Source organism: Lemur catta, chromosome 11, assembly GCF_020740605.2.
Source record: "Lemur catta isolate mLemCat1 chromosome 11, mLemCat1.pri, whole genome shotgun sequence".
NCBI lineage: Eukaryota > Metazoa > Chordata > Mammalia > Primates > Lemuridae > Lemur > Lemur catta.
The window spans coordinates 82,530,139-82,674,317 of NC_059138.1; the positions used below are offsets into that span (position 1 = coordinate 82,530,139).

At 39.2% G+C, this 144,179-nt stretch overlaps 2 protein-coding genes, 2 long non-coding RNA genes and 1 gene segment (V, D, J or C); 2 read left to right on the forward strand and 3 right to left on the reverse strand.

The window, feature by feature from the left end:
• Positions 1 to 13,649: 13,649 nt before the first annotated feature.
• On the forward strand, positions 13,650 to 61,654 carry STARD3NL (STARD3 N-terminal like). 5 transcript variants are annotated; one of them, XM_045565554.1, is made up of 11 exons: positions 23,591 to 23,666; positions 37,459 to 37,740; positions 41,974 to 42,070; positions 44,110 to 44,237; positions 44,598 to 44,675; positions 45,287 to 45,364; positions 47,476 to 47,529; positions 47,644 to 47,761; positions 49,750 to 49,845; positions 59,775 to 59,847; positions 60,916 to 61,654. In XM_045565554.1, exons 2-10 carry the CDS (start codon positions 37,516 to 37,518, stop codon positions 59,828 to 59,830), a joined length of 930 nt encoding a protein of 309 aa, XP_045421510.1. In that variant the 5' UTR covers positions 23,591 to 23,666; positions 37,459 to 37,515; the 3' UTR covers positions 59,831 to 59,847; positions 60,916 to 61,654. The 5 variants fall into 5 exon arrangements, with proteins under 5 accessions (XP_045421512.1, XP_045421511.1, XP_045421510.1 ...); XM_045565555.1 differs by lacking the exon at positions 47,476 to 47,529 and having other exon boundaries at positions 23,588 to 23,666; XM_045565557.1 differs by lacking the exons at positions 41,974 to 42,070; positions 44,110 to 44,237 and having other exon boundaries at positions 23,603 to 23,666.
• An 11,746-nt stretch (positions 61,655 to 73,400) lies between these two features.
• On the reverse strand, positions 73,401 to 82,310 carry LOC123647784 (TCR gamma alternate reading frame protein). 3 transcript variants are annotated; one of them, XM_045565560.1, is made up of 2 exons: positions 81,963 to 82,310; positions 73,401 to 73,681 (listed from the first exon to the last, which is right to left on the reverse strand). In XM_045565560.1, exon 2 carries the CDS (start codon positions 73,667 to 73,669, stop codon positions 73,493 to 73,495), a length of 177 nt encoding a protein of 58 aa, XP_045421516.1. In that variant the 5' UTR covers positions 73,670 to 73,681; positions 81,963 to 82,310; the 3' UTR covers positions 73,401 to 73,492. The 3 variants fall into 3 exon arrangements, with proteins under 3 accessions (XP_045421516.1, XP_045421518.1, XP_045421515.1); XM_045565562.1 differs by lacking the exon at positions 81,963 to 82,310 and adding an exon at positions 79,569 to 79,618; XM_045565559.1 differs by lacking the exon at positions 81,963 to 82,310 and adding an exon at positions 77,326 to 77,380.
• Positions 82,311 to 95,333: 13,023 nt separating this feature from the next.
• Positions 95,334 to 96,320, reverse strand: LOC123647021. The segment is given in 2 exon segments: positions 95,334 to 95,842; positions 95,952 to 96,320. Coding segments are annotated over 2 exon segments (552 nt in total).
• Positions 96,321 to 105,922: 9,602 nt separating this feature from the next.
• LOC123647785 lies at positions 105,923 to 108,958 on the forward strand. The gene is made up of 4 exons (XR_006738333.1): positions 105,923 to 106,073; positions 106,451 to 106,555; positions 107,125 to 107,295; positions 107,933 to 108,958. It is a non-coding gene; the product is annotated as an uncharacterized LOC123647785 (long non-coding RNA).
• Positions 108,564 to 114,672, reverse strand: LOC123647786. The gene is made up of 3 exons (XR_006738334.1): positions 114,557 to 114,672; positions 112,938 to 112,996; positions 108,564 to 108,627 (listed from the first exon to the last, which is right to left on the reverse strand). It is a non-coding gene; the product is annotated as an uncharacterized LOC123647786 (long non-coding RNA).
• Between the last annotated feature and the right edge of the window lie 29,507 nt (positions 114,673 to 144,179).

Here is a 144,179-nt window from a genome sequence, read left to right on the forward strand (position 1 = left end):
ATCGAGATTAAAAACTTCTGTGCATCAAGGGAAACAATCAACAAAGTGAAAAGGTAACCTACAGAATGGGAGAAAATATCTGCAAATCATATATTTGATAAGGGGCTAATATCCAGAATATATAAAGTCTTTTATATATTCTGAAATATATACAGACCACCACCACCACAACAATAATATACTCAAAAGCAACAACAAAAATTACCTGATATAATTTGATTTAAAAAAGAGTAAAGAACTTGAATAAATATTTCTCCAAATGTCCAAGAAGCATATGAAAAGATGCTCAACAGCATCAATCATTTGAGAAATGCAAGTCAAAATCATAATGAAATGTCACCAAAAACAAACAAACAAAATAAACCAGAAAATTACAAGCATTGTCAAGATGTGATGAATTGGAACCCTTGTCCTCTGTTGGTAAGGACATAAAATTATGCAACTGCCATGGAAAATAGTATAAAGTTCCTTGAAAAAATAAAAATATAATTTCATATGATCTAGCAATCCCACTTCTGGGCATATATCCAAAATAATTGAAAGCAGGATCTTGAAGAGATATTTGCACACCCACATTCAATGCAGCATTATTCACAATAGCCAAGAGGTGGAAACAATCTCAAATGTGCATCACAGGAAGAACGGATAAAGAAAATGTGGTATAAACATACAATAGAAATAGAAAGTTATTTAGCCTTAAAAAAACAAAAATAATCTCATTACATTCTACCATAACAGATAAACTTTGAGGACTTCACACTAACCAAAATAACCCAATCATAAACACACAAATACTGTATTACTCCATTTATATGAGGTATCTAAAGTAGTCAAACTCACAGAAGCAGCAAGTAGAATGGTGGTTGGTAGGGGTTGAGGGGAGGGGAAAATGGGGAGTTGTTCAACAGGTATAGAGTTTCCATTTGCTAGATGAACATCAATTGTACATCAATGTGAATATAGTTAACACTACTGAATTGTATACTTAAAAATGGTTATGATGATAAATTTTATATTATGTGGTGCGAGTTTTTTTTTAACACATTAAAACAAAACAGAACATCCTGGCCCAAAGATCACAGAGCCACCTTACAAAATTACATCAAAATAATTACCTTTCCTACCTGCCTTCCACCTCCATCTCCCTTTCATCTCCATTCTCCACCCCTCCAGTTCCAACTCCAAGGGTGTCAGAAATCACTGCTAAAGAGCAGGGAAGGAAGCTAGTTAGAAAGAGGGAAGAAACAGACAGCACCCTTTTATCTGACGGCAAGTTGTCCACAAGGAAAGGGCCCAGCTAAGAGAAGGGGTATGGCTTTCCTTTGAGAGGAGATTGAAATGCCGATCAACATAGAGGACAAGGAATTCTAATTTCTTGTGTAGGACTGTAGTCTACAACCTCCTGTTAACTAAGAACGAGCAGAAGAGTCAATAGACATGCCCAGTATTAATCCATTGGCCAAGAAAGAAATTTCCTACTAAGCTTGTTTAAGAAAACAAAGGGAAACAAAAATAAATATTTTCAAATTATATCCTATGTGTTTTACCTGTTAGGGAACTTATTTCAAATGCTAATGTATATACTAACACAGAGAAAAAATTGGGAAGGCAGTACCCTAAATGGTTAACAGTAGTCATCTTTGGGGAAGGATTGGAAAAAGGTGTGCTTGAAAACAGAGTTTTACACTTCACTCACTATACATCTATGCAAGAAGCATATATTCATATATCACTTACTTAAGTGATGAGATATTTTTAAAGTCAAAAGTTGAAATTAACATATTATGCAGGTTTATTTTCATACAGGTAATGGGTCTGCTTAAGTACGGTCCACTTTGCTATAACCAGATATTAGTGAGCTTCTTGTAAAAGATACTCTCTTTGAAGCGGTTGGAACCCAACATTGATAATAGAAGTGGATGTGAAAACTGTGTTTTCTAAATTTTTCTTATCTTTTTTCTAGCAAAAAGAGGAGGAAGGAAAGGAGGGAGAGAGGGGGAGGGAGAAGGAGGGAGGTAAGTCCAAACTTCTTTTCCCTAAATTTTAAACAGACTAATTTTTTTCAACAAACAAACAAAAAAATACCCCAATAACTCTATCAGTTCCTGCTTATAGTGAATGAGTTCACCAAGAATAAATACTGATCACTATAATGTCTGTTTGCACTATTTTCCTTTTTTCAAAAAAGCAACTTTATGGATAGCATAATATTATGGATAAACTTTCACATCAATGGTGCTGCCAAAAGTTAAGAATTACAAACAATGGTTTTCCTTGAATTCCTTTTTTAACACAGAAAGGACATCAAGTTACAGACGCTTACAAAAGACTAAGAAAACCCCAATAAGTCAAAAAAGTAACGTGGATAGGTTTCCTTGAAAACAATTAATGATAATGGTAAACATTGCTTTCCTGGATATTCTGCCATTATTTTGGCCCTTCTTCACACGTTACCACTAGAATCTTTAGGAGCTTCTTTCTGCCAATACAAACATTGTGTGAAAACTTTACAAACATAGCTGGGAAGAATAGACCAATGACCTCTGTATGACTTCTTGGCAGCTTTGCAAGTCAGAGGCCTAATTTGACATGTGGAATTGGTGGTTTGACCAACCTTGGCTAACACCAGGTCCACATGTAAGGGACATGCAGTGGCTCCCTACCCGGGTCACCAGCTCAGTCTCATGTGTGGTGAGTCACAGTGGTAGAGGGTGCCTCTTTCCTGGCTGTCTTGACTCACTCAGGGGAGCAGGAGAGGATTCTCATCGGAGCTGTGGTCCTATGTTACAAGGGAGACCGCAGTGAGCTAAACAACTTCACCAAAATGCAACCAAACCCCTTAAAGAGAGAACAGGATGGAAATGACCAAATTTACTGATGGTTTAGGTTGGCAAAGTTCTACGAAGTTCTAACATTAGCTCTGGGCTCATAAATCATATTTTACTCTTGTCTTTTCCACATCTGATAATTAAATTTTCATTATGTTCTATAGGAATTTACATTCCATTCACTATAAAGAGTGAATTAGTGGTCCAAGCCTACCTGGATCAGACGGAAAGGTCTCAATGTGCCTCAGAACCCAAATCCAAGGAGACATGCTTGGATTATACAGATACTGCCCTTCCCAACAGCCATCCACTATTGCATTCCCCTCCAGAATTGGTGTGTTTTTCTTTTTTAAAATTGAAACCACCAAGCCCAGGTTTTTAACTTTTTAAATTTACATAATAGTATCATTTGATAGGAATTAAATTGTAATGTACAACAATGATTTGTCTAATTTCTAAATTACTAAAAGGGTTCTCCCTTCTAGTCAAACACCTAAAACTATTTTAGTTGCAGATTAATAAAACAATAGGAATGCAAGAAAAATGTCGGAACAAAATGTGTTAATCTCTCCTTTTATCATATGACCAACCACAGGCCCTCTCAGAACCCAAAGTGATTTACTAGCTTAGAGTATTCAGAGACCTATAGTTTCATGTACCAGTCAATCCAAGTTGAATGAATGGTAGGCTCAAGGTTATTCACATATTTCTTCCTCAATTTCTTTCTTCTCCTGTAATGCTTGTCTTTCTTCATCTTCCATTTACATTCTTACTGCTTTTTATCACTTATAGCTTTGAAGATTAAAGTAAATATTCCCACATTTATGTCACCATTAGGATTTCTACTGTGTTCTCTTATTTTTTGTTCTATATCACTTAGCACTTGATTTAAAATTGTTATCACTTCATTCTTAAAACACTATTTTCTCTATCACCCGTGACTTTTCTCCCTGTATTTCTTTTTCCTTTTGATCTTTTCTGCTTCTGCCTACTCTTTAAATGATGACATTCCCCAGGATTCTACCATGGGTTCTCTTCCCTTCTCAAACTGTACACTCTCTCTGAGTGATATCACCTATATCCATGCACACTATGATGTCTCTCTTCAAGTCTCAAGGTTTATAATCTATAATCTAGACACATACATCCAGATGAACCACACCTATTTCAGACATAAAATGTTCAAGAGCAAGTTTATAGCTCAGCCCCAGCCCAATCCAGCTTTCCTCCTGAATTACTGATTTAAGTTAATGGCAAAATTCTTTAACCAATCACCCTTTCCTTACTCATTTATTTTCCCAAATAAAGGCAATTGTTGGCTCTTGTCAATTCTACCTCTTTAAGGCTATATTTACTACATATTTACTACTTCCTTTCCATACTACTCTATCTAATGTGACTGATTTCCATTATAAACACATCTCTTGCAAAACTTCAGGCTTTCATCACATCTCATATAAGTTCAGCAGTGGCAGTATAAAGGATGGATTTTTATGAGAGCATTCTATTTACATGAGCATTATAAAATGATGTGTGCATTGCATCATCATTCAACATATACTTCTAGGCACCAGTTCTAGGGCACGAAAAGAAAGGTATAGTTTAAAATAGAAAGGAGGAGGAAGAGTGGCAAATGAATTGGGAATATAGTAGTAAAACTGTCCCTAATAATTGCAATTTTTACACTGACATAAGTAGAACATTACAAATGTTTCATGTAGTTTAGATAGCTTTTTCATATTTACAATAGCTGTAGGTTCCCTCCTACCTCAGCTCCATGGAAGTTTAGGAAAGAGAAGAAACCTCTTCTGAACATTTTTCTTCTTAGGGTGATTGGATCATTGAATGAGTATTTTTTAATTGGGCTGAAATTTACCTAACATAAAGTAAACCATTTTACAGTGAACGGTAGTGTTTATTTAGCACATTTCAAATGTTGTGCAACCACCACTTCTAACCAGTTCCACAATATTTTCATCACCCTGAAGGAAAACCTCTTATCCCATAGACAATTGCTCCCACCCTCCCTGCATTCCTGGTCCCTGATAAGCACCCATCTGCATTCTGTCTCTATGGCTTTACATATTCTGGATATTTCATATAAATGATATCATACAATATGTGAAATTTTGTCCCTGGCTCTTTTTACTCTGCATAATGTTTTCAAGATTCATCCATATTGTAGCATGTTTCAGCACTTCATTTCTTTTTCTGGCTAAATAATATTCTATTATCTCTATATACCACATTCTATTTGTCCATTCATCTCTTGATAAGTATTTGGGATGTTTTTACCTTTTGGCTATTGTGAATGATGCTATGAACATACATGTACATATACTTGTTTGAGTACCTGTTTTTAATTCTCTTGGGTATATACCTAAGAGTGGAAATGATGGGTAATATGGTAATTCTATTTAACGTTGTGATGAATCACCAAACTGTTTTCCACAGCAGTTTTCCCATTTTACATTCTCACTAGCAATGCACAAGTGTACCAATTTCTCCACATACTCACCAACACTTATTTTCCTTTTTTTTTCTTGTCATTGTAGTGTGTGTAAAAGGGTACTTCATTGTGATTTTGATTTTCATTTACCTAATTACTGATGATTTTGAGCATACTTTCATGTCTTGTCAGCCATTTGTATATCTTCTTTGAAGAAATTTGTATTCAATTCCTTTTCCTATTTTTTAGCTGGCTTGTCATTTTGTTGTTGAGTTGAGAAGTTCTCTATATATTCTATATACTAGACCCTTATCAGATAGACGATTTGTAAATATTTTCTCCCATTTTGTAGGTAGTTTTTTCACTTTCTTGAGAATATTCTTTGATGCACAAAAGTTTTTAATTTTGATGAGCCCAATTTATCTATTTTTGTTATTGTTATTATTTTATTATAATATCTAAGAATCTACTGCCAAACCCAAGGATTTACTAAGATTTAACCCTATGTTTTCTTCTAAGAGTTTACAGTTTTAGCTTTTATATTTAGGCCATTATCCTATTTGGAGTTAATTGTTTATATGGAGTAACGCAGGGTCCTATTTTATTATTTTGTATGACCAGTTCCAGCACCATTTGTTGGAGAAACTATCCTTTTCCCCATTTGATGCCCTTGTTGAAAATCAACTAGACATCATTTGTAGGTTTATTTCAGGACTCTCACTTCTATTTCATTGAACTATGTCTCTTTATGCCAGTGCCACACTTTGATTATCGTAACTTTGTTGTAAGTTTGAAAATCAGAAAATATGAATTTTCTGACTTCATTCTATTTCAAGATTATTTTGGATATTGGGAGCCCCTTGCAATACTATATAAATTTGAGGATAATTTTTTTCCCTTTCTGTAAAAAGGCTGTGGAAATTTTAGGTTGTTGAAATTTTGATAGAGATTGAACTTAATCTATGAATGGTGTTAAAAATTTTGACAAATTAAATTTAACAGAGCTTGAGCAAACAATGACTCATGAATTGGGCAGCATTCAGACCAGAAGAGGTTCATAATTCTGCTCTGCAATGTGGGCAGTGAATATTTAAAACGAACATAAAATACAGAAACAGCTTGATTGGTTAGAGCTAGGCATTTGAGTCATTAAGCCAACTGGTCTGATCAGTTGGCTGCCTGTGATTTGCTGAGACCTTGCTGTCTGTCACAAAATTGAGACTCCTAAGTTAGGTTTCATCTTGTTTATGTATCAAGTTAGGTTGTAATTCATTACGTAGAAACTCAAAGTATGGAGACAGCCTCAGGCCAATGGCCTCTTGTTTATTTAACAATGACTGAGAAGTATTGCCATCTTAACTATATTAAATCTTCAAACCCATGAATATGAGATGTTATTCCACTTATTTAGGTCTTCTTAAATTTCTTCAGCAATGTTCTTTTAGTTTTCAGTGCATAAATCATTCACCTCATTGGTTGAATTTATTCCTAGGCATTTTATTTATTTATTTTGGGGTGCTTTTGTAAATGACATTGTTTTCTTAATTTCCTTTACAGATTGTTCATTACTGATATATAGAAACCAACTGAGTTTTTGTGTTGATCCTGTACCTAGAACTTTGCTAAATTAATTTATTAGTGCTAATCATGTTTTAAAGTTTTTTTTTTAAATTTCCTAGATATAGGATCATGCCATCCATGTATAGATTCATCTCTTCCTTTCTAATTTGTATGCATTTTATTTCTTTTTCTTGTCTAACTAGAACCTCCAGCAGAAATTGAAGAGCAGTGTTGAAAGGCGGCATGCTTGTCTTTTTACTGATGTTAGCGGGAAAGATTTCTGTATTTCACTATTGAGTATGATGTTAGGTGTGGGTTTAGGAATTTCCCTTCTATTACTAGTCTTCTTAGTGTTTTTATCAAGGAAAGGTGTTGGATTTTTTCAAATGCTTTTTCTGTGTCAATTGAGATGACACATGGTTTGTTTCTTTCATTTGATTATGATGAGGTATGTATGGATTGTTTTTTTTACATTAGAACACCCTTGCATTGCTTTGATAATTCCCTCTTGGTCATATTTTATGATCTTTTAATATGCTCTTGGATTTAAGTTGCTGGTGTTTTGTTGAGGATTTTGAATCTATATTCATAAAGGATATTGGCCTGTAGTTTTCTTTTCTTAGGGTGTGTTAGTCTGGCTTCGGTATCAGAGTAATACCAGTTTCATAGAATTAGAAAGTGTTCCCACCTTTTCAATGTTTTAGAAGAATTTGAGAAGGATTGGTGTTAATTCTTTAAATTTCTCCTAGAATTCACCAGTGAAGGCATCTGGTCCTGAATTTTTCTATTATAGGAGGTTTTGTTGTTGTTGTTGTTCTTATTTTAAATTATTGATTTGATGTCTTTGCTTGTTATAGATCTGTTCATATTTTCTAGAGTCAGTTTTGGTAATTTGTGTGTTCCTAGGAGTTTGTCCTTTTCATTCAGATTAATCTGTCAGCAGACAATTGTTCTTAGTATTCTCTCATAATTGTTTCTATTTCTGTAAGTTTGGAATAGTGGCCCCAATTTCTGACTTTATTTGAATCTTCTATTTCTCCTTGTCAAATTTGGAAAATTCTGAGACATTTCTACCTACTAATGTTCTTTTTCTCTCTCTCTTCTCCTTGTGGGACTTCTGTGTACGTATTTTGGTACCTTTGTTGATGTCCCATAGTTCCCATAGGCTTGCTCATTTTCCTTTATTGTTTATTTTTTTCTTCCCTTAAGACTGGATAATTTCAATTTTCCTGTCTTAAAGTTCACTGATTCTTTCTTAAACATGCTAAATCCTTCTGTTGAAACCATCAAGTGAAGTTTTCATTTCAGCTATTATACTTTCAAACTCAAGATTTTCTATTTGGTTCTTCTGTGATTTTGTAGACATGATCTTGCTCTGTTGCTCAGGCTAGAGTGCAGTGGTGACATTAAAGCTCACTGCAACCTCAAGCTCCCAGGCTCTAGCAATCCTCCTGTCTCAGCCTCCTGAGTAGCTAAGACTGCAGGCATGTAACACCACACATGGTTAATTTTTCTATTTTTTGTAGAGACAGAGTCTTGCTCTGTTGCTCAGGCTGGTCTCAAACCCCTGGCCTCAAATGATCCTCCTGCCTCAGCCTCCCATATTTGGTTCATTTTTATAATTTCTCTTTATTAAAATTCTTTTATATTTTTATTTAGAGATGGTATCTTGCCCTGTCACACAGGCTGGAGTGCAGCGGCGCAATCAGAGCTCATTGTGGCCTCGAACTCCCACCTTCCAGAGATCCTCTTGCCTCAGCCTCCTGTATCACTGGGATTACAAGCATTAGCCACTGTACCCCACTAATATTCTCTTTTTGTTCGTATGTCATTCTCCTAGTTTCCTTCAGTTTTTTATTTATTTAGGTTCATGGTTTCCTTTAGATCTTTGAGCATACGTAAAACAGTTGATTTAAGTCTTTGTATAATATGTCCAATATCTGGGCTTCCTCAGGGATGATTTCTGTCAATTTCTTTTCTTCTTATGAATGGGCCATATTTTACTGTTTATTTCTTTATTTTTGTTTTTTTGCTGTTGGATTATTGGGCATTTTGAATTTTCTAATGTGATAATTCTCAAAATCAGATTCTTTTCTGTCGCTAGGGTTTGTTTCTGTTGCTTCTTGAGGACAATAGTTATTTATTTGTTTAGTGACTTTTCCAAGCTGTTTCTGCAAAGACATGCTGTGTGTGGTTTCTTAATTCTCTGTTCTATTATCTCTGTGGTCAACTAGAGATAATGGTTGGCAGAGAATTTCTTATTTCCTGAAGTACTCACCCTTTCTATCAACAAAAAAGAAACAAAAAGAAAGAAATAACTACATGGTGAGTGCCAGGCGCACTGTCTGGGGAATGGACACGCTTGAAGCTCTGACTCAGGGGGATGGGCGGGACGTGGGCAATATATATAACCTGAACTTCTGTACCCCCATAATAAGCTGAAATAAAAAAAAAAAAGAAAAGAAAGAAAGAAATATATACCACTGTCCCAGACTTTGCAGTTTGATTCTGATCTGGAGTACTTTCAATGTTAGGCTATGCCATCTTCTATGTGTAGCTTCTGAAATCTGTTTTGCTAGCTTGTATTCTACTAGTGTTTTTGCAGATATTTTCTTGAACACTTAGGAACAAAATGAAACAAAGAAACAAAAAACAATAGCAACAAGAACAAAAAAAAAAAAAACCGTCCCCTGGAGTTTGTAGATTGGCTCCATTCTTTGCGATCCTTCTATGTTTATCCTGGCAATTTATTTACAAATCTGCTTTAGCCTTCACTTTCTGCTTTTGCTGAGTCTAGAGATCAGACAGCATGAAAGCTTAGGGTCTTCTCAGGTCTTTTCTGATCATGCATCCTGTCCTGGACATGACTGTGGCTTTTCAAATTCTCCAGTATACTCATATACAGGTGCTTTTGCATGCCCTAATTTAAAAAAAAATAAAAAAATAAAAACAAAAAAACCTCTCCACTCATTATTTCTTCCCCTGCTTTTCATGGTATATTTGTGACTCAACCATAATATTTTGCCCCAGGTGACTGTTAATTATTCATTAGTCTTACAAGGCTTTTGAGGAATGCCCACTGCTTTTCTACACTGAGTGAGTTCAAAGTTGGGCAAAACATAGACAAGCACCTTTCATCAGTTCCCAGGTGGCCATGAGATAGGTTAGAACAGACAAACACAATTCTTTATGAGTAAAGTCTACTCTGTTCTTTCCCAACCCAGGGATGAGAGTACCATATTGAACATACAGGCTGTTTTCTTCAGGATCACTACAGAGCCTGGCCAGGGGATGGTCAAGAGCAAGTAAAAATGCCCTGAAACTTCCTTACCATTTTAAAGTTGACTTTTTCTTGATTCAGCAATTGTTTGCTTCCTATAAACCTTTGACTGCTTTCCAGAGGTCTGACAAAGTTGATTCTGACAGTTTCTGCTTAATTTTTCAATGTTTCTGTGAAGGGACAGGCCCTTGGAGATGCCTACTCTGCCATTTTCACTAACATCACTCCAAACATTTTTTATTGTTGCACAGCACTATTCTAGAGTAGAAAACGCTAAAACAATATTATTCACACCCATCAACATGCTCAATCCATTCTGGGCTATAACTGACTGTTTCGTATTAGACCAACTTCACACCATGAATAACCATAATGCTAGATTAAATCTGAAAAGGAAACAATTATATCTGAGAGTATCCAAAGTAGCCAAAAGAAATAGCTTAGGTATCTCACCTTGCATAGCCTAGGGATTTTTGTCACCAGCAGACTTGCTCTAAAACTTAAAAAAGAATGAAATAACTTCAGATGTAGTCCTAAAAATGTAAGAAGTAATGAAAAGCAAAGGAAAGCACAGATATATGGATAAACCTAAATAAATATTGTCTATGTAAAATAATATTTTGCTGGGTTTAAAAAAAACAAAATACACAATGACAACTATATAAAACTCAGGAGTTGGTTAAATAAAATTAAAATGTTCTAAAGTTCTTGCATTATCCAGGAACTATGAAAATTACTAATTTATTATATGATAATAAAAGATTAATTTTTTAATGAAAAGGTGAGCCATACAGTAAAGAAAAAAAAATTCACATGTATCTGACAAAGGACTCATATCTAGAATACCTATTAGAAATCAAGAAAGATAATTAAAGTATGGGCAAAGGACTTGAAAATGTATTTCACAAAAGAGAATATCCAAATGGCACACAGACATATTAAAAGGTGCTAAGCTCATTTTGTCATCCAGTAGATGCAAATTAAATCCACAATGTGATAGCCCTACATATTTACCAGACTGTATAACATTAAAAAAAAGGAGAAGAAAAAGGAGTATAAAACTGTTGACAGCAAAACCAAATTCTGCCAAAATATTTAAAATGATTTATTCTGAGCCAATAAGAATAACCATGGCCTGGAAAAAATAGACTCAGGAGCTCCTGAGAAAATGCGCCCAAAGCAGTTGCGTTAGTTTGGTTTTATACATTCATGGAGACAGGAATTACATATAAAATCATAAATAAATACATGAAAGGTATACATTGTTTTATTCTGAAAGGTGGGACATCTTGAAGTGGGGAACTTACAAGTTGTCAGGGAGTACTAGGGATTCTTTAGTTGGCAACTGGTTGAAAGAGTTAAGCTTTGTCTAAACACTTGTAGACAGGAATGCTTGAGTTAAGATAAGAGTTTCTTCTACCTGTTGTGTAACGCTATACCAGAATCAGGTTGGAAAGTAAGCAACATTATACTGGATTAATTAAAAAAAAACTGTTTAATGAGATTTTATGGCTTGTAAGGCATGACTCACCAGGCCTCTTAGAAAGGAATTTGGGCAACAGAAAAACAAAAAAAGGTTAGAGTTCAGTCCTCAATATCAAGTGTTGGCAAATATGTAGACACACTGAAATTTTCATTCACTGTTAGTGGCTGTGTAAATTAGTACAACCAAAAAACCATTTGGCAGTGTCTACTAATGCTAAATATATGTATACTCTGTAACAGTAATACTCCTAGGAATATACCAAAATCAAATGTGTAACTATGTGCATAAGACAGTTACAAAAATATTCATAGCAGCCCCATTTGTAATTATACTGAACTTTAAATAACCTGATGTCAAGCAATAGTAGAATAGGTAAAAAAAATTTTGGAATTATATGCCAAAATTAAAATGATAACATATACTAAATAACATACTACGTTCTTTAATATGGATCAATCTTACAAATATGAAGCAAAAAGAGCCACACAAGAGTACATACTGTATGTGGTTATTTACAAATATTCCAAAGTAGGCAAAAGTAATTTGGTAGTAAGAATCAAAATAGTCACTATCTGTGTGTGGGGGATATAATGACTAAGACTGAGCATGAAGAAAGCTTCTATATTGCTGGAAAACATTTAAAATTTTTGCATGGGTTGTGGTTACAAAAGTTTGTTCACTTTATCACCAAGATACACAATTAAGATTATTGCATTTGTTTTGAATATGCGTTATCCTTTAAAATTTTTTCACACTCATCAATTTAGAATATTTTTAAGATACTATTTTATCAATTTGGCAAGGATACGGGGAAAGGATTGCTCAAATACTAGGAGTGGGAATATAAGCTGTAACAACTACTTACAAAAGCAAATACCAGAATCTACTAAGGATTTAAAATGTGCATACTCTATGATCCAGTACATCCTCTTGTTGGTATCTCTACCCTAGAAAATACTTGGACATGAGTACAAAAAGACACCTATGCATTTGTTTATGGTCACACTACTTCTAGGAATATTAATTTATTTTTTAAAAAAAAACCAAACTACACGTCTGAGGGCAAGAGAATGGTAAATTAAATTATACATATATTGGTTCTGAAGACTAGTATATGGCATTTAGAAAGAACAAGGCAAATTTATACATAGCTATACAAAGGTCTCAATGTTGAATGTAAAAAAATAACATCCACACGTGTAAGTGCTTAGGAATCAGGACCCATCATCTGGGGTGTGGGTTTGTAAGCAGTGCCTTAAAAGGATAAGGCAGATTAGCATAATCTGTAACATTTACATTTTTGGCATGGACATTATTTTTTCCGTGTAATTTAAAATAATAGCACTTAGAATGACTTTGGAAGAATATCCCAACACTGGTTGCCTCCAAGAGGCGAACTGAGTGCCTGAGGAACGGGGATCAAAAGAATTTTCACTGTATTCTCCACTGAACCTTTAAAAATGGGAATGATATAACTGTAGTATCTATTGAGAAAAAGGTTTAATTAAATTTTACATAAATTAAAAGATGCCCAACTTCGTAGGAAAAAAAGACATGCTAATACAAGTAAACGTGACTATTATGAAGAGATTGCACTTATGAAAGAGGAGCGCAGAGAAAAGGTCTCCTAAATAAGGCCGGGGGAACTGAAAATCCTGAGTGTAGGAGACGCTGGAGCTGAGCCCTGGCATACAAACGGAAGGCCCTGTGTTTTCATTACTGCAGGGCTCAGTATGAGCTGCCCAGAGGCCCTGAAACCCACTGCCGTTACTTTTTTCCACTAGCTGGAGCCTGAATACCCACCAAGTGATTGAAAGAAGGCGGAAGGAGCAGAACCGTCCACGAAGAGGAAGCACACGCCTACTAACACGGTATGACGCAAAATGAGGGAGAACGGCGGGTTTTCAAAGCCCGAGTCCCAGATTTTTCACCCATTCCTCCGGGCAGGCCACCCCGCCCTCTTTCTTTTTCCGCGTCGCTTACTGGTCAGTAAATGACTGACAGAACTTCTGACCAATCGGTTTGTTCCGCTACGGGGTACTGCGGTCCAGACGGGTCCTTGGTATCTCAAGCGAGATGCGGAGTGTGTGCGTCGACGTCAGCGTGCTGACGTCACGGGCCCTGTTCTCGAGGAGGTCCCGGGGCTGCCGACTGCGGGCGGTGGTCTGCGCGTCGCCTGCTGGACTCGGTGCTGGGTCCCGCCCCAGTGAGCCCCGCGCCTCCACCCGGGGCGCGACCGCGGAGCCGCAGTCCTGGGGCCAGCGTAGGACGGCCGGCTGGGAACCACCCGATGAGGTAGGCTGGGTTTCTGGTCACCCTATTGGACAGGTTGGAAAACTGAGTCTCCCGGGGCCAGATGACTTGCCTGGGACTCACAGGAGAGCAGAGGACCGAGGCCATAGTCCAGGCGTGCCGTTCTGTTTACCGAGCCTTGCGCGAGTCTCCGGGGGAGGAGGAGGGGCGAGGCAGGCTGTGCTTATAATGGATACAAAAGTGAAGTTGCAGAATCCTGAGCCTCGATGCTCTCAGGGCTTGGGCAGGGATTCAGGGATGGATGCTAGTAATGATGTCCCCATTATTCCAGCCTGCGGATCCCGATGAGTCCTTCCTTGCGTCCACCCCCGTGCTGGCGCCATGGGCCCTCCAGAGTGACCAAGAATGGTGACTGGGGGTGATGCGTGGCTGTCCATACAGTCGGTTACTGGCCTCTTCTGTTCATCAAAATAAGTCGTATTCAAAACAAAATAAAAATTTAAGCACGAGTGGTGAATGTTCTGGCTGTGGTTTCAGTTCACTGCTTTGCCCACTCATGGATATCTTGACATTTTTCGAAATCTTAGTAGAGTGCTTACTTTTTGATTTAGGGTTAGAAAGAGATTTTTTTTTTTCTTTCTCAGTTCAAACACAGGTTGACATTGTGGAACTTTTCTTACCATTCTGTTAATGTGGAAATTCATCATGTCATTTGTATTCTGTTTCACATATGGAATCACTGAATTCATCACTTGACTCAGTAATAGTTTGCATGAGTTTAGCAAGGTAACAAAGTAACAGTTCTAGTCTTTAAATATATTAGTATTAATCCAGTTTGTTATATCATAGTTCTTTGCTGGGAAGGGTTCTGAAAGATAATTCCCATCTACATGCCATCTACCCATACATCTCTTTCTAGAAGCAGGATCTCAGAAAACAATTTATGGTATCCTTGATTTTTTTTTAATATATATTCTGATAAGATGGTAGATTATTCATATTCATAAAGTGAAAACATGCACTATACAATACCTTGTCATGAAGAATGTATTCTCTTTAAAATCTTGCTGTCTCAAACATGGACCTTTTAAAGCTTCACTATTGCATTGTGTAAAACTGCATTAAAGAAATTAAATTAAAATCACTTCTGAGGACTTATATTCACAGAAGGATGGTGATTATTATCATTTGAATTTATTCATTGGACATTTTATCTGATGAGTGCCTGTCTATGCCATGCATTGTCTTAGTTGTTGGAGACTGAATGGCAAACAATTTAGATAAGGTCCCTGCCCTCAAGGACCTTACATTTAGGTGGAGATAAAATAAATATGTAAATCAGAAAGACAATTATAGATGTTAGTAAATGCTAGAAAAGATATTCCAGGGTAAAGAGCTTGAGTGTGACTGGGGTTTGTGAGGAAATTTATATATGGTGGTCAGGGAAGACTTCCTGAGAAAGTGAGGGTTTGGATGAGACCTGAGTATTTAGATGAGTCAGCCATTGGAAGATCTGCTGAAAGTTTCTAGGCAGATGTAACAGTGCAAAGGAGCTAAAGGAAGAATGAGCTTGGCATGTTACAGGGTGAAGGGAATCCACTGTGGCTACAGCAGAGTGAACTTAGGGAGAGTGAGGTCGGGGGACAGGGGTGGGAAGTGACACTGGAGAGGAGAGCAGGAATTGGATCATCTGTATCACATGTGAGAATTGCAGAGAGGCAAGGGGAAAATGATTGGAATATTGCAAAGTCTTCCTTGTTTTTTTAGTGACACTCAGACTCTAACCAACATTGTTTTGTTTTCATTAAGAAATCACTGCAGCAATTCATTTTATTTACATACACAAATAAATATAAATACATATATATGTATTTTTTACATATATGTATTTTTTTTTCCTCCAGGTGTTGTTGTAATGAAAAAATGTCTTCTTTCCTCCAGGACTGTATCCTATGCAATTTCTTTCCTTCCCATTTTTACCATGTGCAGAACTCAAAGCCTGTGCTTATCTTCAACTACCTACTTTTATCCTTCCTACTTCCAACCATGAATCCTCTCCAATACTATCTTTACCTGCTTTCCAATTGGAAAGCACTGGTAGTCAGTCCCCGCTTTTCTCCCAGCCAAGTTCTAGGAAGCTGCATTGTCAGGTGTATTATCATTTTCCATTAGAATTTGTATTACTGACCAGGGACATAACACCTGCCTTTATTTAATACCTACAGAGTGCCAGGTACATTACTATATCCATTCTAATTCTTCTAACATGTTGCAATGGTAAATATTAAACCTTTCAATAGTGAAGGAAACTTACACTTCAGGCCACTTCAGGCCACTCAGCTAGTACTGATGGAGCATGGATTTGAACTCCTATTAGCCTTACTCTAAAGCCTAATTCATTCTACTCCACCCTGCTGCTTCCCTGGGTGTATAACAGCAGCTATTATTTAAAATTATGTTTTATGATGTGGCATTTTTAGAGATGATGTGAGTCAGCCCTGTCAATTTAGAGATGGGGCTGTGAAGGCCCAGTGATTTTAAAACATAACACAGATAGTGGCCAAACTGGTACTAAATCTCACCCTGCTGATTTTTAGCATAATGTTTTTTCTGCTATATTTCCTTCACTAATGTCCCATATCAAGGGATTTCTGTATATATAAATATATAATATTTCAACATCTTGAGTTTACTGTTTATAAACTTGTAAAAGTAATTTTAAAAAGATAAGACAGTGCTACTTCTTGGGCTAAAATAATGCCTTGCCTTACTGTCCTTCTCTTTCCTGAACAATGAGCAAGTGTAACCTTTCTGGATGAATCTTTGGTTTCTGTTAATAGAATGCTGTCGTTTAAAAATAACTCTTTAAAATTTAAGTTTTCAGTTCAGAAATGTTTGAAAGGAAGTTTAATATTCATTACTGTTTTCCTAGGTTCAGCCTTGTGCTTAGAAATGTGCAACTGTTGCCTACAGTTTGCTGGCTCACACTTTCTGTTAGCAAGTGGAGTTTCTTCCTGTAATTGAGGAAGCCCTTGGGTCAGCTTAGTGATATAACTTCTCTTTTTTAGCAATGTGTTATATTTGAAAATTAGTAGACATCAGTTTATAAATTATATCATTGAGAAATGGGTTACTATTGTCCTAAAATTGTAAAATACCCATTCTTTATTTCTAAGGTTTGCTTATTGTAGTAACTATGATTGGAATATATTAGATGATAATAACAGATGAATAAATAGCTTAATTTACTTTCTGGATGGTGTTTTAACTCTCCTGTAACTTAATGGAGATTATCTTCATTAGTCATATTAGAATAATATTAATGGAATTAGTATCTTCTTTCTTAAATATTGAAATATATTTAAACTTAGGCAAAAAAGAGCTTTTCCTCTTTAAGCCAGAATATAAGAACTGGATATTTTGATTGAGTATCTCTGTCCTTCAAGATTGTCCATGCCAGCCAGGTGTGGTGACTCACACCTCTAATCCCGGTTACTTGGGAGGCTGAGGTTGGGGAATCGTTTGCTTAAGTCCAGGAGTTGGAGGCTGCAGTGATCTATGATCGCGCCACTGCACTCCAGCCTGGGTGATAGAGCAAGATCTCATGTCTCTTAATAAAAAAAAAAGACGAAGAAGGTTGTTCATGCAACTGATACTCATGTTCTGAAGACCCAGGCCATCATGATTTGACCCAAAATTATAGAGCTGTCCTTTGCTGGGAACCCAGTGTCCCAAACTGGACTCATGATCTTTGCCTCGAGCTGTCCAGCTTCAGTGCCATTACTTGTGTTCTGCCTGGAATGCCCTCTGGATGGAAAACTCCATCCAGCTAGTCAAAATTCTACCTGTCCCTCTAAGTCCGCTCAGATGCTGCTTTTTCAATAAGACATTTCCTGTGTCTCTTTAACAGAAGGCTTCTTTTTTTACAGCACTTTTGGAAGTCTTTCTCTATGACATAGTTTACCAGTCTTCATATCTTTGATAATACACTATGATATATGTGGGTGTTCAAATATATGTTAACTTGAGCTTAAGAAACTTGACAATTTGCGTTATACATGCACAATTTTTTGCAGATTATAAAGTCCACTGGTTTTATTAACACTTTTATTACCTCATCCTTGAGAGAAATACTGTTATGCTTTTTTGGCTTTGACTCAGTAGAACCTCATTTCTGTCCAGTTAAGGGTCTGACTTCTACAGTTGCCCAGGTGTCTTTGAGAGGAACTCAAATCTTTGTGCTGTAAATGTTGAAGGCACATTGTTGCAAAAAAAAACAAAAAAACAAAAAAAAATGTTTTCTATGTTTATGGTATTGGAAAGTATTAATAGTGATTTCCACTTTTTAGTATTATAGATGAGAAAACTGAGGCCCAGCCCTTTGTTACTTGCCGGGCTGTGAAGCCTGGTCAGTACTCCTGGTTCACAGTAGCAGGGCCTTGTTGCAGGCTTTCATGGGTTCTGATGTTCCGTGTCAGAACTCCCTATAGGAAACGATGTGTCAGTATAGCCCAGGCCTTTTCTGTTTTTTCCACTTGCTTTGTTTGTGAGTTGACCTGGATCTGCAAGATACCTCTTGTTGTGAATAGAGATCAAAGACTGAACTCTCACCAAGGATCTCTGACTCTGGACTGTTTAAGCCTGGAAGATCTTCCTGGACAGACATTGGTGTAGTATCAGTTTTAATAGGCTCTTTAGTTTATACCCCTTTTCTTCTACTTCCTCTCTAGTCATAGTTTTCTGAAAACCGTCTTGAGACTAATGAGCATACTCAGTGTATTAAATCTGGAGCTTGGAGGAATTTGGCCTAGTACCTTCTAAGTCGCGATTATCATGGGTTTCCATGTCCAGTATTTTTCAGGACAATATACTTTTCAAATATCACTCATTATTGCTCAGCAAAGTATATTCTTGTTTGCTTTTTGTTTCAGGAAAATATATTCTCATAATTATTTTTTGAATTAAACACTTACTGAATTATTGATGTGGAACCATGGAATTTCAAGTTACCTGTTTCTATTTGTATGGTATGTTAAATTCATCAAAGGTAACACAAGGCAGTATTAGAATTTTCTCCAGTTGAGGTAGGAGCACCAGCCACGACTTGGTTTTGGTGGTATTGATAATAACTAATGCTTACAGAGGGCTTTCTTCGCGTCAAGAGCTGTTCTGTAAGTGCTTTATGTCAGGATTTCTCATCCTCAACACTGTTGACATTTTGGGATGGAAAATTTTTTGTTGTTGGGACTGTCTGTGCTTTGTAGGATGTTTAGCAGCATCTCTGACCATTACCTACTAATTGGCAGTGGCACTGTCTCTAGTTAGGACACTGGAAAACGTCTTCAGACATTGCCAAATACCTCAGAGCTGGGGGAGGGAGGGGACTGAATCCTTCCCTTTCCCCCCACCACCTCACTGAGAATCACTATTTTATGTAAACTAATGTATTCCTCATAGCAACTCTCTAAAGTAAGTTGTAGTATAATTAATTGTCCCTATTTTATAGAAGAAACTTAGGCATAGAGTGGTTAAATAACTTATCTAAAATTACACAACTAGTAAGCAGCAGTACTGGGATGTGAACCCAGGCAGTGCTTTTGGTGAATGCTTACCCAACATAGCTGGCTTAGACTGGCCACCAACTACTGGGGCTCCAAAGACCCTACATACCAGGAGGAAAAACAAATGCCACAGGGACCATGCAGGAATGGAAGTAAGTGAGGTGGCTGAGTAGCAGACTGGTGAACTCTGGGGAGTATTGACAGAATTACCTATTTTTCAAGAGAAGATAGAAATCCAAATTTTATGTACGTGAAAACTCTCATCTTCTACTGTTGGTAGGTAATTTAATGTTTAAGAAACATCGTGCAAGCCAACAGACAAACACCATCACCTCTATGTGGACACGATTTGGCCCCAGGCCATCAGTTTGCCCTCTTTTTTGTGTCCACTGCAGCTGTGTGATATTACAGGGAACTGTGCCTTCATTTGATGGGGGAAATGAGGTAGATTCTGGGTGGAGGGCAAAAGGTACCCTTCATTGAAGCCTGTGGGAGCAAGTGTGGGCTGGGTGGGGCTTCTAGGTTAGAAGGCGCTGCCTTACTTTCTCTGGAGCCAGAGGTGTGTGGGAATCCAAGCGGCTGTCAGCCCACTTTGACCCTTTAGTGCTCTGCCTCTCAGTGACTGAGTGCTGCTGAGTGGAATGTTTCATATTCTTCATAACTTTGAAAACATTGTTCATAACTATTTCTCTCATGACCTCTGCTTATCTGGGTGTTAAAATAGATATTGTATAGGACACTGGGAAAACATAAATCCTGGAGAAACAGACCACAACCATACCTCACTTTGCTGAGAGCCAGTATCCAGTTGAGTCCATGTTTACTCTCTTTGAAGGACAAGGCTCTCTGCCAGCTTTTTGGAAGCAGCGAACTCTTGCTTGCCTTTAGAATGTTTTCCTTGTCCTCTGGACCCTGGCCGCCCCAGTGGAGCCTGTGTGCCCTGGGTGTGAAAGGCAAGCGCACACTCCCCTGCTGACTTGTCAAGGCCCTCTCTGTACTGTGGCCATGTACTTCCATTCCAGCCCCACCTCCTGCTGTTCCCCGCCTAGGGCCTCCCACATTGTCAGGAATCCCACTGTTTGCAAACCTGCTTGTGCTGCGTCTCCTTTTTTAGTTTAGTTTGCCTGTGCCTTGGAACATAACTTTTCGTTTCTTTCAAAGTCGTATTTTCTCCAAGATCAGCTTTTTTGTTAAGCCTTTTCTGATCACACAAACTTGAAGTTCAGTCATCTTTATATTATAATTATCTTAGCCCTTGTTTTCTAATTATTTATGCAACTATATTACTTCCTTTATGAAAAGATGCTTGAGGATCAAGACCACTCTTGTCCCTCTTACTGTTCTCTCACAGCATCTAGTGTAGTGTCTTACATGTGGCAGATACTTAATAAATATGTCCATTTGTTTGAGTTAGATAGGTTCCCATTCTTATAGTGATTTCTTTCTATTTTTCCATATATTTGTATCCATTTTTATAGTGTTATTAGAGTGACTTCACTAAATAGCACTCAGAATATATTGGAAAGAAAGACTACCAATTTAGTTAATTTGGGGGAGTTAGGATCTTTTTACTAATTTCATTGTCATTATAGCAACCGGAGACTAAATATTCTTGGTGTATTTAATGTACTGTTGATCCTTGAGCAACACAGTTTGAATACATGGATCCACTTACCTGTAAATTTTTTTCGACCAAACAGAGACATAACCTAAAATACAGTTTTCACAGGATACAAAGCCTGCACATGCAGAAAGTCAACTTTTTGTATGAGCAGGTGGACTGCCGGACTTGAATATGCATGGATATTGGTATATGTCGGAATCCTGGAACCAATGCCCTGCATATACCAAGGAATGACCATGATATGTGGAAACTCCAAACGTGTGTAAACTTCTCTAAATTTAGTTAGCAAGTACCCAGACTCCATACTTTCATACAATGGTATTTGTAATTCATGAAGTTAACAAATTGAATGCCTAACACATACCAAGCATTTCTTTAGGTGCTAAGGATATAGCAGTATTCTCCAGGAACTTCCAGTATACTACTAAGAAGATGATAAATGAATGATTTGTGAAATATGTATGAAAGATTAGAGGTGCTCTTAAAGGAAAATATCTGGAATATATATGATACCTAGGGCATCAGAGAAAGTTTCTTTGAGGAAGTGATACTTAAGCTTTCTTGAACAATGAGTAGGCTTGTAATTGCTGTTAATAGTTTGGGGTTGGAGGAAAAGGCATTCCAGGCAGGAGTAGTACTGGGGCAAAGGCATGGATGGTGAAACCTCCTCCTATACAAGGGAACTAAAAAACAGTAAGCACATTTGGAGCACTGGGTGAGGGAAATGATGTTTTGAGTAGAGGGATGAATGTTTTTGGACATGCGCAAGACAGATTGTTGGATTAATGTGAATGAGAGATGATTATGAAATAGTGAAGGAGATTGCTGAGAGATAGTAAGGGGATTGAGTTGGTGGTCACTTTATGAGTGTTTGAAAGATGGAGCCAGTGGCACAATCAAATTTAATACATTTTCATAATAAAAGCCTTAAATAAGATCTTGCTGATTATTATTCATTAGTTATCCTTATATTAAACAGTTTTTAAGTATTTATAGGCAGTGTATGTATATCAATATCTGTAATTTTTAATCATTCTTATAATTTTATTTTTGAAATTGCTTATTTCTTTTATCAAATTATTTGAAAGCAAATTTTTCAAGAATGGTGCTAGTTTCAAACCTTCGAGAACCTTGTGAGCTTTAAGAGATCCTACTACTTCTGTGATATTCTCTGCTTTTGTAACATGTGCTCTGAACCTGTTCTCATTATTAGACTGCAAAGCACACTCTATTTTCTGAGTATATTAGCCTGTAGTTGAATTGAGTCTTATGATTAGTGGTCTTTGCTTATGTAATTCTATTTTCTGAAGCACAAGTTAGGCTGATAAAGGTGACTGTGGAGGTCATACATGATGCTGGTCTTTTGAGGGTCTGATTTCCTGTGTGACTACCTTAAAAATCTGATGAAAAAGAGAAAGGAGCACTGGTGTTTGTTTTTTTTTAAATATAGGCATCAATATTTTGAGGTTGACTTTCTCTGTCACATGCACAAAGCTTTGGACCACAAACCTTCATCTGTGGGAGGGATTAGTAGTTTCTTTCTGGACCTGTGTGCTATCCTTGTCTATCACATTAAAGGAGATATTATTGACTTGTTCTAATTTGTGAAATAGGAAGTTGGTCTCAAGTAACTCCAGGGACAGTGTACATTACATCTTCCTTAGCATTGCTATTATGTATCACTTCCACCAGCTACAGAGCCACCAGAGGGGCAGTGAGTACAAAATGGCTCTGTCAACTGGAGTGAACACTTATCTCCTACATTTCAAAGTAGTTTTGTGTTGTTGAATGAAAGAAAACCTAGTTTGCCTTTGAAATACCATGCTGGCTTTGCTGACTACTTACCAGCTGGCTACTTGGAACTCAGCTTCTGTTTTCTCTGTATAGAAAAGATAAGTCTGGGGAGGCCTATGAAGAATGTGATGAACACATTCTTAATTCTTAATTTTAGTCTTTGGGATGAAGGATAATTAGTAAAAGAAGTGTATACTCTAGGCACCTTCATATGATTCCTAAGAGAGCAGTGAATGCATTGCCATGGATACTTTTGATTTTCAGGTCTGGATCAATAAAATCTCCAGTCCTGTGCTGAGAGTTGACAGCATTTGTTTGGAAATTGCTTGCAGTAAGTACTTAAAAGGTGGCAGTATGTTATGCAGAGACGTCCTCATATGCGCTGGGAAATATCTTAAGTTCCTTAATTGAGGAACCTTCACCAATCAAGATAGTAATATGACTCTCGACTCCATCATTGCCAAGGCTGGCAGCACATCCTTAGGAAGCTTTAAATATTCCTAGGAATATTTATGTATGCACTGAGGGGCAACAAGACTCCTCTCAATGCCTACCTGCTGATGGCTGACAGAGCTAATGAGTCAAAACTGGCATAAATAGTGATAATTCTATACTAGTCATCAGGTGTTTTAGAACAGTTTGATTGTGATTTTTAGGAATACTAAAAGTAGATTTTGTTCTCTAGGAACAAGGAAAAGTTCTGGAGTATAATGGGTAGTTGCAACCAAAAAATCAGCAGTCTTGGAGAAGTGACCTTATTTTTCTCCTAAAGGAAAATGGAGTTATGAATAGCTTCTGTGACCTGGAAGATTAAGGCAAAGGAATTTCTAGGTGAGCTGTAGAGAAAGTATGGTCATGTACCACATGTTTTGCTCAAGTATGGACTGCATATAAGGTGGTTGTCCCATAAGATTATAATATTGCACTGTTACTGTAACTTTTCTATGTTTCAGTACACAATTAGTTATCATTGTGTTACAGTTACCTGCAGTACTGAGTACAGTAGCATGCTGTATAGGTTTGTGGACTAGGAGCAATAGGCTGTACCGTATAGCCACAGTGTGTAGTAGACGGTACCATCTAGGTGTGTGTAAGCGCACACTATGATGTTCATGCAAGGATGAAATCACCTAGTGATGTATTTCTCTGAACATATCCCTGTCATTAAATGATACATGACTGTATTTGAGTGTAGGAGTTAGAGCTGAGGCTGAGAAAGAGAAAAAAAAAAAAAACAACAACAAAATCAATTTGAGCGCCAAGAGAGAGCCACTAGGAGGGGAGTTAAAAGTCAGAAAGAGACAGTACTAGCTGGAGGAAGGTAGCTCTGGAGGGCTGTTGTTCCAGTTACCTGATAGCAGCTTCTGAAAAGATGAGAAACAAATGAAGGAATATTCTTATTCCCCAGAGCCCATCTTGAGATAGACTTTCACTGAGTGAGTGATGAGATGCAGTATAACATGGCTCAGTTGTGCTAGTCAAATAATTGGCTACCAAGTCGCTGACCCCTGCAGGGTTGATAAGCTAACGGGTTGTATGTATCACCCATCCTGACTTTGGCCACTGTATGGCATCCTGCCATTTTGCCATCCTGTAGTCTATGGAAGAACTAATACACATCGTCAAATGTCTTCTCTGTCTGTCTTGCTCTTCTTTCCCTGGACCAAGTAACATCCCTAGTGCCATGGTTACTGTCAAGAATATACACTTGTTTTTTCCCTTCTTCAATCATTCCCATGTATTATTTATATATCTCTCCTCTCGACTAGATGTAAATTCTGCTGAGAGCACGGGAACCCTTGTATTACCATTTGAATCCTTTTAAATGTCTCTGTGCTGTTACATTTTATCATTGTTCAACATTTATGGTTTACTAAAATGGGAAATATTAGTGGACTTACATAGGGCCTGCTTCATAATTATTTTCTGTTTTACAAATAAATATATTAGGGTTTTTTTCTCATTGTTAATGGCATGAAGAACATTCTAATTTCTGCTATAGGTAGGTCTCATCCATAAATTCCATCTACATGCTGTTGACTCACAAATTTGCATCTCTAGCCAAGACCTCTCCCCTGAGCTCCTGATTCATATTCAGCTGCTTACTTCATTTCTACTTGAGTATTAATAAATGTCTCATACTTTATATGTCCAAACTGAACTGACATTCTCCCGCAAAGTTACCCCTCCTCTTGTCTTCCCCATTTCGGTAAATAGCAACTTCATCCTTCCAGATTCTTAGGCTATAAAATCTTGCAGCTCTCTTTTGGTCCTCACTTTCTCCCATGCCTGATCTGTCACCAAACGCTTTCGGCCCTGTATTTAGAACCAACCAGTTCTCAGCCCCTCTCCTGCCATCACCCTAGTCTACTGAGGGGTATATCATCTCCCTCCTGAATTACTGCCATAGTTTCCTAACTGGTCTCCCCACTTCTGTGCTTCTCTCAGCAGAGCAGCCAGAGAGCCTCTTAAAGTGTAAGCTGGATTATTCTTCTCTTCTACCGAAAACCTTCCAATGCCTTCCTGTCTCATTCAGAGTAAGTCTTTACAGTGGCTGGTTCACAAGGTGCAGCCCTTGTGACCTTGCCTGTCATCATCTCCTGGTGCTCTTCCCCTCTCTCTCAGCTCCAGCCTCACTGGCCTCCTGGCCGCCTCCATGGCCACCTCCCCCATCCTCAGAGCATTTGCCTTTGCTCTTCCTTCTAACTGCAGTACCTTCCTCCTGGTTTCCACCTGGCATTTCTCCCTTATCGCCTGCTAGTCTTTGCCCAGATGCCACTTTCTCAATGAGATCATCCTGACTACTCAGTTTAAAATGATAGTGTTCCTGGCCACACTTCATTTTCCATCTCCTTCCTGTAGCAGGTAAATTCTGTGATGGTAGGAGGTTTTTTTGTTTTATGGTTTAGTTAATCACCATATCCCCAGTGTTCAGCGGAGGATCTGACAAAATTTTGGTGCTCAGAAATAGTTGTGAATCAAATGAAGTAGATTTGGTTTATTCTTGGCAAACTTTGAATCTTCAAAGATTGTCAGGCACAATTCTTAATCTTGTAGTACACCTCCAGATTTAGCTTCTCAATGTATATTTTAGGTATGTCTCATAAATTATGAAAACATTGATATGCATTTACCTAATCATCTTTAAATCCTAATATTTCGCTCTGCATTACATGTCAAATAAAAGTTCAGTAATATTTTTAACATTGCTATCGGAAATAGATCACTTAGAAATTAAATTGCTGTAAGAACAGCCTTGAGTTCAAGAGATACATTAGTGACTATCAGAGGAATGACTTAAAAGCACCATAATACATATTTTTTCTCCTTTAATTTTTCTAAGTCATTGATGTTAATTACTAAGTAAATCTGAGTCTTAAAGCAGATTGTTGAAAGGTTAAATTCTGGTACGTGCACGCAATTACTTGTATCTGCTGCTGGTAACAGAAGTTATTGAATAAGACGGTACTACAAGAAATGACAGAGCTTTAGCAGGTGGCCTTGAGCGTGTGTGTGGGAAGAGGGCAGAACATGAAGCAGCAAAGAGTGAGCAGATTTACCAGAATGGAATAAAGGCATTAATTATATCCCAAATGAATATAAACAATGCTGGGAAATATGAGACCTGAAAAATAAAGATTCAGAATCAAACCATGGAAATAATATATAGAGATGTTACCATAGAGTTGGGCTGCCTAAATTTTTAAAGAGAAGTAGGAGGAGGAGCAGAAGGAAGTACAGTTGAAATGTGGGTACCAGTATAATAAGTCAGTTGCCTGAATAAAATAACCCATGGTGCACCTGAGCCTTGGTAGGTGATGCTTTGTAAAAGATCTGTCTTTCTCCAAGTGCCTGGGAAGAGTTTGAGTTCTAATGTAGGGAACACATGAAGGAGCAACTTGGCTTTTAAAGCTTGCCATAAGGTGGTACTTGTACACCGTTTCACTAAGGAACTGAGAAAACTTTAAACCCCAAACCATTGCATGATGTGACTCCACTGTTTCATTTAAGCATTATAACAGCAAATACAAAAGACCATTCTCAGGTATATAAGAGACATTGTCTCAAAATGCAAACAAAATGACTTCTATCCACAGTCGAAAGCACTTTAGAAGAACCAGTCCCCATTTGTGTCTACATAATTTGATAGTTATATTAATGCCACAATGATTTGGATGTCCAGGAGCCTTATATAGGTTTTCATTTTAGTCTATCATTGTATCTCAAACTGTTAAGTACATAAGAATTATTATGCAAAGGTATATTTACATAATCCATGTTCATTCTGTTTCATAGGATGATTTAAGAGGTTTTTGGGGATGAGTCTTGTTTCTCACTCTTTGCTTTAAAAGGTAGCACATACTTAGAGCAGAGTTAATTTGATGATTCTTTGCAATTACAATTTGCCTTTACTTTGCTATACAGTAGTACCCTCTTATCCATGGGCGATACATTCCAAGACCGTAAGTGGATGCCTGAAACCACAGATAGTACCAAACTCCTGTATACACTATGTTTTTTCCTATATGGTAGTGGATAGGTAGCATTTACAGCATGGATATGCTGGACAAAGGGATAATTCATGTTCTGGGTAAGATGGAGCAGGATAGTGGGAGATTCAATCTCCTAAGAATAGCACACAATTTAAAACTTATGAATACTTATTTCTAGAATTTTCCATGTAGTATTTTTGTGCCCCACCACAGTTGATCACAGGTAACTGAAACTATGGAAACTGAAACTGCGGAGAAGGGGGGTCTACTATATATACATATGCTATATATGCATATGTATACTATATACATTTTATGTTTAAATATATTTATCTTGTGTGTACATTTATATATGTATTTTGATAGGCAGGCACAGATACAGCAACACCATCTCAAAATAAACTTATATCCTGATTTTCTGAACAAATCAGAAGTAAGTCGCATACACGGTGACACTTATCCTTCATACTTTGACGTGCATCCCCTAAGAATAAGGCCATTCTCCTACATAACCAGGATACTAAACTACAGTCAATTCCCCAGTTGTCTTTTGTAGCTTTTTTTTTAATTCATGATTCAGTCTAGGCTCGTGTGATTGTGTCTCTTTATGCTATTTTCAGTTTGAAGAGTATTCACATCACTATCCTTTTTGTTTTTGTTGTTTTGTTTTTCACCACATTAACTTCTCTGAAGAGTCCGAGATAGTTATCTTGTAGAATGTCCCATACACTATGTTTGTCCTTCCCATTGTTTTGTTATGATTAAATTCAAGTTAAACATTTTTTTAAAGGATATATCATAACTGATGTTATGTAGTTCTTATTGCAATACATCAGAAGGCACATGATGTCAGCTTGCTTCAGTATTAGTGATGCTATTTGATTACTTGAATCAGATGGTGACTACCAGATCTCTCCACCATAAAAGTACACTATCCCCAATGAAATTATTAAATAACCTGGGAGATAATACTTTGAGACTATGGGTATCATATTCTCCAGCAATCTTATAATAATTATTAGCATCATTGATGATTCTTGTCTTGATCAGTTACTACACTGAGAGTTGCAAACTGTTGATTTTTCTAATTTTATTATTCCATCTACATTTTTATCTGTCCTTTTTCTATAAAAGATAACTCTTCCCAACTCTATGTATGTTTTTTCCAATACTACTTTGGATTCATGGAATTTTTAAATTTTTCCAACATAAATTCCAAAGTTACTGTCATTGTTCATTTTTATGTGCAAGTTATCACAATAGTAGCCAGCAGGAGCTCCTTCAAGATAGCCTACACAAAATGGTTTTTTAATGGTTATAGCTTTTCGTGCCTTCTCTAAGAAATCTTTGGAAAAAGGTGTAAAAATATTCTCCTGCACATTCTTCTAGATGTTTTGTATTTTTGATTTTTATGTTTAGGTCTGTGATATATCTTAAATTATTTCTTACATGGTGGGAGTTAGTGTTCGGACATTTTTTTTTTCCTTCAGTTTTGATATCTGATTGTTCCAGCACCATTTGTTGAAAACAAACTGTATTTTCATCATTAGACTGCTCTGACATCTTTGTCAAAAGTCAGATGATCATTTATGTGTGTATCTACCTAGTTTCTCCATTGTGCCTCATTGATCTATTTGTTGATTCTTATGCTAGTAACCACACTGTTTTGATTACTGAAGCTTTATGGAAAGTCTTTAAGTTAGGTAGTGTAAGTCTTTCAATTTTGCTCTACTTTTCCAAGATTGTTTTGGATAGGCTCATTTCTTTACATTTATATATACATTTTAGAATGAGCTTATCAGTTTCTGTAAAAATAAACTTGGTGAGATTATGATTGGGATTAAGTAAAATCTGTAGGTCATTTTGGGGAGCATTGATATCTTACCAATATGAATCATTCAAATCCATGAACATGAACATGGTATATCTCTCCATTTATTTTCATCTTCTTCAGTTTCTCTCAAAAGTGTTTTGTAGCTTTCAGTGTTGAGATCTTGTGTATCTTCTATTAAATTTATTCCTTAGTGTTTTGTTTTTGATGCTTTTTTAAACGGTCAGCCTCAGTCTTTCCCTCCCTCCCTCCCTCCTTCCCTCTTTATTTTGTTCTTTATCCCCCTTTCTCCCTTCCTTTCTCTTTCTCTTTCTTTTTTTCTGCATCTAGTTTCTTCCCACTCCTATTCCCAGAATGAAGGAATTGGTAAACAGGTGAATCACAAAATTTTAAATGAATGCTTGATAATTTTTTTTTTTGAATAGGACAGCAAAAGTAATCTTAATGCAGCATGATAGATGTCATTATAGAGGTCTGTGTACACTGTTTTCTGATGGGCGGAGAGGTGTAGAAGAGTGGGAGGGAACAAATGCTCCCCTGAGAAAGTGACCTTTGAGTTAAAGCTTATCAAATGAGGTAGAGCCTCAGAGATAAGGAGAGTGGCACTCCAGTTAGAGAGAAGAATATTTTTTTTAATAAAAGCAGAGGTCTGTGAGAATGTGATGCCTTTAGGCAACTGCTTGTGATTTTTAGCGTGGTAAAATGGTTCTGTAGAAGTAGGCAGAAGCAGGCCACGTGTTAGGTTAGGCAAGATTAAAGAGTTTGAGCTCTACCCGAAGATCCCAGGAAACCATTTAATAAATGATCTCATAATCTACTTTTCTAAAACATTTACTGCTATTGACTCAGTGCTTGACTCAATGCCTTTAAAAAAAATTGGACTAATGCTTAATATTGGGAAAATTTCCTGTTACTGTTCAAATTTTTGGCTATCACTGATAAAAAGTTGCCCTATATTTCTAACCTATGGCCCCTAAATATTGCATTCACATTCCTCTCATTTGCTTCTTTTTCCTTGTCTTCTGAGGCCAACTGACAGTTTCCAGTTTTCTTTGAGCTTATTTCAGTGTTTTTCTTGTATCAGTGATGTGTTTCTCTGTCTCTTTCAAAACGTGGAGAAGAAACTTCAAGAGCCACATTTTCAGAAAATGTGGAAATGGAGAATTATTCCACAAAGTTTGAAATTATACAAGTCCCCCCCCAAGTTAAAAACCAGTGCAATGAAACATTTTAATGGTTAAACAGAAATATCTGTCCTCCTATTAATTTTAGTTTTTACTTATATGAGCTTTGAATTATGTGATGTTTTAGGTCCAAGTTCTAATATGTTGGTACTACTTGTGGGAGCTGTTCTGAGGTTTAAATGACATATATCTTAAGCATATCATAGTATATCTCAGCATTGCACCTGACACAGTAAGTCTCAATGTAAGGAAGTTACTCATTTTGTTATTATGTTAATATATGGTAACCAATGTTATGTAATATGTAATAATATATTAATATGTGCGGTTAGTTTATACTTTCTATACTTTTGTTGTGTGGTATGTTATGATCTTTTGTTCTTTGTTATATGTTACATTGTTACATGTTCTTGGTCAGATAATGTTAGTATTTTGCTAGCTTTATTTAATGATAGGCTAGCTTTCCTTTTTAATTCTCTGAATCAATATGTAGGATTTTATTTTTCTTTTATTTCAAATTTTGAAATGCCTATGAGACTATCTGACTCCAGTCCTTTTGCCAGTTGATTCTTTTTCAACTTTTTCAGCTTTCTTTTTGGGGATAATTTATTTTATTCAGGCCAACTATTGCTTCTTAATGTAATTTATATATTTCCAGAGTATTGACTTTCCTTATAGTTTACAAATGTAATTAGTGTAAAGTATTACTTACACTTTGAAAGTTGCCTCTTCTATAGTGGCACTTGTATTCCTTTATTAATACTCCGCTACCCAATTTAGGTTTATATTTGCCTTTTTAAAGGACTAGTTATTGAGTTTATGTACATATTTTAAATTTGTTTATGGAAATATTCATCCATGTAAAAAAGTAAAGAGTTTAGTATAAGGAATCGCATTCTACCCACCCCCAAGTTGCAACAATTATCATCATTCTCCCTTTGGATTTATTAATTGCACTTATTTAAAAAAAATTATACTTTTTTGCATAGGGTAGATGTAGTTTTTCTAACTTTGTTATTTAAATGCCTAATTCTTTAATTTTTTCTTTATCTAAAAAGTATAGTACTTTAAGTGAGTGAATTTGATAAGCCCAAATTTGACAGCTTTCCACTGTTTTCACTGTCATTATTTTCTAATGGTTGTTTTTTTTACCTTTTAAATATCCTTATCCCAATAGTTATTTTAGGAAATATTGTTATTTATAAATTTCTATTTTATGTGCTTGTTTTCTATACAGTTCCTATAAGATTTATTGAATTAGATGTTTTTTGGTAGTCTAGTTTTATGATGGATTTTGTAAGCATGGTTTATAATCTCCTCAAAATAGCATATAATCTATGACTATAGGGTTAAAAATAATTGACTGTTTTTTAAGCAATTTAATTATAGTACTCAAATAATCTACATCCATATTTGTATCTTTAAAATATTAAATAGGTAAGAAAAGTAAACTAGCAAAACCTCTCATTATGTTATAATCTGTCATTTACTTAGCATTTACCTTTTCTTAGTTTTTAAAGATATATTTTTTATCCCTGTTCTTTCTGATAGGGCATACATTGGTATGTGGTAAATATTAACCCTGGTATAAAATTTATTCCACTTCTCAATTTTTAAAAATCAGAATATTAGCCATACCTGCTGAGTTAAAAGGACATATGTCAGAACATACAGTGTCCTGGCTGCCACCAAAAGTAGTGCAGAGAAGGCTGGATGATTGGGTTGAAATACTTGTTTGGCTACCAGAGTGCCTCTCTGCACCTCCTAGGAAGGTGTGAGAGCTTGTGGGACTTCTGTAAAACACCAGCAGACGGTAGCTACTGCTCCATAGCAGCTGCTCTTTACCATCTGGGAAGTGTCAATTCTGTGCTGAAACAGATGGAGCTGAAGTTTTGGCTCAGGTCTGCACCTAGCATGGGGTGCAGCCTAGATCAGTGAAACATAGACAGCCTACAGACCTATGAACTTAAGAATACATGTAAGTTGCTTTAAGCCGTTGAGTTTTAGATAGTTTGTTAATACAGTTTAATTGTTGAAATAGCTGACTGATATTATAGTACATAGGAGGATAGTTACCCATTGCCATAAAACAAGACATCAGTCTCTTTTTCAAAAAGCAAAACAACCAAAGGGGATTCTCGTCTCTTCACACAAATGTTTTTCTTTGTTTTATAATTCTCCACTCTCTGTATTTCCCCCAAGGTTGGGAAAAATCCTGAATTGTAGATTTAGCTTCCTATGTATACAACTAATCAATACTTAATACCCTCTTTAGAGAGGGATAGCCTTCCTTAAGCCTACCCAGAGAGGATCTCAGTACCAAGGATTGAATATTTAATACTTCTAAGATGTCATCTGGGAAAATAGCCAAGCTCTTTCTCGGAAACAAATGGTTGTAGTCTCCTCAAGTCAACAGAGATTTTTGGGAGCCTGCCCTGTGCCAGTGTCTGACCTAGACTCCAGATAGAACTAATTCAATTGATAATTTGTTTTGTTCCTGGCGTATGCCATGTGCTGCGGTCAAATTCAGGGCCTTTAAAGAGTATACCAGGTGGCAGGAGAGGCACACAGGTAAATGGATTAGTGAAGGTGTAGTGTGGTAAGCAGTGTCATAAGTGGCACCTCCGCAGTCTTGGCAGGGGTTAGAGAGATGAACTTGACTTTGACTGGAGACTGGAACATGGGAAGCATTCAGGGAAGTCTTCCTGATAGAACTGACACTTGTACTGCCTCTTTCTGAAGGATGTGGTTTCAAAGAGTAGAAAGGGGCTTTAGGAACAGTCCTTCTCTTTACACATTAAAAGGAATCTCTGTCCTTCAATGAGTGTCAGAATCACATGGTTCAGGTATCTGGGATCACCAAGATGCACAGGTGATACTGATGTAGATGCAAACCAAAAATCCATTACTTAATTGCATATACAAAGTCCATGCATTTTATGCAATTGCTTATTCTCCCTTGGAATTGCCTCAAGAACCTTCAGGTGCTATCTTTGCTGGGCAGGCAGCTCTATTTCAGTCTGTAGGGTTCCACCACCCAGGCTAGCCAGTCCCACACTAAGAGTTTTTCTGTCTTCCCTCGAAACTTGAATGAAATGCCATATCTAGGAATGTGTAAATCTGGCTTTAAGATAAGTCCAGCACTCACAGGTTTTGTGTCTGTCTTGGCCAAATTAAGCAACCAGAAGTTCATTAAAGTTAACCTACTGTCAGGGGAAATTTGACTGATGGAAATAGGCAACAGGAAGAAGCTGAGAAGATGTACCCCTGTTCTCATCCCACAGACTGCCTTGAGGCGTCATTTCTCCACTTTGCATATCTGGAAATGCACCACTTGGCTGAATGGACCTGCCAGCCATTGACTGGTGTGTCACTTCAAAGCTCATCAAGAAGCCAGTGCAGTGCTTCTCATTCTTCCCTGTTTCACTCATTTTCATCTTATTTATCCTGTATTTTTTTAAGGAATTCAGGCTAAAACATTCTATGTATATACACTTGAGAAGAAATATATCTATTATATTAAGTCAAATACACTTGTATTTAGAAGGTATCTTTAACTCAAGACCTATCACAATAAAATTCATCACAGAAAAATCAAGTCCAGTTTTATTATAAGGGCTAATAATGCAGAAACCAAGATTTCCCTACAGAACACAAATTAGCTGATATGTCCTTAGTATTTTTGACCAGTACTTCCTAAATTTCCCAGTTCACATCTCTTTATGGGAGTAACAATATTTTTGAGCTTTTTCTCTCCTCCCACTTGCCCACAAGTTCCTACCAATCCCCCAAAGAAACTATCCCTCAGGGGTAATTGTTTTTTTGTTTTTTTTTAGTGTGGATAGAGGCTGTCAAATTTGTTTACTTGCTGTTGTGAATTGCAAGGTGTAGTGACACGTGGCTATTTAGTTTCACTGGCAGTGAAGGAGAGAGAGGACAAAGATAGCCAAATGTTTCCAAGTTTAATTAGCATGTTGTTAGCATGAGTCCCTCAAACTAAGCACCCTTCTCTTATTTTCCCTTTTTTGAGTAGAAATTTCATTCAAAAACTTATCCTACCAGTCTGAACCATATATTTTCAAGACCTAGATGACCTACACTGTCACTTTTTATATCTAGACCAATTCGTTGGATTAAGTATAGGTAAATTTTTAAAAAAGAGAGAAAAGGAAGCTCTTTCTCCCTTTTATGATTTCTTTGTTTCCCAGAGAAAAATCACTTTGTTTAGAGTCAAGCTGTTCTGAGTAATCTGTTCTTTGGGTAACTTTATTATTGAAGCTATTGCAAGTATCTATAAATTCTAGCTAATTATCAGTTTTACATCTGAAAAATAATGATTCTCATTTCTCAAGTCATGTGTTTACCATTATTAGCATAATGTTGTTTTATATTTTGAAATATTAAGCCTCAGATGTTTACGGTTGGTATTTTCCTTTGTTGTCCTTTTTTATTCAGGAGGAGTGGGTTTGTGCAAGGAGGAAAGAGTGAGACTTAGAAAATGATCTAATTACTTTGACAATGATTTTCCTCCTAAAAGCAATCCTCAGTTTCAATTTTGAATTTGTTGGATTTCCCAAGTAGTTTAGTGAATGCAAGAATTGAAATTAACTTTTAAATACAGTTGCTAATACACTGTTAGACTGGCTTAAGAATTACTGGGTTGCTTTTTCTTGACGTAGAATGTATTATTGAAGAAATATGTCTTTATTCATCCAGATTCAGTTTTAAAGAACATCTCAGCTATCTTTTTAAACTTCAAAAAGTGTGTTTCATCACAAAAATATATTATTTATATTCATTTTTACTTATTATTCCAGAAGTAGTTCCTAGAAGTCTGACAGGTAATTGTAGTGCTTTGCAAGCTGTGTTGTAAGAGCTGCTGTACTGGGGAGTGCGCCACTGATATTCCTTCACTAGGATGATGTTGATCTCATGCAGACAATTATGTAGAAATACTTTCAGTTTTTGGAACTTTATATTTTCTTTTAAAAATCACTGAAGTAGACTCCTATTGAGATTTTCAAAATGATTTGCTCATTTGCTGACTCTGAGGAAGTTAATTAAATGACAATGACACTCTTACCTAATGTCACCTAGATAAGCAGATAAGAAAGATAAGAAAGGGAAGAGCTGCATAGAGTCCTGGGACATCTGTCCAAGACCCTAACAAAATGACGTTTGAATATAGTCCCTCCTGTTATAGTAAGTACAAAAAAAGAAATTTGAAAAATGTAGAAAAGGTAAAAGGAAGGAGGGAAATATAACCTCATCAGCCAGAGATAATCATTGCTAACATCTGATATATTTCATAGGTACATTCTTGTAAGAATTTGGTTTACATTTATTTTACAGAGTTGTGAACATACTATTTGTTTGTGTATTCCATGTCATATTAGATTTTAATCTAGTTATTATTATAACCCATGTATTTTTTTAGGTCATTATAAATGCTTTGTAAACATTTATTTTAATGACTATACTGTGGCTATACCGTGATTTATCTAATTATTCCCCTATTGTTAGATGTTTAGGTTGTTTTCTAATTGAGACTTACATTTTTATTGAAAGATAATGCACTATTCATTTATATATACATATTCATAAATATGCAGTTTTTTGAATTTTTCATGAGTTAACACATCACTGAAGCTACTGTCTACATCAATAAATTATCAGTAAGTGAGCACAGCCATGTTACCATGACTCAGGTCAGGAAGTAGAACTTTGCCAAGTCCCCTAAATACACCCCCAACCTTGTACCCTCTAATCACTATTCCGTCCCTCTTCCTTGAAGATAATCACGAACCTGACCTCTGATGCCATAGATGGTTTTTGCCTTGAAGGTCTGTAGTTACTTCCCTTTAGATTTCAGAACTAGAGTTATAAGATCAAGAGGTATGAATATTTTAAAGTATCTTATTTCATATAATCAAATTGCATTCAAAATTGTCATGCCCTTTACCACCACACTATATAAAAGTATGGAAAGGACTTTTGTGCCTAAGTGTAGGAAGGGAGAGAAATCAAGGGTCAAGTATAAATAGATGAAGTTCTGGACAGTGAATAGGACCAAATAGGACAATATTACTTTAAAGAAATCTCAGCAGTCTGTTTCCAAATTCAGTTTTACCTTTTTGAAAATGCTCTTCTTTATCTGGCCATTGCCAGTCATTGTGGCAGAAAGAAAGGAGAGCATGGTGAGCCACACACTGGCTCTGCGTACTTCTGGACACAAGTGACCCACAAACCTGTGCCCACGTTACATCCATGGCCAAAGAAAGGACTTGAGTTCAAAGAGTGAGGAATGTATAATCCCACAGGGAGAGGTACTACAGGAAGGGAAACTAGGATATTTGGAAAACAGCCACTTTCTGTTTAATGACTTTGCCCCATCCATGAGGAGGTCAGATTTTTAGGTTACACATCTTTGACTTCTATGATAAAAGCACATCCTGGCTTTAGGAGACCTGCATCTCTGTATAGGGCTGTAACTTCTATAATTATCAGTCCAGTAGTTGCACAGTGCTGAACTTTTTGGAGTGTGTACACTTCTTTTCCAAAAAGAGGCCTGGAAACATTCTTGTCCATTAGGAGGATGAGAAAATGCTAAATTCAGTTTATTAGGTACTTTTCATAGAAAGCAATTCCTTCTTATGAAATAACCTTTTTATAGCTAATTTACAGGCTCTGCTTACATGCTCCAGGAAGGCGTTCAGTAAATAGTTTTCTAGTCCATGTGTAGTGACACTTAGAGGACTGTGGATGTTTTCTCCCTGGTACACCAAGAGAACTGGCATGGCTCATTCACCAAGAGCCCTGCTCCAGGATATCAGGAACGCCTTTTAATTGTGGTCGACATTCTATCTTTCACCTTTTCTTATTGCATTCTTCTTTGTTGCCATTGCTTTCTATAACAACTAATTTGTAGTATTAATTGAAAATAGTAAGCATTGCTTCTCATTTCACTTTCTCTTTATGTCTTCATCAAGACATAAATCAGTCAAAAGACTCTGTTGCTCAGTTAGAGGAATAGTCAGTCACACAGTGGTGAGGGTAGTAGAGTCATATCAGGTGATCTTGGATTTAACGTGGTATCTCTCTTTTATTCCCCAAAGGTTTCTTCTCTCTAGGGATGGTGAAATTGGAAAAAGGCTCCTTTAACCCGCCCCAGGATGAACCACCTGCCAGAAGACATGGAGAATGTTCTTACTGGGAGCCAGACCTCCCATGCTTCTTTGCGCAGCGTCCATTCCATCAACCCCACACAACTCATGGCCAGGATTGAGTCCTATGAAGGAAGGGAAAAGAAGGGCATATCTGATGTCAGGAGGACTTTCTGTTTGTTTGTCACCTTTGACCTCTTATTTGTAACATTACTGTGGATAATAGAGTTAAATGTAAGTTGGATTTTTTATCATGACTTTATAAAAAATATTTCCAGAAACAAAAAAACCTATCTTCTTATTTTTCTGATCATTTCTGTTTCATTTAGCGATTTCCATATTTTTCCAAATGAGATAACATTGCTCTTCTCCAGCTGATTTGGACCTTTCTTGTTCTCTAATGTTATTGTTTAAAACAAACCTGAGGCCAGGCACCATGGCTCATTCCTGTAACCCTAGCACTTTGGGAGGTTGAGGCAGGAGGATTGCTTGAGGCCAGGAGTTCGAGACCAGTCTGAGTAAGAGTGAGCCCCAGGCTCTACAAAAAATAGAAAAATTAGTGGGGTGTGATGGCATGTGCCTGTAGTACCAGCTACTCGGGAGGCTGAGGCAGGAGGATTGCTGGAGCCCAGGAGTTTGAGGTTGCAGTAAGTGATGAGCTATGATGACGCCACTGTACTATAGTCCAGGAAGAAAAAGACCCTGTCTCAAAAAAAAAAAAAGGAAATTAAAAACTTATACTGTATGGGATTTTGAAATTTGAATTTCTGGTGTTTTGCTTTATAAAAGGAGTTGACCAAAGAAATAGGATATTTTAGTAAAATAAAGTTTTATTGGAACATAGGCATGCCCATCTGTTTATATATTTTTTATGGCTGGCTTCTATGCTGATTGAGTTGAGTAGTTGTGACAGAGACCCTCTGGCCCTCCAAGGCAAAAATATTTATCCCCTAGCCCTTTTTAGAAAAAGTTTGATGTTACTTCTTCCAAAAAATGATTCTGGAATATGTTTTAGATGTTTCATCTGCTTTTCTGATTCTTATATTTAAGATTTTGCATGTGTTCATTCTTTACTTTTTTGCAGAGATTACTTATTCATAATTTATGAAAAAGTTTATCCTAAAGGCATTTGGAGTTATACTATATTACCAAATAATTGTCTAGACCAGTATTATCCAATAGAAATATAATACAAAATTGAAAATATGTAATTTCAGCTTTTCTAGATGCCACATTAATAAAGTAAAAATAAACAAGTAAAATTCATTTTAATGATTTAATCCAATATATCTGTTTTCTGCCTAAATCTTGAGTCTATTTACATTCCTCACCAACAAATACATGAGCTCTTCCCAGAAGGCTTTCCTCACAAGGAAAGTTTGTCTGTTTCTTTCATTTCAATAGTTCATTTATTTCCAGGAAGTGTTTGCTAAGATCTAGGTAGTAATAATTATTACCTATTGTTTATTATTAGACACAAGGCTAGGTGCTTTATAAGAATTGCCCAGACACTGCAAAGTTAGATGTTAATTTGTATATGTTTGTCCAGTATTAAAGATGACCCCACTAGTTACAATTCTATGGTTCCATAAAGCATTTACCAGTTTTGTATCTATTGGCAAATTCATTTCAGCATTCCTTTGACTGACTATAAATATCTGTCCTTTGAACCAGCCTTATCATCTTGCTGGCTCCCTCATTAATTAATGAGATGAATAAAATCTTTGACATGTGTTCATTCTAAAAAAAAAAAAAGAATTTATTAAAATACAGAAAATGTGAAAACATTTTGAAATTGCTGTTTTAAAATGATTTTAAATTTTTCCTTTTAACAACAAGAGTCAACATCTTAATCTAATTTCTGATTCATAACAGCAATTTCAGTTCTAGACTCTAGTCTCTTAATAATTAGGGTCACTGAATCTCATTTAGTTTCATCATGAATCCTAATAGAGGAAGAAAATTCATTATGAAAGCATACAATTTTATTGGAAAATAAGGTTTGTGCTATAATCACAGTGATATGCAACATGAATCTCCTCTTAAATTTCTGTTTACAGATTTTCCTTCTGTTAACTTAGCCCTGTGGGAATGCCTTACTTTTGTTTAAAACCACACGGATCAGTGATATGGCATAGTAATTTAGAATGGCTCTCTTTTTTATTTGTTCCATATGTGTACATTAAAGAAATTATTTAAAGAAAGTATTTAAATTAATGTATATTTTAAAGGAGTCAGGTGTTGTCAAAACTGACAGCTGTGTAATGAGAGGTGAATAAGAAATCCATTTTTTAACAGGAAGCATAGCAGCAGTTCTGTGGGGGTACACCTAAAAATTATTTTAACATCAGCACAAAGTCAAGGTATTCAGTGCTTTGGCCACTAATCTCACTTTGTAGCTTTACGTGAGGGAAGTCATGGGGCAGAGCTGTGGTGGGGGTTGGTGGAGCACACGGCTCACTTCCTCCGTTTCTTCTGGGAAATGGAAATGAAGTGGGCTGCCCCAGTTCTTGCTTTCAGAAGGAATCTGTTTACATCTGCGTGCAACACGTTATAAGTGAAAAATCACCAGGACTACCAATTTAGAAATGTGTTTTTATCCTCATACTGGTTGCCCCAATAGTAAAATTAGAAGAGAGAATGTAGATGGTTTTAAGAGGTGTATCATGAGTTTTTTAGTACTTTTTTTTTCAGTGTCCAGTTTCCAATTCTGTTTTGAATAGTCAATCCTGACCTGAGTTTTTCATTACACACTGTACCCTTCACTGTCTTTTGTTTTCTCTTTGTAAATCTCTAATCACTGAAATCCACTGTTTTTTTTTACACCTCTATACATTTACTGAGCACAATTCTGATTCAGGTGTTGCAAGCTCCACAAAACCATATGGGATTTGAAGTTTAGCTGAGGAGACATGGCACATATCTTTTATTGCCTTGTAATGTTAGCCTTTAAAAGAAGAAATGAAATGTCATAAAGGGTGCTTAGGCCATTAGAAGAGAATGGGGACAGCCAGCTGTTCTCTGCAATCATAACAGTAACCAAGGAACTTTGCCTTCCTATATGACTTCTGCCTTATCAGCCACTTTCCCTCCTTGCTCCAGGGAGCCCACTGGCACCATCCCAGCCCAGAGTGCAGGGCCTGGGTGAGCCCAGAGAAGCTTAACCCCACCTTGGTTCATTTTCCTTCTGGAAGATCTTAGGGTAGCTGATCTCTGTTGGGTCAGCTGAAGGGATGGTTTTGATTCTGTCCAGGGCCTCTCTTGGTCTACCTTTGACTAGACTGATTTCCCATGTTGGACCTGGTATTAGCCATGGCTTGAGTTCCCTGAGGACTCTGTTCTCTCTCCAGACTCCCCCCCCCAGATTCTTTAGATTGATATGAACAGGGATCAAAGTGGCAGGGGAAGGGAAGTTGGTTTTCTTTTTAGCTGTTGATACTTTGAGATTGCGTTTCAAAAAGGCTTTTGTCAGTGCTTATTGCCTGTTTTCTTATTATTTCTCACTGGTGTACTAAAAAGTGTCAGATCACTTCTTATTTGACCTAGAGCTATCATGACCAGCTCTGTAACTTTAGGCAAGACATCTAATAAGTTCTCTGGTCCTCGGTTTCTCAGTCATTTCACTGAACCAATACTGGTCTTGCCTTCCTCTTGGGTTCAAATGAAGATCAAGTGGAAAGATGTATATAGCAGCCCCTTAGGAGTTATAAACATCTACACAACTATAGGTTATGGAATTTATTATTATAAGAACTGAAATGAATTTAACATAGAAAAAAAATGTTGGTTACTGTTTTCTCACTGTGTTACATTTAAGTTTCAGATACTTATTACCCCAGTGATTCCGATTCTGATTCTGTCATCCCACTGTCACTCTGTTATATAAACTGTGATGACCAAGGGTGACAGAAATTCAGATGAGGGAGATCAGTGGGTTGGAACTATCTGAGGGAGCGAGCAGAGGAGATGGACTGTGAACTGGGTTTGGAAGGATGGGTGGGTGGCACTTGGGACGGAAAGATGATCTGGCACGATCAGGGAAGGAGGATCTCCACAATGTGCGAGCGTTGGAGAGAGGGTTTGGAGATGAGGGTGAGCAGAAGTACTGAGGCAGAGTGTGCTTGTGCATGGGTGTGTTAGGCACGTGTGTGTTTGGAGGGGACATTGACAGGCTGAGAAAACACTAGTGTGGCTAGAAAGTAAGGTGCCTATAGGAAGTGGAATTGCATAGGTAGGCTGGTGCTCGATTATTAAAGTTATTAAAAGGTGTATATTAATAGAAGTGTTTGGATTTACTGCAATGGTGAGCTGTTATAGGTTCTGGAGCAGATAGGAAAACACGGTTTTGAGATCATCCAGGAGTCAGTGACTTGCAGTCGACATCACAGCCTCCTTGATGAGTCCAGCTGGGTGTCTGACTTAACATGCTCCCCCCAACACGTACCTGCTTTCCCCCTTCTTTTTCAGCAAACAAAGCCAGATGCTCAGGCCAGAAATGAAGACTCATCCTTGATTGATTTGCTTATTTGTTTTGTATTTTTCATGTCCTATATCCAGTCTAAAAGTAAGTCCTGTCAAATATACCTCTAAAATATATTGTAAATGTGACCGCTTCTCTCCTTTTCTGCTGTTACCATCCTTGACCAAGCCCATGTCATCACTCACGCAAACTGCTGCATTACGTTCCCGGCTGTTTTGCCTGGTCTACTCTTACCCTACAATCCATTCTCCCCATAGTAGCCAGACCAACCTATGAAAAACATGTCAGATCATGTCACTTTCTATTAAAAACCCTTACTGGCTTGCTAGAGCGCTTAGAATAAAATCCAAATGTCGTAACTTGGCTTGCACAGCTCCCAGGAGCCTCTCCAGACTTCCTTCCCACCCTCTGTTCCATCAGCCACATTTGTCTCCTCCTGTTCCCCGACTGGAACAAGCTCCTTTCTGTCTTGGGACCTTTCTACTAGTTGTTTGCTCTATATGAAATGATTCATGTCCTGTATCTTTTTGTAGATTCTGTCTTCTTACTGCTGGTATCATTTTAAATGTCACCACGATTCTATTACACTATCCTTCTTCTGTTCTCTATGTAGCACTTCTTTTCTTATTTGTCATCTCCCTTGCCTTGCTAGAATGTAAGTTCCATGAAGACAAAGGAATATTGTTTTGTTTCCCAAAGCATTTCCTGTATTTAGAACAGTGCCTGGCACTTAGTAGGTGCTCAGAAAATATTTTGGTTAAGGGATAAAGATCATTGTGGCAGTGGTGTGCGGGCTGGACTAAACTAGGGACAAACTGGCATCAGAGCACTAACTCAGAAGCTGTTGTAGGAACGCCATGGGAGGTGGTGGGAATAGGAAGGGAGGGGATAACCTGAGAGACATACTAAGTATCAGAAGACTTTGTTCATAGGCTGATTTTATCATCCCAATGTCAAAGGTGACTAAGGTTTCTAATGATGAAATCTAGAAGAGCAGTACCAGAAAGAAGCAGGATTGAGAAGAGATTTTGTGTGAAAGTAAAGATAGTCTATTTAAGACACCTTGAGCTAGAGATAAAAATTTTGAAATAAGGATTTAGAGTACAAATTAGGACACAAGATATAAATGTTAGATATCTCTATTTAAAGGCAACACAAAATCAGAGTCTTTTAAACTTTGCAGATACCAGAGAAAAGCTTTTTCTGGGAGCTCTTTCCTGCAAAACCATATTGGCAGTTTTGACTCCTGTTCTCTCAGGAATGGAAACGGGAGGTCTCTGTGTGGTAGAGAACTCCTGTTTGCCACTTGGAATAATCACTCTTTTAATATTATGGATATTGGTAAGTTTCCTTAGTCTGTAGAGACAGTGATGAGACTAGATGATTGATTGGCTTTTAATAATTACTTCTACTTGCTCCTAGGTTTTCAATTCTGTCTATTTGTACAGATCTGTAGCCAAGGACGTCTAAAGCCAATATGTGCTATTACACAAAAATCTAGCCCTTCTTAAGGGATTTTAAGGTACAGAATAATGCTTATGGTACGCTTTCATTTGTATAACAAATACAAATACTTGAAAATATAGCTAAGCCAGGAACACCTTTTCCTTATGGCAACTTTTATTCTAATTTGAACCTTTCAAAGATGTTCCTTATTAATTTTATTTCCTTCTTATCCAGGTCTCTGGTTAGTTGCCCTTTTATCCTTTTTCAGACCCTCTGCATTTGTTTGCCAGGACTGTGTTCCAAATTGGAAACTTGAATTTACTGTGGCACATCATCTTCCCTTGGATCAGCCCCTGATAGTTGCAGGATGCCTGCTTGGCTGCTGCATTGGCCGCCTGGCATAGGTCCTCCTAAAGATTTTTGTATAAAACATTCTCGATAGTTTAATTTGTAGAATTTTGCCCTTGTTAATTTAAAATTTATTTTGACAGACTTGGGAGAGGGCAGAAAGCTTATCAGGTTTGATTTCCATCATTTAGTATAATGTTCTCACATATGTTTTGGGTCTAATCTGTCTCTTATTTTGTTATCTATTCAAGTTAAATATATATATATACACACACATACATATATATATATATTTAAATTGATAAGAGTGCTGAATTTTAAAATTCCAGGGGCAAATGAAAACAAGAAATCACAGAGAACTTCTACGCTTCTGTCCCATGTCATGGCAACCGCCATCACTGATGTTTGCCACGAGCTCAGGAGGCCCGAGGCCTTCCAAGACCTAAGACTGTGGAAGGTGACTAGAAAGTGAGGGAGGCCTGGATAGAGGGTGAACTGCTTTCTTTAAAATACACATTTGTATGATGGGAGACTTTATCTTAAAAGGGAAGAAATAACTTTACTTAACATTTTAGTTTGCCAAAATATGAACTACAAAAGCCATTATTTTTATTATAGTTTATATTTGTCAAATGAATAAATTCAGAATTGAAGAAGGGAGATGTGCTATTCAGCCCTTTTCTATTAAAATCATGAGGAATCTTTTCTTCCACATTTTAACATTTCTGGGTTTTGAGAAGATAATAGGAAACCTTACTCTTATTTTATTTTCACACATAAATCTGTCCTCATTTTTGCTTCCTCCTCTCCTTTCTAGGTGAATGGAGGCATTGAAAACACATTAGAGAGGGAGGTGGTGCAGTATGACTACTACTCTTCTTATTTTGATATCTTTGTAAGTATTTTTCATTTTATATTTCATTTCAAATACAATGAAACTGAAACCAAAAGGCAAATTTTCTCTAAATAGACTTCAAATTCTGTGCCATTTTTCCCCTCCCTTGAACATTGACCATATTTCCTTTTCCTTTAATTCCCCACCCATTCAGTGCTCTCTCTCTCTCTCTCTCACTAAGGAATCGCCTGATCATTTCAAAGGATAAGATCAATGACAGACAAGAGAGGGCAGCAGAAGGCGCCATTCCCATTTTCTTGGTGTAGATAGAGCCTTACTTCTTCCAAATGTCTGAAATAGAGCTCATTGACATACCCTCATCACTGCAAGGAAAATTCACCTACTTACATAACAGCATGATGAAAATCCTGTCCCTGTTTTGCCTTTTTCTTTTGTTGATAATGGGAAATTAATGTGAAACCTTATTTGGTATCAACGTTAAGTTCTAGGGCAGGGATTCCCAAATGCTGGTCTACAGACCAGTGCTAGTCTGTAGGAGTCTCCAGCTAAATCAGAATAATGGAGACTGTCTGACAAATTCTTCATAAAGCCAAATTACTTTCTTTTTGTATATATTTTGAATAATGTCTCTTTCTTTTTTCTTTTTTTAGCTTTTGGCAGTTTTTCGATTTAAAGTGTTAATACTTGCATATGCTGTGTGCAGACTGCGCCATTGGTGGGCAATAGCGGTGAGTACGCCTGGATGAGTGGATCCGCGGCTCCAGTGCTGGTGGCCAGCGCCTGCTCCCTGAGCTGGGAGACGTGCTTCTCATCTGGGTGGAATTCCACCAGCTTGTCTTGAGTCACCTTCCTCTGCTCTTGAGTAGCTTTGACACTGCAAGACTTCTTCCCAGTGCTAATGAGTAACTAGCTTTGTCTCTGTGGATGCAGGGCCAAAAGAGGAAGCTAGAGGTCCAACAGTAGTTACTGACCAGCACCAACCCACCCCACCTCATTTTGCAAATCAGAGATGCGAGCAGTACCTCTGTTAATAGAGGTATTTGGAAAATTTTTTGTTTGGTTGAAACTGCTTAGTGATTTTTTTACTAATTTCACTTCTGCTTGTTTTGGTAATTGCCTTCCCCCATGCTGTATTTACCCTCCCTCCAGTCTTGGAGGGGAAGGCTCCCAGTCTCCTTTCTGTTGTTGCCTTATGGCTCTTCGAGGGCCGTGACCTTTTTACTCATCTGTTTCCTTGCGTCTATCACAGAGCTTTGATCCCCTCGATAAATATTTAGAGATTGAAAAAAGAATTACAAGTAATTCTGCCTGAATTATTTTTGCCATTCCCACAGACATCTGAATACTCACCTTGTTTATAGCTCTACCAGGGCAATTATATGAGGGAGGAGGGAATGTAGAGTTCTGCAGACAAGAGAGAACTGCTCAGGAATAACATGGAGTCCTATGATTAGAGAGTGAGACCTTAGTCTGTGTGGGCCGGGCTCCAGCCTGTCCTGCGGGGAATGGGCGTTGTACTGCTCCCCTGCGTCCACCAGGGGGCCACGTCTGCCTGCGCTGTCTCTTCTGAGCATTCACAGATTCCCCGGGCTCCCCCGAGGTCAGACCATGTGTCAATCTGGAGTCTCATTTCAGGGATGGAGCCTGACATTCTTTGCCAGACTTGACTCCCTTTCCTGAATACTCTTTTGCAGATACAACAATAACTGTGATGATTATACCTTCCCATTTTTCTACAACAATTTTCCATTTGGGACAATTTTTTAAACTACTTGGTTATCTGTTTTTACAGTATTGTTTCATAGTTTATCAATGAAATCTTTATTTTTTGGTTGAAAGATTTTCAAAGTACCTCTTTTTCTAAGAGTGTGTTATTGTAATAATAATATTATTTTATGGTACTTAATCTTGCCAAGAAGCCATTAGAAAGGTTGACATCATTGCCAACATCTGAATTTCTTCTCTTCCAGAACTCCTGATAGTCAGGGTGCTTCAGAGTCTCCATAACGCATACTAGTTTTTGTCAGAGCATCCATTTCAATGTTTGTTTTGGAAAAGTGGCTGATGTAGTTATTTAATGAGAGTTACAAGAAAGTATCTACAATATCTGCTTTCAAATTGTCTGAAGAGTAGATCTGTTCAGTAAATCCATTTTTTGTTTGTTTGTTTCTGATGCTTATTTTTAAAAATATTTGCAGAGAGAGTCTAGAGGCTGGAAGGCAGGAAAAGTCAGCTGGTATCCCAAGAGCACTAAGTATCAGCCTGTAAAGTTAATTTGTGTCAGAATGTAAGATGCCTCCTCTTCCAAGTGTGGCACTCTGGCTGGGGTGTATAAATAGGTAACTCTGTTAATATTTACTGAGCAAGATACTTGATGTTCCCTGGCCTCAGTCAAGCTACTATTGGCATTCACTTTGGTAAGGTTTCACCATGCTAAAAATGCTAGTTGGAGGAGGTTGTGGCAAGGCTCGGGTGCTGTGGTGTCTGGGCTTCACAATCCCTGGGGAGAGCCCTACCTACATATTTCACTGACCTCTTCTTCTATGTGATTATACAGGCTTTGGATATTATAAATTCTGATGGATAAAACAAAGTTTTCCAACACATCAGCCTACTAGAATGTGGCAGGAGGAAAACCAGAAGCAGTCATTTAGGGATTGCATGTCATGTAGAAGCCCATTTTGCCCCAGTCTGGGTACAGAGATAGAGCTAGAGTGATGTAGGAAGAAGCCAGGCCGGGCATAGGTTTTGCCCGCTCCTGGCTCAGAGAAGTCTGAGGGAGGTGCCTTCACAGTGTGAAATGTCTAATTTGAATGGTGCTGGATTATATGTCTTGCAGTTGACAACAGCAGTGACCAGTGCCTTTTTATTAGCAAAAGTGATCCTTTCAAAGGTATGACCTTCCACTTTTTCTGTGCGATTACCATCTGCAATGACTAAGCCTCATTTTACAGTGTGGATTCATAGTAACTACATTTCCCTTTCCTGGCCGCCTCTGTTCTTCCAGCTTTTCTCTCAAGGGGCTTTTGGCTATGTGCTGCCCATCATTTCATTCATCCTTGCCTGGATTGAGACATGGTTCCTGGATTTCAAAGTGTTACCTCAAGAAGCAGAAGAAGAAAACAGTAAGTTCCTCTCAAATCAGCCTCCTGAGACTGTCTGGTACCAAGCTGGAAGGAAGAGGTGTCGATGTCTTGATGTGAACGGAGCTGTAGCTGAGTAGAGTTCAGCAGCCGCGGTGTCTCCGTTCTTTAGTGGCTGCATCAGGAATCAAGAGAAGGGTTGGGTGCATGGCAGGACAGTACCAGAATATGGCTCCTTTCTCCAGCTGTTGGGCCAGGCCTCCCCTGGAAGAAAATGTGAACACTGGCAAAAAAGACATTCAAACAACAACAGAAAATGACCAACACTTCTTTCTCCCCAGACAGGTTGACCTTTTCTCCTTAACAGTAATAGTCATAGAACACTAGGCATTTTGTGCATATAAACAGAACTGTGCTGTTTAGTGGCAGAGAAAATTAAGCCAATTTTAAGTGAGCTGAGGAAGCAATTCGAAATATACGTCAGTGATTTTCCAGAGTTTCACATTGCTATCCATAGAGCAGGTGGTGGCTTTGGATGGGCTATAATTAGGACAGTTAAGTGCTTAGCGTGGGTTAATGGTGGAGTTCAGAGGAGGAAGACATCAAACCGTCTCAGCCTTTCACCATCCTCCTCTAAGTAGCTGAGTGGTGGCCAGTGTGGTGTACTCATGGGTCCCGCCAAAGCTGTATGAGTTCACTGTGTTGCTGTCAGTATCTCAGGATATTAACTAGGAAGGCCAAATGACTGAGCTTGATGGTTAATTATTGGGCTGAAATTCTTTTCCACATCATGTCCTTAATGGAAGCCCACATGCCTCACCCACCCCTCTTGGAGGTGGAATGGTCCGAGCTCATTTTAGATACTTATGCAGTTTCAAGACATGCTGTTTTTATGCCTCTGTCAATCATCTGGATCAATTTGTCCTTCCCAGTAGGAAAAGAAAATCTGTATCTTATAGAAAGTTAAGCATGATGATAAGTTCAGAACACAGCAGGAGAAAAAATAACCTTGCAATTGGCTTTATTTTGGAAAATCTCATTTACAGAGAAGAAATTTATAAGAAAAGAATTATAATTCAAGAGTAGATTTTAAAAACATGTTAATCAGACCAAGATGTGTCTTCTATTCTGTGCCCTCTGTATTATAGAAAAGGGATGGTAAAACTAAGAGAAGTATTATTTTATTGGACATAAATATCAAACAGAACTTTATTGAAAACATATCAACTATTATTAATAACATGACTGGGACTTGAATGATTATATGATTAAACCAAATTTAGAGTAACTAATAAAGCAGAATACATAATTAATGAAAACTTTAAAAGCAGCATTTATTTTCCTGGTCAGTAGCACGTATTACACATGGACCTGGCATCTGCTATTCGGCCTGGTACTTCCTCCCACTTCATCTTAACGTGAGCTCCGCCTTCAACCAAAAGAACCGTGTTGACGGCCTTTCGTGTGTTGGTATTTTGAGCTATCCACATCATGCTTCCTTCTCTTTTCTTTGTTTTTTAGTAAGCTTGTTTTCTTTGGAGACCTTTTTGTTGCACAAATATTTCTTTGTCATCTTAATTATTCTTTATGTATTTATGAAAAGCCATCCATGTATTACACTTTACATCTGGCATTTCTGTCTGTATCCAGTGCAGCCAGTAGACCATTGATACAAGCTGACCGGGTTTTTTTGTTTCACTTTGTGTTTTGCTTTTGACGTTGTTGTTGATTTTTTATAAGGAGTTAGATCCAAGGGAAAGATGCTATACATACTGAGTTAAAGAGTCTCATGAGTAAGCAGAGGCAATTTTTTAAACTATTAATACTTGGTTATCTGTCCTTACAGTATTGTTTCATAGTTTATTAATGAAACCTTTTATTTGCTGATTGAAAGGTTTTCAAAGTACCTCTTTTTCTAAACATATTTTATTGTAGTAATAATAATAATACCATTTTATCATACTTAATCTTGCCAAAAAGCTACCAGAAACATAACAACGTTGCCAATGTCAGAATTTCTTTTCTTCCAGGGCTCCTGATAGTTCAAGATGCTTCAGAGAGTGCGGCACTTTTACCCAGTGGTCTTTCTGATGGTCAGTTTTATTCCCCTCCTGAATCTGAAGCAGGTAAAAAAATTTGATTATCACATTTGTTTCTGTCCAGCATTCAAATGCTCTGTCCTCCCTCCCTATCTCTACCCACTCTATTTCTTACTATACTTAGCAAACATTTAACACACGAGGTATTAAGGATATGAAAATGAGTAAGATGCAGTCTAACATGAGACCAGTAGTAGGATGCAGAGATGTAAAATGGATGTAATGGAGTGGTGATTGGATGCTGTGATTTCTGATCTGCATCTTAGAAGACAGGCAGATAAGGGGAAGGGTCTAAATGCTCTCTTCATTACCTTTCATGCTAAACCAATCTTCCTCTGGGATTCCCCATGTCTGAGAATGGCAGCGCTGTCTGCCCACTGGCCAAAGTCACAAGCCACAACCTCGCTGCAGGCTCGTCCCTTTCTTATGGCTCATATCTCATCATTTACAAAGCTATTTCCATTCTCCCTCCTTTATTTCTTCTTCCATTATCTCATTCAAATTAATACCACTTCCTATCAGCTCCACCCTCAATTCAGCATTTCTTGCTGCAGTTTCTGCAGCAGCCTCTGACTCCCTGTCTTCAGTCTGGCTTTCCATTAGCCAGCAACCAGAGTGTTCTGTTAAAAATAATAATTGTACTTAACAACAAAAAAAACAGGCAACCTGATTAAAAAATGGGCTAAGTACTTTAATAAACATTTCTTTAAAGAAGATACACAAATGGCTAATAAGCACACGGAAAGATGCTTAGCATCAGCAATCATTAGGAAAATGCAAATGAAAATCGCAAGGAGATACTACTTCATACCCATTAGGATGACCATTATTAAAAAAAAAAAAAAAAAAAAACAGAAAATAAGTACTGGTAAGAATATGGAGAAATTGGACCCCCTGTGCATTGTGGTTATGTAAAATGGTAAAGGCTCAGTAAACAGTATGGTATTTCCTTAAAAAATTAAACATAGAGTTACCATATGACTCAACAGTTCTACCTCTGGGTATATAACCAAAAGAAATGAAAGCAGGGACTCGTACAGATATTACTATTTGTATGCCCATGCTCATAGCAGCAGTATTACAATAACCAAACAGTGCAAACAACTCAAATGGCCATCAACAGATGAACAGATAAACAAAATGTGGTATATACATCCAGTGAAATATTATTCAGCTTTAAAAGGAATGTAATTCTGACACATACTGTAACACGTATGAACCTTGAACACATTATGCTGAGTAAAATAAGCCAGACACAAAAGGACATGTATGCCTCAACTTACACGAGGCACCTAGAGAAATCAAATTCAGTGACAGGAAGTAGAATGGGGAATTCCAGGGGCTGGGGAAGTTCTGAAGATGGGTAGTGGTGATGGCTGTACAACAGCGTGGACGAACTTAATGGCACTGCATGGTGTGCTTAAAAAGAGTTAGAATGGTAAATTTTATGTTAAATATATTTTGCCACAATAAAAAAACTAAAAACATCATTTAAAAAATTACTTACACTTTGTAACTGCCAGGTGCTGTTCTAAGACCTTTACTAACATTCACTCATTTACTCCTCATATCCACTCTGTGATGTAAAAGTTTTAATATCTCTAGTGCAAGGAGGAGCAAATTGAGGCACAGGGAATTGAAGCAATTTGTTCAACGTCGCACAAACAATAAGTGTTGTACTAGGATTTGAACCTGGGCTCCAGTGCTAGAGTCCATGCTCATAACTACTAAAGTATACAGCCTTTTGGTATTTATGAAAACGCAAAACTGATCACGTCGGTTCTGTGCTCAAAAGCCTTCAGTGATATAAAGGATTAAGAAATCAATAGATCCTTAGCCTGGCAGAAAGTGCCTGTGTGAGTACTATTCCCCAGTTGTGCAGCCTCTCGCCTTGTTACTGCCTTCCTGTGTTCTGTTCATAGCTTTTCTGAAAATGTTGTGCACCAGAGCCCTCAAGCCATTGTGCACCCTGCTGTTTCTATTCTGAACATTATCTCCTCTGCTATCCTAGTCTCCACTCACACGTTCCAAAGGCTTCTACCTACTATCCCAACCTCCCTGATCACTCCCAACAATCTTAAGTAAGGTGCCCTTTGCATGTTCTTTGGGCCTTCTTCTCCCACAAGCCTGTCGTCTTGTGTTGTCTGTACTGTCTTCACCATTGACCCGGTCTGTTTCTACCACTGGTATGTAAACTTGAGTCGGAGACTACCTTATTGTATTCCAGACCTTACGCATAGCACATACTCTGAACACACACTGCGGTAAAGTAGATTCTAGGCAGGGAGAGTCATGTGAGTGATCAAAGGCACAGCAGTGCGAAATGTCCCTGTACTAGAGGAACCCCAAGTAACTTGATATTCTGGACTATTGGTGTTCTAACTGCAATGTAAAATACAAAAAGAGAGCCCAGTGAAATTCAGATGTGGATTAGCAGAAAATCTGTTTCTAAGATAGTAGAAACTAGAATTAAATATTAAACTTTTAATTACTTCATTATAAGGATTATTTCATTCAGATGTTTTATATCATAGGACTCATTCTTTAAAAAGTTATAATAATAGAATTCATACTTTCCACTTCTTTTTCTAAAACTGATACAACTTCTATCTTTTGCAATTCTTTTGTAGGACTAATAAAATATCTCATTACTAATATAGTTTCTTAATTAGTTCATCACGGCACAATAATAATGACATGAGGAATACCACCTCAAGCATTCCTAATCAAGCTTCCCTGTTTGGATCTATTGGCTTTTTGCCTGTAACTTTTACCACCACCTAGTGGTGCTCTGGGGCATAACCATTTCATTGAATTAGGAAGCTAAACAAGAACAAAAACATTTCATTGTGTTCCACTGCATAGCTGCTTTGTTTAAGACAAAAGGCAGATTAGTAGTGGGCAAAAAAGAACTGTTCAAAGTGGCTTACTTTATTTTATTATATTTTCATTGTCTGAATGCTCAATTTAGAAAAGAATTAAAGTTGAAAACTATTACTGGAATTAATTGGCTAGAAAAAGAAGACTAGTCTGTAGCAATGATTTCTAATGCCAGTAGCTAAAAACTCAGCAGTCTTTCAGTAGCTGAAGTTATAAGCTCTTGTTGCCCTGATATAGCACTGAATGCCCTAGAAGACATGAGGGCATCTGAAAAGGCCTGACTGGCCTTTTAGGTCCTTTTTTTTTTTTTTTTTTTTTTTACTTTAGCACCTAATACAGTACCTGACACACATTAGATTTATACCTATTGAAAGAAAGATGAAAAGAAGAGAGAAAGAAATTGAAGGCACCATAAATAAAAATGTTATGAGTATTTTTCCTTGTAAAGAAGCAGCATGAATTTTGGTATCACAGAGATTTGGAAAATTAGCACATTTTAGCATATGTACTTTTTTAAAAAGGATATCAAAGTGGTTTGTTTGCAGGCTTGCTTTTTGACCTCCTCACATCCTGCATCCCTGTGTATGAAGTGGAAAGAACGAGGTAGCGGGTCCTCTGTCAGATGGCTGAGTTGAAGTTGTTACATGTGGTCAGAGAGCTTAAATGAATCAGTTGTGATGCTGAGGACTGTAATTCTTCACCTCCTAAATCAAAGGAAGACTAATTTAAAATGAGGAATTGCTCAATTGCATGATATAATCTGTTCTACACAAGTCTAGATGAAGGCATTGCAGTTGTGACTTACTGCCTACCAAGAGTGACCACGCACCCTGGTTGCCTGCAGCGTGTTTGCCTTATTCCTGTTACTATTAGGACCCCTTTGATCTCTCACAAGTGTTCTTGTCGAGGTGACCAATTGTATGGTCACCCTACGGATAGTGAATAGACTTGAAACACAATTTTTTCAACCTTTTAACTGAAATTTTGAAAAATATTTTAAAAATCATTGTCAGGGATGCTGAATTAGATTCACTTTTTTAAAAAAGCTTGGTTGAGGTGTAATTTTCATGACATAAAACTCATCTATTGTGAATGTACAATTACATGATTTTTTAGTAAATTTATAGTTTTTCAATCAACAGCACAGTGTAATTCCAGACCATTTTCATCACTCGAAAAACTTCTTTCGTGCTCATTTATGGTTAATCCCCACTTCTATATCTAGTCCTCAGTAACCACTGATCTCCTTTGTATCTTGTAGCATATATCAGTAATATCTTCTTTTTTATGGCTGGATACTATTCATGTATACAGATATATACATGTATTTATCTATTCACAAGTTGATGGACATTTGGATAGTTCCCAGCTTTTGGCTGTTACAAGTAATTCAGCTATCAACATTGCATACATGTCTTTGTGTGGACGTTTATTTTTATTTTTCTTGGATAGATTTCTAAGAGAGGATTTGCTCTTGTCATGTGGCAAGTTTCTGTTTAACTTTTCAAAAAATTGCCAAACTGTTCTTCAAAGTGGCTGTACTTTTACATTCCCTCCAACAATGTGCAACAGTCCCCCCTTATCCACGGTTTCACTTTCCATGGTTTCAGTTACCCATGGTCTGAAAATATTAAATGGAAAATTCCAGAAATAATTCATAAGTTTGAAATTGTGTGTCATTCTGAGAGGCATGATGAAATCTCTCACTGTCCTGCCTTGCCCCACCCAGGACACGAAGCATCCCTTTGCCCACGTCCACGCTACGTACATTACCTGTTAGTCGCTTAGTAGCTGTCTAGGTGATCAGGTCAGCTGTTGGGGTTTTGCAGTGCTTGTGTTCAGGTGACCCTTATTTTACTTAATAATGACAAAGTAATGATGCTGGCAATTCAGATATGCCAAAGAGAAGCCATAAAGTGCCTCCTTCAACTGAAAGGTGAAAGTTCTCAATAAGGAAAGAAAAAAAATATTATGCTGAACTTTATGAAGTTCATCCTATGATGAGCTTTATCATAGGCATATATGTATGTATGTGGAAAAAACATAATATACAAGGTTCGATACTGTCCAGGGTTTCAGGCATCCACTTGGGGTCTTGGAATGTATCCCACACAGACAAGGGAGGGGCTACTGTATATGCATTTTAGTTTTTCCACAAACTCAACCAACACTTGGTATTGACTGACTTTTTTATTATAGTCAGACTAACAAGTTTCAAGAAGTGTCTGTGGTCTTAATTTGAATTTCCCTGCTGATTGATGCTGAGATCTTGTTTATTTTTCTATTATATGTTATTCATATGTCTTCTTTTGAGAAATGTCTCTTTCAAATCTTTTGCTATAGTTTTAGTTGTGCTGTATTTTTATTATTGAGTTGTAAGAGTTATTTATACATTCTAGATAAAGGTTCTTTATCATATATATGATTTACAAATATTTTCCGAGTCTGTAATTTGTCTTTTCGCTTCTCCATAGTTTTTGCAGCACAAGTTTTTAAATTTTGATTGTCTAGTTTATGAACTTGTTCTTTTATGACCATTATATTTGAGGTCATATTTAAGAACGCTTAACTGTGATATCAAGATTTTCTCCTATGTTTTCTTCTAGAAAGTTTTATACTTCTACCTTGTTCAATTAAGATTATGGTCCATTTCAAATTAATATTTATAAATGAAGTAGCTAAGGGACTAAATTCATTCTCTTGTTTTGGATATCTCATTGCCGCAGAACCAGTTCTTGACGACAACCTTTCCCAGTTAAACTGACTTGGAACATTGGTCAGAAATCAGTTTACTCTGCCAGGATGTCGGGCATATGGAAGTGGGGAGGAGGGGATAGGTGTATACATACATAATGAGTGTGATGCAGACCGTCTGGGGGAGGGACATGCTTGAATCTCTGACTCGGGGGTCGGTGGGGGGGCAAGGACAATATACATAACCTAAACATTTGTACCCCCATAATACGCTGAAATTAAAAAAAAAGTTATGAGAAAAGAGCATTATGGCTTTGAAAGATATAATAGAAATTTATAAATATTCATCAAGAATAATAGGCCGGGCACGGTGGCTCACGCCTGTAATCCTAGCACTCTGGGAGGCCGAGGCCGGTGGATTGCTCAAGGTCAGGAGTTCAAGACCAGCCTGAGCAAGAGCGAGACCCCGTCTCTACTAAAAATAGAAAGAAATTATCTGGTCAACTAAAATATATACACAGAAAAAATTAGCCGGGCATGGTGGCACATGCCTGTAGTCCCAGCTACTCGGGAGGCTGAGGCAGGAGGATCACTTAAGCCCAGGAGTTTGAGGTTGCTGTGAGCTGGGCTGACGCCACAGCACTCACTCTAGCCCGGGCAACACAGCGAGACTCTGTCTCAAAAAAAATAAAAATAAAAATAAAAAAAAAAAAAGAATAATAAAAGTTACTTTCATTTATTAATAGAATATTGGTAATTGAATTGCTTTGCTAGGTAAATGATGGTTAATAAATATAGAATAAAATACAGTGATATATAAAAATAAGTTTACCATCAATGTGCCAATTATTTTTTTTTTTAATTCTTCTTGGATTGAGTTTAGCTTGATCTTCTTTTTCTACTTTCTTGAGATGAACACTTACATGATAGATTTGAGACCTTTTTTCTTTTCTGACATAGGCATTTAAAGCCATAAATTTTCCTCTAGGGATTGCTTAAGTGACATCTCATAAATTTTGATAGGTTATACTTTCATTTTCATGCATTTCTTGGTTTTCAGCAGGTTCACAATTATCTACATGTGGATCTCTTTGTAATATCCTAATCTGTGTTCAGTTCATTAAATATGTAGATTAATATTCATCAATGAATTTGGGAAACTTGGGCCATTAATTTTTCAAGCATTTTCCTGACTTTTTTTCTTTTTCCTCCTTCTGGGATTCCTATTGTGTACACATTGGTATGCTTGATGTTATCTGGCAAGTCTCTGAGCTCTATTCAATTTTTCTTCAGTCTTTTTCAGATTAGATAATTTCTATCAGTCTATCTTCATATTAGTGGATTCTTCCTTCTGCCATCTTGAATATTTTCTTGACACCCCTTTAGAGATTATTTCATCACACTTACTAGGCTTTTCTACTCCAGAATTTCTTTTTTAAAATTTGTTCTCTTTTGTCATTTCTGTTTTCTTCTTGAGAATCTCTATTTATTGATTTATCATTGTCATACTTCCCTTTAATTGTTTTCTGTCATTCCTTGAACATATTTATAATAGTTGCTTTGATGTTTTTATCTGATAAATGTAATATTTGGAGACATTCAGATATAGTTTCTTTCAACTGTTATTTTTTCCTGAGAATGGTCACACTTTCCTTTACTTTGCATGCCTTATATTATTTGGTTGCTGTGTTGAAAAATATTTCGCTGAAAATATAGCAACTCTGGATTCTAATTTTTTTTCCCAAAAGGTTGCTCTTGTTGGTCTTTGTTTATTTGTCAACTAAATTTTCTGTGCTAAATCTGTGAAATCTGTATGCCCTGGGATGAATGGCTGCTTCTGTCTTCTCTCAGTTTTCTGTTTTATTGTTTGTTTGTTTTGTGCACAATTCTTGCTATTCTTTTTAAGCCTCGCTCTTGGGAGTCACTCATGTCTGCAGAGCTCAGTGGTAGCCAGTGATTAGACAGAGGATCTCACTCAAGCATGTGGATTACGGCTTCCATACTCAGCCAAATGGACATGTACATGGGTTGAGTAGCACATTTAGAATCTGGGCCATTTTCAGGTCTTCCCCAGCTTTTATTTTCTGCTGTGTCCTTTCACGCCCTCTCCGTGTGTGCTCAGGGCTCAGGATCACTGGCTAGCTTGGGCTCTCTTGGGTCTTCTCTGTGCGTGCACAACCTTACCCAGGCATATGCTTACCACAACAGGGACCACAGCCTCACGCTCTCAGAGCAGCTGGCCCCTTCTGCTCACCTGCTGCTGAATTTGTCACTGTAGCATCAGTGCCACTGGGCATGACTGTGACTCCCACTACAAATTAAGTGAGCTCCTTTCAACTAGGTAGCTTTGCTGCCAGTCCTCATGGTCTTCCCCTCTCTGGCAGAACCCCCATGCCCATCAAACTGAGTGTTGGGAGGTGGGGGAGGAACAGGAGCAGCTCTAGGCAAGAGCACCTCTGCTACTCCCTGAGTTTTGCAGTATTTCAACTGTGAACACAGAGAAATTTTCTGTATGCCTTAGGTCATTTCCACAGTGGTAAGATGGTTAGTTATGTCCATTTTTCCAAGATTTTTAGGTGCTTTTCAAGAGAAGCTTTATTGACCTCCTGACTTTTAAAATATGTAAAAAATATATAAAATATGTAAATTTATTTAGTCCTAAATAAAGTGACACCCTTAATTAAAATATAACAATACATATTCCCTTTTAAAATATGTAAAGAATAAAGTATTGTTATGTTTTAATTAAGGGGTTTTGCTTTATTTAGCACTCCCAGATAATTCCAAGATGCATCAACTCATTGTGGTTTAAATGCCTTTGCCCTGGCAGGTGGAAGGTGAGTTCCGGAACAGGAAGACTTGGTATGACCATCTTCCTCAGGCTTCTCTCAAGCTGAGAACAGGCAGTTTAACCACCTCATGTCTCTATGATTTACAGCACTCTAATAGGCTGGAAAGTAAAGCCTTCCAGCCACTATACCTTTATCTATTTATTTTACTACAAATTCAACCTGAACAATATGACATATATGAGGTTAAGATGTGGGACACAATCTTAAGATTCTCAGCCATTCTTTCTCCTCTACCAAATTTGTTCTTGGCTATGTTCCAGGCAGATATCCTCACAAGAAAAAAAACTCCTCTTTAAAGTGTATTATCTGACAATATTAAAGCAGCAGTTGAGGCCGGCTGCTGCTTTTATGTGTGAATTCATTACATCCCTAACCTGCTACCTTGGTCTTCTTAGAGAGCTCCTTTTCTTCTTTCCCTTCCCTGACTATGAAAATAATGCATGCCTTTTATGAAAAGTTGGAAAGAACAAGAATTAAAACTCACCTACCCATCATACTATTCAGTAACATTGGTGTGGACAGCTTAGTTTGTTTCCTTCTAGTTGTGTGTCATGTGTGTGTAAGTTCACATCACTGTGACAATACTGCCTATATTATTTATATCCTGCTTTTAAAAAGTATAATTTAAAAATTATAAAGTTAATTCAAGTTTATTATAGAAATGTTGGACTATCCAGAAAAATTTGTAAAAGTCATGTGGTTATTTTCTACTACTTACTCTCATTTGCTCATATATATTTGGTTCTTTTAAATTTTATCAAATGTGATCTGATGATATATAAAGTCTTATTCATTATATATTTGCTTTTACCTTATAGCATTTGCATTTTCTATGTTGTTATAAACTACATATATGCACATAATTTTAGTTGGATACAAGATACTTTAAGGAAATATAATACCAGTTTAACCTTATTCTATTCTCAGATACTTAGCTTTCTTTTCTCAATTTTTAGAGAGGAAATCCACGTAATGAATAGTAGATACTATTTCCTCTGAATAGAATGACGGGGCCAAATATCGGAATAATAAGGCTCACGAGACATCGATGCAGAACTGTCAGGCTGTGGTCACTGGCAGCAGCTCGACGGTGACCGTCTGGCACCACCGTCAGCAGCAGGAACCCCTCACTCACTCGCCTGGTGTGGCGGTTTTTAAAAATACCTAGATTCAATTATTTGTACATAAGCTCAACATCATCTGCCTTAAAAAATAATATTCAAGCTTGTCAGCAAAGAGATGGAGGAGAAGTAGCAATTGATAGTAATTCTGTTTGTATAAGTATTTTTTTGTATACGTAAGTGAAATGCATTTGGATAGATTAGCAGGTGATAGATTATTGTTTACAGGTTTTCTTCCTCCAAGAAATAAAGACTTAAATAGCAGTTTATTAACTTAAATCTCTTGAGGATTAAGCATATGTTTAATCTTTCATTTAAAATTTTATGCAAACATATTGTAATTTTAATGAAATAGTTTATTACTTTAGGAATGAAATACTTTTTCTCCTTTCTTTTCCCCACCCTGTAGGATCTGAAGAAGCTGAAGAAAAACAAGACAGTGAAAAGCCACTTTTAGAGCTCTGAGTACTACTTTAGTTACAGTGAGTGTTTGAAGTGAAACTGTAACAATAGAGTAGTTAAGTGTGGAGCATTTTCTTTAAATAAATTCAAAGCAAAATTCAAAGAATTAGGGTGTAGGGATATAGCTATATTTGTCTTATTTACATGCATTTTTCAATCATATTTTATGAATGTAAAATTTCTTAAGATTTCTGGTTAAGTAAATGAACATGAATTTATTCTTTAGAATTTGAGATTCTGGGGATTTCCCAAACTTTACAAATTTGTACCTATACTAAAGTTTGAGAAATCTGCGGAATCTCAAATTCTAAAGAATAAAGATAAATTCATGTTCATTTCCTTAACCGGAATGTCTGCGTGCCAGACATTGCTTTAATGACAAGTATTAAGCTACTTGTGCTGAGAGGAGAGCAGTCCTGTGAGATGCGGGGTCTGCTACCGCCTCCCTTTGCCCTGAGACAACAGAGACAGAGCGGGCAACTTGCCCAGCGTCACACAGGTGCAAGTGGCAGAGCTGGGGCTGGTACCCCCTCAGTCAGGTACCAGGGTCCTCTCCAGCCCCACGCCAGGATGTCTCTCAAGGGTTTTGGAGCGTCTAAGACATACCCAGCAGTAGCGCTCGATGTGTGGGGACACGTTGTTAAATCCCTTGCAATCATCAAAGGCAATCATTCAGCCTCATAAATACAAGGCACATAAACATAAAGTAATTTGCAGTAGCAGCAACTCTGCCTAATTATTTAACCACAGAAGGAAGAAGGAGGTGACGGACTGGGAGTCCCTGGGAAGCCGGGACAGAGGCCGACTGGGCGGCAGAGGCGGCCGAGGCCGTGGCTCACGGAGCCCTGTGCCTCCCGTCCCTGCACGACGCTGGTGTAGACACCGGGCAGAACCGTGGGCCTCCGGTACTTGATCCTGTTCTGAAGCGCTTTAAAATAAACTCCAGTGTGGCCCCAACCACGGTGTTTATGTGCCTCTGTCACAGCCCCTCTTCAGTGCACAGACCGTGTTATAAATGTAAGGCAAGTGGAGCATTTCGCCTTTTAACACCATTTCTCAAACGTATCCGTCTTCACTCTTTTTCTCAGTGTGAAAGACTCACGGAAAGTCATCCCAGGAAGAAAAGCCTGGCGCTGGCGTCTCTCTATTGAAAGTTGAGATGGTGACATCCACTGCTGACTTATTGAATAATAAAGAATTTATTTATTGTGACACCTCACAGACATTGTACCATATCCACACACATGTACTCGCCTGCCTGCGGCCGGTAAGGTAACGTAGTGATCCCTCCTCTGTTTGTGAGACTGATGTGTATATGCACAGGTGAAGAAGGTCTCGTGCTGTGTTCCTGATCAAAAGACTTCTTAATATATTGAAATAACGCCATTTTAGTAAGCGCAATACCTTTTATTTCAATTCACAGAATGGAATTTTTTGTTTTGTGTCTCAGATTCATTTTGTATTTCTTTTTTAACACCATACATTTCCCTTGTGTTTTTTAACTCATGCACATGTGTTCTTTGTATAATTTTAAAAAGTAATAAAATCCAACATATCAAAATAATTTAGTTTTCTTTTTCATGTTTTGCATTATGTATTTGGCCTAAAGTGTTGGAATTATGAAAGGGGAACAAGGAGGGATTGTGAATTATGTATAAAATGGTACCAGACATTTGTATTATTTTTATCATGAAATTGTAATTTCTGTGAGAGATTGTTCTGAAATGTTCCAGAGTACTCTTCTTTGGAACCCACAAAATGACTGAAACCATTGCTGTCATTGTTTTCTTCATGTTTAGCCAATTTGAATTAAAATGAACTAAATTATATTGTGACCTATTTTTCTCAAACATGAATATTTGCCTTAATGATTCATAGGAAGGCAGCATGTCTCTTAGTATTTTTTCATCATTCATTGTGTCATTTAAGAAAAAATTTACCTGTGGTGGTGAGAACGCTGGTATGTATAGAAACTGACCTTTTGTGCAAATCAAGTCACCTCGATCACTGCTTGTTCTAAGAGTGGGTCACTTCTCAGCAATACTGTGGGCAGGGGGGCCTCGCTTTGAGGCTGGGGTCTTGCCAGGAGGAGCTTCTCCCAGTAGACAAGGGTGAAGGAAAATCTCCAGGATCTGCCCTTGGGACTGAAACATTAGGGACTCAGTGGTGTCGTATCAGTGAGAGTCTCCTGTCTTGGGCCTGGAGGTTCATACAGACCAAGCCCACAGATGACGTCCAAGCTGGACATCAGGGTGTTAATTTCACCTGAGCTCACACCCAGACATGCTGAGTTGCACCAGTAGGATGCTGCCAGTCCTCACAGAAAGCCAAGGGTGCCTCAGAGTTAGCTCTGTAAGCACAGACCAAGAGTAATGAGGTGTAGGATGTGAATGTAACATGGAGTCAGACTGTGAGAGCCTACAGGATCATCTCAACAAAAGAGTTTTTCTTCCCCCTGGGGTTGATAAATTCAGCCCACGGGGCTGGTACCCACTGGGTACCATGCCTGGTGGGTGGGGGTGGGGACATGTGTTCTTTGTACTCACAATTGCTTAACAAGCTGCTTCAAGTTGACCCCAGTCACTCATTTATCTGATGTTAAGGTTCTCTGTTGAGCTTTGCTCAGGTTGGGACTCTGAAGTCATTTTGTCCCTGTATGACATTCCGTTACACAGTACAACTCAGGGCTTCTATATCTCTAGGTCCCTGTGGGGACGGAAGCACATCACTGTTGCCCACACGCATCCTTCTAATTTCAAGATTGTTCTTTTTTTTAGCACCAAAGGAGGCAAGTAAATCTTCAGTGTTCTCTGCTGCACCCCTTTTAATAAAAGGATTCATTCTGTAAAATTTGCATTTAGTCAGAAGTCTGAAGTTAAGGACCTACAAAGCCACAAGTGGCCCTAGGCTGCAGGTTCCCCACTTCTGATAGGTTCGTGGGCATGGGTCTTGGGTCATCCTGTTTACACTGAGGAAATGAAACCAAAAGGTACCAGCATCTGTAAACCAAAAACCTTGGAAAAGCACAGCCACTTGGTGGGATGTCAGGGATCATCTCGGTGCTACAAGATGGGCCTCTGCTCTTCGGCACAGTGTCCTGGGAGTGGACCCAACTGGCCTGGGCATTACCTTTCCAGCTCACACAGTAGCTAATGAGCCTGAATATCAATTCGAGGTTCCTACCCTACCCACAGCACGCAGTGTGTTTGATAGCAATCTCATATGTGTGAAGAGGGATATTTTCTTTACATTAGCTGTGGCCTTTTGAAAGCCAGCAAAGTTGGTTGTGGTTTAACTGTCCCTATTTTCTCTTATGACACCCTAGCATGGCCCCAACCAGTAGGGGCCGGTTTGACTTTGAGCATTTTCCACGAATCAACCGCATTTGACAGAGCACGTAAACAAAAGAAGCCTGAGAAAATAAAACACCACCAGCCACACCAGCGCCCTCCTGCCACCTACCCTGCCTCCCCCTCCACCACCACCAGCTGCCTTCCTACACTGCCCAAGTTCAGGGTAGCCCAGGTTGACTTGGGGAAGGAAGTTGCTAAGAAGTTGGAAACCACAGAAGACATTGCCTAGTACCCCGGCCGGTGATATCAGCCCCACAAAGCTCTTAGGGGTTCAAGCTTCCTTTCTTTGGTCTGTGCTTTCCCAATGCAGAAATCCAAATCTCCAACTAGAGGCCAGTACCTGCCCTAAAGAAATCTGATCAATTCATGATAATCAAGGACTAGATCTAAATTAACTTTAATCTTTCTTAAGTCTGATTGGTCTTACTTTGTTTTTGAATAGAAACTTCTAATTGGTTTCCAAAAGAACCTGTTTCACAGAAACAAGCTTATGATAAAGAAGCAAAAAGGCCTTCCCAATGTTAAATAAGACATTGTTTTAATTATTATTTTATTATTTTTATTTTTTTTTTTTTTGAGACAGAGTCTCACTCTGTTGCCCAGGCTAGAGTGCCCTGGCGTCAGCCTAGCTCACAGCAACCTCAAAGTCCTGGGCTCAAGCAATCCTGCCTCAGCCTCCCAAGTAGTTGGGACTACAGGCATGTGCCACCATGCCCAGCTAATTCTATATATATATATGTGTGTGTGTGTGTGTACATATATATATATATATTTTAGCTGTCCAGATAATTTCTTTCTATTTTTTAGTAGAGACGGGGTCTCACTCTTGCTCAGGGTGGTCTCGAACTCCTGACTTCAAGCGATCCTCCCGCCTTGGCCTCCCAGAATGCTAAGATTACAGGCGTGAGCCACCGCGTCCGGCTCATGTTTTAATTCTAATATATAACAGTTTCTTACTTTAAAAGGATTCATTAGAAAATAGAAAAATACATAATCACTTTTTTCACCCACTTATTATACATAGAACATTTTATGTCTTTGCAGAAATACACAAATACATACACAAATGAATGTCATGCTTGTATTATTATTCAATAGAAAAAATGGTCAAAGGACAGGAACAAATATTTCACAGAAAAAGAAATATAAATAGACCTTAAAGATGTTTATCTTCATTCGTAGAGCAAAGCAAATTAAAACCATGAGATATTATTCCTGCCTGTCAGATTAGTAAAATCCTGACATTTGGCAGCACGCTCTCAGCTGTCTCATATAGTGTGGGAGAAGGACAAAATCAGAGCTATCTCTATGCAGGGCAAGTTGGCCAAACCTATCAAAATTACCAATACATATGTTCAAATGACATAAAATAGTATTATTTATCTCAACATTTTTTATAACAGCAAAAGATTGGAAATGAACCTAAGAACTGAATATTTTCACCAGTGAACTATATCATAGCTATCTAACTGCCTCTATATACCGACATAAAAGAGCTCTAGGATTTATAAATGAAAACAGAAGTGCAGAGCAATGCATACTGCATACTATCTGTGTAAGGGAAATGAGAATATATATGCATGTACATGTATGTTGATATACATGTACATTCATATTTACATAAAAATTAGAATGTTTTTGAACCATGTAAATGCTCAAATGTATTTATCTAGCATTTTAATAGGATCATATTATGCATATTATGCATATTATGTTTCAACACCACGTCCTGGTTATTTTCTATTTCTTTAAAGAATCTACATTTTTAGAATGTACATATTGGTCTATTAATGGCATTCTTTATTTTATTAGTTTCTGATTGGGCATTTGGGTTAATCTGTGGCTGTTTGAAATAGTGCTATAGTGAGTAAACATGGCTGCACATAAATCTTAGTACATATTTTCTGTTTCCTTGGGAAATTGATGGGTCAGACGGTAGGAATACTTCCCAGGTGGAGTGTGTTCCACACATGCGTAGTGTGCTCTGTGCTGGCTCCTCACATGGCAGAGCTGGGGTTCGAGCGCTGTTTCCCTCACTTGCTGGCCTCAACCCGGGCTGCAAGTAAGAATGACCGAAAGGTCTTTATCAAAGTCCCCGTGTCTGGCCTGTGATGATAAAGGTTCCTAAAGGACAGCCCTGGGTAGACGGGTAGGGCAGCCAGTCTAAAGTCAGACAGTCCTAGAATCACATGGACACTAGGACTCACTCAGTGCTTATCACTGGGCATATTTTTTAATCTCTCTCAGACCTGGTTTTCTTATCAGTGAAAGGAGTGTAATGCCTGCAAGGTGCTGCAGTTGAGAGCTTTAGAGAAAAAGAATGCAAACTGCCTACACTTCCTGATACTTACTAAGTGCTAGGTACTTGCTATTACTCAAACAAAACAGAAAAAGCAAACAAAGAAAAAAATCACCTAACAAAACAGGATGGAAACTTTGCATTTACTCAGATAAGCTTTCATGGCTAATGAAGATGTTGAGATTCTAGCTGTTTGGCTAAATTATATCATGTAGGTGTAGTACCTTAGGTTATCTCCTATTAATTTAGATTTTCTAATTGGCAGTTCTGTAGTATTAATTGTGGCCTTGTTGATAGACAAAAAGCCTTCAAAAAATGAACTCTATGAGGAAAGGAATTCCCAAGCAGTGGAAAGAATGCATAATTGGGAATATTTTAACTGTTATGTTGAAGTTTCTCTTTTTTATAGTTGAGAAGTATGTGGGGCTTTTTTATATATCTTTCTTTTTGCTTTCTTTTTTTAAGTTGAGAAGTGTGTGGAGTACTCTAGCTCTATAATTACTACTGATAAATGAGTGTTTTCATGTGGAATCGTATAAATCTTTGCCTAATTGTTCCATTTCACACCTGTGGATGCAGCCTGATGTTGCGGTATTTATTTCACGTTCTCTGGATTTAATCACGGAAGCCCTGTTGGTAAACAGGAGGCCAGTGTAAAACGTCTTCCCAGCATGAACTACCGTGGGCGGGGGGCCTGTGACCCTCAATTGTATGACCAGCATCGGAGCAGGGCAGGGAACCCTGGACAGGTAAAGGGCAGTTCTCTTCACCAGCTCTCGGCCTGATAAGAAGGACATTTTCCTGCTTTAATTGAAAGTAAAAGTAACCTGTTTCCACTCTAGGAGCAAATAACAGAGAAGTTAAGAGCAGAGCTCCTAAAGCCAGGCCGCTTCCGTTCATGTCCCAGCCCTGTTTCTTAATAGCTGTGGGGAAGTTCCTTAGCCCTCCCTGCCTCAGTTTCTCCATCTATAGGACAGAGATAATTGTATGTTTCTCAAAGTGTTCTTGTGAGAATTATATGAGTTAACAAGTACTTAGACCAGTGTGTGGTTCATAGTGAGCACTGTACAAGTGACTGCTGTTATTACTTCATTAGGATGTTAATGACACTGAACTTGTAACTTTAGGTAGACATCTGAAATTATTTCATTTGAACACATTCTTCTAAATATGGATAAACTTAGGCAAAGTGAGATGGCTAAGAACAAACGGTACAGCTAGAGACAGACCGAGCAGCGCTGGCTCTAACTGGCCATGAAGTGTGACTTCTGGGCCACTCTTCCTCCCACCACACCACGTGGCCTCCCTATGTGTGGCCGTCGTGCTGTGGTGGAAAAGTGCTGGACCATGAGGGGTGCATAACCTACCTCCTACCTCAGAAATGCACCTGCACACTCCGGAGTCTCCCCCGGGGTGACTCTGAGGGGCTCCAGGCCTCTTTAGTTTGCGGAAGGAGCTGTCAGAGGCTCCACACACCCAGAGAGCACCATTAGCGCTGCTGCTGTCCTGGGTCTCACGGTCCGTTTCATTAGCTCCCCCGTAACGAGCAGTAGCAAGTCTAAGGCAGAATTTCTATCCTGTTTATAACCAGGGGAGCTCTTATGGTAACTCCAGAGTAGGTCACAGTTTTATCCCAAGAGGAAAGACAAAGCGGAAATTAATGAAGAGACCGTGGCCTGGTGTACATATGAAGGGGAAACATAGATGCACCCACATGTCCTTAAGAAAATTCTGACTCCTTGGAGGATGTCCTTGGTAAAGAAGCAATGCATGTCTTTGTTTTGTTTTGTTTTCCCAATTGAAAGTGGGTGAAAAGAGAGATACATAATATTGTGTGTGTGTGTGTGTGTGTGTGTGTGTGTGTGTGTGTGTGTGTGTGTGTAGACACTGGGCTCAGAGAGACCTGGATTTAAATTATGTTTTTTATAGCCAGGCATGGTGGCATGCACCTGTAGTCCCGGCTACTAGGGAGGCTGAGGTGGGAGAATCACTTGAACCCAAGAGCTGGAGGTTGTAGTGAGCTATGATGACACCACTGCTCCAGCCTGGGCAACAGAGCAAGAGCCTGTCTCATAAAAAATAATAAAATAAAAATATTACTTAAAAAATAGTTACCTAATCAAGTAGGTAATTACCTACTCATGGTAGGCAGATTAACTCATAATCTTTCTACGCTATAAACCATGGGGCATACGAAGGGCTCCTAGAGGACTCAGGATTGCTTGATGCGTGGCAGAAACTCACTGATCCTTTTCCATCCCACCTCGCCTCTCTGCAGAGAGGTAAGAATAGAGATCATTGTCAGTGCTTATGTGTGTGTGTGTGTGGCATCTACTGTTTCTAAATCAGAGTGACCAACAGTACAAGTCAATGCTCATGAGGACTTGTGTGTACCAAGCGTTATTAACTCATCTATCCACGCAACAACTCCAAGACACTATAACTTCACTTTACATGAGGAAATTATGGCACATGGAGTTCAAGAAACTTGTCTGAGGTCACACAGATACTAATACCAGACCCAGGACTCAAACCCAGGCACTCTGGGGCCCGTGTGCATGTGCCTAACCCCTCAGCCATGCTGCCTTCCTGGTGCTTGTGCAGCTCTTGTGGGGATAACGTGAGCATCAGGAAACATGACGCTGGGGAAACCATGGTTCAAAGCCGCGCACATAGTGCGAGTGTCAGTAGATGGTGCCCCGTTGCCACTGGAATGTCCCCAACCAAAAGAATCTGAATCAGGTGACCTTTATGAGAAAGGAAACCGGGCTATTTAGTTTGGCTGTGGCTTCTCTTAGAGAGAGTGCCCCAAGGGAATTCATAATCACTATCTCAAGGAAAGAATGAGAAATGTGGTAGTGGACCATTATTACAAACAATAATAATTTCATAGCCCGATTGCTATGCTGTTTCTTACAAATTAAAGTGCACACAAAGGTAGACTTCTCATTGTTTAACTTTATTGTGCATATTATAAAAAACAAAGCACAGCATTCCAGCACAAACAAGGTTGCTTCAGGGCGTGTAAAGGGAAGGCTTTCTGGCAGTTAACTGGCTGGAGGGCACTGAGGGGGGAGGCTAGAAGCTGCCTGCTGTCTACACTAAGGCTGTGATGACCTGGGGTGGGTGGAGGCGCTGGTGGAGACTGTGGAGAGAATTGTGCTAAAGGCTGCCCGGGGCAACTCACTGTTGTTACAGGATGAAGTTTTCTGTTTGCCCACTGGCTTGAAAAACCACCACAAAGTAATGACATAATAGAGTAATACACACAGGAGCTGAAATAGCCCAAATCCAGAAAGAAAACCCAGCTAGATCCTCAGTAGACACTTCTGGGGGCAATGGGAAAAAAAAGAAAAAACAAGCAAAAAAACAAAGAGAAGATGACCTGATGACCCCTTTCTGCCACCATCTGTTAGGATCTCTTCCCACTGCAGCAGGCAGCTGTTCTTCTGACCAGACAGAAGGCGATGATCCCAAAATAGACCATGCTCTTGAGGAACAGAAGGAGGTAGGTGTAGTATGCAGATGTATTTGTGAACTGCAGCCACAGTGCATCTAAGAGAAGCCATTGAATTAGTTCATTGTTCTTTTGGCAGGCTAGGACATACTAATGCAAATGGGTTCGCAGATGTTTATTTCTGATGATCTACACTGAAGTGCTATCTCACCATCAGTGAAATCTAGAAGTAAACATCTACCGCTACCATGAACACGACCACCACCAAGAGCAAGACAACTCATAATTCAGCTTGCAAGTTAACAACCTCTGCTGAATTGTTAGAACATTACAAAATATTAAAAAGTAAGGTAACATTTTAAATGAATGGGTTCAATTGTGAATAAAAGTATTTGTGATAACTAAGTTTTAGAATTTCTTCACCCCGACATATCTCTAAGTAACATTATAATAATCGATAATATTCATTCATCAACTAAGTGCCAAACACTATTCTGAGATCTCTGAATGTAAAGCTTTAATCTTTATAACAGTCTATGAGGGAGAGAGAGAAACAGACATTGTATTCATCCCCATTTGCAAATAAAGAAAGTGAGGAAACTGAGAGAACTTGCCTGAGGACATACATTGAGCAAATCTGTGCCCGATTTCAACCCAAGTAACCTGACTTTAAAGAACAGAACTTATTTTATCTACTCTGTAATTGCAAATGCAATAAACACCACGGACATCAAAAGGTTAAGCATAAACAAAGTTGCTTGCTGATATGGAGCATCTCAGCCGTTACACATTGTGCATATGAAGAGATCTCCAGGAAGAGTGCAATCCATGGAACTTTGTGGTATTTACAGCAACATGAGTGGACGGTTTAATAAAGAGGTCATTATAAAAAATGGAAGAAAGTGGTTAGCCCAAATTCTCTGAGCTCTTTGGTGGTTGTGGCACACTCACTTGCCCTTCCTAAATGTCTCTCATGTGGCTATGATATTATTGGGTAACTGCACAAAATATCCTTTGTAGTTTTGCAAGAAATATGTGATGTCAAGGAGTAAGTAAAGGCTACTCAATGAGCCACGAGGCTGAGTGTCTTCCTGTGGAAATTTCCATTTTACATGTTCTGTCGTCATAGAGTCAGAACCTCAGAAACATTAGGCCTTGGTGTGGAAAGGTATCTCAAGAAGTGATGTGTTCATAACTCCCTGTGCTTGGGCAAGTGAAATGTTATTGCCGCCCCACCTTGCCAAGTGTGGCAGCTGAAATCCAGGGCCCCCTTGAGACTGGGGACAGAGCAAAGTTGAGCAGGGCTGGAGCCAGTGCTTGTAGTCACATGCTTTGTGCACAGATAGGGAGAAAGGGCCAGAAACCAGCACTGATTCTGTGCCTGCTAAATGAGATGCCCTATGTCAGACCTTTCGCATCTGTGCCCTTATCGCTTCAATAACTGTGAGTTTGGTGTAGTTATTCTCAGTTGGAAGGTGAGAAAAGCATTACTCACAAAATGTGAGTCACTTACCCATATTCATGCAACTAATCATTAAAAGTTCTAGGGTTAAATTCCAGTCTATTGTCTCTGAAGCCCATGTACCTCCCCACCCCCACATTATATCCATGGGGTCTCAGGGCCTTGGCTTTGGAATTTCTTCCTATGTAACTATATTGTAGAGAAGGGATAGAGAACTTAATAAGTGTATGAACGCTTCATTTGTTGGCCTGATTTGAAATCCCAGATCTAGCTGTGTGATACGTGTAAGGGACTTAAATAATTTTAGCTCACTGCCCTCATCTGTAAAATGGAGGAAAAAATATTGTTCCACCTCATAGGAGTATTATGAAGATTAAACAAGAAAATGCATGTAGAACACAGGCCAAGGCCTTCTGTATGAGAAGCACTTGGTGAGTCAGTAAGTACTAGTTCATATTACTGGCTACTAGCAAGGACCAAAGCCCAAATAAATAAGTAAATAAATAAATCTAGAAGCATGTTTTCCTCAGACATTAGAACAAAAAAGAAACACAAATGAATGAATGAAATCCATTTGTTAAACTAGTTCAGAGCATATCACTGTACCCTGTAATTTACAGTTATCTCATATCAAAACCAGTAGATTCCTGTGTTAATATGACTCCTAGGAAATGATAGACTAGTTTAAAATATCATACTCAGTCTATTATGCAACATCCAGCCATTCTAATTTTTCAAGCCAGGAAGTTCAAAAATTAAGATGATTAGGAGGAGAAAAAAAACACAAAAACTTACCATTTCCATCTTTTAAACAAGGAATAGCTAGAAGAAAAGAGAGCAAGTACTGGTCAATTGTCATGTCCATTATTTGACAGGCTGTGTATGTGTGTGTTTAAATATATCAATATGTGTATATAAAAATCTGTCAACAGAGAGACAGGAGGACATTCATTAAAAATATGAGCCCCACAATTCCTGAAATAATTGGTCTGATTCTATGTAATTCGGTAGCTCTAATTCAAGTATTATGTTTATGCATATGAAGATGTTGAAGTTCACGAAAGGTACATTTTTTCTTTCCTATCACAACTGGAGTATAATATCCAAGATCATCGGGTTTTCCTAGTGTATGCATAGCTCCTAGCACAGTGCCTGCAGCAAAGTACGTTTTCAATAAATACTTGTTCAATGAAAAAATAAAAAGAATAAATATGAGCTTTACAATCTTCAGCACACACTGTGACATGAAGTATTGCTACCAAAAAGAATTTGTTCAATCCTAGAATCCACAACAGAATCTTACATGTTTGACGAGGTCTGGTTCAGGCAAATTTCTTGTCTAAGCAGAGGAAAGCAGCTGTACCTTTCCAAATCATGCACATCCCCAATATCCCCACTTTGTGCACGTGTTTCTGGACCCATGAAAGACACATATTTTAGAATTTAGTGCCAAGTAAGACACGTTAAAAAACTAGAACTTCTCTCTTGTATTATATTCATTACCCTGGGTCTTAATGTACTTTTTGTTTTTCCCCAACTAGGAAGATCAGAACTTCCTTGGACACTTAAGCACAGTGGTTATGTTAACTTTGCACTTTGCACATTTGCCTCCTTTGTTTCTTAACAAAGGAAATAGAAAATCAGGGCTGGTTTTGTAATCTTACTTTAGTTTTAGGAAAGGCTGTGAATGAACACACTACATACATGAATGAACACATCCATGCTATATTTCCTAAATCAAGCATTTCCTTGACATTGTTTCCTTTGCTCTCTCTCTCACAGTTGCGGGAGAAAGTCCAGGTAACAGTTCAACCCACACTTGATCGCTGCAGAAACTAAGGATCCGAGAGGGCAAAGGCTCACTTGAGAAATCTGGACTGGTGCAAGGCAAAGGTCTTCCCGTGTTTTGTTATGTGTTTGTTTCCTGCTGGTTCAAAAGGCCTTGTTAACCACAGGGAAAAAGTACAAAACAAGTTCTTTTCACAGCCACTATGGGGACTGTGGACTGTTACATTCCTACTCAGAGCCTTCACACACAGCGAGGGACTGGACCACCAGCCTAGGGCACACCCAGCCCAACTGTCTAGATTTGCACACATCTGCATCCAAGGGGCTCCTTCGGGATATCGTGCCTGAATCACGAGTGACCTGAGTGATTAGGAATAGAGTACGTTCTCTTCACTGTAGTGCAGCCTCCTTGGGACAGTAACTCATCCTATTCATCCATGATTCCAGTAAGCCTGGTGTACATTAGTATTACAGTAAATGTTCATTGAGCTGCATTCACCAATGGCAAGAATACATTCTTTATGGAGAAACGAGGTATGTTTGTACACGTTAGCCTCACCAATCTTTAATTATGAAATTAAAATTAAGAAATTTTATCTTATGGTGATATATAAAATAAAAATCTGGAAAACCCAAAGCCATAAATACTCTGGCTCCTCCAGATCAACACCATTTTGTCTGTTATGAACTCATTGTCTGTAGGTTAAACGTCGTGTATAGCAAGATTGAGGGGAGTGACTTTGCTTGCCTGAACATTCCTGAAAAATGTGTAATTGTTCTTATTTCCCACACAAGTTGAGTCATCAAAAATGCAAACTCTTTTTGAGCACTTATCATGTCTTAGGTTGCTAGGTGCTTTCATGTATATTGTTTCCTTTAATCCATATAACAATCCTAAAAAAATCATGTGGATTTAATATTTTAGATGATAAAACTGAAGCTGAGACAGCTTTAGTATATGTTTTAATTTTTTTTTCTCCAAAGTCTATACCATTTTAATTCTAGAGGGAAACAGCAGGGCATATATGTTTCCATTTAATGTAACAACATTTAAGAAAGATTGATATTTGTTTTTCATTAATACTGACAAAAAGGTGGGGTATCTCCTTTCCAATAAGTATTCTGGGAGGTTGCATTTATGTTTATATACACATACCTTTCTTTACTGGAGGAAAGAGAATCTCTTGATCAGCTCCTCCTCTGTTACTCTCGTGTTTGACGACACACAGGTGCTCTTTATCCAGTGACGTTTCGGGCACTGTTAGCCAGCTAAGTTTCATATATGTATCACTAGTATCATTAGTCTTCATGGTATCTCCCTGCTGGGATTCCAGGATCTTATTGCCATTCTTTTCTTTCCAATATACCTTAATAACATCAGGGAAAAAATTCTCAAGAAGACAAACATGTGTTCCAGTCTTATGGAGATTTGTTTCAGCAATTGAAGGAAGAAAAATAGTGGGCTTCGGGGAAAGGTCTCCATCAGGGTTTTTATCTGTGAGAGGGAAATGGAATATCAATTGAAAAGAATTATTAGAGAAACACACACATTGCATTGTTTGGAACAACCTTGTGCCTAACAAATAGAAAGTAAAGTTGCCATTGAACTAAAGTCCACGGTGTCCTTTCATCTGCAATAGATTGCAAAGATATCATTGTGTTTATTTTACAGATGTGAAAATAGGGACAAGAAATTAAGTAACTTGTCAAAAGTCACAGCCCTCAAGTGTCAGATCCTGGTTTCAAACCTGGCGTTTGTTCATTCTACACATGTGATGGAGTATGATTTTTAACTGCCTCATACCAAGGCTTCCAACATCCATGAACACATTTACTTTTTAAAATCTCTTTTGTTTCATCACAGTGGAGCATGCTTTCAAGGTGGATGGCAGGAGGAGAGGGGAGGAGAAGAGGTAACTTTAATAGTCTCTCCACAGAGGAGAATCTGGTCCCATCTAAAGAACTTTCTTTCCCATCCTGTGTAACTTATATTCTCTTTGACCAATAACACACATTCTCATGTTCTGCGATTCTGTGTAATCCCACTCTTCATTTAACTGATTCTGGAATGCACCATATTTATTTCCCATATGAATTAATATCAGGAGGAAGTTTTCCATTTTTATTTTTAACAATATGCAGTCACTTGTTTTAATGGGAATCTACTTCCACATGTGCTTACAATCTAGCAAATTGACTGTTTAGCTCACACGTGTGTCCCATGACCAGTTCTGAAGTCCATGGAGTTCTCCTAGTTAATTCCTAACTTGATATAACATCTCACTTTCACATCTGCATCACTCCAGGTTTTTGGATGAAGCAGTATTTAAAGCCGCACTTTGAAATTATTCACGATGTCATGAATTTAGAAGCAAAATAACAGTATTTCTCAAACTTCTATTAACAATTTTATTTTTTATTTTCATAATTGCTCTTGTGTTAATCTTATCATAATGCACTTAAAAATCATTTTTTTGCCTCAGAAAATTTCACCAAAAGCACATTTTATTTTAGAATTTCATTTGAAGTTTAAGTATGACTAAGAATACACCAGAGGTGTATTTTTTATACTTGCTTTAATATGAATTTACACCATTAGTGAGATGGTCTATGTATATCAGCATATCTATATTTTGACTCTCAGTGTCTCTCCCAGAATTTGTATCTACCCTGTATTCTATTCAACTGTGTTGGAGGTTCATTATTCTTTTCATCATAACCTGCTGAATAAAGTGTATATGTAATTGGTGTAACGTTAAAAGTTATGGTTCCAGAGTTCCTTGTAGACATATTGTCAAAATATATAACAACACATCATATGTTTACGAAGACATATCATTTGAATCTGGAACGTTAATTAATTATACATTTATTTTTAATCTAATATCTGAAATTATAAACGTTTAAACTCATTCTAATTTGTTTTCCAATTGAAGCTCGAGTGCTTTGGGCTAGTTTGAAGTTAGTTTAATAATACAAGAGGCAAGTCCTTAAGAAAAGAAGAATTAGATTTCTCATTTGAGAAGGGAAAAAAAGTCTTGACGATTTGTGCCTGTGTGGCAAAGCTTCTGATTTTCATACAAAATCAGTAAACATATACACCAATATTAATTTTTTGAGCATGCAATATATTAGGTCATAATGTGTTTATTTTAGTTTCATACATTTTGCTTTTAATGTAAAGAGTATTTTATTTATTATAGTAGTAAGACAGTGTATATTTCTCCAACCACATACTTTGTTTTTAACTTAAAAAGCATGTTATGAAAAATAATATTTAATTTTTCAATTGTACATTATATTTATATAATTTTAGTCTCTAGTCAATATATTAACAAATCTAACTTTTATCTTAGCAACTTGCATTTCTTCATGGTCATACTTTTGATTCATTGTACTAAAGAAATTGAAAATCAAATGAAGAACATGAAAATTTTCTGTGCAGTACCACAGCATTCATTGTCTCTTGTCCATTTTCCTTAGCTAGAGATGTTGTTTCATTTCTTTTCAGGATGAAATGAGTCTTGAGCTTTCATAACTTTCTCAGTGTAACAGTTGACTAGACACTAAATAACATACTTGATTACATATGGCTAGTGCCTAGATGATTATATTACATGATTTTATAAAACATTACTTTTAAAATGTACTTACTATGAATGTTTTTCATGTTCAAAATTTTCTTCATGATGCATAGAATGATGAATAGAATGACAACCACTCTATTTATTTAAAGAATGAATAGAACTTACATATTTCATTTAAAAATACAAACCTGTCCAATTTATGTACATTCATTTGCATAATCAAATAGTACCTTTAAACAAATTGCCTAAGTTGTTTGCATTTTACTGAAATGAAGAAGTATGAATTCCACATAAATTCACCAAATATCAACGACGTTTTCAACTGAAAATATATTTTAGACCTACATATGGGTATTTATATGTGTTCTTTATTTATTGTTTTTTTCTTTCATAAAATAGTTATAGCTATTTAATATTTCTATATGTGTTTCAGGTTTATGACAAGTTTCCAAATATGTTTAATTGATTTTACATATTGAACATTTTCTGTATGAATTTAAACTTTTTTTCAATAAATCTGACCAGAAGCCTAAATTTATTGACTATATAGAATCAATGAATGTTGGTGTTAGAGATATCAATTAATATAAAGGATGAATATTTAAAGCACATAGAACAAAAATAAAACATAAACATTTTAATGTAATTGTTCTTGCCAAGTAATAAAAAAGTCTGCTAAAGAGAAAGAAATACATACCTCTAAATTTCATTTTATTTTTTTTTTTTCGTGTAGTGACAGGGTATTGCTAATGCTCAGGCTGGTCTCAAACTTCTGGCCTCAAGCGATCCTCCCACCTCTGCCTCCAAAATTCTAGGATTACAGAGTGAACCACTGTGCCCAGCCTAAATTCCATTTTATGTTGTATGTGAGTGGATGTTAAGATAACCTTCCATTAAATTTTTGCTCTGTAATGTTATTGGCTGAAAACAACTCTCTATAGTGGATATATGATACAATTTTCTCTTTACATTTGAATCTAGAGAACATTTCATAGGCACCTACTAGGTGCTGAACAATGTGCCACATACTTTGTTCACACTATCTCATTCACTTCTCATACAATCCTGCTGGCTCATGCTGCTACCCCATTTATGGATTAGAAAACTGAGGCCAGAGATTAATCGTCCAAGTTAACTGAGCAGTATGTGGTGGAGCTGGAGCATCAGGTCTGCCTGACTCCAACGCCCGGGCTCTTTCACAACACCTGTGACCAACAGAGAAGGACATGTGTCCACTGTTTTGCATCTATCACAAACTTACCTATAATAATAAACTTTGACCCAGGACCAAACACTTTAATGATATCATTATATATGTTGTATATGAGCATGTTAGAGAGTTCACATGCACACAAAGCCAAATCCCATTACAATATTTTCACAACATTGTCTATCGTTTTCCTTTAGTATAACATTTGTTTTAAAATCTCTCCTAAGATTTCCACATCAAATCCCCATCACATTCCACTTTCTGTAAATGTTCTATTATTTCAGTTCAATCATTTCTTGCCTTCCCACTATTACTGTAGAAATATATTCTTCCAATACCTACCTGTGACAACAAGTTGTGTTCCACCACTGAAGACTTTCTCATAAGTCCACAGTGATTCAATCCACATCAAAAACTTCAAACTAATTTGGTTTCCTTGAGTTCTTCAAAGCCTAGTGGCAATATGATGGCCTGAGATTCTCAAGAGACCAGGGATCTGGTCCCAGTTCACTTTGCTTATAAGAAGTTCTGTTGCTGAGCAAATCAAATAACTTAAAGCTTTTGGTTTTCTATTTATCTAAAAACAATAGTGTGCATGTAAATCAATTCAACATCACTACCAGCACTGAAGTGATACCAAAATGAAATAAGATATCAAAAGCAATTTGATTAAAATGCTATAGAAATATAAGAGGATATGATGATGATGATGGCAATCATTATCATTGTTATTATTAGCAATTTGTTTGCTACGATTGGGTTCCAACATGACATTTTAATCTCATAGGCCCAAATCTCTTACCAATAGAAATTCAGCACTTTGGAGTTGCAGTTAGATCCCCATGGAATTAAGCAGGAAGAATCATTTCTCGGTCCCTCTATCTGCGTTCTGTTTTGCCAAACATGCCTGGGATTCTCAAAGCCGTCATCTCAGGATATGTGCCTTTCACACACCCAGACTCTAATAGGCTACCATTTGTCTTACCTGCCGTGTTCAGACAATTAAAGGAGCATGTGTTAAATTGGAAAAGTCTCAGTGAGTATATGGAAATGCTTCACTTGTGTTGTCCAAAATAAATGGTTCTTTTCCTGATTAGCAGCACAATATATTTGCATTCCAAGCTTTCACTAGAAATTTCAGCCCAAACTGACTTCTATCCAGCTCATGCCAAAGTCCAGGTTGAAACTCCTAACTGGGCCCTTCCAGGCAGAATGGCCAGAGAAGTGGCAGGAGGCCTGCTCCTCAAATCCCTCTTCCTGTTGTCACCTTAGATCACTAAATGTTACCTGCATGACCTTAACTGCCTAGTGTCCCCATCTGTTCGTGACATTAAGTTCTACAATGCCCACAGCACTCATGCAGCGGTAACATACAAAGGATTTGTTTAAAAAGCATTTCTTCCATTTTCCAAAATGGATGCTGAAGGCAATGTTCATTTTTCACTTTCCTCCTTGAAAAAAATGTGCTTTGAAGTCTTTTTCTAATTTTATAAAGGGGAAAATATTACATTTGAAAATTTGGTGTGCTTCTTTCTATCAGTTAATAAAAAGTATGTATTCCACTTCCTTTTTATCCCACCTTGGAGCATAAAATTTTCCCGTGTGCTTCTTGCTGGATAATCACAGGCCTTATTTCTTCTCCTTTCCTTAGAGCTTTTGATCTTCTATTAATCAAAATGTACTCGCTAAAGGGCAGTGACATGAAAAGTGGTAGCCCCAGGAGTCATATTCCAGAACCAAAGTCCATACCTTTTGCTGCACCATGTTTTCCTAAAAATCACTTCTCAGAGAACCTAAGAATGCTATCTGTGTCACCATTATTCAGTGGGATGGCTACAAATCACATTGCGTCAATTAGACAAAGGAGAATCAGAAAGTCACTTTTCAGTTTATGAGTTCATTTCTTCAAATGATCTCCATCACTAAGGAAACCAAAATAAATAAGCTCTTTCATTTTTTCAATGCTTTATCAGCTTTGTGACAATTCTCTGAAAACTTTCATTTCAGTGGATCTAATAGGCTAGGGATATCTTTGTAAGGTGTTCATCCTCACCCACCCAAAATTGTATCTTTAAGGATAATGAGGAATAAACAAACTTATTGGACTGAATTAAAAAAAAACAATAAATAAACAGCTGTTGTCATTCCTGGATATGGCCACACAGTGAAATATTCTTACATTTAATATTAGCCATCCTGTGACCAAATCCCTAAATATTTAATCCTTCTGTGACCAAATGACAAGTTTAGCAGATACTTTTTTCCATTTTTTCCATTGGTTATTTTTAGATTTGAATAAATGAAATATCTAACCTAATCTTATTTACAAAACTTTCAGAAGAGAGGCCTGAATGGAGGCAAAGTCCCCCATCCCTTCGGGATCCACAGTGACTCCAACCTCCCTGTTAAGGTCTCCCATGCTAGAGCAGGAAGAGTGCAGCCTCCTAAGACCTGGCCCCAGTCACCCCACCTCTCTGAAGATCCCACCATGATTAGTGACCAAGCCAGGAGGGAGTTGTGAGCCAGCACCCACATGCCTGCCTCTCCTCCCTACTTTACAACTGTAAAAGTGACAGAAAACATACCTGTAATGATGAGCTTTGTGCCAGAGCCAAATATCTTCATTTTTTGGTTATTCATTTGCCCACCACCTTAAAAGCCTTTATAAAAATGTCTCTTTGTGCTTGTTTTAAAATTGCACTGATATTTTTTCAGTGTGTACATAAATACATAAAAATTGGCCCTGATGACATTAAGCCAAGACACAGCTCAAACAAAATCACAATAGATCTGAATATAATCAAGAATTTAAGAACTGACCCCACTCTGCCTGGGAAGTTTGGGTTCTAGCTGTTCTCTTCTTTTATCACACAGGTTGGAGAGTCTGCTTTTATCTTTTCTCATGATTTTGCCTCAATCTGTTCAATCTCCTCCCTTAAAGGGTTTTCATGTATAAAATAAATTCTTTGTCTAGAATGTTATTTAGAATAAATTAATATTTTCTCAATTTTCAAATAGAATAATAGGAGTCTCATGTTTGAACATTTAATAAATGTATAATTGATAGGACTTGTAGATTCTTTTTTGATTCATATGTATGGAGGAATGAATATGTGGACTGATTTTAATGTAAATTCTTTTCCAAGTCACTATTCCCAGTGGGCAACTTCCCGTTAATGGTGGACCAGATGAGTCACTACGGATTATGAATTCTTAATGATGATTTCTTAAGCTATTTACTCATTATTGCTGAAAGACTGCTCCTTTTTTGACTTGAAAATACCCTTACAGCTTCCGAGCATTGAATTAAAATCCTAAGCTGCTCGTCAGAGGACCCTAGGCAGCTCTGAGTTATGCAATTACTAGTACAATTTAGTGTAGCTGTAATAGCTCATTTACCAGCTTCAGTATTTCTGCGTATTTGATACCAGTACAGAAATAAAATTGAGTGGAATGGTGTCCAAATGACTCATCATTCCATAGAAATACCCTAAAAATTATATTTTAAGTATTTAATAAGTACATATTCAATATGAATTTTATGATTTTTTGGGCGGGGATGCAATTTCAGTGCTATAATTAGAAGCAGAAGCATTGTGTTCATTCATAAGTAGTAATACAAATTGTGAGCTGTTACTAATTAAATAGTCAGGTAAGGAAGCTACTTAAAAGATCAGGCTACAGAAGAGGAAACAGAATTTATAAACATCTGACTTAGTGTTTCTAAATATCACGTAATGGTCCAGGCCATGCACTCTGGAATAGACCAAGTCTCAGATGCCAAACTTTGCAACAGTAACAAGTCATGTGTCTAAGAAAGTACCTGAACTTCTCTAAGCCTCAGTTTCCTCATCTGTGAAATGGGAATAGGAGGGTCTCCTGTATAAGGCTATTGAGGAATGAGATAAGGCACTGAAACTATTTAGCATGGTGTTTGACTCTCAGTAAGTATCAGCTAATATAAATTCTCTCTTTAAGGGGATAATATTGAGCCATTTCATCAAACACAATGTATAGCTGTTATAAGCAATTTTATAAGCAGTAACTGCTACACAAAGGACATGAGCTGATGAACCCAAGACTTCCTGGTTCTTGGGCAGCCACAGGCCAAAGAACACAGGCGAGGCCCAATGAAAGCAGAATCTAGAACACTTATTCACTAGACTGGCAGCTTGTGAGTATTGGGATTGTGTCTTATTAACCAAGACATCCAAGACAAAACTGGTTTGTATCTCCAGCATCCAAGACAAAAACTGTTTTCAATAAACATTTGCTGAGAGAATGAATGAACAAATGAAGATATAAAGGTTTGAGGATTCCTTTCATTGACCATGAAACTGAAATGGCTCATTGAACTTGCAAATTCTTTTAAACTGGGCCATCTCCAGACAATATAACAAGAGTCACCCTAGCATGAATTTTGACTAATCTCAGCCTACTCTCTAAGAATCTAGAGCAATAAGAAGTGCACGTATTGACATTCTATACTAACTTACTAGAAGAACTAATTTTTTTGCACTGTTGCTAGGGACGAGATCAAAACTGATAATATAGGTTTTGCAGGTTATTAGGAGAAAGCAGCATTATGTTATATCTCAAAATAGAGAGAAGAGATAATTATCAAAATTCCATTTTGATATCTCTCACTTAGAAGACCTACAAAAAAAGTATCTTAGATCAATAACTTAGACAAATGGTTTATAGATGTGGTCCTCAAAACATTTTAATTTCTAGCCTGAGTCTACCCTTTGTGTGGTGTGTGTGTATTCTAAAAGTAGAATTTCAGTCTGCTTACACATAGGAAAGGGAAGAAATCATTTACAAAACTGTTTTGTTTCCATACCCAGTAGTCTGTACCTGCAAAATTGCTGTTTGTATACTGAGGCCAAAAATGCGGTAGAATCAGAAAAGATGATTATCTAAAAATCATATATCAGGTTTTCATTACTAGGGTAAAAATAGAGAAAAAAGTTACTTACCAGGGGGAATTACTATGAGCTTAGTCCCCTCTGCAAATACCTTAATCCAGCCTTCCGTGTCACAGTAGTCACAGCTTCTACAAAAATCCCAGCCTTCTCCTAATCTTCACGACGTGACTCTCTGTTCAATAACTTTGTACTGGCAATTTGATCTTCTGGGCTTCTTTGGAAGTTCTTGAATACAGGTTTTGTGACATCTGACAGCCTGTAATTTTTATTTGTGCATTGACCTCATAAGTTGCCTGTTTTCCACTAAGGCAGTAGTTCTTGAAAAGCACCAACAGAAAATGGAAAGGGTAAGAGCAGGAAAAGCAGAGAGCAAGCCCAGCTGATCAACCTACTACTTTTCTAAATTAGCAGGAAAAGTATTCATAGAGTTAAGTCTTTTTTTAGACTTCCAGGTGTTCAATTGTGTTGAAACTGCCCAGAGATCACACACAATGAAAGCCCCTTCTGTTCTCATAAATGCAAGGGCTTGTGTGTTAGCAATTTGGGAGTACATTTTTGAAAGGAGGAAGCACTTTGGTAACTGAAAATGCAACTGTGTCAACACAGTTGAGAAATGTGAACAAAGGTCTCCATTTTCAAAAAGCCACTTTTACCATTTGGCGACCAGGGCAATGCCAAGTGAGAAAATATGTTCTGTGATGAATCATTATTTCTCCTGGAATAACAGAGGAAATTTGTAGAATTCTATCTCCCATGAAATAATAGATTCCTTATTTAAACTATTTCATGAAAAAAAAATCTAGTGTTCTGATATGTTACAAAAAGAGCCTCTTGGAGACTGTTCAGCAATCTTACGCCTGAGTCAGCCGAGTGCTTCCCTGAGTACACATGAGGAGTCTGGTTGCAAAGACTGAGGACAGGGCCTGACAACCCCCTGTCCACTCCAGATCCACCATGTTCCAGCCTAAATCCCACAAGCAGACACAGTCTCTGCCCCCAAGATGAAGGTATGACAGGTGCTCACAGTGGGCAACTGTCCATCCGCAGCAGCTCACAGCCCCAACCCAACTGGAGAGGACAAGAGGGCTGGATGAAAATTATGTTTGGAAAGGGCTTGTTTTGACTGAGAATTCAAAGTAATTACAACAAGGAGCTGTCAATTACTCTTTGTCAATTACTCTACTACCCTTGTTGTAGATGGAATGATGCTAAGTCCCTTTTTATTCTCTGTTTTTCCTTATTCCAAGACCATAAGAATTATCACAAGTCTTAGGAGTTGTCTGCATTTCAAGAGCCATGAAGGATTCAAGTAACAAAATGCAAAACAGTAAGTAATGAATTATAAAATATTCTATTAAATTTACTAGAAAATTCAAAAACTATATGAAGAAAATGGAATTCAGTTTTATTAAAGGCATAAAATAAAACCTGAATAAGTAGAGAGACATACTCACGAAGAAAAAAACTACTGTCATAAAGAGAGCAATACCTGCTAAAGTCACACGTAGATTTAGTAAAATTCCAACTAGAATTGCTACAAAAGTTTGTTTTTTGTTCTAGGGTGTGAAGGTTAACAATGAGCTAGATAATTTGACTTTAAATTCCATAAGGATGAATAAATATGAGATAATTAAAAATATTTTTTGTAAAGTAGTACAGTAAATAGACATTTACCATAGTAGATTTTAGTACTCATTACAAAGTACTGACATAAGGTGATAATGATGTAAGAATAATGAAACAGATGAAGTATAAATCCTCCAGAAAATGTTTCAAGTATATGTGGATATTTAACTTATGATGCAATATTTTTAAGTTATAAGTAAATGATAGAATATTCAAAAACTGGCATTAAGACTATGATTATCTTTTGGAAAAATAAAAATATCACTCTTCTCATAAAATAGGATCCAAGTAGATTTATTTATTTATTTATTTTTATTATTTATTTATTTATTTATTTTTTTGAGACAGTGTCTCACTCTGGTGCCTGGGCTAGAGTGCCATGGAGTCAGCCTAGCTCACAGCAACCTCAAACTCCTGGGCTCAAGCAATCCTTCTGCCTCAGCCTCCCAAGTAGCTGGGACTACAAGCATGTGCCACCATGCCTGGCTAATTTTTCTATATATATTTTAGCTGTCCATATAATTTCTTTCTGTTTTTAGTAGAGACGGGGTCTCGCTCTTGCTCAGGCTGGTCTCGAACTCCTGAGCTCAAACAATCTGCCTGCCTCGGCCGCCCAGAGTGCTAGGATTACAAGCGTGAGCCACCACGCCTGGCCTAATTAATTTATTTTTATTCTTATTTTTTTATTTCAGCATATTATGGGGGTACAAATGATAGATGTTTAGGTTACATATATCACATTTGCCCCACCTAAGTCAGAGTAGATTTAAATTAAAATTACAAAGCTACATGTGGCTAGAAAGAACATGTAGGAGAATAATTGTATCCTCTGGATAGAAGACCGTAGGTGGGAGAATCTGAGCACATTAATTTATAAGAAGTAAGAATGTGGACAATTTTTTTTTTTACGGTATTTTTGAATAAGCATTTTTGAAAGAATAGACAATGAGGACTTATTGAAGAATTTAGGGAGGAAAGTGACATGACCAGCCCTGTGCTTTAGGAAGATAACTGGATGAGCAGAAGGAAGGGGGCAGCTCAGCGAGGGGTTCCAGTGAAGATGACAGGTTCCACAGGTGGCCACAAGCCAGGAAGGCAACGGAGGACCTGTGTTGTTGCAGTGATGACGGAGATGGACAGAGTGGCTGGAGCAATAAACGTAACAGGTTATTTATTAGACGCTTTAAAAGAGTCTCATGAAATCAATCAGATTACCACCTCAGGAGGTTGGGAGTGAAGAAAAAAAAAACCCTTTAAAATCAGAAAGATCAGGTTGAGATTCTAGTTCTTCCACTCCTGGTGATGTGTCCTCGAGGGCTTCAGTTTCCTCATCTTTAAGATGGTGATGATTACACCTATTTCTCAGGACTTTTGAAATATATATAGAATAGAGTCTAGGCACAGTACATACCCAAAAATGATTAATTTTCTCTTATCATTGATGCAAAATTTCAGATATAGAAAAATTCACTTCCTAAGGAAGAATGGAAACATCTTAGTCTTGTGTACAAAGATTTTCTTCTAAGCCTGTGTTATGGAAAACACAAACCCCACTCCCCATGTCCTGAGATGACCAACTGAGGCAACTTAAATCCTATTTGGAACAAGGTGATACATGAATAAATAAATATATAAATAGCAAGCAAGTCAAGTGAGGTAAAGCACAAGTTTGGACTGCATTGCTTGAAGTTTTACGTTACTTCTTCAAGTTTGACAATAATTTTCATAGTGAACAAAAATTGTTAGATGATCAAAAGGCATAAAGACATATCTCATTTTTTATTTCAGAGTTTGGTTGCTGTCATAAATCAAACTAATAATTTGCATAATTTTTTGACACTGGTTTATCTTCTAGAACTTTTATGGTTTTCTATTAAATATGTTATATGAGTAAGTTAAGAGACTTCCAATAAGAAAAATAGACTGACTACTGTTTGAAACAAAACAAACTTATTATCTGACATGTATAAGAGATAAAAAAATCACATACTGACTTAATCTATGAACCATTAGCTTTCACAATTTCACATGTGTCATCACTTGCATGATATCAGATGTGTTAGTATGTAGTACAATGTATCTTTTGAAAGTACTGGGTTTACTTGTTTATAAAAGTTCAGGGACAGTGTTTGGGAGAGGCTGGGTCACTGCACTTTCAAGCAGATTCTCTCCTTCAACAATTTTGTCATCTGTCTTCATTCTGACCTTGATGATCTTCTGGTCTTTTAAGGCTTATTTTGTACTAAACAAAAGTACTTAACATGCCTTATGTATATTAGAGATATTTCCCAATTGATACAGCACCCACAGGCAACCATGCCTGGTGAAGCACTTGATTCTTTTTGGCAAACAAGAAATGTTTGTCTGTTATGAACAGGTGCACATAAAAGGCACTTGTGTACGAAATACTCTCTCTTGGCAAATTAACACTCTCCCTCAGCTCCAAAACTCCCTTCCCCTTCTTCCTGCTCCAAGATGGCAATCCATGGTCCTGAGCTCTCTGGTAGAGAGAGGGATGAAAACTGATGAATAAACTCAGGGTCTACCATGAATCAGGTATCACCCATACATTTAACTCTTTCAGCTTTACCTACAAATGGTTATTATCATGAAAAGCCATAAGGGGACACAGAATTAGAGCATTCAGACTGAGCTGGGATTAGAGTTCAAGTTTGCAAGATCCCAGACCCTGTTCATTCATCTACTTCCCACCAGGTGGGTGGAGCTGGAAAGATGTGTGAGGCAGGGACTCAGTTCCCAGGTCTGTTCCAGATCCGTATAATACAGAGGATCTGTGCCTTGAATGGCTGCATATATGATGTTGGCTGTTACATTCTGAGAAATATAGGAAATATTAAACTAAATAAAAAGTAGATTACATGGTTGATGTGCATATTATAAAAAGCAATGGGCAGTCAGTGCAAGCACCCAGCAAAATAATCTGTGAGAACTGGGTCTACTGTAATCTGAATATCCAATTAAATTCCACAAGTTAGCTTCTTTTCATTGGTTTGTGAGTGACACTAGGAGATTAAACCATCCGTGGGAACATTCGGGCCATGCACTTCACGATTATAATTGGGAAGTTATTGCTGTCATGCCTTGCCTATTTCCCTGCACATGTCAGGGGGAACATGAAGTGTTCCTAAACCCGCAGTAAGTTAGAGAGAAGTGGGAGTTCTCTGCCTTGGATCCATAGCCTTTGGGTTGGGAGCTTTGTCTTGAAAGCCAAGTCCAGTCTCAGGCAGGGCCACACAGGGTTGGGCCTGGCTTGTGCTGTATTTTCTGGCAGGAGAAACCACAGTTTTCAGGGGTCCTGTCACCTTCTTTCAGATCTCCCACCACAGGAAACTCGGGAATACTTAGGTCTTCTCATCTTTTTTTCTCTCATTACCAGAGCAACCAAAAAATCATGGAAGGGCAAGAAAACATGATCTGCTTCAAAACCCCCCTTGCCATTGTGTTAAATGCCACAGCACACCATTGCCATTTACTGCAACAAGTCTGGGGAGAAAAGTAAATGATGTCTTAGCGATTAGAGTGAAGAAGTAGAACTGGAATTTAGAAATTTTTTGGCTACTTTTTAGACATTCAGAAATAGAAGTATTTAGCTATAATGTAATGGTATAGATATTGTTATTACTGCTGTTATTACTTTAAAGGCATAACTGCTAAGAACTTGGACAGGAAAAGGTCCTGGGTTGCTCTGCTGTCACAAGGCAGAGAGGAGGTCAGGGATCCCAAATTTGAGCCATGTGCACAGCATCCATTTAGGATGGGCTCAGGTTTCAGAGTGAAAAGTATGAAATTTGAACCTTGATTCAGCAGGTCCTCCTCAAACTGGCAAAGAATGTGCAAATCTAGTCACAAAGAAGCCAGTCTTCACCTCGCACATACCCATATGTTTGATATGTATACTAAGGAAACTGTTCCTATTGTCAGGGATTTCAGAACTGACAGAAACCTGCAGAATTAAAGGGCAGTAAGTAGCCACAGGAAGACAACACGGAGGTGGATGGAGTGTGGAGTCCATCCCTGCTGACCTGTACCCTTCTCAGTGGTGTGGCAGTCACAAACGTGGCCTATGTCAGACTTGACTGCGGCCTGGGGATTTCACTGAGGAAGACAAGCCATAGTTGTCACAGCTCCCTTTTGAAAAAAAATGTGATTTTGCTAATAAAAGAAGTTCGACACTGACCACAAGAGGGGCAGGAAGAGGTGCTGGACTGAGACTCTGAAATGCAGAGGTGTAGCCCTACCCCTGTGGTCAACTAGCTTGGGACAAGTCACCTGCCATCTCTGGGCCCCAGTTCCTCATGAGAAGTGAGGGCATTGGGCTCAATATGACCCAAGGGCCCTCCATGTTCCAGCAGGCTGTGGACCCATGAATAGGAGTCTTAAAGAGTCCGTTGTGGCTGGACGAGTATGAAATCAGTTGCAGGGTAGTAAAAGGAAGGTTTTCTCACAGGTCCCTTCTGACTCTGTGACACTGTTATAGCCCAGCAGGCACAGTGGTAGGTGGCTTCATCTGACTTGTCAACATCATTAATTATCAGGGAAAAGATATCATTATCTTTCTCATCTGTCTCCAAGCAGGAATTGGGCATATCTTGCTTATAATTCTTGGTGGAGCCATAAAGGATTCTTCTCAGGGGTTCCCCTTCTTTGTGCTGGTACCAGTGCACAACTGCATTCTCCAGCGGAACCCCAGACAGCTTGCAGCTCATGTGCACTGCTCTGTCTGGACTGCGGGGAAAGGAGAGTTGATCTGGAGATATTCTCATTTTGGTGTCTCCATCTGAAAAGCAAGGAAGACAAATCAGAGGTACTAAAATAGTTGACTATGGACACAACAATAGTAAAAGGACAAGAGAGGAGTAAAGCCAACCTACAAACCCAAGCCAACGACCCAAGTAAAACCCATAGGGTTAATATTGCTGGTGGCTAATTGGAATAAACACCAAAAGGGAACACAGATTAGAGCCAAAACCATAGTGCCAGCCCTTTCTCTGTGGGGTCAGGGATGGGGAGAGGACGGGTTTGTTTTATAACCAGTGGAGTCCTTCACACTGATATGTGTTGCGGTGTTATTTATCTTGTTCCTGGTGTAAAGGATCTATCAGATTCCAAAGGGCCTCATCAAAACCTCTGTGTTATAATAATTCAATGTTAACTTCCTCTTTGGAGAAATTCCCTCCCATTTTCCTTTAAGTGTTATTTCAAATACTCTTATCCTTGCTACTTTTTGACTCCCTGGGTTATGTAGTTTTTGCCATATTGTGTAAGAACTATGGGTAGCTATGCATGGCTATCTTGAGTATTAGAAGAAAAGTACCCTTACTATATAACAAATGAGGTAATAATTCCACAACTTTTGAAACAGTAGGTATGTTTTATGTTTTATGTTTATATGCCCCAAGTTCATAGTCTGATAAATGTTAACCATTAGTGGAGTTATTGTTTTAGACACTGTGACATTATACCCTGTTGTGAATGAAACAAAATTTTGGAGGAGAAATATCTTTTGGGTTGTTATCCTCCATGCTTTTCCCATTGCTAATTCTTGGTTTTTCACAATTAAAACTACACTTTACAGTTGTTTGGAGGACAGTGTAAGACACAATTTTTACAAAACAGTTTCTAAGAATCACGGTTTCAGCTGTGATGGCTCAGTGAAGTGATTTCTTCAGGACATTGGTCTGGGCAAGGATGTCTTGAGTAATACCCCCAAAGCACAGGCAACCAAAGCAGAACTGGACAAATGGCACCACATCAAGCTGAAAAGCTTCTGCACAGCAAAGGAAACAATCAACACAGTATAGAAACGACCCACAGGATGGGAGGAAATATTTTCAAACTACCCGGCTGACAAGGGTTTAAAACGAGAATATATAAGGAGTTCCAACAACTCGATTAGAAAAAAACAAATAATCCGATCATAAAATGGGCAAAGGATCTGAATACACATTTCTATTTATTTATTTATTTGTATTCCCACATATTATGGAGGTACAAATGTTTAGGTTACATATATTGCCTTTGCCCCACCCGAGTCAGAGCTTCAAGAGTGCCCATCCCCCAGATGGTGCGTACCGCACCCATTAGGTGTGAATATACCCATCCACTCTTCCCCCCTCCCACCTGCCCGACATCTGATGAATGTTAGTTACTACTATATGTGCACATAAGTGTTGATCAGTTAATAGCAATTTGATGGTGAGTACATGTGGTGCTTGTTTTTCCATTCTTGTGATACTTAGTAGAATGGGCTCCAGCTTTATCCAGGATAATACAAGAGGTGCTAGGTCACCATTGCTTTTTATGGCTCAGTACAACTCCATGTTATACATATACCACATTTTATTAATCCACTCATGTACTGATGGGCACTTGGCTTGTTTCCACATCTTTGCAATTGTGAATTGTGCTGCTATAAACATTCTAGTGCAGATGTCTTTTTTATAGAATGCCTTTTTTTCCTTTGGGTAGATGCCCAGTAATGGGATTGCTAGATCAAATGGTAGTTTTACTGTTAGCTCTTTGAGGTATCTCCATATTACTTTCCACAGAGGTTGTACTAGTTTGCAGTCCCCCCAGCAGTTGAATACACAAATCTCAACAGAAGACATATAAATGGCCCACAGGTATATGAAAAGATATGAAAAAACACTTGACATGATTAGTCATCAGAGAAATGCAAATCAAAACTGCAATGAGATATTATCTCACCACAGCCATTTTAAATAGCTTTTATCAAAAGTACAGGCAATTACAAATGCTGCAAGGATGCGGAAAAAGGGGAACCCTCTTACACTGTTGGTAGGAATGTAAATTAGTACAAACACTATGGAGAATAGTATAGAGCTTCTCCAAAAAACTGAAAATAAAACTACCATGTGACTCAGTAATCCTACAACTGGATATATATTCAAAGAGGGAAATTCAGTATATCGAAAAGATAATCTGAACTCCTATGTGTATTGCAGCACTATTCTCAATAACAAGATATGGAATCAACCTAAGTGTCCATCAACGGGTGAATGGATAAAAAAACTGTGGTACATATATATAATGAAATATTGTATAGCCACAAAAACGAATGAAATTCTGCCATTTATAACCACATGGATGAAAATGGAGAACATTATATTAAGCAAAATAAGCCAAGCACAGAAAGACAAATCTTGATGTGCTCACTCATATGTGGGAGCTAAATATTAAAAACAAGGCTGGGCGCGGTGGCTCACGCCTGTAATCCTAGTCCTCTGGGAGGCCGAGGCGGGTGGATCGCTCGAGGTCACAAAGTTCGAGACCAGCCTGAGCGAGACCCTGTCTCTACTAAAAATAGAAATAAAAAATTATCTGGACAACTAAAAATATACATAGAAAAAATTAGCTGGGCATGGTGGTGCATGCCTGTAGTCCCAGCTACTTGGGAGGCTGAGGCAGGGGGATCGCTTAAGCCCAGGAGTTTGAGGTTGCTGTGAGCTAGGCTGACGCCACAGCACTCACTCTAGCCCAGGCAACAAAGTGAGACTCTGTCTCAAAAAAAAAAAAAAAATTGATGTCGTGGAGACAGAAAGAAGAATGATGCTTACCAGAGGCTGGGAAGAGTAACGGGGAGGGGGGCGGGGATAAAGTGGGGCTGATTAATGGGTGCAAAAATATAGTTAGATAGTTAGAATGAACAATATTTGATAGCACAACAAAGTGACTATAATCAACAATACGTTATGGTACACTTTAAAATAATTAAAAGAGTGGAATTGAAATGTTCCTAACACAAAGAAATGGTAAATGCCTGAGGTGATGGATACCCCAATGACCCTGATTTGATTAATTCACATTGTATACCTTTGTCAAAACATCACATGTGCCCTATAAAGATCTACAATTGTTATGTACTCATAATAATTGAACATATTTTAAAAAGAAAATTAATTCTTATGAACATCTGATATGCAAAGTGGAAGCAAAAGATAATTTTTTCCTCTGACATACAGACTGAAATGATTGAAGAGCAAGCCTCAAGCCAGAGGGAGGGGAGCATGCTCCTAGCATTGACATGCTCTGGTCTGCCAGGCTGTGTCTCCTAAGAGAGGCGGGAAAGTGAGGATGCCGGTGCCTAGAAGGGCTGAGCTCGTGTCAGGGAAAGAAGTGCTGGGTGAGCGTGGTTCAGAGATAGCATAGCCTTCCCCATAATGTGCGGAGTGGGCAGGTCTGGAACAGCTGTCCCTCTCAGCCCCCAGTGCCCCGGGAGTACCCAACAGATCTGGTGACAGGGTGCTGATCAGGGAACAGCTCTTCCTACAAAGGTTGGGGTGTGGGTGACAGATGACGGTGACAATCCACTTCATTTTCCCTCCCCTCCCTCTGTTCGCTCCTTTTTCATTTTTAGTAGCAACATTGCCCTAGTATTACGAGGACAGGTATTTTGTGCTCAGTGCAAAAATTATTCCTCCTGTGGATTGGCTGAAGATCTAAAATTCAAGGTAATGAAAGAACTGTATTTTTTAGTAAATGAAATAAATACTGAAAATTTGTGCTGATTTTATATGCATTTTATAATTTAAAGTAAATGTACACATATATGGAACATGGAGTATTGTTTTTTAATTAATTATGAGGTTGCCATCTATTTCAGCCTCAGAGAGACCAAATATCAACTCAGTATTTCTCTGCAGAAATTAGAGAGGACACTAGACAAACCATCCTATGGAAATGGGGTCCGCTTGCACTTGTCCTGGACTGTGGAGCTCATCTCTTGAATACCCTGGCACTTAGACCAAACCCTGCTCCACAGACTGTGAACTACACAGACGAGACCTGGAGATCTTGTGAAATGAGATCCTGACTCAGTAGGCCCAGACTGAGGCTTGATTTTCTGCATTTCTAATAAGTTCCTAAGTGAAGTAGATGCTGCTGGTTCACAAACCAAACTTGGAGTACCAAGGACTTAGAGTATTATTCTAAATAATTTTCTTTTCAAATTTGCAACAATAATTCATGTCACCAATATAATACTTCAATTTATTGGGCACTAGGCTTGCTCCAAGCACTCAGAAGAACTTCATATGTATTATTTAGTTTACTATTCTCAACAGTTTGTTTGGGTAAATATTACCGTGTTTTCTGCTTTAAAATTAGGAAAATGAATCAGAGATATGCTAACTAATTTATCCAAAGTTGCACGGCTAATATGGGAAGGGTAGATGTGTAACAAAGGGTCACTGAAAAAAACATTGAGAAATTGTGAAACATTAAATAAAAATAAATGTCACTCATCAGTATATTACTCTAGAGCAGTGATTGACAAACACTTTCTGTAAAGGGCCAAATAGGAAATATTTTAAGTTTTGTGGGTCTCTGCTGCAAATCTTTTGGATCTGCAGAGCTTTCATTCCAGAGCCCCCTGTAGATACCAAAATCCGCAATGCTCAAGTTTATCATATAAAATAGTGTAGTATTTACATCTTTGCACATTCTCCCCGTACTTTAAATCATCTCTAGGTTACTTATAATACCTAGCACAATGTAAATGCTATGTAAATAGTTGCTATATTGTATTTGTATTATTTTTATTGTTGTATTATTATTTCTTGTTGTTGTTTTTCCAAATATTTTCAATCCACAGTTGGTTGAATCAGCAGATGTGGGACACACGGATATGAAAGGCCACCTGTACTTGACTTGGCCATTGGAGTGCAACAGCAGCTATATATAGCAGGTAAAAAAATGGACAAGGTTGTGTTTCAATAAAACTTCATTTACAGCACTGGAGGCTTCTTGGAATGGACATAATTTTCTGATTCTCCTCTCCATCCTAACCACTATTACCATAAAGGTTAATGTAGTTTTGTTTTGTTTTCTTCTTAGACCCATAGAGAAATAATATGATTAGGTGGAAAAGTATAAATATATAACAATTTTAAGTCTGCCTTATATATAGTTGTATTATATATTGTTATGTAAATAATTTCATAACTAAATGCCTAAATCTATAAAATATTGAATCTATTATGTATACATATCTTTGAAAGTAATAGAAGATTTTCATTACAATGTATAAAATCCATGAAAGTACCAAGAAGAAATTAAAATCACCTATTCTTTCAGAGACATCCACTCTTTAAACTTTGGAGAATTTTTCATTTTGTTCTTTTGTCAATATATACATATGTGTATTTGTGAACTTACTATATAAACCAATTCTGTGTTCAACATTCTCCTTGATAGTATTGGTATTTCCAATCTTACTTATAATTCTTCAAAAAAAAAAAAAACCACCATTGTGTTTAATTGCTACATAGTATTCCATCACTTTAAAGCCACATAGATAAGATGTCCCTTTCCCTCCTGTTCATCTTGCTAGTGTATCCCCAAGTTTTCATCCCAATAAATCTCCCAAGGACCTGTTGAAATGTCAAAGTGGCTTCATCTTCTGATCACTGTAGTCGGACTCAACACTGCTCTTTCCAGGATTAAATGAAATAATCCATGTAAAGTACTTAGTACAGATATTGTGAAAAGCTTAATTCCATCTTTTCATTCACATTTTTCTGGAAAGGATTTGTGTTTTCAGATTCTTTATGTTACTTTAATGGTCTTCTTACCTTTGCTTCTATGCACACATTAGGTGAAAGGTGAGGGCTGTTGAGACTCAGGGTGCTCGGGTCATTCCCACGGTGGCCCACTAGGAATCACGATGGACGGGACATGGGACTCGTGATTCTGAGTCTGCTCCTGGGAAGGGGCTCACCTGTCAGGGAGCCTCCTGGTGTTCCCTCGCTTGGCTTTCAATAGCATCTCTGCCCTTAAGAGCACAACTTGATCCTTAGAAGGGAGAAATGGAGAACGAATGTGTTACAGTTATATCAGGGCATGTAGGTAAACTGCATGTGTGGCAATTACTGATGAGATATCCATATTACTAGAGGTACCAATATGAGGAAAACTTTCTAAAGTAAGGATTTTTCCTCATTAATTTCCATCTTGTTTGAAAGTGAACTACAAGGAGAGGAGATTTTACAGTTTTACATTTTACATTTTTTTTCACCATTCTTGGAAAGTTCCCAACCACCTAACTATTAAATACAGAATAAACACAAAATAATTGTCAATAATTATTTTTCTTTTATTTATTAATATTTGTGATGGATATTATAGTTATTTCCTCTATAGATGCAGAGAGCATGTATTATCTTTCTTCCTAACCATCTGATTCTGTTGTACTCAGGATTTTTGTTTTTCTTTGCAGAACCCCTAGAGAGGTCTTCAAAGCAGCGTATTCACCATGCGGAGATCACCTACTGTGCTCAGGGGCTCTGTTCCAATGGAACAGGGCTTGTTTTGTCCCAGCATTGAGCCTGAGTGTGGAGTGAGCTGCATCTGCCTCCCCTAGGACATAGGATTTATGCTTTGGTCTCTCATATACCCCAAATAGCTAATTGTTAACTTACAGATCTAGTGTTCCTAGATTTCTTCAGGATGGCCTCAGGATGCTAATAAAAGGCATGCAATTATTACATTTGGCAGATCATTCTAACTTTGAAGACCTCCAATGCTCATGAGCAAAATGGGAAAATGATAACAAGAAATATCTATGTAATAAGTACACCCCTCTCCTGATGTATACCACTTCCTGCCTTCGTTCTGAACCATTTAGTTACTGGAAATCTCTGTACAGTGTCTGTACAGTGAATAAACAGACAGATGGATTTTGCTCTAAGCGATCCACACTGTATTTTCAGAGTTCCGAGATAGTCTAATGGAGTAGGAAATAATGTCAAATTGTCCTTAATTTGGGCCATAATTGATGATATCATGTGGGGCACACCGAGAGAGTGTAATCCAAGATGTCTTCCTGCACAATTGCGGAAGTGCTGCAAGGCAGGCAGGCTCAGGCTGGGTGCTGTGGTTGCCCATACTGAGAAGGATGTGGGTGGGCACAGACCTGGAGATGGTTCTTGTGTAGGTTATCTTGACAACCCTAACACTGTGTGTACCCATCCAGTAGGCACAGTAGTATATGGCCTCATCTTCTTTCTTTAAGGAATTTATCGTCAAGGTTGAAGTGGAAGTTTGAGAATCTTTACTTGCCTCAATTTTGCTGGACTTCCTATCTCGAGAAGAGGTTGTCGAGGTGACATATTTTATGTGTTCTAAACCTTGGTTTGGTTTCTGCCGGTACCAGTGTATGGGTAGACCGTCAAAGCCTTGGATGGCTGCTTTACAAGATATGTAAGCACTCTTATCTGTTGCTGCAGAAACAGATATTTTAGGTTGCTCCAACTTCCCAAGTCCAACTGCAAACAAAGAAGAGAAATTCCCATGAACAAATGATTTGTGAAGAGGCAGCAATAAAGAATGACTTCAGTGCCTCTTGGGGACTGAAATGACAGGGGAGCTACTCACAAGCCCAGAAGGAGGAGAAGATAACTGCTTTCAGCAGTGGCATCCTGTCTGCCAGTCTGGCTCTCCAGGCAGAAGGTGAGAAAGTGGGGATCCTGTTAGCTGGAGGTCTCAAGTCTGTGGCGGCAGGGTGGGACTGTCCTGGTGTCTCAGAGTAAGTGGTGGGTCAGGTGGTTCTCTTGGATTCTTCATGAACTGTGATAGTTATGAGAAGTTCTGGGGTTTCCTGCACCCCATGAGTGCAGGGCAGATTGGTTAACTATCTGGAAGGAAATCTCTGGTATGAATGTGTACATCTGGGGTGGGGCAAGGATGGTTCTCTTACCCACTGACGCATTCCCCTGTGATTCCATACTGTAGAAATATTGCCTTGGAAATATTAAAACATACCTGCTGTGTTCTGTCCCTGTGACTATCTTTCTGTAATTTCTGTTGATTCAGGATAGGAATAGGAATCAGGTGTTTCTTTCTCTGTTACTCACCGTTTGGTCTGACGCCTAAAAGGCTGATAGAGAGCTCTCCACTAAAGATCTGAACACAGGGCGTCTCCCTGTGAATATGAGGCTCTTTGAGCACTAGATGGGACAACAATGGGAAGAAGGTGGCTCGAGTCTTTCCACAAACTCATCTATGCATTCTCATCTGAAAAGGGCCTGTGCTCTCAGATTCTTGGTGTTTTCCTCAGGTCTTGCTATCTATGTTAGCTTGTATTAAAACTTTAGGTAACCAGTAAGGCCTTATGTAGGCTCAAGAAATCAACCATGGCTCACACTGAGGGAATATGATGGTCAGGAATTATATAGATAGGATGTGAATCACAAAATATACAGTGCATCAAAGGCAGGAGGAGAAAGGCTGACAGATGATGTGACAGTGTCTGATTCCATCCAGGGTCAGCCTTTCCTGGGACCCTCTTTATTTCTTTCAATGGCCTCCCTGGGTCTTTAAAGAGGGAATTATGAGGGTGAACATATTGGAAATTGTCAAATAAATAAGACAACATGTATGGCACAAGTGCAAGGTGATATCTATATTCTTCCACGGGATGCCCAGTGTGCCCTACAATAACAAAAACAGATGGATTAAAGGGTATTCTTTATTTCTTTTGCAATTATTTCAGAGGTGGCATCATAAAACAATAGAATTTTTATTACTTCATATTTCAAAAAACAAATTGATAATTTATTGGTATTTCTTTAATACCACTAATAATACTTGCATCAAGAAATGTTCCACAAAGGTTAGTTTTTTCTTCTCTATGAACAATATACAGCATTTCTTTTATCCTCCTATGATGGAAGGGTACAAATTCTGAAGCCAGATTACCCGAGTCCAACCCTACTCTGCCAGGAACCAGGTGTGTGACCTGGACAAGTGACAGAAACAGGTAGTATCTCACTTACCTCATGAGTCAAATGCACTTCCTGATAATAACAGAACAGACCTCGGAGATTGTGAGGGTGAAAGGAGCTAATATAGGCAAAGAATTGAGAACACTAATAGAGAACTCTCTCATACACAAAATTATTAGCTGCTCTTCTCTTGGTCCATTTGCTCTTTCACAGGCAAAACCAAGATTATCCACAATATGCTGGATTTATTTAACAGCCCTGATGCCCCAGGGTTCTGTTCTGATGACATCACGCTGCCACACCCCTGAATTTAAAGTGAGAAACCATTTTTATCCCCCACACCCCTCAAAAAGACACTTGCTCTGCCCTAAATTTACTTCAAAGATTCTGTTTGTTATAAAACTGTGTGATCTATAAATTTTCATGGTGGTCTCATGATTCAGTTAACCAAAAAAAGTAAAAAAAACCATGATCTTCTTGTCTTGGACCAATCACTTTAACTTTCTCAGCTTTAATTTCTTTATCTGTAAAGTGGGCAAATAATAGTTCTATTGCAGGGGGTATGTAATATTATATGTGGGATTTCTGGTACACAATTGTTCCCTCCCCCAGCCTGAGCCATTCAGTTAGTGGACATCTCTGGGTGGTGATGTGAACGGGCGCTGAGCCTATGTCCGCTTGTTTCCAGACAAAACCTTAATTCATTAGGAAGTGGTACTAAATGAAGATTTGGGAACCGTATGACCAGGAATGCTCCCTGCTTAAAGTAGAGCCTACTGCATGAGGATTGACCCAAGACGGCTTCCTGGAAAGCTCAGGAAGTGCTTCAGAGAAAATGCTGAGGCCGGGAGCCCAGCTAGAAGTTCGTTGAGTTTGCTCCTGTGGGAAGGATGTGGTTGGGCAGAGATCCAAGAGAGACTGTTGTGTGGGACATTTTGGCACCTCTAGTGCTATGGGTCCCAAGGAGCACAGTCGTAAATGGCCACATCCACTTACTACTTTTTCCATCAAGTTTATGGAAAGGAATGAAATCAACATTTGAAAACTTTTTCTTGCTGCAAGTTTATTGTTTTTCTCACCTAAGCAGACTCTAGCTAGGGTTTTTATTGAAGAGACATATGTCAGATGTTCCATAATTTGATTTGATTTCTGCCCATACCAGCGTATATTTATATTTACAAAGTCTTCAGCAGACGTCATACACGGTATGCGGGCTTTCTTATCTGTTCCTGAAATTAATATTTTCGGTTGCTTCAAATTTAACTTTCAAGCCCATCTGCAAACAAAAAAGGGAAATTCCCACAACATATGATATAGAAAGAGGAAATTAGAAAAAAAATCTCTTTCATCTCTGATCTATGTTGAAATAATTGAGGAGCAATTTACAAGCTCAGAGGGAGAAAAATATGAATGCTCCTAAGCTGTGACATCCTCCTGCGTGCCGAACCGTGTCCCCAGGAGAAGGCGAGAAAGTGAGGTTCCTGGTTGCTGGAGGACCCAGGTCAGTGGCTGGAGGACAAGGCATGACATGGTGTGAGAGGAGGAAGTGGGGGGTCGGGTGGTCCTCTGGGGACTTCATGGCTTGCTGCAGAGCTGAGCAGTTCCCATGAGTGCTGAGCTGACTGGGGCATAGCGTTCATGATCTGGACAGGAACGTGTCTGTGGGACAGGTGGAGGCAGTTCTGAAACTGACTTAATTCTGTTTCCAAGTTACCTGTTCCCTCCTTGATTTTCAGACCATAACTAAGTTGCTCCAGAGATATCAGTGTATGGATTCTGTATCCAACATAAAAATTGATCCCTCTGTTAATTTGTTTGGGATTCAGGACTGGCGAGTATGGAATACGGACAATATTTTACAATTAAAAAAAAAAGGCAAACTGAAGTTTTACATTGACATTATTCATAGTTCATTTTACAACCCATGGACATTTCTATTTGAGATATACAATGGAGTATTTTGTTTTATAATTAATTGGGATGTCACCATGCAGATTACAACTCAGAGAAACCAAATTTTGATTATAATCTGGGTGCCCCTCAAGAGGAGACTTGACTGAAATTGCTAGAAGGACTAGCAGACACAGCAATTTGTGAGACCAGCTTCTACTCACCCTGGACTTTGGGACTATCTCAGGAATACTATATCACAGAGAGGAGTAATTTTAGATAATGTTCATCTTTACATGTTGTAATAAGTCTTTACAATCAACATTATACCTCATATCTATTGAGGACTTGGCAATATTGTTCTAAATGTTTTCTTGGTATTATTTCATTTCCATTTCTCACCACTCTTGACAGTCAGTGGTATTATTGTCTCCCTCTGACAGACAAGAACAGCGTGGCAAAGGTGACTTACCCTAAATCACAAAGCTGGTAAGTGTGGGAGCTTGGATAAATAACAGATGCTCACTTAAGAAAACTTGAGTAAACATGTTAAGAAATGATGAAAATCAAAGCCATTGTCATGTACTTTTAAGCATTTTCTCTACATATTTATAGATAATAATATTTTTGCATCATTACACAATTTAAAAAAAATTTTAAATGGACTTTACATTTACAGTTTCATATTCTGTCCTTTAACTGTTAATACTCTGTGCACTTTATATTTGGAAATATATCAGGTCCTTCAAAAGCTCATGTGACTATCACTATTAATGGCCTGTAACAGTAAGCACCCTCCTAGACTATTTCCCTCATCTAGCATCAACTGAGTTATTTAAAATCATTGTGTCTCAGTTTATACATCCGTAATTGCCTAAACACCTTTCAGAAATGTAAGAAAGTTATGTTATCACATAAGAATGATAATGAACATTAAGTATAGATAATAATACTGGCATATAAAAATGCTTTCTGCTGTTTTCAAGTTATATTTTCATTATTACTAAAAAGAGAATATTACTTTGTTAAATAAGATTTTAATTAAAAAATTATTATAATCCTTTTTTTTGAAAATGTGTGACATTAGTGAAACTATAAAGAAGAATAACCCATCCACCCTAACATGACAAAAAGCTACCTTAAAACTCCAATATGTCTTTTTGTTTCTTCATTTAGACATTTACATATTTGAGAGTTAATGTATGGGTATTTATACTTTATGTGTTTTTTGATATTTGATTTTAAATATTTTCACTTTGATTAATAAATCTTCAAAAAGATCATTTTTAAGACTTCATATATTATATCATTTGAATGCAACACAAATTATTTGCCTCTTTCCTTTCCTTGCTGACTTTGTCACTATTTTTTCTAGGGCTCATATTGAAAAAAGCTGATATAACTTTTATGTCCTGAGATCTGTTTCTCTGGAGACACCTTGTTACTAAGATACATTGTTCTTCAGTGCATTACATGAGAAAATCCATGCAAAGAACTTAGCAAAGATATTTTGAGAAGATTAATCCACATTTTCCATGCATTACTCTTAGAAAAGGCTCATCTTCTCACGTTTGTTGTGTTTTAATTTGTGCTGATTTCTAATTTGCTTGTATAAAAAATACAGTAGACCAGACACGTTATGTTTAGCCTTACTAGGACAATGGTTCTCCCATTTAAAAAGTCTGGTTACAAAGAGTGTAGATCAGGGTGTGAAACAAAGAAATACGAAACCACCAGAGGCAGGAGAAGAAGGGCTGATGTCTAATTCCATCTCTAATGTCTGCCTAGCTTGTGAATTCCTCCTTTTTTCCTTCCAATACATCTCAAAATTAAACAATAGATTATGGATCCATGAAATAGGGCATAGAGAGAATGACTATGTTGATATTATTTTTGGAATGTTTAATTAAGTTGGCAACTGAACAAAGAGATATCTACATTCTTCCAGAAGCCTACTGCAAACACTATTATTAGACCTAGAAAATAAGGAGTTTATATTGTTTTATGCTGAAAAGTCAATTGGTAATTTACTGGTGTTTTACTGATTTTGTGAAGACGCATAATCATTCAAATCCTGGGCACGTGTTTCAGCGTACAGTAATAATTTGTGTTAGTTAATGTTCCATGATAGTTCCGTCTCCTCTATGGGGATAGAACAAGGTGTTGCTCCTTTTATTCTCCTGTGATTAAGAAACAGTTTAATGTAATACTGAAGAGGAGTCAGGTTACCTGGGTCCCTGAGTGGTCCTACCACATCCCAGCTGTATGACTTGAACAGCTGCCTGAACCACTTAGTTTATGAGTCAGATATGCATGATGAGAATCACAGAGTAGTCCTTACGTGACAGGTAGTGTGGAGCTAATATATGCAAAGAATTAAGAACCTATAGAGAATTTATACACATGTGCACACACATACACACCCCACACACAATGTTGGCTCTTCTTGTGTTGGCAGGTCCTCTCTCTTTTTCGTAGGCAAAACCAAAGGTTGTTTCGATATGGTGGGTTTATCTAATGGTCCCAGTGGTTCAGAGCTCTATTCTCATGACATCGTGCTCACAGAATCCACTTCCCCCCACCTCCTGGAAGAAGGGCACTTGCCTCATCCCTAATTTATCCCAGCTATCCTAGCATTCACTTAAAAGATTGCAATTCAGCCAAGGATGGTGGCTCATGCCTATAATCCCAGCACTTTTGGAAACCAAGGTGTAAGAATCACTTGAGATCCAGAGTTCAAAACCAGCCTGGGCAACATAGTGAGACCTCGTCTTTACAAAATGTAATAATAATAATAATAAATAAGAAAAGTTAGTCAGATGTGGTGGCACATATCTGTAGTCCCAGCTACTTGGAAGGATGAGCCCAGGAGTTAAAGGTTGCAGTGAGTGATGATCGTACCACAGCACTCCTGCACAACTCCGGCCTGGGTGACAGAGCATGACCCTGTCTCTAAAGAGAAAGAAAGGAAGAATAATAAAAAAGAATCTTTAAACTATTTAGGGTGGCCTCACAGACCAGTTCAAGAATTGTGACCCCTTATCATTGGCTGATCCTTATGCTCCAATTCTCTAAGCTTTAATTTCTTTAGCTCTAAAATGAAGCAGTGATAGTTACAGTGCAGAGAGTTTGTCTTGTCTTGACTATATGTGTCAAGGATGCCACTCAATGATTCCCTCTGTCAGCCTGCACCTTGCTAATCACTGGATGTCTCTGGATGTCCTCTCAGTCCCCAGACAGGACTATAACTCAGAGGGAAATAGCATCCAATGAAGATTCTGAAGCATAATTCATCCGGTCAGTTGGGAACTAACATGTAAGCATAATCAGCGATAGCTTCCTGGAAAGCCCAGCAAGAGCCACAGAGAAGGCGAGCCTGAGGCTGGGAGCCCAGCTGGGGAGCTGGTTGTGGTTGCCACTGTTGGGAAGGATGTGGTGGCCACAGAGCCCAGGAGGGGATCTTGTGTGGGCAGTCTCAACAGGTCTAGCACTGTGGGTACCACCCAGCGCAGTAGTAAATGGCCGTATCTTCTTTCTGTACGGAATTGATGGTAAGGATTGAAGTGGAATTTTGAGGATACTTTTTCGCCACAACGTTGTTCTTCCTCCCTGCCGAGGAAACTTGAACTGAGGCTTTTGTAGAGCTCACTTGGATCAGATGCTTCAAAGCCTGATTCGGTTTCTGCTGGTACCAGTGAACAACCTCAGTTTCGAAATATACAGTCGATATCTTGCAATGTATGTTAATATTTTTCATTACTTCTGTGGAAATGGATATATGGGACTGCTCCACTTTTGATAATCCAAGTCCAACTGTAAGTAAAAGAGGAGAATTTCCAGTGAACATCTGAGAATGTAGGAAGGAAACATTGAGGAATTACTTTGGTCACTCATCTAGACTGACATGGTTGGAGAGTGACTCACGAGCCCAGAAAGAGAAGAAGGTGAAGGCTTCCAGGAGTGGCATCCTGTCCACCAGGCTGTATCCTCAGAGAGAAAGCAGGAAAATGGGGTCCTGGTGACTGTACACCTCAGGTCTGGGTCAAGAGGGTGTGGCCTGAACTGAAGAGAGGGAAGGAAGTGGTGGGTTCCTTGGGCCCTTTAGCGCTGGCTACAGACTCAGCACTGCCTGCCCTGAGTATCTGCAGATGGGGTGTTCGCCTCAGTAGCTCTTTGCATAAATGTGAGTGTGCCATAGAGGTGCCTTCATTTCTATGGAAATAGAAAGGGTTTCTACTTGCCTAGGAGCTATTTTATCAATACCTTTTTTTCTCAGCATAATATTTTTAAATAATGCATGTTTAATACACATTAACTTTTATAATAGCACATATTTAATGAGAATTTTCTACTTGTAAGCGTTTTTTTCTTAAATGCTTATTACTTTTTAATCTTCAGGACAATCACATCATATATGTGCTTGTAGCTTTCATTTTATAGATGAGGGTAACGAGGCACAAGGGAGTCAGGTGGCTCACTGAAGGTCACACAGCTCACAGGTAGAACATGCTGGTAAAGACGCTCATAAAAGAAACTCAGAGAAACAGGGTAAAGATAAAAATAAAAACAACCATGAGCACACTACTAAGACCCACCACTATTATCATTACGGTAAGTTAACTTCTAGACTCTTCTTTGTAGATACATGGCTATTAATGTGATTTCATGGACTATAACTATTTTTATATGTATAGGGTTTTGTGTTTTTATTCTTTTAGTTCACCTTACATTCTGAGCCACTTCCCATGTCCCAGAAGCATTTTTAATGTCTGCAGCTACTAACTGTCTGTCTTTGTTATCTAGGAGCTGCCTGACCCTGTGGAAACTTCTTAATCTCTTTGTGCTTCATACTCCCCATCTTAAAATGGATGCAATAGTAACACTTATATACAAAGTTTCTGCAGATGAAAAATTAAACATACCTAGTACGTTCCTAATATATATTAATTTTCAGTAATTATTAGATATTATTATTACTTCTGCTACTCCAATTTTGAAATTTGATTTTCTCCTACTTCCAACCGTTTAATTCTGCCCCCCACCCCACCCCAGCTTTCATGGTTAAAATGCTTTGGTGACCATTTTGAAGCAGTAACCTGGTAAAGTCAAGAGAAACCAGTCAAATGTTATTATATATCACTTTCCCACATTAGAGAGCTTCCCTTTCCCTCCATCCTCTCTTCAGCTAAGCTTCTTCACTTCCATTTTGTGATGTCCATATGGTTTCCTCTGAGATCTCTGGGTGTGTCAAAGCTCTTTTAACCCTGGACAGTGGTTGTCCCTGACACTTATGTCCAGCTCTGTCACGTGTCGTGTGGGACAAGTGTGAACTCAGACTGGCTTGGGTCCCCCAGAGGTGAAAGAGGAGAAAGCAGCTGGCTCAGATGGCTGGAGTTTCCTCCTGCGGTGGCTGCCCTATTTTCCCTTTTTTTTCATAAATAGCATTTCTGAGGTGCTCAACACTGGGGAGTTGAGTGTCGAGGCGGTACAGGGCAGTAGACCAGAAGGCCAGTGTGTCTTCCCTGCACAGGGGTGAGTCCTGGGAATGGGGAGGAGGAGGAGGGGTGCCAGGTACTGTATGTAGCCCGAGCTAGGCTGTGGGCGTTAGCTTGGCTTGGGGCCCTGGGTTCTGCCACTGCTAGGGCAGCCACAGCCACGCTAGGACTCCCTAGGTCCCTTGTGCCATTGTTGCTGCCAGTTCCTTCCAGACTCTGCAGCTCTAGCAGCCATGTGTGCGTGTGTGTGTGTGTGTGTGTGTGTGTGCAGGGGAGGCCATTGTGGGGAGTGTGTCTGATTGCTGGAGCCCACACTATCTACCTGACTACCTGGAAGAAAGCCTGAGGAAATGCATCAGGCATTTTTCTTTTTCATAGAGGGAGTTGAATTCATTCTTCCTTCAAGATGAATTAGGTGGGAATTTCCCCAAACATAGGACAGGGATGCTAGAAGGCAAAAAGAAAGACAAATGACCACCTCAGAAACATAATTTTTCTTTATTAATTATTTCAAATAAAAGAAGTGAACAAACACAGATTTTATCTTTTACCTATTTGTAAACACTGCCAAGTATTTTAGTTTTTATTTTATATACTTCTCCATAATATTAATAGCTCACATTAATTGAGGATATTGTATGTGGCAGACATTGCTACAGACACTTTTGTCCATTATCTACGAAGTTCTTATTCTGGTTCCCATTTTGCAGACGGGAAAATTGAGGCTTTGACAGAGCAGGCATTTTGTTCAAGTGTGCGTTTTGTTCTGACAGGAGTAAGTGGCAGAACAGTAATTTGTATCAGAGGATCTGACTCTAGAACCCATGTTCTTAACAAGACACTTTATTCCTTCCATACATATATTCTCTTCCTTTTAAGGCTCTCCGATGCATGTTCCAGGATTTATTATGGGAAATGCTCTATATGTGCTTTCTCAGAGATGATTCCAAAGATTCATTTATCCCAGCAAACATTTGGCAGGGATCCACTACAGGCAAGGCATCACGCAGGTAGGTCTGGGAATGTCACCGAAGCCAGAAACGGAGGTTCCTCATTATGTGATAGTTGTATTCTAGCAGCACTTACATTCTTCTTGATTCATTTGGTGCAACACCTGGAACTCAGACTAACGTGGTCATGACAAGAATCGTCCACCCTTCGTTGCAATTCCCTTATTACTCAGTGCACGTTATCTATACTTCCTGGAAATCTCGGGACGAGGAATGATGGTCCCTGATTCACTCTGACTGTTCTCTACAATTCTCAGACAGAAACCAACCCTGATCAGGAGGAAATCGGGACAACTGGAATTTGGAGCATGAAGCTGGCATCACGTGGGCACAGCCGGTGGCTGTCTGCCTCCCTTTCCTGTCGCTTCTAGGACTGAGGTGCCTTTCAGGAACACAGGGTGGGGCCCAGGCTGAGGCTGGGAGGCAGGGATGAAGCTGCTTATGTGGGAAGAATTTGAGTCCAGAACTGAAGAGGGATTCTTGGCTCCTCTAATACTATGAACCCAATTGTACATGGCTTCCTCTATTTTATTCTGTGGACTGTATACACAGCATTGCAGGGCAAGTGACAGAATCTCTCAATGCTTCCAATATTTTGTTCTCACCTAACTGCCATTGAGCAGCTGTTTTAATGGATCAGACACTTATCAGATACCCCACAGCCTGACTGGTTTTTGTCGGTCCCAGTATAGGACTGAGGTAGCAGATGCAGTGTTGAGTACTGTGCATGAATATCTCATCCTTCTTTTCTACAGTGCATGTAGATATTCCTGATGGTGCCATTTTGATCGCCCAACTTGGGGATGGGGAGAGAGGACGAGAGAGATTGGAGGTGGAAGGAGAATAACACAGAGTTTTCAGTGAGTACCTGTCATATCAACAGGAAGCAGTAAATTAACTTTTTTTAGGTTCTCACATAATCTGAACAAAGGGAAGACCAAACTGACTAGGCCAGAGAAAAGGACAGATGACCACTTGTAACTGGCCACTAGGTCTACCAGGCTTTGCCCCAAGGACAAGCTGGAGGCCTCAGGTCGGTGTCAGGCCTGTGTGACTGCTGGTGTCAGGAAAGGACACAGCTGGGCCAGGCAGGGGCTTCTGTCCCTGCCATTCCTGAGGTTTCTGAGTTGTCCGGATAATGTCAGGCTGTGACAGCAAACCCACTACTTCAGTTATGGACAATTAGATAGACAGGCAACAGGGAGATAGAAACAGAGGCAGAGGGAGAGGCAGAGGGAGAGGCAGAGGTGGAGGTAAAGGCAGAAATAAGTAAACCTAGTGCAGACAGCAATATTGGAACATGTCTCCGAAGGAAGGTTTTTCTTGATTAATTGTCCCAGTCATTTGGGACACAGGGGATACAAACAAAAGTAAAACTTAACTGGAGATACTGATAATGAGTACTTACTGAGTCCTTTCTCTACTGCAGGAGTGACGCTCTGCCTTCTGGATTAGTTACCTCAGCGAATGCTCACAGCACTGGCTGCAGTGGCTCTGCCATCTCTGCTCCTCGGAAGACGAAGCTGCAGGTGCTCACGTCGCCTCCAGCCCCGACTCCAGAGTCCGTGCTCCCTGGCTGCACCGCGGGTCTCCTATGCAGGTGACATTTTCATTCATTGCATTTTTTGTGACCGTCAATTTTTCTCAGGGCTCTGGGATTTGAAGTCTGGTTACTGTAACCAAATGATACCATTTTCATTTGTTCTTTGATAACTATTTTTCTGTAGAATAGTTTTGTCTTTCCTTAATGTTAGGATGCTTCATGAATTTAATTTATTTAAAACCCTGTAACTTGTCCCTGTGCCTCTATCACTTGTCACCTCCTAAATGGGCCCCCCACAGCACACAAGGGTCCTTTTTACTAAGTGACAAAAGGCACAGCCCAGACAAAGTAGGCAAAGGCGCCCTTTCTCCAGGCCGACACAGCCCAGCTCCAGAGTGCACAGCGGTGGGAGTGGGATGGGAGTTTGGTCCACACTCGTGCCCCTCACCTGGGTGCCACCGGGCAGGCGCAGTGGTGGAACATGCACACACTGCAACGCAATGGGGAAGAGAGGGGTCATTTTTGTATAGAACAGATACGTCTCATCTCATCCTCATTCTGATACCGCTCGAAGGCAATAAACTTACCAATTACCAATTTAAAGTAGTTTCCACCAGATTGGAGCAGTCTCTTTCATTGTGGTACATTCTTACGCTTTTCTGCATTTCTCCCTCTTCTTCCTTCTCGTCCCCAGGATGGCATCACTACACGGGGAACAGTGTGGGAGTTAGTCTCTATAGCCGTCTTCCTGCTGCCCTCTGCATCCTCGACAACTTCCAGCTCTTTGTGTTGCTGGTCTCCGGGATTTGGACTCTTCCTCTGAATGAGCCAGTGCAATGACCAGACTGAACTTACCACTACGGACCCCACACCACGCCCTTGGGATGCAAAGCTCCCACCCTGCAGCTTCTCATCCAAATCCCAGGCTCTGTGTCCCCCTCATCCCCTCAGCACCTCTGTACCCTCTTAAAGACCCCGAGAGTCGTCTGGATCTCCTGTGTGCACAACCTGTGCAGAACACTAGCGCTGGTTTGGGCTCATCTTTGCAAAGGCCTTCCACTGTCGACGAAGTTCTCCCATGGCCACAGGGGGGAAGAGGTTCGTCGTCAGCTGGATGCTCTCAGATGCTCCCTCTGTTTATCTTGGGTTTCTGTTGGAGCGTCTTCCTTTCTGAAATAGGGCCCTCAGAGTCAAGGGAACTAGAAAATACCTTCGCTTAATTCTCTGCCCCTCTGAGTTTCCCCACCATCTCACAACACCCCCTAGCCCGAAGGCCTACCCTTCTCTCTGGGCGGACACCAACTTCACTGCCATCATACCCCGAGTCTTCCGTATCTAGCACAGCTAGTGCAACTCTGTGTTCTTTGTTTGCCAGCCTGGCCTTTTGACCTATGAATAGGAGAGTCAGAACTTTAGAAAGAACTTTAGAAACTCCCCCCCCCCTTTTAAATATACTTAACCTAATTTATAAGCCCACTATCTCACAGTTAACTCAAAAAGTGAGTTTGTTCTGAGCAAAGCTATTATCTCATTAAGTGGATAACAATCTCATGGTTTAGTTTAGGTTTTTTGTTTTCTTTTCTTTTTTTTTTTTAAAAAAAAGGGCTACAGGTAACAAGGTTCATGTGGGAGAATAAAAATATGCTGGCTACATATTTCCAAAACATTATCCTCATTACACATTTTGATTGTTTACTCACATCTAGGCTTTGGGTTTTGATCCCTGTCTGAGTATCTCATCCATATTTTCTGCTAAAGTAAGATCACAAGAACAAAGAAGATACTCAGTTTTCTTAGCCTTTTCCAGCCTCCCATAGGGAAAAGGGTCCCAAGGTAGATTGTCCGGGAAGGGAACTCTTCCAGATGTGTGCCCAAGGTGACCCTTTAGCTGTGACATCTTGAGCTACTGCTGCTTTTCTGTCCATATTTGCCCACAAATGCCATAGTATATTCCTATGAAGTCAATAAACACTAAGGGCATTCAGAGTGGAGCAATGGTGCAATCGAACAGCATGGACTATTTGTTTAGACAGATCACTGTCCCTCTCTAAGCATCAGTTCTTTCTTCCACAAGTAGGTTTATTTTCAGGGTTTTTATGATGATCGTCTGAGATTCTGAACATAGGGAACAGCTATTACATTCTCTGGCAGCCAATAGGAGCTGAATGAGTATGAATTCCATCTTGTTCCTTGCCGGCACCTTCACCCTGAGCATTTTGCCATGACTGGAAAGCTCTAGGAAATGAAATAACGGACTTTGCCTTCTCTCTGAAATAATTGGGCCATTTCAGTATACTACTCTCTAAATAGGAAACTAAGTCAATAGGAAATGATGTCAAACCAGACATTTAGGGGCACAGTTACTGGCATCTGTAGGGGTGCAAATGATAGTCATCTGACTCCCTTTTCAATTTCCTCTGAAGACAGGAAATGCTGCAGGCGGAGGCTGAGGCCTAGCCAGGCTGAGGGCTGGATGAGGCTGCTCCACCTTGGGAAGGATGTGGTCACAGATACGATAAAGGGGCATGTGCTCATTATCTTGGCTCTGTTGACCTGATAAGTTCCCAGGGAACACTATATTAGATTATCACGTCTTCTTCTTTTGCTGTGAATTTTATATTAATGACCAAAGACAAGCAGACAGAATTTTATATATCTCATGTCGCAGTTATTTGCCTGTAACTGACCTTGAAAATGAGTTTGGTGTTTGTCAGTACTTGAGTGTGTATGATGAAAAGTTATATCTGGATAGCCTGCAGTGAAAACATATGCTTCCTTCCTGCTACTGAAATATTTTTACTTGCTTCAATTGTATTTATCCAGTTTCAACTGGAATGTAAAGAATGACATTTCCAACATAGCCAAAATTATCGAGAAATAAAATATTCATTTTTTAAAAGACCTCAACCAATCTGAGAAATAGGGGAACAAGTTCACATTCCCAAAGTAAAGAGAAAGAATTTATTTGTAGCCATAGCTCCCTCCTCCCCAGGCTGTGTGCCCCAGAAGAAGGCTGAAGAGATACAGGGCCTGGAGTTGCAGGTGCCAGGCAGGAGGAGGGGAGCCTCCTAGATTGTTAGTTAGCAAAGAAATCGGATGTCTCAGGGCCCTGCACCCAGATCAGTCATTTCTGAGGTTGCTAATTGGTTAGGAACACATGGGCGCTTTACCCACATCTATATGGCACCAAGAAAATCAGTCCATGTGCCAAGGTAACACTTATTCATACCTTGTTATCTTTTTGGCTCTTAGAAACTTTTAGGGAGACTCCTATTATTATTATTATTATTTCACCAAGATTAGTTAAATGATTTCAGGGAGAGTTGGTCCAAGTTACCAAGTCTGCTATGACCCAAAGCCACCTGTCAGCTTTTCCAGGTGACAGTCAAACCCTCATGACACAGGTCAAACATTTACATGAGCCCCCATGCAGGGCTCTGCTCCGGACCCAGGGCGGCTCCAGTGCCTGGGGAGTCCCTTTTGGTGAGGAGGGGGAAGAGCAGCCTCCTCACCTCCTCATTGGGAGAGGAGGGGGCTGCCAGGGCTTTCCCAGCAGTGCCTTTTTAGACAAAGTCTTTGCAGAATTAGAGTCCCCAGGGATTCTCAAGGCTCTTCTTATATACGGGGGGGATAGCTCAGGGCCAAAGATTAGAGTTATCAATTTTGTCCACCTTTTAGCAAGTCTGTGGAAAACATAGGTAGCCCAGGGTCTCTCAATCTCTGCATTATTGACATTGTCGGCTGGATATTTCGTTGTCATGTAGGGGTTGTCCTGTGTGTTGCAGGATGTGTAGCGGCATCTCTGGCCTATATTCACTAGGTGCCAGTTGCACTCCTACTCTGTTGTAACAACCAAAAATGTCCTCAGACATTGCCAATGTGCCCTGGAGGGGAGATTGCCCCCAGCTGAGAATCCCTGGTTTAGTCCCTTTCTTTAGGATGCAGACACACTTACTACTATTTTCCTGAGCTTTGAGTCTCAGCCAGGATTGGGAAAAAATGAAACTCCCACTAAACATCCAGCATGTCAATTTCTCCTCACTCTTGAGCAATATCATTTCATCTTCTTTGCCTGCATCTCTTTCTCGCTGACATATATCCCATGCTAAATTTCGTTTTACTACAGAAGGAAGGCTGTTAAACCCACTCACTGAATCAAGCAGGATACAGTCCCTACAGTGGGAGCTCCATAAATACTGGGTATCATTAGGAGATAAATCATATTAGAGATCTTATTGGAATGAATGAAAGATGTGAAAAATAACTATTAATATAATTCCTTACTTTGATGTGGTGTTTACAATTTCCAAAACATTTTTACATGCATTGGATTATTTTATCCAAGCAACAATATGTTGAGACAGAAAGAGAGTCCCGGAGTGTATGAGGGTGTAATATTAGTATAAGGCCTCTCAGTTGGCGAATGGTAGAGCTGGAACTCAAGCCTGTTTCTTTAATACCAAGTCCACATAGTGTGCTATAGAAGAGAATATGAAATCATTCCATCTTTCTTTTAATTCCAGTTCTGCCTGCTGTTGGCTTGATTTGTTGTTGTCTGACACTTAGTGCCCTCAACTATGAAAATCAATTAGAAACGTCTATCTTCCAGCATTCGTCTAAATACATGCATAGGACAACACCTGGCACAATGCAGGAGCTCAGTGGCTTCCATAGCCCTCACCTCCTTCCTCTCTACTCTGCCTCCTTGTTGAAGCAGGCTGAGCACAGTGTCACTGTTGGGAGGCCTAATTTTGGATTTGGGGTATGCTCTTTATGTGGTCTTAGTTCCTTGACTTGAATGTATCTCCAGACAGAAGAGTCGCCCATCTTGAGGCCATTGCCCTCCCAGTGGAGGTTCTATGAGCTAGAGCCTCACGGCCAAAGTCCTGGGGCAGCCACACCCATCGTCTTTCCCCAGAGAGGTCTCCCACACCCCACCTTGCAGCAAACATGGGCAAGGAGGGAGCTGGCTGAAAATACCACATTTTTTCTGTACCCAAGGAGGTGGTGAAAATTAGTTAATTGAAACGTTTGAGTCAAAAAATAATAAAGATCTATAAATAGCAAAGTATTTGTAAATTTGGGATGCTATTTTCCCAAGATATGTCCTTTCAGTATTAGACAACTTGATGACAAAAGGAATTTAATTAATCCTTCTTACTCTTTTAACCAGGCTGCGTGTGACAAAAGTGAACTTTCTCCTTTTCTTATTTGGCCATACTTTTCTTTGATTCTTCTGATCCATGAATCTTACCCAGTGGTCCACTATTTTCTGCCTTCTCAGAACAACTATATATGCCAGGAAAGCAAAAAATTTTAAGTTTAATTCTTCATTTCCTTTGCGGGACATAGTGAATAGCATAGTACTATTCCTACCAGTACTTACTAAGAATATTCAGGCTATTTTGATTGCTTAATTATGTTTCTTCGAGTAATTGGATTTCTTTCTGTTTCAACTCTTTTCATTAAAGAGTCAAATGGCATCAATAGCATCTCCAGGCAGAAGAATTCCATAAGTGTACTTGGGTACACTATGGGCACATGATCTTTATCCTCATGAAAATGCACGGAAGCCTCACCCGCCTCTTCTCCCCTTTGTCTTTTATTCCACTTCTTGCTGGGCCAGTGTGGTGTGGTAGGAGAAGGGTGGGTTTTAATAATAGTCATACACGGTTTTAGATCCCTTCTCTGCTACTTACTTGTGATGCCTGCATGATTCTGGATGTTACAGAGTCTCTCTGAATCCCAGGTTCCTCATCTAAAAAGGAGGATGATAATATCTAAGTCAGAAAAGCCATGTAAAATTCAGGACCGACACCAACTTGGCCCTCAGCCCATACCAGGGCCTCCCTGGGCAACCACATAGGAAGCAGAGCGTGATGTGGCCATCTAAGGCCAGGCTGCAGTTGTGTCTATTCCTATGTTCTCTTTTCCATCCATGTTTGGATAATATTTCTGTGCTCCCCAGCAGACTGAGAGTGGGGGAGTACAGCAGCAAAGGAGATAATTGAGGGGCATATCTTTGTGTTTCCTCTTGATGCCTTTCTGTTGCTCAGTAAACACAGTGTTTATTAAAAAAGTGTTTGACTTCTTTTTTTTTTTTTTAAAAAAAGGCATAGAAGTCAGAAAAAAAATGATTGCATGATAAAATTCTCTGCAGAAAACTCTCTGCAGATTGTCTCTAAGTAAACCCTGTAAGCATTAATTTAAATAACTTCATGTGGCCTTGGGGAATGCAGTCTAATGCTGCAGGTAAAAACAAACAAACAAACAAACCTAATTATAAAATGAATGGTAAAAACCTCTATTTTCTGTCAAAATGTCTCCATTAAAAAATTTTTGTTTTGTTTTGTTTTGCTCATCACTCTGGGATCAAGGCAATAGGTTTTATAATCATATACACCTAGATTCAAATCACAGCCTTCCCACTTACTATCATGTCACTAATTTATCAAAGTCCCAAATTCATACCTATAAAATATCAATAAACTGAGATGATGATAATAATAAAAATAGCTATCTCCCAGTATTTTATTAGGATTAAATGAATTGAAGTATACGGTATAAAATGGTTAGTACATAAAAAGTACTCAGTGAACAAAAGCTATTTTATTATACTCATGTCAGAACACTTATTACATTGTTTACATTCATATAGAAGTGAGCTTCTCGAGAGAATACTCCAGATATCCAACTCTGTACTCATAAAGCAATTAATTTTTTGTTTTTCTTTGGCTAAGCAAAGAAAAAAAGGAAAGTCACAGAAGTCTCCTGACTCATGAGCTGGAAATTCTAATTCTGCTACTTTATGAATATATGTTTTTTTGACAATCACTCTATAACTTTAATTTATAAGTAAATAAAAAGTAAAAAAAAAAAAAAACAGGACTACAGGAGAATACTAACTATCAGCATGTGATTGAAATTGTTACTTGATTCAAAAATATCAAGAAAGTGGATTAAGGATCTGTAAAAGAGAAAGATCAATTATAACAACCGGGGGGATAGATTACTTCTCTATTCTCAAACATTCAGTGAGAGTTGGGCTTGTTCACTACTCTACACTCATTTATTGTCTTAAAGAACATGAAGAACACAAAATTGTATTAATCATAAGATTTGTTCATCAAGCAGTACAATCATAAAGCACTATAATCATTATCCAAATGTAATCACTTTTATGTTACTTATTTTACTTATGTGCTGGTGATTTATTTAACGAGTCAAATACCTGAGAATCCTTCACTTACCCTAAGAACAAAAGCCTTATGAATAATCAACGTGGTCCTATTAAGAAATTGATTAGAAAAGCACATACTTTTGTGATGGTCTCTCAAGACTTGTCAAGTTCACTGTTTTGTTACTGAGGGAACAGTCACACATCCTGTTCTGTTGGAGATGGGATCTTGGTGGTTTTGTGGACAGTGAAATGGAACAAACTTGATAAAACAGTCTTCTCACTCCCTAGCTCATCTTAACTTATTTTGAGTCAAAGGTAACCCACTTATTTCACTATCTGTTTGATTTCTTCCTTTGCTGCTCCAAGTCCATTCTCCAGTTCACTCTGACTTAAAACTCTGACTGCTCTGGTTTATATTAATGGTCTTCCTTATTCTCCAGGTGCTGTTTGGGGGAAGCCAATGGAAGCATCAGCAGGAGGCTGGGAAATAGGAGGAGAATGAGATCAGGGTTCCCTCCCTGACAGGTGGCCTTCAGTTGGCTGCATCCTCCCCAGTGGCCAATATATAAAATATTGTCATCTACTCCATAGCCAGAGGTTGATGCCCAGGATCCGAGAGGTGGACATAGGAGAAGCCATTCTCTTCTACATCAATTAACCCGTGGAAAGAATTTCTTTCTGTTTTTCCCCAAGATTTGGATCCATAGCCTTGGAAATGCTAGTGCCAAGGAAGACATACAAGCCCCGTAAGCTACCTTGAGCACCCAAAGCATTAACATTTTCTTTAATTTAGCATACTGGATCAGTAAAAATCAGGAGAAAAAAAAAAAACAAGATTTTGTTTTTTAAAGGTAGTGAAAGTTTTTAGAGAAGAAGAAAGAAAAAGTGATCAAACAGGTCTTTCTAACCAGCAAACGTTATCTGTTGTCTCTTAGTGCTCAATAATACGCAGAGATATTTTTAGTATTATAAAGCATGTGAATTCTTTTTAAGAGTAAATTTTAAAATAAAATTCAAAAGTAATAAGTGTTTTCTATTAGACAACTTAGCAAGTACAGAAATGACATAGGAAAAAACATTCATGATCTCAATGACTAGAGACAGCCTCTCCGAAGTCTGTACCCTTTTCTCTGCCCCAGGCTGCCTCTGCAGAACCATTCACAGGACTGAAAACAAAAGCACTTAAGACAAAACAGTTAACAGGGCTTTCCAGCTGGGTCTAGCAATTTCTAGCATTGTGATGCTTATAAGATGCCTCCTAAGTAGCAGACATTACTTTTCCCACAGTACTAGTATGAGTGGGGAGTTGGGCAATAGATGGTATGTTATATGAAAATATCACTTTTGCAGATTTTCTTAGATCTCATTCAGCTTTCATTAGCTAATGTAGCATTGGTTCTTTTGCTCAGAGTCATTGTGTCTCACCCATCTCAAGTATAAAAGAAAAAGAAAATAAGTTGAGCCAAAATTATCAGAATATTTAGGGCATCCATCTGTGCAAAAACCCTGACACATTAGGTAATGTGAGTACTTCAGTAATAATCAAAATATCAATCTCAATTCAATAGATATTAATTGAGCCCCTACTACATTCTAATAAGATGCTTTCAGTGTGTCTATGAATCACAAATTTAAACAACCATTCAATTGGCAACTGTTTGCTTGGGACAGAGCGGGTTTGCCTCTGGCTGGTTTGCCTTTGGTATGGCCACCTTAGGCTTCACCTTCACCTGGTGAAGCTCACCTTAGCCAAAAGGAGAAGGGCATGAGGAGCAAATGACCCCAAATATGGGCTAGTTTTCCCCCATAACAGTTGTTTATACCACGCGCAAGGCCAGTGTCCTCTCCAGCTGTGCGTCAGTCTGAGGTCCCATAGCGCCATGATTGAAAACTTAGTTTAAATTAATTTGGGATGAACCCTAAAGTGAGAGTTTCTTCATATTTAACTATTCTATCTATTAACTATAATAGACACCCTATGATAGATACGATGATAAGCCCTGGATATACAAAGCTCTGTGTGTATGTGTGTGTGTGCGTGTGTGTGTGTGTGTGTGTGTGTGTGTTCCTGTATATACAATCACACCACACAACGTTTCAGTCAAAGACAGTGGTCCTGTAAGATTATAATGGAGCTGCCCTACATAGGTGTACCATTATGTATTTTTCATGTCGTATTTTACTTTACTTTTTCTATGTTTAGATATATTTAGATGAACAAGTACTTGTCATGATGTCACAATTGCTTACAGTATTCAATACAGTCACATGCTGTACAGCTTTGTAGCTTAGGAGCAACAGGCTATACCACAGAGCCTAGGTGTGTAGCAGGCCATTTCGTCTAGATTTGTGTAAGTACACTGTGTGATGTTCGTACGACAAAACAGCCCAGAACATATCCCTATTGTTAAGCGACTCATGGCTGTATATGTATGTGTGCTAGTTGTTACTTTGTTTGCTTTGTCCAGTTTTGTTTTTTATCAGATAATACTTACTGGGCTGTCACAATATGCCAAGCACTGGGCCAAACCCTTTACACATATCATTCCAGGAGCTCTCACAACCACCCGTGAGATAACCGCAGGACCTTTGCTCCACAGGTGAGAAGACAGAGCCAGAGAAGCTCAAGGCCTTGCCACAGGGCTCCTCTGTGCTAAAGCCCGGTCAGATGCGAGAGGCCCGGGTCTTGACCACTGTGTACGTCCCATGCACAGCCAGACAGTCATGGAGCTGTTGAAGGACCAAAGTATAAGAACTATTTGAGAAGATGAGACTAAGAATCATTCGTCCCTCAACTCTTTACCAGCGGAAATCTGCTTTTACTGTTTTATATATGTAAGATCATAATTCAAGAAAGAGTTTCATGGCAAAAAAAAAAAATTAAAGCAGCAACAACAACAAATTGTAAACCATGACTTGAGCTAGATGTAACCAAAATCCACAAGTGATTTATAACCACGAGATGTATTTAAATTGAGGACTGTCATTTTAGTGGCCTATGGCAACCCAGTAGAAGAAAGTGTCCCAACAGAAGAGCGCAGGCGCCTTGTTATTTCTGCTGTGCGTAATGCCTGGCTCGGAGCAGTCTATCAAAAACTATTGTTCGATGAATGGAATCTTAAGCCAGAAAATGAACTGTTCCTCAAACGTCAATCCAAAGTAGACCTGGACATGGACTCAGTTAGAAGTGTTTATAAGTTCTGTGCAAAATCAAACATCACCACTCCAAGGCATGCATGTGATATATTAGTCATTGCACCCTGCCCTACTTGTGGTTAGATCATGCTGTGTTTGTTACGTTTTAGCCTCTAGGAAAATGAATCCCCTCTATTCTAACACCGATTTTTAAATTAAGGGAGATAGGGAAATCAAGATAGCTAATGGAATGCAAATCAACTAGTACGAAAGAATCACACACACACACACACACACACACAAATGTGTATATATCTTGGCAGAAAAAAATACACTGAGTAGGGGAGGTTGACCCAGATGAATAAACACGGGTGATCTAGAAAAACTGTTGGAGAGACAGCAGATTCCTGAAACGATGAGGCTTATCACTTCTATACAAGAACTGTCCAGAAAGTATCCAGCCATTGTGAGTATAACAAGAAGATATTACAAGGCTGGATACTTTCCAGACAGCCCTCGTATACTTATGCAAAGCCTCCTCTTGAATAAAACATAGAATTTGACAACTCCACATAGGGTCAGCACATGAACACCTACCTTGAAGACTATAAAAGCACACTGGTGGTAACTGTGGTTTCTCAATTCATAACAACGAATTAACCAACGAACATTTGTTGAATGAGATAGCTCTAACTGTGTGACACTGTGCAACTCCCAGGAGGCACAATAGTAGGTGGCTGAGTCTTGTTTCCCTACGTTGTGAATGGTGAGGATAGCCGTGGAAGCTTCAGGTATCCTGTCCACCTCAAATTTGTTTGACGCGATGCCTGGTGCCATTCTGACAGTGTCATTAGATAACACGTATGCCAGGAGCTGTATGACTTCATCACGTCTTTCTTGATACCAATATATGGACATTGCAGAAATTGTTCCTTCAGACACCACACATTCCAGGCGGGCTGTTTTTGACAGCATTTTAGTGCTGGAAAGTTGCGGTTGCTCTAGGTGAACTGCACCATATACACACACTGGAACAAAAAAAAAGAGGGAGAGTAAACAAACCGAAAACTTGGAATTAAAAAAATAATAAAATTAGAGAATGCCAGTCAAAAGTAACTGGGAGAGGAAAACAACTTACAAGCCCGCAGGACTGCCAGAGTTGACGCTTGGAGCAGTGACAGCATGTTTGCAGAGACCACACTGTCCTCCAGGGCAGCCAGCAGTCACCTCCAAGAAGCGTTAGACCACTGTGGTGTGGCTCAGTCCACCAAGTCAAACTTCCCCTGGGTGGGGGTGAAGGGGGGGCCTCCTGCCTCACTGTGAAGGGATGTCCCCACCACCTGTTAGCACAGCCACACTGTGTGAAGACAGTCCTGCAAAGTCTGCCACCTTAGATCAGACCACAGAGTATAGGTGGCCCCCTTAGACTCTGAGATGATTCATTTATCCAAACAATATTCATTAGACTCCCACTATGTGCAAAGCATTGTGCTAAGTTCTTTGGGAATAAAGATGCAGCGATATGGCACCTAGCCATAGGCAGCTGTCTAATGGGGACATGGTGTGACGTAAGCCATGGCCTTGCTCTTTTCTCTTTTCACCCACTGCCTTTCACAGAGGAAATCCTCAATAGCCCCAGTGAGCTGTCATGGTGGCTAGTGCTTGGGGCTGTGCCACGCACCAGTGGCCCACAGAGCGCTTGTCTTCAACCAGCTGGAGAGACGCTGGCTCATCAATCCACTTACCTCTGCTCAGCTGCGGTGTGGGGTCCTACTGGCACCTTCACGGGTCTGAACACTCCGTCCAGTCTGTTTGATTCTGGTTAAGCTCAGATTTACATCCCCTCCCTCAGCTGCCTGAAAATGGATCTCTGCTAAACCCCAGCTTCTTCTCTATGAAACAGAGTTTCCTTTGTCTGTTTTTCTTTCCCTATCCCAAGACATTTCATCTGTCCTAGGGTATTTTTACAAACTTCTCTTCCCCCATCCACCCCTTCAGAGTTCCTGTTATTCAGATTTCTAGTCTTACTTTACCTACTGGCAGCTGTGGCTCGTACCACTGCCTGGCATTGTGAGAGAGCATCATACACATATATCACTAGCCCAGGAAAAGATCAAAATGCAGCATTCCAAGTATGTTTTCTACTGAATACATACCATTTTCACACCATCATAAAGTCAAAAATCATATGTTGGGGACTATCGCGTACATATCCAGCTGGCTACTGGCCATCTTCAGGTGTGTCTGACACAGGACCTTGAACTCAATTTGCACACAGCCAGCACGGGCTCATTCCCTCCCTAGACCCATCTCTTCTTCCTAGTTCCATGATTGACCTTAACTCCCCACTTTGCCAAAGCCAGGAACCTGGGCATCCATTGGCCTCGATGCTTCTCCCCTCTAACTAGTTCATCCACTCCAGTTCCTGTGGATTCTGCCACCCAAATATCTCTGGGCTCATCCCTGCCTCCACCTCCCTCATCTCCAGGCCTCCAATCACAGCCCGTCCCACCCACCTTCCTGTGACCCGACCGGCCGCTGCACCGATCTGGTCAAGGCACTTCCCTGCTCGAAATCCTTCTGCCTACTCTGTCCCGCTTCTGAGGAAGAAGTCCAGGGTTCTCTCCATGACGTGGCCACCGTCTCCCTGCCTTTCCATCTTCAGCCACTCTCTACCTAGCATTCCATGATCCGCTTTTACAGATCGACTTGCAGGTTTTTTTGTCTGTGTTGGGAAAAGTGTCCCACTTTTCCTAGCTAACTCCTGTTCATCGTTTTGGGATCAGATCAGCTCAGGCACTGTCTCCTCCAGGAAGCTTCCCTCACCCAGGAAGTCAGGGATGGCGGTGCCTCCAGTTGCCTTTCTCGTAGCTCCCCCTAGTGCCTCCCTCTCTCCTAGCAGCTCTTCCCCAGGCCTTGGCCTGTTGACTCAATGCTCTCTCTTAATGGACTTCCCTGAGAGTTTTTAGGGGAGTGAGATGAGTGTTTTTTATCTTTCTATTCCCAGGTGTTTGTTGACAAGAGTGAAGGAACCACTGAGTGGATGAATGGCCATTGTAGTATTTCCTTTCCTTCTGTCAATGAGACACCACCATTTCAAATATAATTTTTAAAAATAATGGACACTTACTGAATATCTTCAGTGTGCCACGCACTTTGTTGCCATTATTACATTTAAGTCCATAAATTTAGTATAAACCCTATAGCGCCCTACTGGAAGCAGACAAGGAAATGACTCAACATTTAACAGCCTGTCAGTGACAGATTTGAGATTGGTTCTACCCTGTTTGTGAGGATAAAGTCCTCAGAAGGTCTTTGAAAACCTCTCTCTGCTTCTATTTTCTCATCGGTCTAATTAGAATAAATTCAAGACCTACCTTACTGGGTGTTTGTGAAGAATAAATAAGTTAGCCCAGGTAGAGCATTTAGAACAGTGTCCAATGCACCATGAGCCCTGAAAAAATGATGGTGATTACTGTGCTGCTGCCTTCTATGAACACGCCCAGGTCACCAGTGGCAATGCACCAACCATGCTCTTGCCCTGCTGAACGCCTCGTTTAGAGGCAGACTAGCTGCAGGGCTCTCCAAAGCAAGTGACGATGTAAGTGAAAGAACTTGGGGCTATTTCTTAGAAATAAAAGTTGAAGAGGCTGGTGATGATTCCCTTGAAGGTAAGATCCAGAAAGATAGACTCTTGTTTCTAAATGTTTCCCTGAGGGAATTTCATGCAGGAAAGAGCTAGTTGTTCACTCCAAAGGTTAAAACTGGAATCAAGTAGTATAATTCAGAGAGAGAGAAATTTTGGGCTCTGTTGTTTTCTCTGTGTTGGAGATGAGAAAACTGGTGTTTTGAAGGGTTAAGTCCTCACTCAAGATCTCAGAGCTTGTGAAGAGCAGAGCAGGAGTGAGTGAGGAGTGAATATGAGGGTTTGTGGTGTGCAGGTTCACCGTGGTGCTGGAGTCTCCTCTTGGGAAACGACAAAGACATTGTTCTGTACAGAGGGGAGTGAAGAGCTTGTTCCTCCTGTTGGCCACAGCCCAGTAATCACCAGTTCACAGAATTCACTCTTCTCTGGAGTCAGGCACTAGAGGAGGCAGGAAGCAGAAAGGGTCCCTCCTCCCCAAGCCCATTGGGCTTTGTTAATAATGGTGCAATGGGGAAGGAACAACCCAAAGGCAGAACAAAGGTAAGTTTCAGCCCGTCTACTCCCCGTCTCCTTCTCACACAGGCTGGGAGGTCTCAGCCTTGACTTAGACCCTGCGGTAGGGGATGGGGATGTTGGGCTCTTTCAGAAGCAAGGAGTGTCTTAATTACAAATCTCTAGCATGAAAGCAGAAGCTGAGGGAGATAGACCAGCTGAAGGGATCTGAGGGACTAATTTCCTTTGGAATCATTTGGACTCTACCTTCCTTATTTTTATTGATGCCATCAAGTCATACATAAATCTTGAATCTTCAATTGAAAAGGTTTAAATTCAGCTTAGACTTCAAAGCTTTTTTTTTTCTTCTGCACGTAGAGCAGCAGAGTGGTTTCCTGTTTGGCGCTGGCAGATCAGTAACATGGGTGATTTTTTTTTTCATTTCTTTTTCTATTAAGGAAGGTGACTATTTTATGCAAAGGTAAAGGTCATAGTGATATCTTATTTGTATGACTGCTGTAATACAGAATCATAGGCATATAATTTAGCAGCCATTGGGTTAACCTCACCCCCATTTTTCAGATAAGACAACAGAGGTCCAGAGAAGCTGGGATCCTCCCCAAAGCCCACACTGGGGTAATGTCCAGAAAGAAGTGGGAGACAAAGTCCCAGTGTCCCATCTAGGATTGATTGCATCACCCTGCCATGATGATAATCTACAACATCAATTCCTGTGCCAGCTCTGCCAATGGACGAGGGTATGACAAGCAGGCAATATTGTTCCCTATGCTTCTAGTTGTTGACTGTATTGCAAAATGATGACAGTTCCAGGGGCAATAACTTTGAAGCTGGAAATGGGAGTGGGCTTCCAGTCTCAGCTTTTCAACCATTTGTGGTAAATCTCCAGAGAATCCTTCTCCCTTGAAATCTTTTGCAAAATATTTCATTTGTGCATTCTTCAGGGGAAATGGTCCAATTCTTACATTATCAGTCTCTAACAGTGCTATCCAATAGAAATAAGTGTGGGTTACCAATGTGAGCTACAAATTTACAATGTTCTAGTTGCTACATTTAAAAGATAAAGAGAAATAGGTAAAGTTGATGTTAATACTGTTGTTATTTAGTCCAAGATAACCAAAATGTAATCATTTCAACATGCAATCAATATAAATGTTATGAATGAGTTATTTCACTTTTTTATATTGTCTTCAAAATGTGGTTTCAGACATACAGCCTGTCTCAGCTTGTACTGTTGCACTAGGTACAGCTCAAGTGCTCAATAGCCACATGCAGCTGGTGGCCCCGGGCTGAGCAGCACATGTCATCCTCCAAATCTTTAAACAGGTCCCTTCCGAGGAGAGAGGGTGCTGGGTCTGCACCAGGCTGAAAGGTGGCCCCTCTGTAACCTTATTTCACCGTGTGTCATAAGACCAGGATGCTGAGGGACCAGGGATAGAACTTTTCTGCTTCCGTGGCCTGGGGACATCCAAGTAACCAAGGGCCAGCAAAAATGCCCAAGGCCTGGGTGGATGAGGAGTAAGAGTCCAGGCTCCAGGCAGTGCCCGTAGCCCACGCCCTCATTGCGAGTCTGAAGCTTCAGCACCAACAGGGTAAAGCTACTGCCATCTTTGGCCTCCGTGGCTATCTCTTTATCCACCTTCAGGACACAATCCCACTGCATATCCGACTTGAACACGGCCAGCAGGTGGGAGCCTCCTGGGACCTGGTCCTCCTGCTGCTGGTACCAGTGGATGCAGCTGACCTTGGTGCAGACCAAGCACCAGAGGGTGACCGAGCTTCCCTTGCCCCCCAAGATGTGGGCAGAGAGAAGGGCAGCCCAAAGCCTCACAGCCCCTCCACAGGTGTTTGGGATAGAGACTTACCTGGAAACGGAGGGACCAAAGGAGGCCAAGGCAGCCCAGTGTGGATCTGCATCCTCAGCATGGTGAGAGGAGCCCAGGGTGACCTGTTTCAAACTTTTGGGATGAGCCACACCTTCGTGGGCAGTAGAGGCCAGGTTAGGGCCTGAACACTGCTTCCCTAATGATGCAAGGAGGTGATTAGTGAGAGAAGTGGGAAACAGAGGAAGGGGAAGAAGGGGCCCCAGAGAGAGGAGAGATGGAAATCTGACCACAAGGTGAAGGGAGGGATTATAAACAGGTAGAGTTCTGAGTGAGGCTTAAGGAATGCTGATGGAATAATACAGTAATAACAGCCACCATTGGTTGGACAGCTGCTACACTCTAGCGCTGCACCAATGCGCTTATGGTCATTGTTTTATTAGATCGTAAATAACTCTGTAGGATAAATATTATCATCCTCAGTTTAGAAATGAGGACAGTGAGGCTGTTATTTGAAGTAACTTTCCCAAGCCTGCACCCCTGAGGAGACTTTGAGCTGGGACACGAAGCCAGACCTGGCTGGAGACAAACCTCCTGCTTGATTCAGCCACTTTACACTAACAGACCAAGACGAGCGTGCTGGCTTTGGAGGAAGGGACAAGCGCAGAACAGCAACCCCTGCCCCGAACACATGCCCACTCTCTGAGCTAGCACTGGGGCATTTTCCCCAGAAGTCCTATTAGAAGAATATTTTCAGGACCCTAAAATAGAAGTTTTCCTTTAAAAAAGTTTTGTATTTTATTAGAATTAATTACCCCTTTTTCACCTTCATTGAGGTGCACTTGACAAGTAAAAATTATGTACATTCAAGGTATATAACACAATGTTTTGATGTGCGTATACATGTGGAATGATCACCATGATCAAGCTAATTAATAGTAATACATGCAGCACCTCACATAGCTACCCGTGTGTGTGTGTGTGTGTGTGTGTGTGTGTGTGTGTGTGTGTGTGTGTATTAAGAATACTCAATACCTACATGGTCAGCAAATTTCAAGAATACATAGATTATCATTAACTATAGTCACTACACTGCACATTAGATCTCCAGAAATTATTCTCATATAACTGCAAGTTTGTACCCTTTGACCAACGTGTCCCCATTTCTGCCACCCTCAACCCTTATTTATTTTTGTGTGTGTTTTATAATATACACAATGCATTTCTATCATAGTTCATTGGTTCACAGTTATAAATAAATACATGTACACATATATGGGGGGTTTATTCGTCAACAATATAAAGCCAAAGACATTTAGAAAAAAGAAAAGGCAAGAAAATTTGCTTATGAACAACTAAGAATTATAATAAAGCTATGATAATTAAAATACTGTACTCCTGGCACGGGGATACACAAAACCAGGGATTCAGCCCCATTTGTAAAGTTGAAGTTGTACACACATGGCAACCCCAGCTCTGGCTGTGTCCTTAGAGAAACCAGTAAAAGTACAAGCAGACATGCACAGTGGAGGAAAAGAGAGAGCTGAGAGGGCTGTGTGGGCACGTGGAAACTTCAATGTCACAAAGGTGGCATTAAACTGGGGATAAGGATGGATTAGTCAATAACTTGGGGAGAAATTGGTGCTCCATGTTAAGATTCCTACTTTACCCCATACAGATCAAAGAAGTGAATGTGCAGAACAAAACCTCCACTCTGTTGGGAGGCTATAAATAAGAATATGTTTATACTTCAAGCTAAGGGACAGGCTTCCTTATGGCTACAGAATCTTGAAACGCTGTGGTCCCTGAGAGAGGAGAGCAGGTTAAAGCAGGCTCACTTGGTGCACTGAGGTCACAGGAGGGGAGCAGGAATGGAGGCTTGCCCTGTGGCTGTGGGATGATCGTGGAGAAACGTGAGGACCTGTCAGAGCAGCAGCACCCAGGGGTGAGATAGGAAGGTTTGATGGGTTGAGAGGGAGCCCATGAGCAACTTTCTAGAATACTCTCATGTGTCTCTTACCATAGGACACCAGTTTTGTTTTTTTTTTTAAATCTTCAATAAGAATCAACTGTGGAGGTTATTTTATTTTATTTTATTTTTTATTTCAGCATATTATGGGGGTACAAATGTTTAGGTTACGTATATTGCCCTTGCCCCACCTGAGTCAGAGCTTCAAGCATGTCCATCCCCGAGACAGTGCACACCACACCCATTAGGTGTGTGTATACCCATCCCCTCCTGCCCCCTCCCATCTGCCCGACACCCGATGAGTGTTATTACTATATATGCACTTAAGTGTTGATCAATTAATACCAATTTGTTGGTGAGTACATGTGGTACTTGTTTTTCCATTTTTGTGATACTTCACTTAGTAGAATGGGCTCCAGCTCCAACCAGCATAATACAAGAGGTGCTAGATCACATTGATTTTTGTGGCTGAGTAGAACTCCATGGTATACATATACCACATTTTATTAATCCACTCATGTATTGATAGGCACTTAAGCTGTTTCCACATCTTGCAATTGTGAATTGTGCTGCTATAAACATTTGAGTCCAGATGTCTTTTTTTATAGAATGTCTTTTGTTCTTTTGGATAGATGTCCAGTAATGGGATTGCTGGATCAAATGGTAGATCTACTTTTATCTGTTTGAGGTATCTCCCTATTGCTTTCCACAGAGGTTGTCAGGGTGTCTTTTGTTCAGAATTCAGTGAAGTTGGGAAGGAAGTGAGACAGGGGCTGCTCTATCTAGTGTACCAGGAGCAGCCACAAGCAAGGTTTTCAGTGTGGCATAGGGCAGGTCTGAATCTCTGTGCCACATTCAGGTAGCAAAGTAATACACGCCAGAGTCACTTTCTTTCAGATTTTGGAGTATAAACCTGAGCTCCTCCATGTGCTTGCATAAGCATGGTATTCCTCTGGACTGATTTCTGATTCTACCATTACCCTGGGGTTAAGTAAGTCATAGTAGAGAAGGTGTCATGGGGCCTTGCCCTCCTGGAAGAGGTACCAGTGGATGTACTTGTTGGTACTTTGTTGAATATCACAAGTGATAATAACAGGTAACCCAGTTTTCCTGGTGATTGACATCATTCTCCCTTCCGGGTTGGCAGATATCTGACTGGCTGCAATGGGAACAACAACAAAAAACAGTGAGGAATTCCTTAGTATGGCACCTAAGGTGCAAAACAAAGAAACTCCATGAGCATCGACCAATGCAACATACTTACCAGGAAGCAAGAAAGCTAGAAGTAGGGATAGACCCACTGCATACCTTACCCTCTTGGGACCAGATGATAAGAGGAGCCAAATATTCCTCAAAACTCAAATCCTACTCAAAAAAGAAGTGATCCTAGTGACAGAAGGCAGTGGATGGGAGCTGGTGTTCTTGACTGAGCCACAGGCAGAGAGAGAAGTGACTGAGGATCTCTCTTAGAAGACTCCAAAGGGTTCATCCAGAAGGGGTAGAGCCTAGAAGGACTGCAGAGGAGCCTCCTCCTTTCTGCTTCAAGCCACATCTCCAGCGCCCTCCTGTGGCAGCTGAGAGCAAACCGTCTGCAGGAGAGAAGGCAGGAGCATGGGGAGCTCAGGACTGCAGCAGGTGCAGGGCAGGTATGGCAGGAAGCTGACCCTGGATGCAGGGTGTCTGGTCCCTGCGGAGTGGGCAGTCCTGAATCAGGTCACTCCCCTGCACTGCAGAGTTTCCGTGTGTTACAGCTGCTGCCATGTTACATGCTGCCTTGTGCTGAGGTTTCTTTGTTATTGCCTGAATCACCTTCCTTTTTACATTTGTAAGTACACTTTTAGGAAACCACCACCTCCAACTCTGAGAAAGGTCAAAATTGCTTGATTAAAAGGAATTAGGATCAGGTAAGTTGGTCTGCATTATATTCCAGTCAAAGGGAAATGGATGTTTTTGTGTTTGTGATGCAAATCACTTTGAGGATATCAGTTCTTCCTCAATTTAAACGGCCCCCACAAGTAGAGTTATAGGATTTGTTAAAAAAAGAAAATACATGGTTCCATGCTATGTAATATTTTGGACATACTTATACTAAAAACTATGCTTTTTATCTGAATTCCCTATGTACCTGGGTGTCCTATGTTTCCTTTGGTGACCACACCCTCAGAAAGCACACCAATACCTGTAATGTTCTTGGATTGGTCGATGGATTAATAGGTGGTCAAACAAGTAAATTGACTGTAAAAATTAAAGTGATACTTCTACAATTTCCCCTCTACTATTTTAATAAATATGTTTGGATGTATGTTTAAAATGCTCACGATAAGAAATAGAACAACGTCCCTCTCAGTTGTTGTTTTGGCCTCTGGTAATTCATTTTCTTCTGTCATAACAGCTGGGAACGAGAAGGGTAGGGGACTCTGGTTGGTCTCCTTTCTGCCTCAGGGACCACATGTGCAGGGACACGAGGAAAGAAATACTGTTGACTTGTTACCTTACCACTTATGGATAGAGATTTGGTGTAATAAAACTGAAAACAAAACAAAGCAAAAATCTGGAATTTAACATTGATGAATTGCATTTAAGTTGCAAGTGACATTGGCCTCTCTGAGCCTGACGTGGAAAGCAGTGACCATAGGGAAAAATTGGTAGGTTTAACTAAAAGCTATATTCAGACTTGTGCTCACTAAAATGTGCTGAAAATAAACAATAGCAAATGCAGGGAAATCTTATCAACATATTTGATAAAGAGTTAATATCTCTACAATAATATATGAGACTTCTTACAACCCAGTAAGAAAAAGTAATACACATATAGTAGAAAGGCCAAGGTGTATGAAAAGACAATTCACAAAAGATGCAGTACAAACAGTCAATAAACTTGTAAAATAATGCACCCCTCATTAGAGATAAGAAAATGCAAATTAACTTTAAAAAACTTCCTTATTTTTTGAACCACAAAAAATAAGGGGTTGAAATCTCTACCACTTCAAACTCTATGACCTTGGGAAAGTTAGTTAACCTCTCAATTTCTCATCTGTTAAATTTACTTATACTTTGAATTCACAAAGTGTTTCTTGGAAGATTAAATGAGATAATACATATAAAATACTTAACTAGCACAGCAAGTACCAGATGAGTACCCGTATTTACCATTCATTATTATTATTAATTATTATAGAATGATTCCAAATAAATTAATGACAAAACATTAAGTAATAAAGGAATAAGAATTTTAAAAGAAAAAATATTAATTTCCTTATGTATAATCTTGAAGAGTGAGCATGTTCTTAAGTAAGGTATGAAACCCAGAAGCCAGATTAAAATGTATAAAAACTGAATGTCTCAGGACAAAAACATATATATTTCAAAATATTCAAAAACAGAATATTTCACATTCCATGTGAAATTCATATTATATACTGCACATATGGTGAACAAAATATTTATTTCTTTAAAAGTTAAGGATTTATTCTGAATAAGTAAGAGTAATTGAAAAAAATCAGTAAAAATAATAAAAATATTGTTACATAAATAGGTTGAGAGAAAAAAGAGGGAAGAGATATCTAGGACGGAAGCAAAAATTTCTAAATGCCTCTCATTTCATAATTTTGACTTCAGATATATATAAGTGTTTTACCTACACAAAACACATATAAAAAATAAAAAAGGATTTCAAAATTATAAAAATAGAAACTGAAAGAAATGAAGCTATTAACATGTATCAAAGTGACATAAAATATAGAGAATTATTAATATCTCAAATGATTTTTTAAAACAGTATTTTGATTGTATACCCTAAAACCAAAGAATGAAAGAGGGAGAAAAAGAAAGAGAAAGAAATAAAATGAAGGAAGAAAGGGAGGGAGGGAGAAAGCAATTTTAAATTGCATCCTCTGGGCTGAGTGCTGTTAGTGGTGATGATAGTACTGTTTCTAGTTACAATTTAATGTAGTCATGATGTTGACACTGTTAGAAACCAAGATATCAGTATAAGAGAAAAATGCAAATATAAAATTTTAAGTATCACAAAACCCTATGATCTATCATCTGAATTAGTTTTCTCTAAGAAATGCTTATTTCTTAGCTGTCCACTCACAAACCAGAAAGCAATAACAATGCAGAATTAACAAGCACTCCTAGCATTGATGTTGGAATTTATAAATACCATTCTTCACTCAAAGTGCTCGAGCTCAAATGAGAAATGGCTGAATCCAGCACTGGGGCATGATACGTACAAGATGAACCTATGGCAGCTGGTCTACCTAGCAGCAAAGCAGCACCAGAGACTGAGGTCATGCCAAAGGACACAGAAGACAACTGCAGTGGCTCTCACTCGCCACAGATAAGACATTGTGAGCACCAAATGAATAATACCTACACACAAATTTTGAGAAACATTATATAAAAAACACATGAGTTCATTGATAGAACTCAAAAAATAAATCATCTCTGGAGATTGCCAAAGCCCTATCTCATTATTCTGAAAACAAAGAAAAAGAGAAATAATCAAACATTTACCTTGCCATTTCTGTACAAACTATATTACAGGATACCAAAGAGCTTAAGAATGAAAGTTCTTTATGTTAGTATTGAAGCCAATAAATTTTGGAGAAATACTAAAGTTAGAAAATTACCATTATGTAACCCCAATGATATAATGAATTTAGACAACACCATGAATTGCTTTATAGTTCCATCACTTGCACTAGCTCTACTTGTCTCTCCACCATTGTTTCTCTATCTCCCCCCTGCCTTCTCTACCACTCTTTATATCCCTCTGTCTCTCCATCTCTGTAGCCATATTTCTTGTTGTTTTTCTATTTCCTATTGCTGTCCATCCCTTACATTTTTCCTTCTGTATCTCCCTTTTCAGCTTTTTCTCCTTCTGTATTTTGTGTTATCTCTCGTTTCTTATCCTCTCTCTCCATATCTATATCTCTATCTTCCTGTCTCCACCTGTTTTTTTCTCTATTTGTATCTCTCTCATCTATTTCACTTTCCATCTCTGTCTCTCTGTCTCTCTGTCTCTCTGTCTCTTCACACTGTGACCATAATAGCTACTTTAAAGTCTTTGTGATTCCAAAACCTGTGCCTTCTCAGTGTTAGTGTCTGCTGATTGGCTGTTCCTTTGGAGATACTGAGATTTTCCTGATTCTCCATTTACTGAGGAATTTTGGATTGTATCCTGCACAATCTGAATATTATGTTATAGGGCTCTGTATAGGGCATTGTTTAAATACTATGCAGAATGTTCAGATTTTTTTGTTAGCAGGCAACTGACTCAGTTAGAGGTTGCAAGTTCCTACCTGCCTTTGGTGCATAGTTCCAATCAGTCCTGTTTCTAAGCCTTTGCAGCACTATTCAGACCGGTCCTGTGTGTGCTTTGCCCAGTGGCCACTCTGGGGCCTGGGCCGTGTCTGCTCCTACTTCAGTTTGCAAAGCCTTTCCAAGTTTGGCAGGCTGTTTGGGGTCTTATTTATGCATGCACAGCTAGGGGTTGAAGCCAGGAGTCCAATCACCATTGCATGAGATTTCTCTTCATATCCTTCCTCTCTGCAGTCTGTACAATACTTTCCAATTCGTGGGAGACCCGCCTCTGGCCAAATAGAGTGGGCTTTAGTGCACTGATGTGCTGTGCATTTCCCACAATTATGTCTGCCTCCAGGGCCAAGCAGGGATAGGATAAAGAACAAAAGCCACTAGGATTCTCTCTCAGGACCACAGCTTCTTTGCTCAGAAAAAGGTCACCTCTTCTCAGAGTCCTGGCTCTTCACGGCTCCTGTCACTGCCACTGGGATTTCCTGGGGCTGGGAGAGATGGAAAAAGACCAGAAAAGCACAGCCCTCGCACAAACAGAAACCAGGGTTCTCTGACCACAGAGAGCTCCCGTTTCTCCATTCCTCACCTGGTGCACAGTTCTGCATTTCTGGTTGTCTTTGAGTCCAAGCCAGGGGACACTTGAGGGAAAATAAATGAGAAACTTACTGTGAATCAGTAGGGCTACACTTTCTGATTTCCTTCTCCAATTGGCCTGCTACCCTTTATTTTTCAGAGTTTTCAGGTTCAGGGTTTATAGTTGCATTCAGTGAGAGAGACAGGGCAGAATGGGCTCAATTTAAAATTTTAGGATCTGGAACTCACTCCTGATAATGTGAATTTGAAGCTTTTTCTATTAAGAGGTGCAGTTTATTGCCCCACTTACTAATAAAGGAAGGAGTCATGAGGTTCTAGTTCTGAATCTAGGCCTCAAGAGGCCTAACGTGCTTCTGCAAGCTCTTGAATTTCCATCATCATCATAAGAACAAGTCCAGCCTGGCCTGCTAGAGGGCGACACACCACGTGCAGCGGAGCTGATTCATTCCTGCCCAGGACCTTGACCAGCCAGACCCCATCCCAGCCAACCCCCCAGCTGACTAGCATGTGACCAAACCCCACCAGGATCAGATAAGCCCGGCTCGGATCAGCAGAACAGCCCAGCAAACACATGGACTTGTGAGAACTAATAAATGATTGGTGTTTTAAGCCACTGTGTTTTGCAGTGTTTGTTAGACAGCATTACTGTGGCAATAGAGTGAGTAGACGGATGGACAGAGAGATAGATAGAATATTTATAAAGAGAAAAGGAAAGCTAGAAATACATGTCTTACAGATGACATATAATATATGTATAAATAAATGCACATATGATTTTAATAACATTTATATTAATATGCATATGTCTAACTTTTGCTCTTTATATCTGTGTTCCACCTCAGTATTTCCCTCTATTTCTGTATATCTCTCTCGGTCTTCCAAGCTATGCTGCAGTCTGTGTGTCCACGTGTAACCCCTGTGCCTGTGGCTCCACGGTTCTCTCTCTCCCTGTCTCACCCCCGACTCCAGTTCTCTCTTCCGGCACCGTTCCCTGTTTCTCTCTCTCTCTCTCTCTCTCTCTCTCTCTCTCTCTCTCTCTCTCTCTCTCTCTGTGTGTGTGTGTGTGTGTGTGTGTCTACCTCTCCCTCCCTCTCCTTCTAAATCACAGTTTTTGTACCATAATCTCTCCCTACTCTGTTGTTTCTTCTCTCCCCATCTTCCCTCCCTCCCCGCCATGGCTACTCCTCTCTTCCTCTGTTTTATAATTGTGTCTCTTTTCTTCTCTCTGTCTTTCCCCCTTCATTCTGTACCTCTGCGTGTGTGTCTCTGTCCCTCGCCAACTCTACTTATCTCTGTATGCTGCTGTCTCATTCACCCTCTATTTTCCTGTCACCCCACCCTGCTCTCTGTCCCTCTCTCTCTTTCTCCCACTAGTTTCTGTTGCTGTCACTGTCTCTGTAGCTCCCCTCTCCCTCTTCACACTCACCTCTCTCTCTTGTCTCCTCTGTGTCCTCCCTTCTTCCTACCTGGCCCTCCCCTCCAGCCTTCCTGGGGGCCTGTGGGTCTGCTCAGCCTGCTGTGATGGGACAGCAGTGCAAACTCACAACTGTAAATGTTCCTCTGCTTCTCCTGACAGTTGTCCCTGTCACATATCAAGAGATGAGAATTATGATGATGATGATGGAAGAATTGCCAAAAAAGAAAAAAGAAAAGAAAAGAAAACAAAAGAAAGCAGCACTGCCTTGGGGAGGAGAGGGTTAGAGCACACAGACGATTGCTTGTATCTCTGTTCCAGCTTGCTGTGAGATGTTGCCTAGCAACAATATGGTAAATAGTCTACCTGCCATGAGTCATTATAATCTCCTATGATGTCATGAATGGGGGGCTGTCTTCTCTATGCCACTCTGTGAGCACAGCGAGGCAGGTCAATAGTGTTTGTAATGAGCTTCACAGGGTCAGACCCCTCAGTGCCAAGAGCACTCAGCGCAAGGCCTGGAGCATAGTGGGCGTTTCATGTGCAGTCATGGGGCAAATCATCACGTGTGGAGTTTGGGAGAATCTCATGAGGGTGTCAGTAAAGCTGAATTATATAATGTGTGTTCTTTCCGTAGAAGATTAAAAGGAGCTGCTGATCAACAGAATTTTCATAGGGCCTGTCTGGGCTGGGGAATGGGCAAGAATGAGTGACTCTTACACAAATGATTACTGATCATCGTGGACTAAGAAGTGGACATCAGAGGAGAGAGGAAGCCAGAGTGGGTGTCGAAGGGCCCCAGTTCATGCTCCTGTGCCTGTGCTGCTCACGGGGCCCTGCAGGTTCCCAGAGAGCAGCAGCGTCTCCTGCCAGTGCTGTGGCCACGCTGGGCCAGGCACGGTTTCCAGGGAAGTTGAGTGTGTCCCTGAAACCTCAGCCAAAGCTCCACGTCCTGCCTGCTTTTCCCGCCAGCTCTGTGGCTGCCTGATGCATGAGCACTTCAGGAACCTGCCAGTTCTGACTTACCTCTGCCCACTCCACGTGGCCACCATGCTCCACAGTTCCCTTCCCTGGGGACAGTGGTCATCATGGGGCTCCACTTGGCATGAGCAGACAGCGATGTCATATCACAGGCTACTTCTCAGTCGGGATGGAGCTGCCAAACAGGTACACTTTCAAGAGTTTGACTTGAGAACTTGTAATTCCATGAAAATATATTGCTTTGGAAAACACAGAATAAAAGCTTGAGTCCAAGCACTGCCACCTAGAGGTGGTACGTCCTTGGGAAAGCCATCAGAAGTGGGATCTTAACACCCTGGATGCGCCATCTCCCAGGTGCCAGGGATTGTGCCAACTTGTTCGTTGTTAAAATAAATGCTAAGCTCATTTTTAGTACAAGTTAATTCTTATAACCATGTGATCCTTATAACAATACTTGAAAGGAGGTCTAATCAATCCCATTTGACAAATGAAAGAATTGGAATCTTCAAAATGTTAAACTGCTTGAGGTAACTTAAGAAGCAGGTAATAGAAATCAAGTTTAAACTCAAGTCCAACAAATTCCAAAACCCACCGCCAAGCATTTAATAAATATAGAATTCAATATATAGAGATTTCTTTTTAAGCTATAAACTATAAGAGACCAGGAAGAAAATGTCAGAAAGATTGCAGAAACTCAAGAGTAGCTTTCAGGCCAGGCGCAGTGGCTCACGCCTGTAATCCTAGCACTCTGGGAGGCTGAGGCGGGAGGATCGCTTGAGGTCAGGAGTTCGAGACCAGCCTGAGCAAGAGCGAGACCCCCATCTCTACTAAAAATAGAAAGAAATGATCTGGACAGCTAAAAATATATATAGAAAAAAAATTAGCCGGGCATGGTGGCGCATGCCTGTAGTCCCAGCTACTCGGGAGACTGAGGCAGAAGGATTGCTTAAGCCCAGGAGTTTGAGGTTGCTGTGAGCTAGGCTGACGCCACGGCACTCTAGCCAGGGCAACAGAGCTAGACACTGTCTCAAAAAAAAAAAAAAAAAAAGAGTAGCTTTCAGATGTCAGTAAGCAAAGAGAATAAGGTATGCTTGAAATAATATTCATTCAGTAATTATGGTGGACCTCAAAAAATAGTAGAAATTTATTCTAGCACTTTTAAGTTAACAGCTGAGGGTCTTTTGTAAAAACACTAGTTTTTGAGGTCATAACAGAAAACCTTGATTTATTAAATGATATCAAATACCTTTTATTCAATGTCAAACATTGTTCATAGTTATTCCTTCCTTGCCAGCATAAAGTGTTACCTGTTCACATTTTGCACATGAAATTGAGGATTACAGAGGTTAAATAACTTACTGAGGTCACCAAGCTAATAAAGAGCACATCAAGAATTTGAACCAAACAGGCCAGTTTCCAGAGCCTGTGCCCTAAGTAAACTGCTCGGTTGTTCATGATTCAGGGATTAATTTCTGTCTTCATTGAGCTGGTGTATTTTAATACAAAATAGGATGTTATACTTCCTTTTTGCTTTTAATTCCCTTAAAAAGTACAGTAGTTCATTGCATTGAGTTACTTGCACTATCTTCTAGCACCCCTTCCTGGCCACTGTAGGTATATCATATATGTTATATTCCCCTATATTGGAGCCCCAGTAAATAGAGTCCATTAAGAGCAAAGATTTAGCATAACGAATGGAAAAGTCCTAAAATACAAGGAAGATTCCTAATACATGTATTAATATAACGTGCTTTCTAGTTTTAGGCAAGAGACTCCTCCTTTCAGGGCCCTCATTTCCCCAGCCTGAAAATGAGAGGAGTGGGTGATGTTTCTGGTCTATGCCAGTTCTAATTCATGTTTCTGAATTGAATTGATAATCCAGATATTGAAATAACAGGTGTGGTAGAATGAAATATGGGTTCTTATCATTTTATTTTGCCCCAACAATAATGCATGTTACTTGCTTCCTCTTGATTCTGCTCTAGGAAGATTCTATTCATGGAATCTTTTTATTTCCATTGTAATTTCATTCTTGATCCAATAATCATTTGGCAGCAGTTTGTTTAATTTCCAAGACTTTGTGTAGATTTGAGTATTTCCCTTGTGATCAATTCTAGTTTTATTCCACTGTGGTCTGGGAAGATACATGGTAAGATTTCAACTTTTTTTGAAATTGTTGAGAACTGTTTTGTTGCCTATTATATGATCAGCTTGGGGGAATGTTCCATGTTCTGATGAGAAGAATGTATATTCAGTAGTTTTGTGGTAGAATGTTCTGTAAATTCTGTTAGGTCCCTTTGTTTTAGAGTCTCATTTAAGTCCTGTGTTTCTTTATGTTCTGCTTTGATGATTTGTCCAGTTTTGACAGTGGGTGTTGAATTTCCTGGCAGTTACGAGGATACAGTTAATTTCTTTGCATAGTGTAGTAGAATTTGCCTTACATATCTGTGACCTCTTGTGTGAGATGCATATGTACTCAGGATTGTTACATCTTCTTGTTGAATTGCTCCCTTTACCATTATATGATGACCATCCTTGTCTTTCTTTACCTTTATTGATTTAAAGTCAATTTTACCTAACATGAGAATGGCTATACCTGCCCCTGCCCTTTTTTTGGTTTCCACTTGCATGGAATATTTTTTTCCATCCTTTCACATTGAGTCTGTATACAACCTTGTGGTTTAGATGTGTTTCCCGTAGACAGCAGCTATTTGGGTTGTGCTTTTTCTCCATTCAGCCAGCCTACGTCTTTTGAGTGAACCATTGAGACTCTTAACGTTGAGTAGTAGAACTGATATATGTGATGCTGTTCTGTTCATCGTGTTGGGTATTCCCTTATTGTTTTGGTTGCCCTCTTGTGCTATTGTTTTATAAGAGTTGTGAGCTTTAACTTTTTGGGTGATTTTACACTGGTGGTTATCTATTGTGCTCATTTGTTTATGATATAGTTCTGAGTATTTCCTGCAGCATAGGTCTAGTCATGAAAAATTCCCTCAGTGTTTGCTGGTTTGCAAAAGACTTAATATCTCCATCAATTGTGAAATTTATTTTTGCAGGATACAAAATTTTAGGCTGGCAATTGTTCTGTTTAAGAAGATTGAAGATGGGGCCTGATCCCCTCTGGCTTGTAAGTTCTCCACTGAGAAGTCTGCAGTTAGCCTCATGGGCTTGCCTTTTAGGTTAGTTGTTGCTTTCTTTTTGCTCCTTGCAGAATTTTCTCCTGCATTTTGACTTTTTCCAGGTTGATTACTATGTGTCTTGGAGATGTCTTATTTGCTGTGAATCTTCCCTGTGTCTGATAACCATTTGTATCTGAATCTGTGGTGATACCAAGGAAGTTTTCCTCAATATATAACTCAAATAGATTTCCATGCCTTTAGCTCTTCCTTCTTCTCCTTCAGGGGTACCTATAATTCATATGTTAGTTTGCTTTGCATTGTCCCACATCAGTCTTGCACAGTCATTTTTATCTCTTCTCTGCCTCTTTGAATGACTTGGTTATCTCGAGATCCTTGTCTTCAAGCTCTGAGAGTCTTTCTTCTCCTTGATTTAGCCTGATGTGGAAGCATTCTACTGTGTTTTGACATTCCCTAAATGACTCTTTCATTTCTTTAATATCTGTGATACCCTTTCTTATGTTGTCTAGCTCTTCGGTGACTTTTTCATTGATTTTCTGAAATATTTGTTTTGCTTCTTTTTGTTGGTTTCCAACTTTCTCTTCAATTCCATTCATTCTATTTGCCATCCATATTCTGAATCCCATTTTTGTCATTTCAGCAATATCCTTGTGACTGGAGTCCACTACTGCACCTCCATTGTGTTCCTTGGGGGTGTCAAATTGTTTTATTTTTTTCATTGTCCAGGGTTCTTTTGCTGGTTTCCTCTTGTTTGAATCCTCTTCTTTCAGTTCTGGGCTAATAGGTTTCCAAGGCACCTGTTCTCTTTTGCTGGGAATTCTCCTTTTCAGTTATGGGAAGGTAAGGACACTAGATGGAGCTTTTGTGTCTTACTCTGGAATGTTGACCCATCAGGTGAGGGGAAGGTACACTGAGAGCCTGCAGAACAGCTGTTCGGTTTTGATCTATTCCTCTGTGGTTGCCTCGGTTTAAGCTGGTGCTGGATGATCTTCATGCATGATGGAGGGTTGTTCCCCAACTCATTGTTGGAAGGTCGAGTTGGGGGATGGATACGACCCTCTCCACAAAGGCTATTGTTTGGGGGGATTTCTTTGTGTGGGATCACCCAGCAGAGGTGACAGTGGCAGCTAGGGAGGATATCTAGGCCATGGTTATGGGTGACCAGGTTGTGGGCATTTGCTTGAACCAGGTCCAGGAATAATGACTGCTCAAGACTGGGATATTCTTAGTGAAGCATTGGACCTTGGTGTGGTTCTGCTGGCCTGACAGCAGTGGTGGAGACTCAGGGTGGGGTCTTGGGATCCAGGCACAACTCTGGAATCTCGGGCGTGGTGTTGCAGGCCAAGCAGAGGCCCTGGAGCTACAGGGGAGGGGCTTCCTGCCCCGGTGCAGTGAGAGCCTCAGAGCTTGATCTGGTTGTTATGGGGGCAGAGCCACACAAATGGGTGGGGAGGTGTTCTGCAGGCATAGAGACTGCTGGTGCCCACGCAGGCAGGGGTTTGTCCCAGAAGTCCAGGGACTGTGGAGGTGGGCCAGGGGTACTGGCCAACAGAGGTTACCCCCCAACCTAGGTCCCACGGATGCAGTCACCCAAGGCTTCCCACGTGGTGCCTGTGGCATCTGAGGCTCCTCCTGTGCTCAGATCCCATGCTGGGAGAGAGGGGCGCTCAGCTCCCAGTCACAGGGCATGGCACAGAGGAGCGTCTATTCTGTCTGCTCCCTCCCTAGCCTGGCAGGGGTGCTGCAAAGGCTAATGCTACAAAGCTAAGTCCCAAGCAGATTGTTTTTGTGCATCTGAATATTCAGATGCAGAAACCTGGGATTGGCAGCCACCAGATATCTGCTGCACCGGTGCAATGCCTGGGCACAGGCTCTGAGCAGCTCCCCAGTCAGTCCAGAGGTCTACAATTGTAGAGGGAGACCCCTGAAAGGCTTTTACTTCTCTCCTTAAGGGCAGCGCCCCTGTGGTTTGCCTCTAGTCTGCTATCTTCTTCTCTTAGCAGTGTGAATTCTGTTGATGAACCCAGATTAATCTATTAAATGGTAGGTCATGCTTGTGAGTGTGAGTCATCCATGCCCCATTTAATTGAGTCAGCTGATGCTGCAATGGGCTTTACAAGTTGTTCTCCATTTCTGTAGCTGGTGCTTGCAGGAAAGAGCCAGCTGCAACGTCATACTTTGTGGCCTGTGATCAGGTCCAGTCCCTCCAGAGACACTCTCTTGAATGCAGCAGGCAGTGGGACGGGCCCTGGAGCTCCCAGGGAATTTTTCTCCACCACAGCAGAGGTGGGTTGGGGAGGGAGGTTGGGCAGGGCAGGGTCTAGCTAGCCTGCCTTCAGCCTCTGCAGAGGTGGGTGCTAGAACTGACCCAGCAGGGATCAAAGGTCCACTCCCAGGTCACTGGGGAAAGCCAGTGGGAAGGGGCCGAAGCAGCGTCACCAAAGCAGAAAGTCTGCTCTTTTGGGAGGGGCTGTCTGGGTTTCACAGACTGGCTATCAGGTGTGGGTTTCACTCTTCTCCCTCCCTCTTTGCCCCGTGAGTGTCCTTCCAGTGTCTGATTGCAAAGGGGAGCCCAAACGTGCTCAGCTCACCAGCAGTGGCACCATAGGTTGGGAATTTCCCTGCTCAAGGTCCTGCCCTGGTGTGAGAGCCAGGCTTTCCTGTGGGGGAGGGGCGCTCCACAAGTTCTCTGCAGCTCAGACCCACACTGCACCCTCCTATCAGTTCTGCCTATTTGGGCTCCCTTGCTTCCTGAGTTTACTTCTTAAATCCCCACCTTTACTCCCAAGCAACCCATTCGAGTCCTGGAGGTACAGGATTCAGCCTGTGTGCCTATCCCCTGGGCCCCCAAATTCAATCCCCGACTGTGCCAGGGAGAAGCATCCTGGTCCTGAGCTGTCTGTGTCGTCTGCTTAATGCTCCTCCGCTTTGGGGTCAGCTCTTCACTGGGTAGCGCCAGTGAGCAGCTCCAGGGAGTGCCAGTGGACAGGGAGCTCCCAAACTGAGCACCCCTAGGTCCCCTGCAGGTCTTCAAGGGGAAAAGTGTGTGCCCCACTCTCTGTGAAAACCTCAGGGTCGTGGGTGCACAGCAGAGGGCAGAGGGCAGAGGGCCACTTTTGAGAGTCTCAGCTCAATTGTCCCTCTTGGCTGCAGTGGGCAGGGGAGGGGTGGGGGAGGGAAAGAGTCATAATAGAGGAGACCTGGCACTCCAGCCCTCCTCAGACCCCTCCCTGGAAGAAAGCCCACATGGAATGTCCAAGCTCTGGGATCACACAGATTCTCCAGGGCCCACTGCAGTCTGGGCAGGAGTTGGGAACTGTCTCATGGGAACAGGTGACAAGAAAACTGAAGGGCTGTAGGAACTGAAAGTGCATTATTGGAAGGTTCTTAAATGAAGGGGTACAAATTATTTGAAGTTGGACATGATAAGTTAAAGATGTATATTATATATTGTAAGATGACCACTAAAAAAAGATTAAAGAAGTATAACTAATAAGCAAATAGTGTAAAACATACTGATTCATGAACCCTAAACTAAGAGATTCTGATATAATTAGTCTGAGGGAAGGCTTATTATGTGTGCTTAAAAAAAAAATCTCCCTAGTAGTCCAGTTATACCCAGCTAGTCTAATAATGAGAGCTACTGCAGGAGGAGATGCTTTAAAAACTGCTAATTTTTTTATGGTAGGAAGAAGAAAAAGCGCAATAGTAATATAAATGTTTATGGCTTATAAAGCATAGTCACATCCAGTGGATCCTTATAGTGACCTATAGCACGAGTGTTGTAGGCATGGTGACACACCCACAGTCACTTAAAGATACGTGATGAGTTAGCCCAGGCAGGGTGGAATGAAGTCCTTCAATAAGGCATGGTGAACACTCTGTGCCTCTAAGGTGACAAAGCTCATTATTTTAGCAAACACCTAACTCTTACCATCAAAGGGGCCCTGTCCCTTGAAGCAGTGGCCTGTGTAAACTATATGGAAACTCTTATAAAGCTCTTCCTTACGGATTTTTTTTTTCTAGCCTGGATACTCCTTTAATGTTTTCTGAGTAGCAAATCTTGATTCTTTGAAGATCAATTTGATTTTTGAAAACAGCCAAAATTCAATTACTTTTATGTCTGGGTATAAGGTGGAAGACTGCACTTGGAAATCTTAACTTTGTTCAAAAACAAGAAGTGAAATAAATAAATAAATCAAACTCATTTTGTTGTGTAACAGGCAAGTCAATCACAGAACATATAGCTTACCACAGTAGAAGCGACTATTTGAAGAACACCAATTGTCTTGATGCGTACATATTTGTGTTGGAAAAACAAATCTATCTTACTTCCCTACTTGGCTGATATTTGGGAAATTTGGGGAAAAACCTCAAATGTCCTGAATAAGAGTAAATTTAACACAGAGTAGCTTTCTAATAGAAAATGATATAATTGTTAAACATCTATTAGTATATTTAATTAAATTGTAAATTTAATTAACATTTCTTGAGAAAAGTAACAGAAAAAGATTCTTGAGATTCTCACTGTGCACTGAACGTCTGCAGTTAAAAAATTCATTATACATTTTTTAAAAATTTAATAATAATCCCAATTTGGAATTCATTTTGGCACATTGCAGTAATTATATGTTTAGCTGCTCATGCATGGCTGCCAAGATACAGTCAAAACTACATTTTACAATAACTGCTCACAGCTGTGAGCCAGCCTGGGTTGGTGACAAGCAGGCTCTTACTATAGCATTGATTTTAGATGTCAATGCTGCATAACAGGAACTGCAACACACGGTGCCCTGCCAATCAGAGCAGGAAAAGTCAAATAGCATCCCCTCATGAATAGTCCTTCAGAGGCCTCCCTGATGGGCTGCAGTAAATATTTGGAAGTTTGCCTGCGATTTTAATTGCACATGGCCTGTTGATTTTAATGGGAATCAAGGAAGTAAATTGTGTTCCATGCTTTGAAAATTCTCCACTCAGTATTTTTAATTATAATCTTCATTTCTATCAATAACTCATTCATTACATAATCACTCAGCACTGATTTTATAAAGCGATAGAGTGTATACCTATTTCTAACTTCCATTTATTGAGTAAAGGTACACAGAATAAGTTCATTTACACAGAAGAAATTCTTCCAAATATTAAACACAACTCTCTGCCCACTCTCCAATTCCAAATTGTCTCCTTTCCAAGTCAAACATTGCCATTTCCTCAAGTGTTTGTCATGTTATATGGTTTCAACAATTCCCTATCTTGGTTAATAGCCTCTGTGTGTGCTCCAATTTTCTAAATGTGGTTTGAAAAAAAGAGAGAGAGAAAGAGAAATATTATTTCATCCTCTTTCCATCATGCACGTAAAAACCTGACATTTATTTCATTTCTCTTCAGGGTATCCAGCAAAAGATGGAGATTATATTATTCTCAAATTTCTAGATAGTTCAGTAATTGGAGGATCATCTTTGTATGTGACCTCAACTATGGACCCCAAGAAAAGAATTCCTTAAGTAAACGTTCTACTGGGTTCTTTATCTTTCTAACATGGACGAAACTGAAAAGACTAGCCAATGTAATTGGTTATGATTTTATTTTAATCTTTGTGTTTCAACACAGGTACTTATGTGTGTGTGTGTGTGTGTGTGTGTGTGTGTGTGTGTGTGTTCTGCAATTATATGTTCATAGAGAGTATGGCCAATTTCTAAATAATTATCCCCAGGCATCACAATGATAACTAAGATCTTTATGTTTTGTTAATGATATTAAGTTTTTGTTCTTGAAACTCAAAAACTTTTCAAATGCTGTTTATCCATCCATCCAATCACACCCTTCATTTGCTTAGCTAAGTCACACTCTGAACATATATCATATGAATAATTTAGACAAGTTGCAAGCCGATATGGAATTTTCAGGTAGGAAGACATAGTTTTCCCTTATCCTCTTCTAATTTATTAAGCATTGATTTTAGAGATTAAATTACCATGCAATACTGATGATGTCATAAGATGGACAAACAGGAAATGATAGACTCTCCTTACACCGATGGACACAAAGATTTAACACCAACACATGTATCAATTTTCCTTGTGAAAAGTCCAGAAACTGTATATTAATAGTTGAGCAGATCATGAACCTTAGGAAAGTGCAAATTCAACCACATTGAAACCAGTAGGGAAAAAGGAGATACCTTCTCACCACCACCTCTGCTCCCAGCTCAGTGCCATATAGTCAGAAAGGAACACCAAGCTCCCAGCTCCTCACTGAAGAGTGAAGGAGTTGGACCACACATTTGGCATCCCATCTTTCCTGGCTCCTACCCAGGGTGGTGTCTTCTTTCTGGCCTGTCTCAGAGAACTGACAGGCCCAGCATAAACTTGTTCTCTGGGGTCTACAGAGAACCAACAGCAGTTTGAACATGCAATGCGGGCACTTCCCACAGCTAATCAATACGTACAACATTTCTGTTATGTAATATTAATAGGTTCTAGAGAGCTGCTGTGCCTGTAGATAACACTCCTGCACTGTACACTAAAAATTCTGTTAAAATGGTAGATCTCATGTTAAATGTTCATACCACAACAAAATAAAAATATAAATAAAATAAAATTTGAAAAAATTAAAATAAATTATCATCCAGAAAACAATATTCTGATGTGTGATAATTATTCTCAGACTGTTTGCTCCACAAATGCTACAAATTCCAAAGCAAAATCTGAGTGCCTATCAAAATAATCTGAAGATGTCCCAGAACACATTTCCTGTAGGCTAGCGTTTTTTACAGGATTTTTAGAAATTTAATTTTTAAATTACTCACAAAATTTTTAAAAGCCTGATTTATACCTTTTTATTTGGTTACGTTTACCCAACAATTCAATGAAGCACTTTGCTGCCTAGTATGATACTGTTATTGAATATTCATCATTTGGATTTGCTCCCTGTGGCATTTTGCAAACAGGGCTAATGTATCTAGTATGATCCACTTGGGTTCTTGTGCAGTGCCCTGAGTCTCCAAAGCATACTTTGTATGTTGGCCACCTACCATCAGGCATTCTGTGTGGGACCAAGGAAATTAAGACTGCTATGAGTGTTGTTTTAGTTTCATTTATTTTCTCTGTTGTTTTCCTACTTTCACTTTCATTGATTTCTTTTCTTATCTTTTTTATATTGTTCCTTCTGTTTGTTTTCAGTTTATTTTGTTCTTCTTTTTCTAATTTCCTGAGGTAGGAAATTAGATTATTG

Bases quoted from the DNA above. Each gene is read 5' to 3' on its own strand.
- LOC123647784 (XM_045565559.1), bottom strand. From the start codon at position 77,367: ATGAGAAAGTCTTCAGTGGTGGAACACAACTTGTTGTCACAG. The intron at 73,682-77,325 runs GTAGGTATTGGA...TCCCTCTCACAG, and splicing joins AACACAACTTGTTGTCACAG to ATAAAAACCCTGATGGAGAC.
- STARD3NL (XM_045565554.1), top strand. From the start codon at position 37,516: ATGAACCACCTGCCAGAAGACATGGAGAATGTTCTTACTGGGAGCCAG. The intron at 42,071-44,109 runs GTAAGTCCTGTC...TTAAAATTCCAG, and splicing joins GTCCTATATCCAGTCTAAAA to GGGCAAATGAAAACAAGAAA. The intron at 49,846-59,774 runs GTAAAAAAATTT...CCCACCCTGTAG, and splicing joins CCCTCCTGAATCTGAAGCAG to GATCTGAAGAAGCTGAAGAA.